The sequence below is a fragment of the Heloderma suspectum genome, chromosome 4 (genome assembly GCF_057233095.1).
Source record: "Heloderma suspectum isolate Gila_16-S chromosome 4, 16-S_ref, whole genome shotgun sequence".
Classification (NCBI taxonomy): Eukaryota; Metazoa; Chordata; class Lepidosauria; order Squamata; family Helodermatidae; genus Heloderma; species Heloderma suspectum.
In genome coordinates, this window is record NC_139461.1 from 256,813,226 (window position 1) to 256,924,580 (window position 111,355).

The 111,355-nt window shown below is 43.5% G+C and overlaps 3 protein-coding genes across 3 annotated transcripts; 1 reads left to right on the plus strand and 2 right to left on the minus strand.

The window, feature by feature from the left end:
- The first annotated feature begins 13,900 nt into the window (after window positions 1-13,900).
- On the plus strand, window positions 13,901-34,851 carry GUCA1B (guanylate cyclase activator 1B). The gene is made up of 4 exons (XM_084848349.1): window positions 13,901-14,104; window positions 25,303-25,452; window positions 33,083-33,197; window positions 34,724-34,851. The coding sequence occupies exons 1-4, from the start codon at window positions 13,901-13,903 to the stop codon at window positions 34,849-34,851; spliced, it is 597 nt and encodes a 198-aa protein (XP_084704475.1).
- Window positions 34,852-52,359: 17,508 nt separating this feature from the next.
- GUCA1A (guanylate cyclase activator 1A) lies at window positions 52,360-72,847 on the minus strand. Its single transcript, XM_084848350.1, has 4 exons — window positions 72,650-72,847; window positions 57,868-58,017; window positions 55,736-55,826; window positions 52,360-53,227 (listed from the first exon to the last, which is right to left on the minus strand). Exons 1-4 carry the CDS (start codon window positions 72,845-72,847, stop codon window positions 53,067-53,069), a joined length of 600 nt encoding a protein of 199 aa, XP_084704476.1. The 3' UTR covers window positions 52,360-53,066.
- Window positions 72,848-88,110: 15,263 nt separating this feature from the next.
- CIMIP3 (ciliary microtubule inner protein 3) lies at window positions 88,111-88,479 on the minus strand. The gene has a single exon (XM_084848351.1). The coding sequence runs from the start codon at window positions 88,477-88,479 to the stop codon at window positions 88,111-88,113; it is 369 nt and encodes a 122-aa protein (XP_084704477.1).
- Window positions 88,480-111,355: the final 22,876 nt, after the last annotated feature.

Here is a 111,355-nt window from a genome sequence, read left to right on the forward strand (position 1 = left end):
TGAACTCAGTAGGATACTCCTGTCTAGACATACATTGGATTGTACTGCTCTTAGAAAAATGGAATGCAATCCACAAACCATTTAAAACACCTTGAATAATCTGGTATAGTCAATGAATGGGACCAGTAAGATCACCTTTTCATTTGGTATGAATTACTTGTGAATGTTGTTTCTGGCTTGCAGAAAGAGGAAAAAAAGACCATTTTAAATTAAAATGGTAACTCCTGGTTAATGTAGGTTTTTCATTCAGTTTGAAGTGTGGGGAATGCAACAACAACAACAACAAAGATGTGTTTTATCACTTCTGATAGTGCCCATAAGCATCAATCTTAAAAGTATTTCAGATTAAACCGATTTCAATTTTGTTTGTAGATGGAAGGTGCTTCCAGACATTACTTTCTAGAATTACACTGGATAGTTATGGACAGTATTCTATTTTGTAGTAGTTTTGTTTTTAAAACCTAGTTTAGATTAACTCAAACTAGGGCTCTGTAAACCTATAATACTTAAGTTCCTCAAAAGATATATATTATTTTGCACCAGTCTTTGGAAACCTTTATGAAGCATGATTCCAAGACTAATTCACAGACTCCAGATCCTCCCAAAGAGCAGGAAAATGCTTCAGATATTCTTCCCTCCCTGTATTCCAGAAGCATACCTTTGCTTGTAACTGCTGCACAGTGTATTCTTCCCTCAGACAAGTTTGCTGACTTCAGCCTTGAGTGTGCTCTTAATATGAGTCCTCCCTTGTATTACCTTCTTCTAAGGTGGGGAGTGATGATTCAACAGTGAATCTTGGTTTCGATAGAGCAAGTTATACACTATAATTCTAGGTAAATGAATCAGAAAATAGGGAAGGGATTCCCCTTTTTTTTATCTCCCCACACAGACAGTACTCTGTTCCCAAGCATCTTCAAAGAGTTGCTAATTTTGGAAAGTCTGACTTATGCCCAGTGTTCAATGCCATCTCAATGTTTTAAAATTAGTTCACCTTTCTAATCTTTTCAACAACAATAATAAAAGCAGGATATTTCTCTTGGGTTCTCATATCTTTTTACAAATGTTCCCGTCCTATTTCTACTGAGATACAAGCATTTCTGAGTTGAAACACAAAGTAAGGATATTTACAGTTTTCAAAAACACACACACACACACCAACACAAAACTAGCTGCAAGGCTTTCCCAGAAGATTTTAAAGTCTGGGTAGGTGTGTTTTTCCTTATTGCTCTTTCCTGTTAGCCTTGGATCAATGCCATTAAGCACAAGGTCCCATCACCATAAAAAAGGGGTGTAGCTTTACTGCAGGAAGTACAGCAATGCTGTACGTAGGATAGCCATCACCTTATTTATTGCACTGTTGTTTTTAAAGCAGGATAGTATTTCAGTGCTGGAAATATAAATACACAATTTAACACAAAACTAGGCAGGCTTGACTTAGGTTCCTCAAAAGGTATATATTCTTTTGCACCAATCTCTGGAAACCTTTATGAAGCATGATTCCAAGACTAATTCACAGACTCCAGGTTAAGCATTCCTAATTCTGTGTTGTTCGTTGAAAGCAGTGGTCACAAGATATTTTTTAAAATTTAAATTTGAAAAAGAAAGAAATAAAAGGTTTACAAAATGGCAGGGGTGGTGGTGGTATTATTATGGAGAGGAAGAGGGTTCTTGAAGGGAGTGGACACACCCCACAGCACACCTGAGAAAAGAGCATTCCCTCAGGCTTCCTGCACTGAGCAGGGTGTTTGACTCAATGGTCTTGTAGGCCCCTTCCAACCCTATGATTCTATGATTTTTTTTCTGTCAAAATACTGTGTGAACTTGAACTGAAGGCCAAAGTGGACACAACATGGGAACTCCAGTTATTGAACAGTCTAAAAGTGTGATTAATTAATTAATCAATTAATAGTTCACGTAGTGGTCTCCCAACTTTTTATTTTAATGAAAAGCTGCTGAAGAGTCTGTCATTTTAGATGGATGGGGGGGGGGGGCAGAGAAGAGCTTCTTAACACTTTCTGACTGCTTTTCTGCTCTAATTTTTTTTTTAAAAAACGTCTGACTTGCTTTCTAGTGACATGTTTAGACATCTAGTTTTGTCTGATTTAGTTCAAATTGCATGGAGTCAAAACTGCATATGTATTTTTTACAGTATCTACTCCAAAGTAAATCTCATTAAGTTCACTGCAACTTACTCCTACATAAGTGGGTGTAGAATTGCAGCCTTTTAGTGTTTTAGGATGCAATCCTGTGCATGTATAGACAAAAAAAAAAAGACCTACAACTCCCAGCATTTCTCAGCCAGTAATCATCATTTGGTAATATTTCTCTGCCTCATGTAATGTGCATTACTACTACCACTCACAAGTTATGTTTTTACCAGTTTAAAGGTCACCACACAGACTCTCTCACTAGTGCAGGAGGAGATTCTCCTTCACTTGCCTGTGCTCCATAATGGATGCCCTATGATTAGGCTCTGATGTAATTCTATAATAGAGTGCACGACTCTGCATCTTTCTGCATTATCTGCCTATTACCCGGGGGGGGGGGGGGGTGAGAGTCACTCAGAACACTGCTGTTATCAAAATGTGCAGGAAGCCCAAAATGCAGTTATAAACCAAGCCTCCTGTGTGGTCATCAATGCATGTAAAAATCTGGTACAAGCACATTTAAAGCTGCATTTTTCTGTCTTTCACACATGCATATCAGCAACAAGATACAGGCTCAAAAGTGTTTTATAATTTACATGGCATATGTGAAGTTGGTCTTACGCCTTCTAAACTGTTATGTTTCATCCTTGAGCTTTGCTAGACACTGCCAGGCTACAGACAGGGAGAGCCTAGTGATCTCCTCCTCCTCCCATTTTCCTTTCTTATGTTCAGCAGTGGTAAACCTATTTAATGTAGATCCCAAGCAAATGATTCTGTCCCTGTTGCAGCCACATCCTGAATTTCCTTCAGGCCTCAGTGCAGCTGACATGTAGAAACATGCTCCATGAGTAGTCTAAAGGAAAATTAGTAACCTGTCTTGTTAAATCCTCTCAGGTTCTCAGTTAGAAAAATCTTTGCTCTCATCACTGATAATAGCATCTATGACTCACCTAGTACAGCATATGATCAGAGATAATCTGTTCCTTTGTACCTTAGTTACAGAAGGTAGTTTTCACAGCTGCATCTATCGAATGTGTGTCCTTACCCTTTTTGGCTAACATCTGGCTCTCCTCCCACACAGTTTAATTATTGTCTTTAGCTTCATAAACATGTGTGCTAGAGGGAAATTACTATTTAATTTCTGGGAAACTAACAACAACATGAATGAATATGAACTTGAGCACGCTCCGGGAGAGAGCGCAGGACAGGAAGGCCTGGCGTGCTATGGTCCATGGGGTCACGAAGAGTCGGACACAACTGAACAACTGAACGACTGAACAACAACAACAACAACAACATATACGATCCAATCAGTAACACATGAAGTATTGTTTATAGAAGGAACTGAATCTAAGGCTGTAATCTTTTCCACCCCAATTAGTGTGGTTATGGGTCAAGGGAGATATGGCATTGGGAGGAGGGCTAGCCAGGTTAGGGGAACATGGCCCAGACAGTTAACGGCTGTGCCGTGTTCCAGTCCTCCCCCCAACCGCAGGCATGGTGGTTGCCCTATCAGCCTGCCCTCGGGTCTCCAGATGCTGTTTTTAAATGCCAGATTGGTTCAAAGTAAGACCTCCCTCATCCATGACTTAATAGTGGATGAGGTGGCCAATATGGCATGTATAACTGAGACCTGGGTGGGTGAGCAGGGAGGAGTTAGTCTCTCTCAGCTCTGCCCACCGGGGTATTGGGTTCAGCATCAGGGAAGACCTGAGGGCCAGGGACAGGAGGTTGCTGTGGTCTACAGGAATTCCATCTCCCTCTGCAGCCTCCCTGGCCATGTGACCACTGGTCTGGTGTGTTTGCACCTTGTGTTGGGCCACCGGGACAGATTGGGGACTCTGTAGGTGTATCACCCACCCCGCTGCTCAACAGACTCCCTATCTGAGCTGACGGAGGTAGTCTCTGGTGCGATCCCCCAGACTGTTGGTTCTGGGGGAGGTCAACATTTGCACTGAGGGCACCTTGTCTGGGGCAGCTCAGGATTTCATGGCCTGCATGATGACCATGGGACTGTCCCAACATGTCATCATGCTGATGCATGTAGCAGGGCATACTCTAGACTTGGTTTTCACAACTGGACATGGAGATAGTGGTCTGAAGGTGGAGCACTTTGCATCAGTCCCCTTGTCATGGTCTGATCATTACCTGCTGTGGTTTAGACTTACAGCAGTTCTTTCCCTTCCACAAGGGTGGGGGACCTAATGGTCCACCCCCAGAAGCTAATGGATCTGGATGGTTTCTAGAGGACTCTGGGGAGGTTTCCACCTGAAATGGCGGGCTCTCCTGTCAAAACCCTGGTTGATCTGTGGAATGCAGAAATGGCCCGGGCGGTTGACAAGCTTGCTCCTGAGCACCCTATCCTGAGTAGGGCTCGAACTGCTCCGTGGTATACCCCAGAGCTGAGAGCGATGAAAACAAAATAGGAGACGGCTTGAGTACAGATGGAGAAGAACTCCTAGTGGATGCAATTGAATGCTGGTATGTGCCTATGGTAAAGTATATTCAGGGGCAGTGAGGGTGGCAGAAAAACATCATCTTGCTGCCTCTGTTGAACCTTCTGTCTGCTGCCCAGCAGAGCTTTTCAGAGTCATCCAGGGGCTATTACATGCTGGCCCTAAGGACACTGTAGATCCCTCTGAGGCCCGCTGTAATGCATTTGCTAGACACTTCCAGGATAAGATCTCTTGCATCCGCCGGGACTTAGACTCCAGTGTTATAGCAGGTGAATCTGGTGAGGTATCCAGAGCACAGCCTTGTCCTGTTCTCCTGGATGAGTTTCAGTTGGTCCAGCTCAAGGACGTTGACAAGGTGTTTGGAAAGGTTCGTGCAACCACTTCCGTACTGGATCCTTGCCCCTCTTGGCTGATAAAAACTGGCAGGGAAGGAACAGCTGGCTGGGCCAGGGAGGTGATTAATGCCTCTTTGCGAGAGGGGGTGGTCCCGGGCCGCCTCAGAGAGGCAGTAGTGAGACCACTCCTAAAGAAACCCTCCCTGGACCCGGAAAATCTTAGTAATTTTAGGCCAGTAGCGACAGTTCCTTTCCTGGGCAAGGGTCTTGAGCAGGTGATTGCCTACCAGCTCCAGACACTTGTGGATGAGACCAATTATCTAGATCCATTTCAGTCAGGGTTCAGGTCAGGTTTTGGCACAGAGACAGCCTTGGTCGCCCTGTATGATGACCTATGTCATATGACCTTGTTGATTCCCCTTGATCTCTCGGTGGCTTTCAGTACCATCCACCATGGTATCCTTCTGGGACGACTATCTGAGCTGGGAGTGGGAGGCACTGAATTGCAGTGTTTCGCTCCTACTTGGATGGTCAGCTCCAGAAGATGGTGCTTGGGGAATATTGCTCAGCCCCCTGGATTCTCCAGTATGGAGCGCCACAGGGGTGAGTTCTGTCCCTCATGCTATTTAACATCTACATGAAACCGTTGAGTACGGTCATCCAGAGTTTGAGGGCATGTTGTCATCAGTATGCTGATGACACGCAGCAGCTCTATTTCTCCTTTTCATCTTCTTCAGGTGAGGCTGTGGATGTGCTAAATTGGTGCCTGGCTGTGACAATGGACTGAATGAGGGCTAATAAACTGAAACTCAATCCAGACAAGACTGAGATGCTGTTGGTGGGTGGTTCTTCTGACCAGATGGAGGGTGCTCAACCTGCTCTGGATGGGGTTGCACTCCCCCTGAAGAAGCAGGTTCGTAGCTTGGGGGTTCTTCTTGAGCCATCTTTGTCACTTGAGGCTCAGATGTTCTCAGTGGCATGGAGTGCCTTCTACCAACTTTGGTTGGTGGCCCAGCTGCGCCCTATCTGGACGGGAATAACCTGGCTTCAGTTGTCTATGCTCTGGTAATCTCCAAGTTAGATTACTACAATGCACTCTACATGGGGCTGCCTTTGAAGACGGTTCAGAAACTGCGGCTCATGCAAAATGTGGCAGCCAGATTGCTAACGGGGACCAGAAGGTCTGAACATATAAGACTGACTCTGGCCCATTTGCACTGGCTGCCTGTATGTTTCCGAGCCCGATTCAGGGTTCTGGTTTTAACCTATAAGGCCTTACACGGCTTGGGACCACAATACCTGACCGAGTGCCTCTCCTAATATAAACTTACCCATATACTACGCTGAGCATCTTAGGCCTTCTTCCAGCTGCATACACCGAGGGAAGCTCAGAAGACAGCGACAGTGGAGAGGGCCTTTTCGGTGGTGGTCCCCAAATTATGAAATGATCTCCCCAATGAGGCCTGCCTGGCGCCAACATTGTTATCTTTTTGGTACCAAGTTAAAGCCTTTCTCTTCTCCCAGGCATTTGGCAGTATATGATAAGAATTTAATCGATCCTGGAATGTCTTATGGTTATGGTTGTTTGTTTTTGAGATTGTTTGAAGCTGTTTTAGATATGTGTTTCTTTTGTGTATATTGCCTTTTCACATGTTTTTTATGTAAATGGTTTTTAATCTCTGTATATTGTATTTTTTATGTTTTTAATCTTTGTAAACCGCCCAGAGAGTTCTGGCTATTGGGCGGTATAGAAATGTTAATAATAATAATAATAATAATAACAACAACAACAACAACAATAACAACAACAGCAACAATAATAATAATAATAATAAATTAGGGACTACAGCTGCAATCTTAAACACACTTTTCTTGGAGTAAGTGCCATTGAACAGATTGGGAAATACATCTGAGTAAACACACATAAAATGGCACTGTACTTAGGGCATGGCAGCATGGGCCTCTTTTTACACACCTGTTCTCAGTGAGGCACATGGCACCTAAAGCACAGCTTATTTTGATCTTTTTCCCATCTGCATATTACAAAGAACTACAAGTCAACAAGTATGGGGCTGCTGCCAAAACCTTGAATTCTCAGCTCCCACTCTACAGCATCCAGCTCAGCTTACCTATTGTCTTCACATCCTTACAACATCTGGTTTTCTTCCCCCTGCTCTACAACATTGGCCGCTGGCAGGGGTGGGAACTGCACATTATAAGACGTCAGGGAATGAGGTAAGTTGAACTGGCCATTATGGAGGGGGAGTGGAGAACACTCAACATACGAAAGCACAGGGAAGTGTCTAAGGTGCAGAAAACGGCAACCAAAATTATCAGGAGGCTGGAGAACTTCCCCTATAAGGAAAGGCTAAAGTATCTGGGGCGTTTTGATTTTTAAAAATGGAAACTAAGGGGAAACCTAATGGAGGTTTATAAAATTAAGCATGGTGTGGAGAAATTTGATAAACAGATATTTTTCTTTCTCACTCCCTCACATAATAAAAATACATTGTTGCGAAGATCCCCCCCCCCCAGGTCATGCCATTACATTGATCGATGATAGATTCAGAACAGACAGAAGAAAGTACTTTTTCACTAAGTACATAATTAATTTGTGGAATTCACTGTCACAATATGTGGTGATGGCAGGTGTTAGCTGGCTTTAAAGAAGACTAAGCAAGTTCATGGTGGACAGATATTAGCTGCAACAACTATATGGAACATTCAGTTTCAGAGGTCTTTGAATAGCAGTTGCTGGGGACCAATAGCAAGACGATCTATTGCCTTTTTTTTGCCCTGTTTCAGGGCTTCTGGAGGCACCTATTTGGCCACTGTAGAAAACAGGATACTGGACTAGGTGGATCCTTGATGTGATCTACCCAGCAGTGCTCTTTTTACATTCTTACATCTAGTCATAGAGCCCTGCCAGGAGAAAAATAGCTTTAAATGTGGTTCCTCCCTTAGGTTATCTTGTTCTGAACTCAGAGCTGCCACCTTCATTGGCATCCTCAGTTTGATGATGATGATGATGATGATGACAACGACGACGATGGTGATGATTTAGGTAGGAAGGATCAGATGTACAAATACAGAATGGGTTACACCTACAGTGACAACAGCACATGTGAAAAGGATCAAGGGGTTTTAGTAGACCACAAATGAAATATGAGCCAACTGTGTGATGCAGTGGCTAAAAAGGCTAATATAATTCTAGGCTGCATCAACAGAAGTATAGTCTCCATATCACAAGACATAATTATACCATTCTATTCTGGTTTAGTCAGACCTTAGCTGGTGCACTGTGTCCAGTTCTGGGCACTGGAGTTTAAGAAGAGTATCAACAAATGGAAACATGTCTAGTGGAGGGTGATAAAGGTGGTGAGGAGCCCAGAGACCAAGTCCTATGAGGAAAGCCTGAATCAGCTGGGTATGTTTGACCTGAAGAAGAGACAATTATGAGGCAATATGATAGCCATCTTCAAAGATTTGAAGAGCAGTCACATAGAATGTTGATGGAGCAGATTTGTTTTCTGTTGTTCCAGGGGGTAATGCCCGAACCAATGGGTTCAAATTATTATTATTTATTTTATTATTTATTGCATTTATATCCCGCCTTTTTTCTTCTTGCAAAGGAACCCAAGGCGGCTTACATTATCCTCCTCCTCTCCATTTTATCCTCACAACAACAACCCTGTGAGGTGGGTTGGGCTGAGAGTCTATGACTGGCCCAAAGTCACCCAGTGAGCTTCCATGGCCGAGTGGGGACTAGAACCCGGATCTCCCAGCTCCTAGTCCAACACTCTTGCCACTACACCACACTGGCTGAGAAAAGGGATTTTGAGTAATCATTAATAAAAACCTGTTTGACAGTGGAACAGATTGTCTCTGATGGTGGTGGGCTTTCCTTCATTACAATTGTTTAAGTAGAGGTTGGAAGGCCACCTGTCAGGGGTGTAGTAGTGTATTTTCTGCATTGGCAGGGGGTTGAACTAGATGATTTTTGAGGTTCCCTCCAATTCTATGATTCTGTGACCATACTGCAGCCAGCAATGCTATCTGCCTCACTAGAGAGATTTGTTTCTTTTTACAACAGTCATGTAGCTGCACCTCTGAAATGTCAATGGAATAAATGCACCAGATTATAATAATCAAAAATTGCTCCACAAAGCTGCAGGAGGAAAATGACTAATATTTTCAGATCAGCAGGGTAAAGGACCCTGAATAGTAACTACAAGAATGTGCACTTTAGTAGCTTCAGTATTTAAATAGGCTACCTCTTCAATTAGCACAGCCTTCCCCAACCTGATGCCCTTCAGAGGTGTTGGACAACACCACCCATTATTTCCTGGCCAGAATGCCTGGGGGATAATGGGAGTTGTCATCCAACACATCTGGAAAGCACATGGTTGGTAAAGGCTGAATTAGCATAAGGAAGCAGAATTATTTCTTCCTCGTGATTATATCTTTTTTCAAAATAAACAACAGAGCTATTCTGTCTTCCTGGGAACAAATCACTAGAATCCAAAGCTGAAAAACAAAGTGATGCAATGATGATCCAGGCATGTAGGATCTTGTTTCTCCTACTTGGTAGTCACATTTTAAACAGAGCAGGTTTACAGGCAGCGGGATAGTAGAAATGGCAGATCTTAGTACACTGCTGCCTCTCCCTATTTTCTGATCCCATCCACTAACAAAGAAACCTTCATACTGCCCTCCGTTGTCAAATCAACCTGACTGATGCCACTATTGCAGTAAAATGATTAGCAGAGCAATCAGAAGTGGGACGGGCTGGGGAAATGAAGTTCATGCCAGCCAGGGTAGGAGAGTGGCAGGGGAGAGCAGGCAGTTTACTTGTTTTTTTAGCCCAAAGGATCTTTATTTATTTTTTGGGGAAATCCTTTCCTTCCCATTTGAAACCAATGGAGGAAATTAGCTATGCCCCCTGCAAGCTGGCATAGCTGAGGGGACTGATCAGGGAGCCTCTTGATGGGTAATGAAGGAACTTTAAGCCCAACAGATCCAAAGCTACCCCTTCCCCCAGAACACTGTGGGTTGGGGTGTACCACCCACAGGAACACTACCTGTGGTAGATCTGCACCTGCTTGTGGTAGATCTGCACCTCACACCCACCCACAACATACTTCCATCCTATCCTAATCCCCTCCAGCTAATTAATCTGGGTGTTAGGATTGCACTGCATAAACTAATGAAAAAAATGTTTATAAGAAAGAGAAAATCCCTTTTAAGAGTTCATATTTACTTCTGAATATCTCTGGATTTTGTCTTCATTTCCTTTTTAAAATACGTATTAGATATTCATCCCCGTAACTAAATAGCATACCAGGGAAGGGAGCATCTGTAATAAAATTGTCTTCTTGGCGGATTTTGTTTTGGTAGGGAGAGGCAGACATCATATTAATTGAAGGAGAGATTTGTGGCTGTTAAGTGAGTCCTAAAAACCATGTAAGCAACTCTGTGTTGGAATTTTGTATACATTGTGCATTTATTTTTTCCCTGGGAGAGACCATTAGAGATGGGCTTGAGTAGAAGAGAGATGAAGCTGGGGAACAGAGGGGCCAGTTAGAAAGGGGGACGGGAGCAAAACTTCATACAGTAGAGGCTATGTGTGTTGTGTGTGTTTATATGGAAAAAGAGGAATACTAGTGGTCCAACATATATCGCCAACTAGTGATCCATTAAAGTTAATGGATCACTAGTTGGCGATATATGTTGGCAATATAAATGGCAGGTGTGGTGCCCCTGATTGGGACAGCAGCAGGGTGGAATGGGTTAAAGTCCCTCTATACACACACACACACACACACACAAACACCCAATATTAAAGTCATGATCTGGACTGAGGCCTCTGAGCTTACTCTAATGTGTAAGAGTAGTGTGCCCTAAGAACTGAAAGGTAGGCTACTAGGGAGGCCTCCGGGTGGAGAACTCCTAATGCTACCCATCAGAACGTATTGTGCAGCAATTCCATGTTTTTTTCTGTCATGGGTTTTCTGCAGTAAGAAAAGGTTGGCAGAAGTAGGAAAATATAGAAGAGTTATAAATGGAAGACAACGATGTCTGGACGCCCCTAAAATTCCATGAATGAGGCAGGGCGAGGGCGCAATAAAAGCATTACCTGGAAGCACCCTAAGCAGCAGCTTTGGATTGGCAGAGGGCAGAGTGCATGGCTGAAAAGAGTAGAAGGAAACATGACATTAAGAAACAGGAAGGATTCTGTGCTGATAGCAAAAGGGGACTGGGCAGGCAAACCAGATTTGGATGTTGGGTGGTGGCATGGGGAGAGGGGAAGGGATGAACCAAATAAGCCAAAGCAATTATGGGGAGAGGAGAAGTTGAATTGATTTAGATATGTATTCATTTTCAAATATCTCTACTACCCTCTCTGGGTTCAACATGATTTCTAAAGACAAAAGCCACATGTGGATCTAATCTAACCAGTCCAATGTTTCTGTAGAGTTTTCTAGTTTTTATAATATATATAGAGGAGAGTTTTTCATTAGCTTGTCTTTATGTAAGGTGGCCTGCTGAATAGGCAACTCCCTTTAATCCTTAGTGCCTTGCTATTGTAACACCACAGAGAGCACTGTTTCCTATTAACGGTGTACCAATCCGCTTAGAACAGAATCCTATTTGCTTATCAGGAGGGGTCAGGCATATTTATAGCGACAGGTCATTTCTTTCCATTTGACATGGGAACACAGATTTGGACCTGGATTTTTTTAAGGGACAGTAACAGAAACAGGAGCCCTGTCTGTTGGACTAAAATTGTCCATTTTCAGTTTTCTTATCTGACACTTCTCTACATAATGCATAATATGATAAAAACCTGTTGTTGTGTATTTGGGGGGGGGGGGTTACTGTGGGTCAGTTATTTTTTTGAACCTTGGCAACTCCTGTAGAGTTGGGAGTAGCAACAGTGGGTGGAGCTTCTGCTAAGTCCTTCGCTTCTGTGTGTGATGCATAAACAATGGTTGTGTTTGAGGCCTGCTGATTCTTGCAGTCATTCCTACTACCTATACAACACCTGTCTTTTATTATCAGGGGTCATATAAAATTTAGTCTTCATAATTTCTGTTTGATACACTTATACTGTATACTGTGATGTCATCGGCAATATTACAATGGTTAACCATTCATATATAGGGCTTTAAAAAAATGTTACTGAGATCTCATTGAATTGTTTTATCGTTACCTGTTATGCTGTCAGGTATCTTCCATCACCATCTGTCATAACTGCTGTTTGTATTTGTTACCAGCTTACAGCACCTGTTTATATATAATTAATTTACAAAGGCATTTATTCTGGCATCTTAGTACTAAATGCAAATAACATTCCATTATGGAAGTTCTAATGTTCCATAACCACTGTATCTATATACACAGTTTTTCAGTCTGGCATCTTCTTGGTCTCTCCACATATTTGTTCTTAAATGATAGTTGGCTACTTTGATTGCTGTGGGAGAAAATTCACATCTGAAATCAGAAAATGTTATCAATTTCATGTTTTATTTCTTTGAAGCCGACTCACAGCTGCCAAAATCCTCAGGAAGCTGGGAGCACACACAATTGAACTGAGGCTGGGTAGAAGTGTCTCACGAATGGACAGATCAAAAAGATCACTTTACTTTGCTGCAGAGTTGCACGTAGATGGGGCAACTATTAGAGCCGTTGTGGCATGTTGGAAAGAGTGTTGGACATGGATTGAAGAGACTTGAGTTTGAATCCCTTTTCAGCCACTAAGCTCATAGAACTAGCCAAACTGCCACCTTGAGCTAGCCACTACATCTCAACCGGACCTACCACACAGGGTTGTTGTCAGAATAAATGAGGAGAAGGGCCAAGTATGGTTCCCTGAGCTCCCTGGAAAAAAGATGAGATAAATACTACTAATAATAATAATACATAGTGAATGTTCTTTATTCTGCAACCATTTTCATTTTTTCATTTTGGGTAATATTGGAAATGTTCAATTTTTCTTTCCTATCAAATTTGGCATAAAATTTAAATTTTACCTCAATGAAGACTTTAATATGTCCTCAACCATATTAATTACTTTAATATGGTTGATTTCATAGGATTTCATGGGAAAGGAAGATAGTGTCCAGGTCCAGATAAATGCAAAGTATGCCAATATTTTTAGCCTCAAGGGTCTGTTAAGGAGCTCAAAGCAATAGGTGAGATGTTCCACTTTTAGAAAAATGCAAGTGAATTTATTTCATTTATTTGAGGGAGTTTGATATATTTGAAAATTCAACTGATTATCAGAAATTCATATGGACCAGAGGGGGTGGTTATTCACAAGAAATTTGCATTAATAGAAATGTTGGGTACCATGTTTAGATAATGGTGATTTAGATTTAGTTTTATCTATGTTTCTAGTTGTCTCACATGATTTGAGAGAAGCAACAAGGCTGTCACAAAAAGTTGGTTTACTTGTATTTGTGCTGGCAAATGGGAACAGTTGCTTTAGGTTCAGATATGGTTCAAACTGTCATAAATAGCTCTCAGTGTGGGAGCTTTCAGATCTATAGATTGGCATCCAAGACCCCACTGACCCCACCTGGGAAGGCATTGCCCCCAGATTTCTAAATGAGGCATTGCCCTGAGACATCTCTGGCATGTACGGGGGAATCTCCTAATGATCTTAAATATTCTTATCTTGTGCTGATTTAATCCAGGGAACCCACTCCAGGTTGCACTAGTGCACAGGGTGAGTGGCTGCTGAAGGACAGAAAGGTAAAAAGAAGAAGGAAGGAAGATGAGGGGAGAACTAGCCTGGCTTAAATGTGCAATATTCACTGAAGAAAGAAAAAGAAAATAAATGCCACAGGGGGGGAAAGTCATCCAAGAAGAAAGAATATACAAAGCTGAAATATAAATATAAATAAAAAAATATATAAAACCAAACACCCATTCTTTCTCTTCCATTTTGCAAAGCGACATGGGACAACACTTCACCAGCGAGGAAGGGGAACAAGCCGAGATTGGTGTGGCTGAACTGCAGGAATGGTATAAGAAGTTTGTGATGGAATGTCCAAGTGGGACTCTCTTCATGCATGAATTCAAACAATTCTTTGGGGTACAGAATAATCAGGAGGCAGCAGACTATGTGGAGAACATGTTCAAGGCTTTTGATAAGAATGGGGTAAGCTTTACTTGCAATATTCATGTCTTTGCTTAAATGTTTATTTAAGTCCAATAAGGTTTACATCTAATGTAAAAAAAAGTCACTTTCCCTTCCTTTCTAAATGTGGAGTTTCCCTTTTGTCTAGACATTCTTTGTTAAGTGTTTTAGCTAAGGAAAGTGACAGATGTGTCAGGATCCCAGGAGATGGATAATGGTTTCCCTTACTTCATGCAATGAAAGAACTAAATAAATCACTGTTTCTGATTTAGTTAAAGATTGCTATTCTCCCCTCCCCCCGCCTCAAGTTGGGTACTCAGAACCTTCGATTTACCTGACAAGGACGATTAGAAACACACATTTTACACTCATGTCCATAGATTTGTGGATTGTAGACCATGTGGTCAGCTTCAAAATAAATAGTTGCTTGAAGCAATTCAAGAAATCATCTCTGCCCCTTCTTACAGTAGGTCTCATGCCACCCAGTCAATTGCTCCTACGGCGCTTCCAGATGGAGGTGTCCTAGGGGGTGTTGCCATGAGCAATTTACTCTGAGCGGGCTGCGTTTGGAGGTCGTTAGGAATATATGATGTTGTGGCCATCCAGCAGCCACCCCGGAGCTTATCAGGGGAAAACCGGTTTTCCTGAGACCGCTTAAAGTCAGATTCTTTTCCTTAAGTCGGGTTCTTGGTGGTATAGCTGTTGTGTGCCGCAACCCGCGCATTTACTTCAGGTCTGCTAGCCCTGCCCAGGGAGTGCTTTTCACCGTGACCTCGGTGAAGGGGTGTTTCCTGTCCCTGTGTTTCCCAGCACAAACCAATTAGTGTCTACTCAGAAGTAACTTCCATTGTGGTCAGTGAGGCTTGTTCCCAAAATGCACATCGAGGTCCCCATGAATCGAAATAATGCATTTAGAGAGCCTTGATGTCGAAGCTTCAAAGCTTCAGCTGATTGCAGCAGGGCAGCTAGAACACTGCGTTCTGGAAGGGATTGTTCATTTAAGGAAGTAAGGGGGGGGGAGAAGGAGATTGATCCCGTCCCCCCTGTGTTTCCCAACACAAACCAATTAGTGTCTACTCAGAAGTAACTCCCATTGTGGTCAATGAGGCTTGTCCCCTGAATGTGGGGGAGCCTCTCTTCTTCTCAAAGGAGAAAGGGGTGGGGGAGAGCCTGGAGGGGAGGAGCCTCTCTTATTGGTTGAGCAGCCCCTGCCAGTCAGATGATGATCCAATCCCCTCACCCTACCCGGAAGTATGTTCTGTGAAGTGACTTTTACTGGTGCGATACACTTGCTCATGGACACCTGCGTGGAGCAAAGCCGGCTCCTTGAAAAATCCGGGTAAGCCATGATTGGCTTCTCTTTCCATCTCCTTCCATTGTTGTGGAGACACCCCCCTAGCACTCACCATTAGAAGGCATTGGGAAGTTTTTCTTTCTTAATGGTTTTTTTGCAGTAAGCGAAAAGACGGAAGAAGTGGTGGGAAAAACACAGGGAGGATTATGGGTAGAAGACAATGTCATCTGGATCCCACCCTGGTAAAATTCCATGAATGAAGCAGTGCAATGGCACCATAAAAGCCTCATTTGGAAGTACCTATAAAATTCAGGGCCAGCTCTAGGAGAAATAGCCCCCTAAGTGAGGAGCCCATTCAGCTCTCCCTCCTCCATTCAGCTTACAATTTCTTCTATTATTGTCTATAGTCCTCTATATTGTAGATCTTGTAGCAGTTGGTAATGTTGTCTCAAAGTAAGCCATGTTCTGCTGATTGTTATCTAGAACAAATGAAATTAAACTGATAATTGGAAAAAATACTGTAAAGCTAACTGATGGAAGTTCATTTTTATAGTAAGTACCCCCCAAACCTGTAGAACTTTGGGGAAAAAAAAGATGAAAGACACTTACTTCTTCCCAGGCATGTTCTACTACAGTGCAAAGAGCTACTGTCAGAAAACCACAAGCAAGACACATCTAAAAGGCTTCTCTGAACTGCAGCTATTAATATTATTATGATAATATATCTGGGTTGAGAAGTAATTGACTGATGAAACAGGCTGTCATTACTGCGCAGTGGGAGTCTTTGTTTTTGGTACACTGTACTAACTGCAAGGTCGCGCACCATGACAATTGTATAAGAGGTCACTTGACTCTGATCAAGTGCTTCTAGATGCAATTTCACTGCCTCATTCATGGAACATTATATGGAGTCCAAACAACGTCTTTGTGAATGTAGCGCTCTGGTGCTTTCCCACCACTTCTTCTGTCTCTTTTCTTACCAGAAAAAAAATTAAGGAAGAAAAGACGGAAAAGTTGCACAATGCCTTTTGATTGTTCATACTAAGCCCTCTGTCTGGAAGTGTCCTTGCTGTAGTGTCATGGTATTTCATATTAGTTTAACTTTATGTCCCCTGTTCCAGCCAGAGGAACATCAAATAACATACAGACAGAAAGGCAGTGTCTTCAACCTGTATCCAAATTATGACTCAATACATTCTGAGACATTTGAGTTGCAGTGTAGGGATGTATTAAATTATTCACAAAACAAGATTGTCACATGCAAAACCACTAAAAGTCCAATGCTGTTAGTTCCAACATGTTAGAAATTGTTGGGATTTGATCTAGGTCAGCAAAATTTATGATAATATTTAATATAGAAACCTACTATAAGGGTATCATGTAAGTGGTCCTTAGTTTGATTGAACTGTTCCCGCCTATGGGAGGGGGTGCAGAAAATATGTGATAAAATACTTGCCACAGGAGAAAAAAACAAAACTGAGTTATTCCTGAAGAGATCGCAATCTAAGGGTAATGGTCTACTTTAGGGGTAGAGATAGAGAACCTCTTTCAGCCCAAGGGCTGAATTCCATTTAGGATAAGCTCTCAGGGGCCGCATTCCAATGTGGGCTGGGCAAAAGGAGTGGAGCCAAAGGCAATAGGGTGCAGGCAAAAATACCAAAAAGACCAACATATTTTAGCTTAAAGCCCTTACTGCCAGTAACTAAACCTTAGGAGATGCATTTCAGCCTTTTAGGGCACAATATTATGCATGTTTAGACAGATAAAAGGCCTACAACTCCCAGCATTCCCAGCCAGCCTTGCTGGCAGCCTTGCCAGCCTTGCTGGCTGGGGAATGCTGGGAGTTGTAGGCCTTTTCTCTGTCTAAACATGCATAGGATTATGCTCTTAGAATGGGAAAAAAGTGAGAAACCACCAAATTGGTGCTTGGGGGAAAGGTGGTGTTGCCTTCTCGGAACCTCTGGAGAGCCAGTTTGAGATCCCTGGAGGGGCAAATTTGACCCCAAGGCCTGAAGTTTTGCACCCCTGGTCTATTTATATGAGCCACTCAATTCAGTTTAACAAACTATGTTACAATCTACATATAGTTGAGAAATAAATCTCCTCAGAAACAATATTCTAGGGTTTGCGTTTTGAATAGGGCATCCTTTTATTCGTGGCATTGTGCAACTGTAACTGCTTAATGCAAGTTTTAACTAATTCTGAGCAGGGGTGGGAGGAAGGAAAGATGTGTATGAAGATAAATAATAGAAATATATCCAATTAAATAATTTGAGGAAGAAGGGAGAGAAGACTAGATTTGGGCCCTGTTAACTCATATTGTTGGTCTCCCATGTGTGGCCTTCTCATCAAAGTGAGGAGAAAATAATGAGTGGGTTGGGCTGTCCATTCAAATAAATGTAGTATGGCCCAGTTCATTTGTTCTTCCAAGAGGGAGATGAGTGTGGCTGTAGGTTTTTGCACAGCCTGATCTTGTGAAACCATACTCTGCTCTTAGAGTCGTAGGATCAAATCTAAATGTTCTACTGTTGGTATCAGCTGGAACTGTTGGCACAGGCCTTAGCATTCAAACTCAGCACCAGCACCATTTGAGCTCTACTGTGCAAGAACATCCAAACAGTCTCTTATACACAGCACTGCTGGGCAGCACGTGGCCCATTGTGTTGCTTTAAGAGCTTGGAAGAAAGAGAGAAAGGTTCCCCCTGGAAACAAGTGGAGTAACACAAAGCTGTCCTGCCTCAAACGGATAAGACTGGAAACATAGAGCTTCTGAGGTACTGAAATGCACTTCAGTAAAGCAGAGGAATTTCCTACTTGCCCCCTCTGAAGTTTAAGGTTATTAATTAGAATGGACTAGCCAGCATACTACGCTTTGTAATGACATTTAAGGGCTCTAGTGGTCTACTTCTACCATCTCTAATAGTAAATAGAAGCTCCAGGGGGTTAGGAAAATCCCAGCCATTGAGATGTAGTCACTAATTTTGAGATCATAGTATGATAGACTATGATGCTTTGTCAGTCTAGCATGCCAGTATGTTCAGCCCTGTTGTTGTTCAGTCGTTCAGTCGTGTCCGACTCTTCGTGACCCCATGGACCATAGCACGCCAGGCCTTCCTGTCCTGTGCTCTCTCCCGGAGCGTGCTCAAGTTGTTCAGCCCTGAGATCAGTCCAAATATATCTTAATGGCAGGAAGAGCAAGCCCAGTTAATAGGAACTATAGCAGACCTATCAAATATGGCTTACAATTAAGGAACTCAACAGCAAGCTTCTTCTTAAGAGGTAAAGTTGACTTCAGTCAGATTCGAGCGCATGCAAATATAAATGAAGATTGTGCTATGCTGAGCAGACAGAATGCAAAATTAATGCTGTCTTGCATGCTAAAAATGAAATCAGACTAAAGACTAGTTATGGAAGGTGTTAGGGCCAACCCAAGATATTTTGATGCTTTTGAGGCAAAGGACAAGATGGCTCTCCCCTCAATTCTGCATATAGAAGCCAACTAGACTAGCAGGCAGTTGAATCTTACTTTAATACAGACAAAGGGATTGCATCCTCCACCACAGCTAAGGGCAGCAGGCTAATTTAGGAGATGCACAGCATGACAGGCTGTGTGGCACACACTGCTGTATCCTCTATGGCAGGGGAATGTCTTGGGATGGGGGGGGGGCTGCCAATATTGCCCCAGGTTAAAAGTGGAAGATGACACTGTCTGGACCTCCACCCCCAATAAAATTCCATGAACGAGACAGGACAATTGCATTAATAAAGCCTTGCCTGGAAACACCCTGTATCTCAAGAAGAAATAATTCTCAGAAGGTGTTGTTTGTAAAAAGCAGCCTTCGTTTAAGTATTAAAGAATAAGCACCTGCAATTTCAAATCACCTTTAAAAAGTAGGACTGTTTTTAAAAAGTATCTCTTTCCTCTGACTTAATTATTTTTATCTTGTTACCTAGTGATCTATATCCTTTTGACTTCAATGAAACGAAATCTGATCAGCAAAGTGGCGTTTGAATCATAGAATCATAGAATAGTAGGGTTGGAAGGGGCCTATAAGACCATCAAGTCCAACCCCCTTCTCAATGCAGGAATCCAAGTCAGAGCATCCCTGACAGATGGCTGTCCAGCCTCATCTTGAACGCCTCCAGTGTGGGAGAGCCCACCACCTCCCTAGGCAATTGGTTCCATTGTCGAATTGCTCTTACGGTCAGGAAGTTTTTCCTGATGTTCAGCCAGAATCTGAGAACCAGTGTGGTGTAGTGGCTAGAGTGTTGGACTGGGAGTCGGGAGATCTGGGTTCTAGTCCCCACTCGGCCATGGAAGCTCACTGGGTGACTTTGGGCCAGTTACAGCCTCTCAGCCCAACCCACCTCATAGGGTTGTTGTTGTGAGGATAAAATGCAGAGGAGGAGGATTATGTACGCTGCCTTGGGTTCCTTAAGAAGGAAGAAAGGCGGGATATAAATGGAATGAATGACTGAATTAATGAATGTTCTATAGTGTTTCTTACTGGCAGAATTTCTGTAATTTTAATGTGTGCAAATATTTTTATGAGATGTTCCTAAACAAATGGTATTATGATCACTTTAATCTCAGAGACATAGGCAAGAACATCTTTGGGCCACTATAATCTGAAAACAAATAATTAAAGTAAAAGGTAAAGGTGTCCCCAACCAGTCGTGTCTGACTCTAGGGTGCGGTGCTCATCCCCATTTCTAAGCCGAAGAGCCAGCGCTGTCCAAAGACGCTTCCGTGGTCATGTGGCCGGCATGACTGAACACCGAGGTGCACGGAACGCTGTTACCTTTCCCGCCAAGGCAGTACCTATTTATCTACTTGCAATTTCTTGCTTTCGAACTGCTAGGTTGGCAGGAGCTGGGACTGAAGATGAGAGCTCACTCCGTCACACAGCACTCGGGTCTTGAACTGCTGACCTGTCGACCTTCCAGTCTGCAGTTCAGCGTCTTAACCACTAAGCCACCGCGGCCCCAAGGAAACAAATAATTAAGAATATGCAAAATCTCTTGGCCTTTTCATGAAGCCTTGGCCCAAAGAATGTTCTGTAATTACCAATGGTATCAGCTCACTTGATCTGTGAAACATGCAAATGTTAAGACTGTTAACAAGCAAGACAGCCTTTCATTGGGAAAGGTTCTTTGAACAATTCTGTCCAGCTTCATGTGGCGCTATGATCACTAGTCCAACTTGAGTTGTCTTACCAGGGTCTTGGTTGAAGACAGTTCAGGCATTTGTTTAAAAAGAATCTGGAGTCAGGTATCTGGCGATTTGGGCAGGGAAAGAGATGTGGAAAATGATGTCAAAAAGCCAGAATTAGGAGCCAAAGTCATGTATCAGAACCAGAGAGGAGAAGCAAGGTAGCTGAAGTCAGGTCAGGAGCGTGCAGGTCAAACTCAAAGGAAACATGTTGGGTGTCAGCAGGGCAGAGTCAAATGTCAAGAAGATATTCCAAGTAAGGAAATGAGAGTCAAAACAGTAAGTAGGGATTATGTGCTTCATAGAGCTCTGGGAAGCCAGCAGAAACCAGACATAGGGGCAGGCACACAGAAGCAACAAGGACAGAGTATGCCAGGAATTCTAAGGCCGTGTACATGGTTTCAAATAGGTGGACACTGAAGGCACCCATCAGGAGTCCTTGCACACTTGCATTCAAGGCACTATTGTCTGCTGTATCTTGATGTTTAAAGCTTTATCCTTAGCAATTATCCGTTAGAACTTAAACCAGCCAGTGCAAAGACCTTTTTTTGTCAAATTCAGATTGACATTTTTTCTGAAAGAATACAGTATCACTGAGAAGCGTTGGGAGCCGTTTATTGTATCGCTTGTAGAGTTTTAAAAAAATTTGTAGACATTTTCTAACCATTTATAGGGTGTGCATTTTTAATCAGGCAAGAATGAACTATCTGAGGTTCAAACACATGAGATAGGGAATCAAGAATATTCAGCCATTAAATTGATAAAGTATCCAACTGATCCAATGGACGAAAGCATGTACACAAAAATTGCTATGACATCCTGATCCATATGTGAAAGCAGATTGCACGATCTTTTATTCCACACACACACAAAAGCTGTTTCTGTAGGTGCGAGTATTAATGAATGCAGCAGAAAGCTGTGTTGTTGCTGTGCTTGCAGATCCCACCTTTCCATTGTTTTAAGGACACTCCTACCCCCATGATTAGCGCTGATAATCTGTTCAGCTAGAGAAAGAAAGAAGGCCTCACAAGCACAGCTATGTTGGAATTCTGAATCTGTGGATCAGGGCAAACAGTTTTTATTTTGATCAACTATGTTCAAACAAAATGCAGGTTTACTATTGTGTCTAGCTTATCGTGTTGTCTTCAGAGTTGGGGTTTTTTTTCTGTTTAAGATAGCAGAAAGAAGTTGAAGCAGACATTCATTACATGAAACACAGGCTATAGCCCTGCACAGACACTCTGAAATGTCTGGATAAGCAGTGCATGGAGTGGGGAGCAGGATCGCACCCTCTGGCCCCACTATGAACCACAGCACTTTGATACAGTCTCCTGCAGAGCCTACAACAAGCTGTATGCACATAGGCTCTCTCTGAGGGAGCTGCACACCTAACATACATTTAGGGATGAAATATTTGCTCCAACTTCCTTCCTCAATCTTAAGACTAAAATAAAAATAAAAATCTGGACATAATGTAAGATAGACACCACAGTAAGACAGATGAGTCTTTGAACATGCATTGCCCTGCTTAATTGACAGAATTTTAGGGGAGAGTTATCTGCACTCCATCTTCCACTTGTAGCCCTCCCATATTTTCCCACCACTTCCATCTTTTTTCTTGCCGCAGAAACTCTGTTAAGGAGAAAAAGACAGAATAGTTGCACAGTGCCTTCTGTTGGCACTAGGACCCCTTTGTCTAGGAGCAGCCTTGGTGTGTGTGCACATTTGCATGCACACACATGTATAAAGAATCCCGCTAGGAGAATTGTACTTTATCCTTAGGGTGCTTCTAGATGGATGGCTCCGAGTGCTAAAAAGACATTATGTGGTTATTTCAATGAATAAAAGTGGGTGATGGCACAATCAGAGCCTCATCTGAGAGCAGTGTTAAGCTCCCCTATTTCATTTTGCTGACAAGCAAAAGAGTGCTTGTGAAAACTGTTGGCAGCTCCTGAACCAGAAGTGGGGATGGCATCTGGTCTCAGGAAAGGCTTATCACAGGCGTCTTGTGATAAGGATTCAAGTTCCACAAACGTCCCTGGGGACAAAGCATTAAGTGAAGAATGGGCTCCCTTTGAAAATATAAAAACCTGACGTAAGGCATGACTGGTTGGCAATGATCATCTAAGAGATTTTAAGATTACGTTTAATAACTGCGTCAGCCAAAGCCTATAGCACATAGGTAAAGCATAACAGCATGACAAAAACAAGCAAAATACAATCATGCTCACCACATTTAGGTTGCATCAAAGAACAGAAATTAGCTATAGTTTCATTTCATTCCATTAGTTTCAGCTCATTTTGACAATTTAGCTCTATACTTCGCTTCGGCTAATGCAAAAGGCCAGGCTTCTGATGTTAGGATCCTTGCCACCATTGGTTAAAAGGTAATGACAGAAAATAAATTGAACAGACCCTCTTTTTCAAATTAAGTTCCAGCACAGTTATATGCTGGCAGTTTTTATTTTGCTGTATTTTGTTTTAGTACTGGGTGCCTATGCCATTGTACTATTCACACATGGTTCATGGTAGATTTCAGTGTTCAATACCATTGATTTATCTATCAGCGGGCGGGTCAGCAGAGATTCAGTGTACTAGGAGAGCTAAATATCAAGAGGGAGTGAGGTGGCCCTGTCATTAGTGCTGCCATCATCTGGATATTAAAAATTACATCAAAGCGAAAAAGCAGAACAGCTGTTCAGGACAGGAGAAAAAGCAATGGATTTCTACAACAAGGTAGATTTATGTTAAAAATTAGGAAGAAGTTGCTAGCCATTAGGTATCTTCCCTAATGTCTGGGAAGTTGAAATGATCTATTCAACTATGTATTCCTTCCAATTTGGATTCTAAAGAAAGTTGTAAAGAAACTGACACTGAAATTGTTATGGGAATACAATCAGAGTGGAGGAGATAATAACATAAAATGCTACATGCACATGTAGGCCATACTAGGCATGACATGCTAAATCTGTGAATATGATCATTTGTCATTTTTAATAGGTAAATAGCAGTTGCATAGGGGCCCAATTCAGATCGAGACCACAGTACTGGGGCAAGGGTAACCATTTCCCCTTGAACTGTTTTCCTGATGAGGCATATGAGTACCGTTATAAGTTTTGTCCTTTGGGACAAATGACAGTTTCAAGAAGGCAATTTTCATACATCTGTCAGTGCCATATTCCCAGTCCAAATTGCCCCCACCCCACTATTAACAGGGTTTTTTTAAAAAAAAACACAGAAGATCCTATTAATAGAACTTCTGCATCACATCTAGTGGCCCTTATCTAAATCAAGATTCTGAAGTTGTCATCCCATGATTGAACAAATCCCATCTACATGAACAAGGAAAGGAATCTATCGGTGTTCCGTATCTATATGTTTCTTTTGTGGAATTGTGAGCTCCACCCACCAAACTGTCAAACAGGGTCACATCCTGGGTTGAGAGGTGAGTCAAGAGTCCCTGAGCCTTGCCAAGAATGGTTGACTCTCTTTCAACTCACTTCAAAGGCTGAAGGGATTTCAGAGTGCATTATCTCAGGGGAAACTCATTGAAGACCCTGCAGAATGAAACACATGAGAGAGACTTGTTGAAGTTGGGAAGATCATAAAATAAAAGCAAACACAAATAATCCAGCAACTAGAACCGGTGCAGTAAAAGATAGTGGCTTTACCTATTCTATGGGCCAGATCAAACGTTAGTAAATTACTCCATGTGGATTATGCCCAACTTTCCTCAGAAGGCAGCTGTATTGAGAAAGTAATGGCTGACCACAGACACAGACACTACTTTGCAGTGGCATGTTGCACAGGTACAGGAATGTTCCTTTCAGTAACAACGCTCACTGCTGCTGGGAAGTAGTAGCTGTTTCTATGGACATTGGATCTGCAGGTAGTAAATTGCTCCAAAAGGAACCAATATTGTTCTTTTTCCTTGTGAAGCAACTTACAAATGTCTGGACTGTCTATTCCTTTCAGTCTTTGAGATGACTTCAGCAATGGTAGCACTTGGAGGTTTTCTACATGAAGCATTTGTTGTGCACTTGTCATTCCCTTCCCATAGTTGTTTACAGGTACTTTAGATGATATTGTGACCCTCCAGTCTCACTTCTGTTTGTAAACAGCACTTTCCGCAAGTTTTTTTTTTTTTTTTACAGCAGGGGAAAACAAGGTATTATTTCTGATGGCTATAGAAAGTGCAATTTCCTCTTGTGTGTTTGTGCTATTCCACTATATCACAGTGCTACCTAGAGGTTATATAGCAGAAAAGCAGGAAAGGAAATGCTTTTTGTGTAGTGCTTAAATCTCAATTCCATGACAAAACCAAAAGTAGATGCAGCGGATTAACAGCCTTGTGTAGAAAATCCCTTGGTATTTAGAAGATCAAACTACTTTGTGCAGGTAGAATTGTTATACCATATACCAGACCTTGACAATGAGAACATTCATTGCTATGTGGCTCTAAAGGGCAGACTTCCCCATCCTAGTGCCTTCCAGATAGGTTGGACTACAATGCCCATCATTTTGACCTGCATGCTGGTTGGGGATGGTGGGATTTATAGTCCAACCCATCTGAAGGGCACAACGCTGGGGAAGTCTGCCCTTTAGAGCCACAAAGCAGTCAGTGTTTTCATTGTCAGGATCTATGTGCCAGTGAAGTAGAGTTGACATGATCTTTGAAAGCTAACCCCTGACCCTTATCTTACATATCCACAGGATAACACAATTGACTTCCTAGAGTATGTGGCTGCTTTGAATCTTGTTTTGCGAGGGAAGCTGGAACACAAGCTGAGATGGACATTCAAAATGTATGATAAGGATGGGAATGGCTGCATAGATAAACCTGAGCTCTTAGAAATAATCGAGGTAAGTATGCATTTGCTATTCATTGCCAGATACTCCATCTGGTTTCATAGCTCCTGTTTGCTAGCTTCTGTAAAGCCAATCCTGTCTTGAAAATGCAATGTTTCAGGAGGTTTGGGAGACCTAGCGGAGGGCAAGTTATGAGACCTCAGGGTAGTGTATCTGCCTACTCTCCCACCTTGATTGAGGGAGATATGGTGTTGAAACCAGTCACTTCCTTCCCATCTTTGAAATATGATTTCTTGACTGTGCCTTTGTTCTGGACATTTCAGCTTCACTTTCCTAAATGATATTATTGCCAATAAAATAAGAAGCATCTTATTGTTTTTGCTTGTCACATTCATATACACAAACTCACACCATGGTTTTCTTAGCTTTACATGCATCATTGGGCAAATAATAGAGGATGGGCTTCAACATCAAGGAAAAGATCCAAGAAAAAGGTCTCTCCTAGATCTTCAAAAACTGATGGGTATGCGACAGACTGGGGGTGATGCAGTAGATTGGTCATCCTGTATTGCTACAGATCCTGATGAATGCATTCAAACAGGGAAAAGGAATGACAACACAGAATTGAGAGACAGAAGTGGATCCTAGATAGACTGATAGAATAGACTGCAGAGGTTGGTAATCGGTTTCTTTCCTTCCAGAGCAGAGAAAGGGAGGTCACAGGAAGCTAGGACCACTTAAGAATTAGACTAAGGGGATTTCTACACCAGCCTAAAACCCTGTATTTAAAACAGGGCTTTCCACTTCGGTTTTAAATGAAGGATCACAACTGATTCCCTTTACATGCACTTCCTTCTCTGTAGATGGCCATTCCCATAGTGTTATGTTTCCGTGAAGAGGCATTACACACGCTCTAGGTTCAGCGATACGTGCTCCTGGGTTCCTGCCCCTTTCCCTCCCCTTGCACACTACTGGTGGATGGGGACTGACACACGGACAGCCCCCTCCCCGATCTCCCCAGGCCCTGCCTCCCTCTTCCATGCTTTTGGCCAGTGCCTCCCACTTAGCCCCTCTGCTGCTCCTCCACTCTGCTGCCCCCCCTCGCCGCCACTGTGCTGCTCTGCAGCTCTGTTCTGAACAGGCAGGCTGAAAATGGCGAGGAGCCAAAATGGCACAGGAATGGGAAGCCTGAACGCCCATCAGACCTTCGTCACCACCTTCGACATCATGACCACGCCCCCAGTAACCACACTTAGCACTTCATTCACGCTAGGGGAGAAATACACAGGGAGGTCATGGCGCTCCATTTGCGCATATCTGGAAGAATACCCCATTTTTTCCGCTTGAGGAAAACATGGGACAGGTGGGAGGAAATAGTGGAATAATGACTGGACAATGACGACATCATGTAATGGACCCGCACAATTCAGTGAGTGAGCAACCATGAATGCGCAATAAACTTGAGGTGTAGAGATCCACTCAACAACAAGCAAGCAAATAAAACCCTCTGAGAAACTCTGGGTTAATGTAAAAGGAATTATTGTATTATCATCATACAGCTTGGGAACGATTCACTGCAGTTGGTGTTGTGAGCACTGGCACAGAAGCATTTGAATTGCATTAATGTGCTGTGTTGATGACTGGTAGCAGTATTCACAAGTAAAAAAAGAAACACATTCACATGCATTTTGTTGCTTATACTTTTACTCTCGTTCAAGTAAACCTAGTCATCCACCTGGAAAAGAAAAGCAATGCTGTGCAATTTGAGGGAATTGTCTTGCACACAACACTCAGAGGAAAGAGCAAAATGTAATAAAAGAGCTGTTGGAAATTTCTCGGAAGGATTACAGTCCCAGCTATTATTAAAAGGTTTAGGAATAAGAATTATGTATAGAGGAATCAGGACTGTGCCATTTTGCGTATCACACTTACCATTCTCTAGTTAGAGCAACAGGTAAGCTTTCATTAGTTATGGTGATGATATTTAAAGCCCTAAACGGCTTGGGACCTTGAGCGCCTCTCCCTAAGTATGACTGCCCAAAGACTGAGATCTGTTGGAGGGGCCCTCCTCTGCATCCCACCAGTGCGAGATATACACTATGGTGGGATGTAGGAGAGGGCCTTCTCTGCTGTGGCACCCTAGTTGTGGAATGCCCTCCCCTTGGAGGGTCTATTGGCACAGACATTGGTCTCATTTCGTCGCCAAGTAAAAACATGGCTTTTTACCAAAGCCTTTGAGGGCTAATTGCATTCCCTAAAGTAGCACATTGTTTTAACTCTTTCATTGTTTTAGATTTTAATTGGTATTAGCTTGTCCATGGTTTGATATGTTTTTAGCTGTTTACATTATTTATTGTTTTATACTGTTTAAACTGATTTTATTTGTACACTGCCCTGAGATTTTAATGATATAGGGCAGGATACAAATGTTTTAAATAAATTTTAAATAAATAAATTAGAGCCCCATCTCTCTCCCTACCCCCAGTATCCAAGACCAATTGCATGGCTAATTACATCTAGTAAAATTAAGCAATAGTTCTTTTAGTGAGCTGAGCCCTCCACTTGGGTGAGTCATGAGCATCAAGAACATAAGGAGCTGATGACCTGTGTTATCCTAGAAGTCTGTCTTAGGCAGATTCTCAGTCCTAAAGGTCAGCAAAGAATTGGTCATGTCTGGGTCATACCCTGGCTAATCCACTATTTAGTAAAATGCCAGCCCAAAGAGGCCCTTGTTCAAAGAATAGCTACTGCTAAGACCAAAAGGAGACAAAGGAGGGGACAAGAGAAGTCTAGTTCTTAAGTCAAAGAAGAAACCTGAGGCCACTGCTTCCAGTTCTCAAAACTGAACAGAAAACCTCAGAAGGTATTAGGAAGTGTCCCACCCATAATGGCAATGATATATAGGATTATATTTTTCCTTCAGTTTGAAGGGAATTGATATCCTAAGCACAGGACTGGAAACAAGTAGTGTTCAAAAGAAAAAGAGAATGTCGCTTGCTTATGATCCTGGCTTGTTTGGGAGCAACGAACAGGATTCGGGGTTCTGACATAACAATAAGCTATCCCTTCCTGGTTAGTTTTATCCACTTGCATGAAGGGAGGAGCACAGCAGGAACAAATGGGCTATGTGTGCTAACATGCTGCTTGTTAACAGTACGCAAGGAATCCTGCTGTATTGTTATGTACAAACATGGCCAATATGTGATTTAGCGGAAATTTGACTGGGTAGCTGTTGCCTCTTGCTGTTGCGCCATTTGACATGTTGCCTCTTGCTGTGCCATTCCCAGGTAGAGAAATACATCATTTCTTTCCCCAGATGACTTCAGGCCAAACTAGACATAATGGTCAGAGATCCATGACTGACTCTCCCATGTTTTTTCATAAGAGCAAATGCAGCCATGTGGGGTAGAAAGGGCCACGGGGCAGATTCATATTAGGTATTGGGGGACTAACGCTTTCCACCTCTGCCATTTTCTTCATGCAAATTGATGCCCTGGATCTGCTGTTTGATCCATGGGGAAAAGCATATGGACATTTAAACTAGTGCTGTGCCAAAAATTTCTCCAATATTTTTTTCAACCATTCTCATTCAGTTTGATAGAAAAGAAATTGCTTTCGAAAAGGAATTCAAAGGAGGAGAAAATTCGGAGAAATTCTCATGGGTTGGGTTTGGGGTTCTTCGGCTTATTTATGAGGTGGCTGAGAAGCGTATATGAGTGTCTCGTCTGTCATTGTACTATAATCTCTGTGGCAGCCTATAGCCTCCTCAGCTTCCCGCACTTCAGTTAAAGCCATCATGAGGAAGACATCATGAGGCAATTCCTGCCATGGGGCTTTTTCAGTTCAGAAAGTGCAGGTGGCCTGGGAGGCTGCAGAGCAATGGAAACATGTGTAATAGAGAGAGGTCAGGAAACACACTCAGCACCCTCAGCCACCTTGCAGTGATTAGGTAAGCTCAAAAACCAAAAGAAATTCAAAATTCTGCCCCAGAAAAGTGGAAGCCTCAACATAGTTGATGCTGTTGCCACCCACAGAAACAGTGCAATAAACCAAAAAACCTTTGGAAAAAAGAAAGAACTGTGCTACAGCCCCTTCCAACAGCTCCTATGGGTGAGAAACTGTTGGAGAATTTTTCCTCCTCTAGGAGAAATTCGGTGAAATTGTCCCCCCAATTTCTCTGCCCAGAATTAGGCTGGAGAATTTTGAGAGGCCATTTGTGCACAGCTCTAATTTAAACCCTCTGGATTGACCATCTGTCCATGCAGCATGTAACCAGGGGTAAAGCGCATCAGGCCAGGGGCCAAATCTGGCCCTCCTGGATTACCAATCCAGCAATCTGGGGTTGCCCAGATGACCACACCCCCTTTCCTATTTCCCTGGCCCACGGATCATTTGGTAGTTTCCCAGCTTGGTGTAGTTTTTTCCCCATTCTAGAAGGGCAAAATGCCTCTCCTGGCTTAATTACTGGCTGTAAGAGCTTTTAGCCAGAAAATGCTGGTAGTTTCGGGATTTCAGCCCCAACCACCACTGGAATGTGGCCCCAAGAGCTTCTCTGAAGTGTAATTCGGCGCTTAGGCAGAAGGAGATTCAACACCCCTGATGCAAGCAGAAGTAACCCCGACTTTTCACATTCAACTCCACCTTGAAGGCCTCAGCTACGTTGATATAAAGACAGAACTGAAGTCACAAGACAAACTGGGGCAGTTTCCACATTGAGCATTTACTGTACCATAGCCACGCTCTGTTCACTCACTTTTTACTGTGAGCAAAATTTCCTCCCCCCTTCAACTTCTTTTTTTTCTGCAGTGCTAAGAAAAAGCAATTTATTGAACACAATGGAACAGCTATGATCTCTCCACAGGTGTAGATGAGCCATTGTGCAGCTATGCAATTGCTGTTTTGGCCAGATTTAGCTTGTATAGATTGCTGTAGCCATTTCCTTCCCAATGGCCTGTCCCTTCCCTCTAGGAATCAGCTCTTTAAACCTCCCCTTTTCAGTGACCATGCTGGCTGAGAACAATTGGAGTTGTAGTCCAATACATCTGAAGGGCACCAGGTTGTGGAAGGCTGAGCTATAAAATGTCATTTGGACTCAGAGCTTTGGAAGCAAAGTTGCTGTTCTGCTTTCAGCTTGAAGTGGAACAGTAGTGACTGGGTAAACCACTAAACCATTCAGGTATGACCTCAATCATATCCTTTATGAATATACAGTGGAGGTGTGGAATAGATTTCAGGGATTAGACCTGATAGACAGAGTGCCTGAGAAACTATGGACGGAGGTCCATAACATTGTTCAAGAGGCAGCAACAAAATCCATCCCCAAGAAAAAGAAATGCAAGAAAGCCAAGTGGATGTCTGATGAGGCTTTACAAGTAGCTGAGGAAAGAAGGGAAGCGAAAAGCAAGGGAGAAAGGGGAAGATATATCCAACTGAATGCAGAGTTCCAGAGAATAGCAAGGAGAGACAAGAAGGCCTTCTTAAATGAACAATGCAAAGAAATCGAGGAAAACAACAGAATGGGAAAGACTAGAGATCTCTTCAAGAAAATTGGAGATCTCAAGGGAACGTTTTGTGCAAAGACAGGCATGATCAAGGACAAAGAAGGCAGGGACCTAACAGAAGCAGATGAGATTAAGAAGAGGTGGAAAGAATACATAGAAGAACTATACAGGAAAGATCTGAATGTCCCTGATAGCCATGATAGTGCAGTCACTGAACTGGAGCCGGACATCCTCGAGAGTGAAGTCAAGTGGGCCTTAGGAAGCATTACTAACAACAAAGCCAGCGGAGATGACAGTATTCCAGCTGAGCTATTTAAAATCCTAAAAGATGATGCTGTTAAAGTGCTGCATTCAATATGCCAACAAATTTGGAACACTCAACAATGGCCGCAAGACTGGAAAAGGTCAGTTTACATTCCAATTCCAAAGAAGGGCAACGCCAAAGAGTGTTCAAACTACCACACAATTGCGCTCATTTCACATGCCAGCAAGGTGATGCTCAAAATCCTACAAGCTAGGCTTCAGCAGTATGCGAACCGAGAACTACCGGAAGTACAAGCTGGGTTTCGAAGAGGCAGAGGAACTAGAGATCAAATCGCCAACATTCGCTGGATCATGGAGAAAGCAAGAGAATTCCAGAAAAACGTCTATTTCTGCTTCATTGACTACGCTAAAGCCTTTGATTGTGTGGATCACAACAAACTGTGGCAAATTCTTAAAGTGATGGGAGTACCAGACCACCTTACCTGTCTCCTGAGAAACCTGTACGAGGGTCAAGAAGCAACAGTAAGAACCAGACATGGAACAACCGATTGGTTCAAAATTGGGAAAGGAGTACTACAAGGCTACATATTATCACCCTGCTTATTTAACCTATATGCAGAGTACATCATGAGAAACACCAGGTTGGATGAATCACAGGTCGGAATTAAGACTGCCGGGAGAATTATCAACAACCTCCGATATGCAGACGATACCACCCTAATGGCAGAAAGCGAAGAGGATCTAAAGAGCCTCTTGTTGAGGGTGAAAGAGGAGAGTGCAAAAGCTGGTTTGAAACTCAACATTAAAAAAACGAACATCATGGCATCTGGCCCCATCACTTCCTGGCATATAGAAGGGGAAGAAATGGAAGCTGTGACAGCTTTTATTTTCTTGGGCTCCAAGATCACCGCAGATGGTGACTGTAGCCATGAAATTAAAAGACGCTTGCTCCTTGGGAGGAAAGCTATGGCAAACCTAGACAGCATAGTAAGAAGCAGAGACATCACCTTGCCGACAAAGGTCCGTCTCATCAAAGCTATGGTTTTCCCAGTAGTAATGTATGGCTGTGAGAGCTGGACTATAAGGAAGGCTGAGCGCCGAAGAATTGATGCTTTCAAACTGTGGTGCTGGAGAAGACTCTTACGAGTCCCCTGGACTACAAGGAGGTCAAATCAGTCCATCCTAAAGGAAATCAACCCTGAGTGCTCATTGGAAGGACAGATCCTGAAGCTGAAGCTCAAATATTTTGGCCACCTAATGCGAAGAGAAAACTCTCTGGAAAAGACCCTGATGCTGGGAAAGACTGAAGGCAAAAGGAGAAGGGGATGGCAGAGGATGAGATGGCTAGATAGCATCACGGATGCAATGAATATGAACTTGAGCACGCTCCGGGAGAGAGCGCAGGACAGGAAGGCCTGGCGTGCTATGGTCCATGGGGTCACGAAGAGTCGGACACGACTGAATGACTGAATAACAACAACAACAAAAGCTGCTTCCAGATGAGTTTTTTTTAAAATTGTGCAATTGCCCTGTCTCAAATACAACATTTTATTGTGGGGCCAGGCAGGGGTCCAGACATCATCATCATCATCTTTCAATTGCAAGCTTCCCATATTGTTCCACCACTTCTACCATCATTTTTCTTAACACACACAAAAAATCCATTTAGGGAGAAAGATGGAATAGCTACACAGTGCGTTTTGATTGATAGTGCTAGGAGCTGTCTGTCTGGAAGCACCCTAAATCGCTCATGTTTGGGAGGACACTGGGATGTTTCTTTCTCTTGACTTTTGTTCCCTTTTTGGTGAATTTTTTTTACCAAAGTATTCATTAGTATTTTATGCATCTCTATCTCAGGAGCTTACAGTTGTTTTCTTGTCTGCCTTTCTCTTAACATCAGCTTTCCCCCACTCTTCTAGTCTATTTACAGACTAAAGCAAGTATGCCAGCCTGAAGAAGAAGGAGGCAAACCCCGTCTCACTCCAGAGGAAGTTGTGGAGAGGATATTTCAGTTAATGGATGAGAACGGAGATGGTAAGCTTGGGGACCTGTACTTCTAAGGCTTATGCATTTTAGTACATATAGCCAGTCAGAGTCAACTCATTTAAAATATAAGGAACATTCTTTAGATACATTTCCATCAGGAAGTGGGGGGGGACTTGCCCATTTTCCAAAACGGTTTCCACCTTCCAGGACAGTCTTTGACTATTTCCTGGAGCCTGTCTCCACAACAATGGAAGGAGGCTTACCTGGATGTTTTCAACGAATCAGCTTTGCTGCACTTTGGTCCACGCAGGGCTCCATGAGCGAGTGCACCACTCCAATATAAGTCGCTTCACAGAACATACTTCCCAGTGGGTTGGGTGGGTTGGAGTAAACATCATCAGACTGGCAGGGGCTGCTCAACCAATAAGAAAGCCTCCCCCCTGTCCAGGCTCTCTTTTTCCTTCCCCTGATACTCCCGTAAAGCCCTGATACTCCCTTAAAGCGAAAGATGGAAGCTTAGCCTCATGGACAACACTGGGAGAGATTCTGAGAGACCTCTTATGCCAGAGTTCACCAATTGTTTTTTTATTTCTCTCCCTCTATCTCACTTTGTGCACGATAGTGGCATAGTGAGAGATACGGGGGAATAGCTATTGCTAGACAAATGCGTGATAGTAACCTAGTGAGATTAAAAGCCCCTTTGTAGGTGTGATTTTTTTTAACCTTTCTTTCTGGGTGGGTGATTTCTTTCATGTCTCTGTGCCTCTATCAGGCATTTGCTCTATCACGCAAGTGCTCTGTTGAGCAACTGGACTAAAAGTAGTCTCAGAAGAATCATTTTTTTGGCCCGAAACTCTGGAGTGGCTGCGAGATGCCATGATGTCATATATCCCTAATGACATCCAAACACAAGCAGCTCCGAGTAAGTCGCTCATGGAGACACCTCCCTAGTCACCGTAGGCCATTTACTTGGAATTTCCCTAATGAATGAGATACTTTCCAGTGCCATTAAGGTGATTTCCAGCTGTCCTAATGGTTCCATTAACCCTCTCCTGTCCAACCCCCCATCTTAAAACAATATATAACCAGGGCTGGTTCAAATTTGAGAGTGTTTTTCATTTCACACAAAGTTTTTGCTGTACGGCTATTTTAATTGAGGATTGCCAAGCCTTCATTCAGCTTGGCCTTTTCAAACTTGCTCAAGAACTTCATGGCTCCCTTGAAAATTTTTGAGAGGTGTGCAGACAACCCCCCCCCCCCAGCAAATAGTGTTCCAGAAAGTGAAGACTAAATGTCCAAGTGGTTTTGGCTCACTTGCTCTTGATATTCATAGTCCTGGTTGATAAGAATCTGAATGGATAAGAATTCTGATATTTGAATGCAGAAGCACCTTTATGCATCTACTAGCATGGGGTGTCCATTCCCTTCTTCCCTTCTCTTCCCAGTGAAAAAGACAAATGGTGGATGGCAGGAGAAACTCTGGTAGCACAACAGTGGCAAAGGGGTGTTGGGTTACACAGGCAATGACACATTTGACACATTGTGACTCCTTCTGTCTTGGATTGATTCTTTAGGGCAGTTGTCTCTGGATGAATTCATTGATGGGGCACGGAAAGACAAGTGGGTGATGAAGATGTTACAGATTGATGTGAACCCAGGAGGATGGATTGCTGAGCAGAGGAGGAAAAGCGCAATGTTCTAACAGTTGTCTATGTGACTGGAAAAGTTTGGGATGGGAAAAGGTTCAGGACTGGGCACTTTCTTCAAGCAGCCAAGCTTCTGTATCTTAAGCATGATGTATATTGAAAGTAGCGTGGAGTAATAATGCCTGAGGACCAGCCATGCTAGAAAATAACCATATGCATACATATCCTGTTTCTTGGCTCAGGCTTATGGCTGCATTCTGAGGAATGGACTTGCAAGAGTCCCAAAGTGAAAGCCGAGTGTCATTTGATGCTCCAAATACACTAGGTGACTGAGTAGTGAGTCATCATGCTTCCTTTGTAGATCATTCTGTGTTGTTCCATGCCTGAGGAAAGAGGTGAACATGCTGCCTGCAACAAAGGAAGTGCTGTTGTGAAGACTTTTGAGAATGTGGCTAGTCTGTACTGATATCAAGTTTGTGTGTTCCAAAGCTTTTGTCCGCTGCATAGACCTCAGTAACCTGCTGCTAACCTGAACAATTCAGACTATGGGTGCTTCCAGACGGAGGGATCCTACTGCTACCAATCAAAAGGCATTGTGCAGCAATTCCATCTTTCCCACCTTGGCTGATTTTTTTTTCTGGTAAGAAAAAAGAGAGAAGTGGGGGGAAATATAGAAGGGCTGCAAATTGAAGATGTCAACAGCTGTACCTCCTATAAAATTCTGTAAATGAGGCAGGGCGATTGCACAATAAAAGCCTCATCTGGAAGCACCCTTAGTGGAACTGAAATGTTCCATCTTCTTTGTAACATTCCAACCAAGCAATCAAACACATATGGAAGTGAAGAGGAAAGGAACTATATACTATACAGTACATAATGAGTCTTTAGGGGCTGGGCAGAAAGAGTACAGGTTAATTTATATTGAACACCAAATCATGAATACCCACCACATCATGCACCTACTGTTTACTGAGTTTTTTTCCCTTCTGTCAATTGTCTTAGGGCAGATTTCTCCACATGGTAGATCTGTTTTGGAACCACTTTGCAGAAATTTCAGTGCAACTGAGGAAACTTTGGCTCTGGATGGTCCTCCAGATTATGGTTTGGAGGATCAGAACTATGCCATAAGCTCATACATTCTTTCCCCTCGCCCCCTCCACCACTGTTCTCCTGTACCAATTCCCAGCCCTTTCCTAGTTTCCTCTAACCATAGTTTGCAGTGGTGTCTGAATCAGGCAAACTATGATTAGAACTAAGTAGGACTGCTTCCAAACAATGGTTTGCAAGCCATGTTTCAGATCACAGTTTGGCAGCAAGTGCTAACCATAGTTTGCCTGCTTTGGACTTCGTGGTAAACTGTGGTTACTGGAAACCAGAAAATGAAGGAGAAAATCTACATGTGAGAATGGAGATGAAAGGGGGAGGAGAGAGTGCAAAAACCCTTGGCACATTCCCAGTCTTCCAAACCACAGTTTAGAATGTCAGAACATGCGTGTCCTGAATGAGAGAATGGTGAGAGGGCAGGATTTTATGTGGGAAATTACCCCGTTTATGAAATCAGCAGTGCAGACATGTTGTATGTACACAGAAGCTGAACCTGTGGCTTACTGTGAATATTAGGCAGCTGATAGAGGTAATCATTAGCATATAGCTCATATTTATTATATTTACTAAAACCCTCCAAATATAGGAGAATTCATTTAGTTGAGTGGCCTGCAATTCATTCAAATTACCCGGATTCAAAAGCCCAGGGCCAGCACGAGGTTCAGCACAGCCCTAGGGATGGCAGAGAGTTCCAGAGAATGCCAGTGCATTCGGCCCCCCGAACTCCGTGGCGGAATGGCCTGCCACCCCCCCACCCCCCCGCAGATCCACCCCGGGACAAGACTTACCTGGGGCGGATCTTCCGGGCGGCGGCGGCTATGGCGGCGGCGGCTGGTCTTCCGTCAGGCTGCCGCTGCCGCCATTTGCAGTCTTGTTAAAAAAAACAAGGAAAAAAGATGTGATAGGCTACGTAAATCTTTACGTAGCCTATCATGGCTGGGTGGGTTAAAAAAAACAACAACCTGTGTATGCGAATGGCGGCGGCTATGGCCGCCACCATTTGCGTTCCTTATTTTTGGCCGTCTTAGTCTACGTAAATATTTACGTAGACTATGACGGCGAAAATAAAGGGGAACGCAAATGGCGTAGCGGGCGCTATTTGCGTCCCTTTTTGATTCACCGTTTTAGCCTACGTAAAGATTTATGTAGGCTAAAATGGTGAATCAAAAAGGGACGCAAATAGTGCCTGCTACGCTATTTGCGTTCCCCTTTATTTTCGCCGTCATAGTCTACGTAAATATTTACGTAGATTCAGACAGCCAAAAAGAAGGAACACAAATTGCGGCGGCCGTAGCCACCGCCATTTGTGTACGCAGTTGTTTTTTCCCAGAGCCCTCCGCGACCGGAAATCTGGCTGCGGACGGCTCTGGGCTGGGCTGGGCCTGGCCGGCTGCTCCGCAGAGCTGCCACGGGGCACAGCCGGCCATCGAGGATTCCGGGGGGGAGGAACATATCGCCCCCCCGTCGAGGATTCTGGGGGGAGGAATGGAACGCCCCCCCCACCATCAACATAATCTGCGAAAGGTAAGTCACTTTCGTACATCCCTACGACAGCCCCTAGCACCTCCTTCCCTCCCTCCCCTGGCAAACCTGCCATTTCCTTTGATAGTGGAGGCTCAGCAGCCACAAAAAAAGCTGATCTAGCCAGCAAGCCCTGCTGCTGGTCCCGACACTTTAATTTCCCCACAATGCCTCTGAGGGCCCAACATAATATTGCCCTGACATGAAGCTGTGTCAGAGCCCCAGAGGCTTTGTGGGGGAATTTCAGCGGCAGGTGCCAGGATCATACTGTGATTCCGTGCTGAGAAAACCACTCGTGTAACTGTAGCCAGCATTTGGGGCCAGTGGGAGGGGTGTCAGTGAGCCCTCCTGAAGGTTCAGACTGTTGACAACTGCCAGATGATGCTTATTATCCCTGATGCTAGGCCACCTAAGAGTTCTTACAAACAGATGAGGTGCTTAAACTATATCTGGGCTGTGCCACTTCAGACTACAAAGAGGGGTAACATGATGGAATGCGCTCCCCCCCCTCCCTCTGTCTCACACACGCACACACACACAGTTAGCATGTTAGGTAGAAAGATAGAGCAGAACCCTTTCCCCTGACTGCTAGTTTTCTATGTGTAGGTATTCTTATTTTGTGTGTTGAGAAGCAGTCCATCATGTGAGCCCTTGCCTGTAGTCTGAGATGGTACTGTCCAGACATCTCCTATGCTTTACATGATAATTAGGTCCAGGCAGATGGGAGTTCCCTTTACATATTATCATGCTGACATCAGGCTACATAGGGAACACAAATGGTGTGCCTGTATCTCCCATACACACCTTTGATGCAGCAGGAAGTGGGAAGAAGAGTTCAAGATACTTTGTACCTGGTATAGAGTAGAATGGTCTTGTGCTGCTGCAAACTGCAATGAGTCTGCCATTGGCACCCCCTGCTTGGATGCAATGCGGTGTAGATATCATGTGTCAATTATGCACCAGCATTCAGCCACAGCATACCTCTGGCCTACACATTTATGCCAGTGTGGAAATCCCAGAATGACTTTATATGGGCCAGTGCTTTGAATCATCATGGGGCTCAGATCTATTATATTCTAGTCAAGCTGTGTACAGGAATGAAAACCCAAAGGCTAAAATAATGCATTTGCAATTATACATACTAACCCAGCAGAAGAAACGTACTTTCATCTTTATCTTGAATATATATTTGCCATTTCTTCTTTGGACATATATATCGAAATTCCCTCTGTGCAAAGTTGCAAAGACTTTTTTCCCCTGTGGCCTTTTATTATAAACTCTTTGCTTCTCTTCAGTCTTCAAGTTTTATGTACCGTGGTTTGCTTTCTTAAATTTAGAGACATGGGGTTGATACATCAGTGGGGTGAATTAAAATAAAATCTTTTCAGTAATACAGTAGAAATAGGAATGATGAACTTACACATTTTGATTAGCTGCCTTTGTTTTCAAAGAAACTATACTTGGTATGTAAGTAGCAAATAATTTCAACAGCAAGAAGAAGAGATTTCTAATTCCATTGTTCTATGCTTGAAAAGATCGTTTCAGTTTTGAAAGGCATTCATGATTCCATCCAGTTCTGTTCCTTTTATCACAGATTGGGGTTATGTGCAAGCTGGAGAAAATCCAGAATAAATAATATGAAACTTGATCTTGGCCTAGAAAGCAGAAATGGAAACAAAGCTGGAAGCTTCAGTATCCGTGACTTGAGCTTAAGACCTACTTTTATAGCTGGGTTATAACAGACTCGCATATATTGTGTGTTGGTCAGGTATAAATGAGACCTGTAGCACGGTTCCTCTCTAGGCTATTACAATGGTATAGCTTCCCACTTTGATGAGGCTAATTAGATGATTTGGTACTGAGTCAGCTGTACACTTATTTGTACTGCATAAACTATGAATCCAGCTGCCCAGAAAAAATATCAAGAGTGCTTCCACTCCTCCTTTCACCAGCCCCAACCACTGAGCTGGAGTGATTTTCATCAGGACCTTTGCATGGTGAGAACGGGTTAAACGCTTCTTCCCTCTCACTATTGCCCACCTTTTTTCACAGCTGCAATTTGGTAATGGAGGGAAAGCGAAATAGGCAGTGCTATTGAGAAAGGATAGGGTTAGAATCAGTGGAGGCTGGTGTCTCTGATGTCAGTGGGGTGATGAATCTGCTCTGGATTTCAGTCAGAACCAGTCATGCAAGATGGTGACCCCGCAACACAAGGCACAATGCCTCAACGTTGGATAGACCGCACAGGACCCAAAGATTTGGCGCTATACTCTTGGCCCCCAAGATCTCCAGACATTACACCTTGTGACTTTTTCTTGTCGGGATATGTCAAAGAACGCATTTTTATGCCACCATTAGCAACTAATCAGAGATCTTCAGCTATTGGGCGGTATGGAAATGAAATAAATAAAATAATTAATTAATGACCTCAAAAACAGAATCACAGCAGCGGTGACTTCAGTGGAAGAAGACACTTTGAGAGGTGTTTGGGACGAATTCAACTGTTGTCTCGATATTGTCCATACAGCAGGTGGAGGGCACATAGAGCATTTATAAAATGGTTAGTAAAACTTGATAACTCATTAAACCGTTTGTAACTTTTGGTGTAATTGTAACATGTTGCCATCGTGAAATATACTGCTTTGAAATTGGGTCCATCAATTTGAAACACCCTGTATTTGATATTGGCCACAATCCAGGGTGTATTTGCATGTGTGATGTCTTTTAAGTTCCACTCAAAGTAGCTGAGAAATGACTTCATAATAGGAATGTAGGTTATTAAAATGTTACATGCAGAAGTTTCAGCTTCTCTCAAAGGAAAATGCATTATACTTTACCATTCCAGTTCTTTTCAGGCTGAATGCTGTTGACATTATAGTGTTTATTTACATGGTAAAAGCACCTCCTTAATTTCAAATGCTAGTCAGCATATGGACAGCATATGGATATTTGCTGACCCCTTGCCACTTGTGAAGTGGTGAAGAGTTTTGTAATGTTTAAATTTAATGAAGATATGCCTTTAGTAAAAGGTGTTCTATCTGTTATATGTTCCACAATGTGAGAATGAAATGAACAGCTTCTTCAGATTTAAAAACGAACAAAAACTCCTGCTATAGAAAGATCTAACTCAAGGAATGCACATTTCAAAATAGTGTCAATGTTTTAAAAATTGAGCCACATAAGATAAGGAATGAGGGATTTCAGCTACAATCATCTCAGGTAGCTGCCTTTCATGTACTCATGGCCAACCTACGCATGACATGAGAGATCTCTGATCCAATTTCTTGGTATCTTTTTCTTAACTTAAAAGCTACCATGGTGAGTAGGGGCTGAATTGGATCAGGGCTGCAGCTGGGTAAAAGAGAGTTTAACCCATTCCTCCTGTAGCCTTTTAAACCCCCCCCCCCCAAGCTGCTGTTGCCACAGAGTGAGGTAAACACACCATGACTAATAGCCAACTTCAGTTGGGGGTGATTTTAAAGGCAGGATGGGTTGAACCCCTTTCTCTCAGTTCCAGTGGGGGTGGGGGGTGGGCTGCAGCTACTTTTAAGTAAAGAAAAAGTTGTCAACAGATCAAATGGCCCTCACCATTCTAAAATCTTGACATCAGTGTCCATCATCCTCACCTCAGAACTTGCCTGAACCCTTATAGTCCAGCGAAAGATAATACTGTTTTTCAGAGCTGGAGGTGGTTATACAAGCCATCTTCCTGAAGATCAGAATTAATATATCTCCTTAGGGTGGAATTGAGAAGATGCTTTCAATTAATTTTCGACATAAAAAAAAAAACAAATTTGCACAACTAGCTTTGCACAAACACAGAGTGGCTCCTAACTTTCTTCAAAAAATAAAACATTTTTCAGAAGCCCACATCTGGGGTAGAAGACTTTTCTAGGTGGAGTGAAATAAAAACAGAATTTTTTAAAAGGCCTCTGTTGAAAGCATTTAAAATTAGTTGTGAAGCAGGAACTTTGATTAAATCTATGGATACGCTTTTCAGAATTTTTTTCTTACGCAGTTTTTGAGATCTGCAGGAAGGAAACGGACCCTCCTCACCTGTTTGAGTTAACCTCTCTGCTGGTTGCTTAACTCAGAAACTTGCTGTATTTCATTTTCCAGATTTGCAGTCTAATTAAGATTGGATTGCCTTAATCCAATTTCACATCAGGCTAATTTAGGAAACTGAGCACTCAGCATCAAAAGCTTAGAAGAAGCGAATTCCAACTGAGGCTGCAAGCTCATCATACTTGGCTCTTCTTTGTAATGGTGCCCAAACTAAGATGTATTTGAAGATAACATGATGAGGAATGCTGTATTATGGAAGGCTGAATCAAGAATAGAGTATGTAGTAATAATGTCTCATAGCAGTATCTAAAAGTTCCAAATAGTATTAGCTACTGTATAAACACATATTGAAATTATGTCTTTCCCACAGAGCTTCCAAACTAGTTGAAGGAGGGATTCCTTACAAGCAATAACTGAAATATCACATTTAGGGAGACACAATGGTATGTTTCAGCATATATTAATTAGTAGCTTTTCTAGCATTTGTTTTTCCGATAAATCTTTATTTTATTTGTTTCCATTTCTACACAGTTTTTCTTTCCAAGTGAAAACTAGGGGTTAACACTAGTATACAACAGCTAACACAGTAAAGCCTCATAAAACCAATTTCAGAAAAAAAGTAAGTCAGTTTCAAATGAACATAACATAAAAAGAACCCTGCTAGATCAGGCCAAAGGCCTATTTAGTCCAGCCACCTTGCTTCCCACAGTGGCCAACAAGATGCCTATGGGAAGGTCACAAGAAGAACATACAGGCAATAGCCCGCTCTCACTGTTGGTCCCAGCAACTGATATTTAGAGGAATATTTCCTCTGATCCTAGAGGCAGAACCTAGCCATCATGACTAGTAGCCATCAGTAGCCTTATTTTCCATTAATTTGTCCAATCCTCTTTTAAAACCATCTGTTGATGGCCATCGCCACATCTGGTGGTAGCAAATTCCAGTGTTTATGAGCATTTCTACATGAGGTTTTTATTGCATGCTTGTAAAGGACCTGCTTTAGAATAGTCAATAAAACAGAAATAGATGTTACAGAAACAAAGGTCCGCATAGTTAAAGCAATGGTATACCCCGTAGTAACCTATGGCTGCGAGAGCTGGACCATAAGGAAAGCTGAGCGAAGGAAGATAGATGCTTTTGAACTGTGGCACTACTGGTACTGGAGGAAAATTCTGAGAGTGCCTTGGGCTGCAAGAAGATCAAACCAGTCCATACTCCAGGAAATAAAGCCAGACTGATCACTTGAGGGAATGATATTAAAGGCAAACTGAAGTACTTTGGCCACATCATGAGAAGACAGGATACCCTGGAGAAGATGCTGATGCTAGGGAAAGTGGAAGGCAAAAGGAAGAGGGGCCGACCAAGGGCAAGATGGATGGATGATATTCTGGAGGTAATGGACTCGACCTTGGGGGAGCTAGGGGTGGCGACAGCTGACAGGAAGCTCTGGCGTGGGCTGGTCCATGAAGTCACGAAGAGTCGAAAGCGACTGACTGAATAAACAACAACAAAGGACCTGCAAACTCATGGTTCTAGTATTTTGAGAGAAAAACCTCTCTCTATCCACTTTTCAACACCATGTTCCAGCTCCATTAGCGTTTGGGTTGCCCCTTTCTAGTTGTACAAGATCTTTTTCAGTGTTGCACACTTCATATTCCATGAGGTGGTGATGGATATGTGTGCTGAGGCAACAGCAAAAGAAAACTTAGGTTTAAACTCTGTACTACTGCTCCTAGGATTGCTACCATGATTAATTACGTAACCATTACTTTGTAGTGCAACAGCATGCTATGTGGTGCACACAACTGACCCAGTGTGGGTCAGAGATCCTAGAATCAATATGAGATAGAAAATAAGGAGGGATGGAGAGTGCAAGGGTAGATATAAGAGTAGTACCTGTATGTTTTCCCTCATAGGGCAAGTTGCAGAGCGGGTATGCACACACATAGGGCAGTATCCAGTGCTGCTGCTGCACTCCTGCTCAAACTGTTACACAAGAAGGATCCACCATTCACGCAACGAAGAGCTAGCAGTTCAAATATCAACCCCAGAAAAAAGCCAAAACACTAGTTTCAAGATTGGGACAGGTCAGTAGAGCTTTCTTCTGCAAGCTTTGCTGATCTGCCTTATTCTGGAAATTAGTGTTTTCACTTCTTTTGAGTTGATTTTAGAATCACTACCTCCCCATTGCACTAATGGTAGTTCCTGCTGGCACTAGGGATGCTGGAGAAATCCGCAGCGGAACCAAACAAGCTTGGATTTTCATGAATCTGACCTGCAGATTCCTCAGTGGACCAGTTTTACTCCTGTCTGGTGGATTCTGCAGACTTGCAGACTGGCTTTCTAACTTGCACAAATTTTGGTGTAGAAAAATGTGCTAAATTTAAAAAACCCAGCCCAAAATTCCCCCATAGGCTAAAATGTGAAAATGCGTGTGTGGGGGGGGGAATTTGCATATTTGCACATCTGCACACTGCGAGTTTGTGCAAATTCAGAAACAAAGGAAAAATCTGATTCCACTGATGGACGGACAATGGAATGAAAGGCATCTGACAATCCACAAATAACAGATGGAATGGATCTTACACAATCCATACATCCCCAGCTGGTGCACAGGTAGGCTTCGATCCTGCCCACAGCTGTATTTAGATTTTTTCTTTGAAACTGCAGGCAATCCATTAATAGTTGTCTTGTCTAGCAGAGCATGGCAAGGGAAAAATCAGGGCAGGCAGTAATGTCAGAATTCCTTTTGTTCAGATTTGGAATACACTTTCCCATGTTACAATAGAGGCCTGAAGGAGATTAGGAAGCAGAGTGAGTGAGAATGCATTTTCTGTCAGAAAAGCTTTAGGGCAAACATTTACTATTTTATTATTAAATACTTGCATTAAATGATCCAAGGCATGCTTTTTTATGTAACTTGTAGGACTAATTTGCTTGAGTAAATTTGCCCTTTAGTATGTGATAGCAGACGTCAGACAAGCAGAAATATGGCCTGATTGGGCCAGTGTAATAGGTAAACAAAGCTACAGTCCTGTCTGGGTGCTTAAATCTTACTTCAGTGGGACTGCAGCCATAACAGCAAACTACTGGATAATTAAGCTCGCAATACATAGGAATATTTTCGTAATTTTCTTGTTAATGAAACTGGAGCTTAGAAGGGGCCTTGAAGCTGGAACTGCACACTAGTCTGCTCTCAGGGCAGCCCTAACATGCAGAGTGAGGTGGCTACTTCAGGTGGCAGATGCTGAGGGGCAGGAAATGGTGGCAGGGTGTTGGGGGACAGCGCTGTGTGTGTCACACAACCTGACCTGCAACCCCTCGGCCAGCCTGCTGCCTTCAAGTGCAGTGAAGGACACTGTTCCGTTGCCAGTGCTGAAGTAAGACTAGACAGTCAACTGTCAGTCTGGTCAATTTCTGTACATGAAAAGGCAGGGGGAGCCATCTTATCCTTGCAAATTGTCTTTGGCCAGCCCTGTCCACTCTGCGAAATGCTAATACCATTAGTGTAAGTACAGCAATGGCCAGATGGTGGCATGCTAGATTTATAGAAGAAAACAGGAAGACTTTTGATTTACTATCAAATGGAGGTGAAACAAATTAGGAGAAACAGTTCTCAAGAAAATTATTCTAACTTGAATTTGCTTGAAAAAAGTCAATTTATCTTCTCTGGAATATCTGAAATCAATTTCACATTTCCAGTTATGTCTGAATATGTGTGAACTAAGGACACAACAACTCATTATATAGACAAATGTAGGAAGGATTTTGGTCATCGTCGTCATGTCATGTCCAGACCAAACTCTGCTCTGCCAAAATGTAGCCACCGCCACACAACTGAGCTGCGGTTCAATCAGGTAGTAGAAGGATTAGCCGGCACAATGCATCGTTACCAGGGTACGCCCGATTGTACAACAATCTTCGAGGAGGCTCCTTCCGTGTACCGTCAAGGATTTTGGTGATCAGATACTAGAAAGACAACATGGTTCTCTCCTTTGCCTTGCAAAAGATTATCCTTCTTTATATTGGGGTGGGAATAAAGCAATGACAAGTTCAGTGAATAATATTATATACTGAAGTGAGCTAAATGTTAGAAGGAATGTGGTAGGAAGGGTGATTACACTAACTTACCTCAGATGCTGGAATGCTGTGGTGTGGATTCAGGAGAAAAATAGCACATTTTATGGGAGAAATCTTGGGACTTAGGATAGCTATTAGTGTTTGAGGTCCACAGCCCTGTGAGGTAACTTGCCAGCCCGCACCTTTGCCAGAAGTAAGTTTCATGGGAATGAAACCCCTTCAGAATAAACATGTATAGCGTTAGACTCACCCTGACAGACAACGATATATATGAAGAGGCCCAGAAAGGCTAGGAATTGGGTTGGAAATTTATTTATTTAATTAATTTATTTATTAATCACCCATCTGGCTGGTCACCCAGCCACTCTGAGCGATGTACAACAACAAAACAGTTAAAACAATAAAATTCTACATTTAAAACATTATAAAAAATACCCTAACCCACCTCAAATGCCTGCCTGAACAACCACGTTTTTAATGCGTGGCGGAAGCTCATTAAAGAGGGGGCATGGCAGAGTTCCCTAGGGAGGGAGTTCCACAGAGTGGGGGCCACCACAGAGAAGGCCCTCTCCCTCGTCCTCACCAGCCCAGCTGTCCTGGCTGATGGGATACAGAGAAGGCCATCCGAGGCTGATCCTTGAAGCCCAATCCTATCCATTTTTACTCATAAGTAACTCCCACTGTTTTCAGTGGGACTTACTCCCAGGTAAATGTGGTTGGAATTCTAGCCTAAAAAGTTTGAGTTGTCACTTGGTACCAAATGTAGAAATATGAGCTTGTTTGTCATACTTCAGCAACTTGTTCTCCCTCCTGTTTCTGCTCTCAACATGGCTTCCCTCTGCCTTACTAAGTCACTGTGCACATATTATTATAATAATAGGTGACAGAGGAAGCGATATTTGTGACAGCAGAGTTCGAGTAACAAGTCATGAGAAGGGAGTGCACCATCCTTCTTTTAGCTAACAGAGACTTGGACAGGTTTATTATACTTGTATTGATATTTAAACTTGTATAGCTTAGCAGTCACAGCTTCTCCCAAGGAATGTTGGGAAATATAATTTTATAAGAGCTTTGATAATTCTGTTAGCTGTTCCTATGGGGCAAGTGGCACTAGTAATAGTGGCAAAGTTTATGGTTTTTAGTGTCATGTATTTTTAGAGAATTTGGTTGCTATTATATTTGCCACGTGGCTAGATTAAAAGCAAACAATCTGACCACCTTGTTGAATTGCTTTTTGACTAATGTGACAAACTCCTTAGTTCAGAACAGGGGAATCTGTAGCCTTCCAATGTTATTGAATTCCAATTCACATCAGCAAAGCCTGGCCAATCATGAGGGATGATAGGAATAGGATAGTTTACTCATGCTCAGACAAGTCATCAACATCTGGAGGGCCACAGGTTTCTCAGCCCTTTCTTAATCCAAAAATACATGGTGATGAACCATTATGAATGAAGTTGTTTGACCTGGTCACCACCATGACATTCAATGTATCATCTACACCATGCATTTACCCAGGGTCAGTTTGAGTTGAAGCTAATTTAGGTAGGTGATTTAATTGGTATAACTGGAGTCTGTACTCAACAGCAATTATACAGAAATAGCAGGAAATGGAGAAGGGAGGTAAATTTATCATTCTTTAGCTGTTGTTGGTTGATTGTGTGAACACAAAGGTGGTTAAATTATACCAAGTAACACTTAATCTGTATGAATTAATTTTAGATAATGTTCCTGAGAAATCAGACCAAAGAATGAAGAGGGGGAAAGACATCCCATTTCATTGCTTCCTGGAGCATTACTGCTTAGTTGGCAAAAATTTGGTTTTTGAAGAATAATGTCCCCCCCCCCACTTAAGCTTTGAATCCTAGCTAAAAACATCTACAACCAGTGAGTGTACAATATAAACAGGACTGCAATCTTTACTCTGTAAAATATTCCTGATTATTTTTTGCTTTCTTAAATAAATGGCAGTCTACCCATGCTCAGGCAAGTTGACTTTGACACATACTACATTCAGTTCTGGGTGAAAAAAAATGCACTCAACTTCACACTTGGCATATGAATAACAAGTTAATTTTTGCTCTACTCATCATAGTATGAATATTTTCATACCTGAATGAAAAGCCAAAATGAGCCCTTCACCTCCATCCATATTCTGGATTGGAGATGGTTTTTAATGAAACACACACACACACACACACACACACACGTTGTCTCTTCTAAAACCTTACTGTTTCGGCATACTAAGGCCAACCCTGCATTGCTTGGATGTATGATAAAGCAAACAGTCACCTCGTGACATGTCTAAAGAATCACAATGTCAGGCAAATGACATATGAATCAGGGATTCCTTTTCTCCCTTTGGGTATTTATTACTGCATTATGTGATGTAGTTAGCTGTTGATAATGGGCAATTCTGAATCTAGTTTACATCTGTGCACATGACCTGAAGAGGCTATATCTTTTCCTTCATTTAAGCTTCAGCTCTACAATTTGTTGAGGCTGTCACAACAGACCTTCCTTTTAACCAAGCATTCAGGAAAGCATAGTAACAGTGATTCAAAAAATAAAATAAAAATCCCAAAGTGAGCTGATTTTGTAATATGCTTACTTTAATATGTCCTTTCTTACATTGTAAGATCCAAAGTATAAAACATAAAATCGTGCATTTTAACAGAAATATATACAGAAAATCAGTGAGGAATTTGTACATGGAAATGTCTAATGTGAAATAGTTAAAAGCCAAGAAAATTATTACTTCCAATATCACCTTTCATACCTGCCAGATGAAGAAAATTCTATATTCCATCATCACTAACTGAGATGGGCAGAGTGCTGCGGTGAAAACTGTCAGTAATGTAGAGATATGTTACCTGAATATTTTGCAGGGTTACCACAAAACTTCACAGCCACTTTGATTATTGAGCTACGAATGGGATGTGGGATAGACAAACACAAACACACAGTTCTGTGCATTTTCAAGAAGTCACATGATCACTTTACTAAAGAGGGCATCTTTCCAATGACAAGTTGTAAGGTGTGTACTCTAGTCCAGGACTATTTTTTATCATTGACTTCTATCAGTGGGTCATAATGGGCCTAAAAATATTTGGGCACCTTGCTGGTGAAAAGATGTACCAACATTTTAGAAGGTAGACTTGTAGTTTTTGCAGAATATTTTCTTTTTCCACTGAAGGAAGGCTTTTGTTTTCTTTTTTGCTAGCATTTATTTAATGTGACTTGTACAATAGAGCAGTTATAAAGCCCTCTGTAAATTAATCATTTGTCAGAAAAAAAAAATGCAGATGACATGGAAACCCACAGAAACTGCCCTAATTCCTTCATTTACAAAAATGAAGCACTCAAACCAAAATTCTCATTTACTCTAGCGTATCTCCAAAGTATAAATGTATACTGGATTTATAGTAGAGCAACTGAGAATCTGATTATATGCACAAAGATATAGATAAGCAGAAAGACATCTCACAAAACTAGCAAACAAAAATTGTATGCAGTGCTCAAAGAAGCTTATATTTCTCTGTTATGTACAGGAATATATGATGAACATTTTTGAGTTGGCCTTTAGGTTCTTTATGCAACAACTAGAGGCTCATGAATATATTGCTTTGACTGGTCTGGTACACATTTAAAGGCACATGTTGAACACTTTGCCAGCTCTGCATGGGCATATTTTTTTAAAAATCATGTTTGCTATAAACAAGTGTATAGGATCATTAATATGAATGTCATTCATTTATAGAGACAATAGGGTTTCTATGCAAGTATCTGAAAAGTCTAAGGAAGACAACACTTTTCATATTCTGTTGCATCATTTATGGTTGCTTGAAGAATCACAATTTCCCTCACAAAATAGTATTACTCTCAAACACTCTACCCTACAGAGATATATTCCTTAGATTCTTCAGCAAGTGGTGAGTCCTAGGTCCCATTCTCACAACCCACTCAGCATATGCGATTGCAATCTTGATTCATTTTGTGCTGATGACTTTTAGCCATATTGTCACATGCCAGGGACCATACACAAAACTCAACACAGGCTGGGTTTTTTCATGCCACCATGAATGTTCAGAAAGCTACTTTGGCAGTGACATGCAAAACCTGGTCAACGCCAGGTTCTGCACAGAGCTTCTATGGCTCAAAGTGTCATATGAGAAAGTAAGAGCATGGTTCTTCACTAATACACATTTTATAATCTTATGCAAACTAAGGAGAGGAACTATTTTATCAAGTGTGTAACATACCTATATCAGTTTGTATACTCATTCTTGCACAGTTTTTTGTGGGTTTTTTTTTTGCTAAACATTATTTCTATGAAATTTATTATATTGACTTCAAAAAGCTTTGTATGGCTTTTCTCCAAGCACCTGAATTTCATAATTGGTGCCAGTTTTCTTCAGACACCTGCTAAATCTCTAAGGGCGCAATCCTATGGCTGCTAGTCAGTGGCTAAACGGCCATAGGATAGGTCAGTTCCTGGGAACCAACCTCCACCCCCTCCCACACTGCCTCGTAGTAGGCAGTGCAAAATGGCCCTGCACTCTGCGCTTAGAAGAGGAGCACGGAGCCACAAAAATGGGGCATTCCTGGGGGCATGTTGGGATGGGGAAGTTGGAAATGCTGGTACGACACATCCTATGTGTTGTTTGGCTGCTGCTTCCTGCACTCCGAGGTCCTGCAGCTAGACAGCCAAAATTGGCTGTCTAGCCATAAATGCAGAGCAGCTGAAGTGCAGAGGGGATGATCCCTGCCACACTTCTCCTGCCCTACATTGGATAGGCAGTTGCCTCCAAGTTTGGAGGTGGCCACCTATCCCGATGGGATTGCACCCTCCAGGGTTAATCATATGCATGTTTAGACAGAAAAAAGTCCTACAACTCCCAGAATGCTCCAGGCAGACAGCTGGCTGGGGAATGCTGGGAGTTGTAGGACTTTTTTTCTGCCTAAATGCGCATAGGATTGAGCCCTAAATTGCCTGTCAGTTTCATTAACAGAAATAGCTAGATATTCAGTTGTGCCTTATGTTTTCCAACAGTTATGAGGGGTGGTTGTTTGTTTTTTGGACCAAAGCTCGAATATAGTTTTTTTTTTAAGTATGCAAAACTCTGCATCAGACTGAATGATGGAGAATTCTATGAACTAAAAGCTTGCATGTTACTAAGATAATCTGACTCAGTAAAATGCAGCACATAAGTTATTTTATGCTCCTTAATCTTTGCAGGCAAATGGCATATGCCTAAATTGTATTTTCCAGGCTTCCACGCCACTGATGGGGCCAAAACTCTGCTGTTTGCTGGATCGTATTCTTTACCTCTAGATAATGTCTAACAGAGAAAGGATCTTGTTCGCAACGCCCTATACCACAGGCTCTAGATCGATTTGAGTCAATGTGACTTTGGCTACTGACTTCAATGGAATCAGGTTTAGACTCTCAGTAGAAGATAAAATCTTGAGTTCCACTGCTACTAAGGAGGGTAAGCGTGTGGGCATTTTGCAAATGTTTTACTTCAAGATTCTACCCTCCCATAGCTAACTTGTATTCTTCATCACAATGAGCAACATTCAGAGGCTGTCAAGGTGGCACAGGAGTTCTTGTGGCACCATTCAGAAAATTCCCTAACCTTGGCCTCCTCCACTAACAGTGATCTTGGAGTGATCTGCCTAGGGATGGCAGAGAATTTCTCCACGAATCTCTGGGAGGCCGAATGCCAACACATTCGGCCCCCCGAAATTGGTGGTGAAATTCTCCGCCAGCCCCCCGCCCCCCCCCGGGATGGGACTTACCTCGTGCGAATGTCCCTCTCGGCGGCGGGTCCCGGCGGTGGTTCAGCGGGGGCAGCGGCCGGTCTTCTGACCAGCTGCCACCGCCGCCATTGCAAAATAAAAAAGTTAAAAAACACCCGTGATAGGCTACGTAACGATTTACGTAGCCTATCACAGCTAGATTTCCAAAGTCAGCCATGATAGGCTACGCAAATCGTCACGTAGCCTATCATGGGTGACTTTGAAAAAAAAAAGCGCGTACGCAAATGGCGGCGCCCATGGGGCGCCGCCATTTGCGTTCCTTAGTTTGGCATGTCTAGTCTACGTAAAGATTTACGTAGACTACGGCGAAAATAAGGGCAATGCAAATAGCGTCCCCTTATTTTCGCCGTAGTCTACGTAAATCTTTACGTAGACTAGATGTGCCAAACTAAGGAACGCAAATGGCGGTGCCCCATGGGCGCCGCCATTTGTGTACGCGTTTTTTTTTTCCAAAGTCACCCGTGATAGGCTACGTGACGATTTACATAGCCTATCACGGCTGACTTTGGAAATCTAGCCGTGATAGGCTACATAAATCGTTACGTAACCTATCACAGGTGTGTGTGTGTGTTTTTTACTTAACTTTTTTTTTTCGCGGCCAGGTAGACGGGGCGCTCCTCCCCAGCCTGAATTTTGGCGGCGAGGGATGGGGCGCCTCCCCCCCGGCCTGAATTTCAGCCGGGCGAGGCAGGGCGCCTCCCCCCCCTCGCCTGAACTTCGGGGGGAGAACCGAAGCGCCTCCCCCCCACCGCGAAGCAAGCTGCGGGACCAGGTAAGTCCCTTTCGTCCATCCCTAGATCTGCCAGCTAAGCATCTCCTTTCTTTTACATTCCTTCGCTTTACATATATTTTCCTCAAGCAGACGTGCCGGCAGTTGCCTCTACTTCCCAGGCAACCTTGTTGTCAGGAGCGCCCTAGCGGCCTCTTGCAGTCCCTTCCAATAGCCAACTCAGGACACAGACGACAAGGATGCTTTCCAAGGTTTTATTCCTTTATTATTTTATGACTCTTTCAGATCCTAATCACTAGCTACTAACCAAGGAACAGCAGTGGGGAAAGACAGCAGAATAGCCTAAGCTCCAGGTAAGGCAGTTGGTCCCCATTTGAAGGGGAACCAAGGGAAGACCCTGACCTTATGGGCTATGGAGAGATCCTCCCTCTTTCCCTTGGGTCCTCGGGACGCTACTGTTGTTTGAGCGCCAAACAAGCGGAGCGCCTCCTTTTGGTACCCTCCATCTGTCGCCGCTCCCTGCGTCTGTGCCGAGCGTCCAGCAAGCCCCCCACCAGTGCTCTCTCGCTGCCAGGGTCACTATCTATCCCAGGAATGCTGGCAGGAGGAATCTCTGCCAGCTGCTGTGCTTGTGAGAGAGGAGCGAGCTCCTCTCCCATGGATTGCTGTTCCTCCTCAGAATCAGAACTGCTCTGGGGCTCTATGGGCTCAGTTTCCACCCTGACACTTGGCCTCTTCATAAAGCATCAGCAACCATAATTCAGTGTGTCTCTGATTACACAGAAAAAGCATAAAAGCTTGCACTGGTTCTTTTTAGGATGATGTTCTAAAACAGAGTCCCCTGGATCCCTGCCCAATTTGTAGCCCTGATTTTTCTTTATATAACATTACATTTATTTAGCTTTTTCTGTTATTTAAAAAAAGCATATTGAAAAAATAATATATGGTCTATTTAGCCGCCTCTGCTGACTCTCCTGCTTCACCAGGATTCTTTCCATCATTCTGAATCATTCGAACAATGTGTTTCAGGTCCAGGCTACGGGTGAGGATGTCAAGTAGAACCACATCCTTCTGTACTCCATCCATGAATTCCTCCAGAGACAGCTCACCTACAGAAACACACAAAAGGATTCTGTTCATGTATACCCTGAAACAATGAATGGTATCTGATTTCATGCATAATGCAGGGCATGGAAATCCAACTAGTTATTTCTACATCATGCCTGCCATTTCTGCCTACATTTGATCATGTTTTTGAAAAAAATGCAGGATTTTGTTCCGTTTCCAAAGAACAGAGAATCTACTAATACCGTACGTCAGGATGCCACAGCGGTTAATCAGCTTAACTTTTAGGGTCTTCAGCACATCTAATATGAATCCACCATCTTCTCATCCATGTGGGAACAAATGATACTGCCAAGCGGAGCTACGAAGAAATCACATCAGACTTTGAAGCTTTGGGAAGGAAACTCAAGAACTTTGGGGCCCAGATAGTTTTCTCATCCATACTTCCAGTAGTTAGAAGAGGGACATAAAGGGAACGAAAAATACTCCAGGTGAATGACTGGCTACAAAGGTGGTGCCAACGAGAGAGATTTGGATTCTGGGATCACGGGCTATACTTCCTGGAAGATGGGCTGTTGGCAAGGAACGGGTGGCACCTCACAAAGGATGGGAAGACTGTGTTTGGCCACAGCATGAAGACCTTCATCAGGAGGGCTTTAAACTGAATCCTACAGGGAACGGAGATGTAAAGTTGGGGGTAACAATGGATGTAGGCTCATGCACTGCAACAGAGAGAACAGCTCTAATAGCGCCCAATAATAGTCTTCAGACACATGTAGGAAGAAAGCACATGGTCTTCGATGTCTATATACTAATGCCCAGAGTATGGGAAACAAACAGAACAAACTTGAACTCTTAATACAAGAGGGAAATTATGACTTGATAGGTATAACTGAGACTTGGTGGGATGACTCTCATGACTGGAATACAGCAATTGAAGGATATAACTTGTTCAAAAAGAACAGGAGGAACAGAAAGGGAGGTGGAGTTGCACTGTATGTGAAAAATACATATCTCTGCACAGAAATACAGGAGGATGAGCTTGGTAGCCCCATCAAGAGCATCTGGATCAAAATAAATGGAGCAAAGAATAAAAGGAACCTGGTAGTCGGAGTCTACTACCGGCCACCCAATCAAGGAGAAGACGAGGATGAAACTTATGAAAAGCAAATAGCCAATGTTTTAAGGAAGCATGAGGTAGTAGTAATGGGGGACTTCAATTACCCTGATATTTGTTGGGTGACAAATTCTGCAAAACATGGCCCTTCCAGGAAATTCCTGACTTGTGTGGTGGATAACTTCCTCCTACAGAAAGTAGAGGAAGGAACTAGAGGATCGTCTATCCTTGACTTGATCCTAACCAACAGAGATGACTTAGTGGATAAAGTAGCAGTTACAGCAACTCTGGAGGAAAGCGACCATGTTGTACTTGAGTTCTTGGTTCTAAGGGAAGCAAAAGCCGAGTGTGGTCAAACGCGTACCCTGGATTTTAGCAAAGCTGATTTTAATAAACTCAGAACAATGATCAGTAAGGTCCCATGGCAAGCGACTCTAATGAGAAAAGGAGTCCAAGATGGGTGGGAGCTTTTAAAAAAGGAAATTCTCAAGGCACAATTACAAACAATTCCAACAAGAAAAAAAAGGGAAGACAACAGAAGAAGCCAATGTGGCTTCACAACAAGCTTAGAGATGAGCTGAAAACAAAAAAGGACACATATAGGAAGTGGAAAGAAGGCCAAGCAACAAAGGAAAAGTACAGGCAGGTAGCACAGAATTGCAGGGATGGCATCAGGAAGGCTAAAGCTGAGAACAAGCTGAGGTTAGCGAGGGATGCTAAAAACAACAAAAAGGCTTTCTTCAGCTACGTGCATAGTAAAAGGCAGAGGAAAGAAATGGTTGTTCAGCTATTAAATAAGGATGGCAAAATGATAACAGATGACAAAGAAAAGGCAGAGGTGCTCAATTCCTACTTTGGCTCAATCTTCTCCCAAAAGAGGGTCTATGACCCCCCTGGCAAAGGCGATGTACAGGCTGAAGGGGCAGGATTGCAGCTTGAGATCAACAGGCACATGGTCAAGAAACACCTAATTACTTTGAATGAATTCAAATCTCCAGGGCCAGATGAACTGCATCCTAGACTAATAAAGGAACTGGCAGAAGAGCTCTCAGAACCACTGTTATCATCTACTCCAGAACTTTCCCAGGGATTGATGTCAGACTGACTGGTCTATAGTTCCCAGGTTCCTCCTTTTTACCCTTTTTGAAGATAGGGACAACATTAGCCCTCCTCCAGTCATCTGGCACTTCACTCGTCCTCCATGATTTCTCAAAGAGAATAGGCAGCATTTCTGAGAGTTCTTCTGCCAGTTCCATTATTACTCTAGGATGCAGTTCATCTGGCCCTGGAGATTTGAACTCATTCAAAGTAATTAGGTGTTCCTTGACCATATGCCTATCGATCTCAAGCTGCCCCTTTATGATGTGGCCAACCCATACTTTGGCTCTACTAATTTAAGGTAATGCCTCAGAGTGAACAGAAATGTTCTTCTTACCATCTCCATTTGTATCAATTTTATCAAACACCATGTTTGTGAATTCCTCAGCTGACATTACTTCTTGACATGGATTAATGGTACGAATTGCCTGCAGAAAATTGAGATGGAGAACACTGGATGAGCACAATTTTCAGATTTATGTATCTGTGACTAGTAGATAGATGACCCCATCCCCTAATGAAGTAGGAATCAACAAACTATCGTGCAACATTGCCCAATGAGAAATACAAACCTGTTTCTGACTTTAAATTTTAAAAAATCACATCAGAATATAATACATATTGGACAAAAAGTATCATCAGAATAACTAATGAGTCTTCATTCTAGATCCTATTTCAGGTTGAATTAAGATTGTGGACTCAACCAAGTCTGAGGTGTTATAACTTCTGTTCAGACTAAGCACTTTTGGTGGGAATCAGGAATAGCAGAAGGGAGCAAATTATTGTGCATATCCTTCTCCTAATTTCAGGTGCAAAGTCCCAGAGATCCACTTCACACTGAAGGGCTACACAGCTCCCACATTTTCCCACTGCGATGGACATCATAGGAGATTCAAGGTGGGGAAGATACATGCTCTCAGTAACAGTGGTGTTAATTTATCTTGCCTGATCATAGGTACACCCACTGGCATGCTATGAACTATCAGGGTATATACAATCTTAGTATAGCACTGTCTGTGTTTGAATACAATGTTAGTATTTATTCATGAGCAGGGAGCTTATATCATGAGGGGTACTCATGACAGTTCGCCCAGTGTATAACCACAGTGAGCTGTTATAAGGAAATTACCAACTAAATTAGAAGGATAATTGTTTCAATTGACTTAAATGATTTGTTCTCTGGGCAGCATTAAAATTCCTGTTTTAAGGTGCTTCACACATCAATTTGTTCTTAAATCTGTCAGTAATGTGAATGCACTCTACTTTTCATTGAAAGTATGTTCAATTTCTCTTCTGTATTCTATCCTACATTACCTATAGTGATACATGGCAGACAGAGGTGTTTCTACATTAAGCAAAAAACCCGCAAAAATCCACATCTTTTCCGGAGCTTCCTGCTTTCGGTTTCTTTTCAGGATGAGGAAGGGCTTCTTTACATGGCAGCCACATGGTTTGAACTGAGGGAGTGCTTTCCTCCCTGCCTGGCATGTGTGCAAAGGAATGAGGGCGGCTGGGGTTCTTGTTTCCGTAGCTTAACTTCTGCTGTACTCTTTTCTTGCAGCCCCCAGGAAACCTCTGATTTACTTCTGAGTAGACATAAAATGTAAGATTGTGCTGTAAGTCTGCAACCCTTGGTACACTTACGTGAGAGTAAACCCCCTTGAACTCAATGGGACTTATTTCTGAGTAGACATAAGATTGCCCTGTAAGTCCGCAACCCTTGGTACACTTACTTGGAAGTAAGCCCCACTAAACTTAATGGGGTGCTCTGAATCAACAGGAGGCGTTGCTTATGAGGTTGGTGGGGTGGGGGATCAGATGTGTCTCCCTTCATTGCAGGGAAGCATTTTACCCTCTTCTCCCTCCAACGGAGAAATGTGCTCAAGCATTTACATGGCAGACCCCTGGGAATCGAGGAAGGTCCTTCCTCAGCAAGACTTGAGACGAGGCAGGAGTTGCAATCAATAGGCGATTCTTGCCCTCACACCTGTCAAATCTGCTCCTGCACGCCCCGCTCCCATCTTAAATGCCTTCATCATCCTGACCACGCATGCGCCCAGCAACTGAAAACAAATGTTCCCAGGAGGCAGACACAGCGGTTTCTTCTTCCGCTATTGGAGAATTTAACAGGGAGGTCGTGGTGCTCCTGTTCTGTGGGCTGGAAAAAATACCTCATTTTTTGCTTTTGGGGAAAACACGAGATAGGCTGGAGGAAACGGCGGGAGACACCCCGTAGTATCATCTAAGACGCCCACAAACTTCCGTGACAGAGCCATCTCAGTAGCAGGATAAAAGCTCCGTGTGATGAACCCCAGAGTGTGAGAGGTTGATATGGTGTCTCCCCCCCCTGCCCCCCACTTTATATGAAAACAATCAATAGCAACTGTCTTATGGGATTTTCCAGGACAATCTACCAAATGCTATTAGCATAGTATTTAGCTGAGGGAGTTACTGTGGAATATAACTTACCTTAATAATGTTTAGTAATTCATCCCTGTCAATACAGCCGTTTCCATCCACATCATAGAGTTTGAAATACCACCTCAGCTTCTGTTCCACCTTCCCCTTCAGAACCAAGCTTAGAGCTGCCACATACTCCATAAAATCGATGTAGCCATCCTATTGAAGTACAAGAAGCAGCATGCCAGATGTATGAGTAAGCCACAGCCATGCTTATTGAATACTTTTGTGTCCGTCTTATATCTTGCAACAACCACACCTACGCCTTCAGTACATGGGTAAATAGTCTTGCAGAAAACATTTTCAGTGGGAAACGTCAAAGCCAACTGCACTTGCCATCATGCATTCTTGAAGACTTTTAACACCTTGCTACTATTCATCCTGTGATCCTTTTTCTATATTGAGTTTCCCATGGGCCTAGTTTCTGTCATAGTAGAGTATCTCAACTTTTTCAAAGCAAGTGTCATCACAATCCTACTGTAAAGCTGGGCAGAGGTATTAGTTATTATGCCTGACATTACATAGGATGAAACAGACACCGAAAACAGGTTTCTGAAGTCCCCAGCACCACCTTTATTCAGTAGTTCTAGGAAAACAGCTGACATGGTACATGATGGCATAAACATTTTTCTATGGTGACTTCATATTAATTTTCTGACTGATGTGTCACAGACAAGTGGTAGGATCTCAGCATACCATCTCCCAGATTTAAAGGAACTGGTAGGCCAAGATAGCACACTTGTCTGTGACATTTCAGAACATACTACATACGTCATATTCACCACACCAAAAAAAATAAGCCTGTGATGGTTTCACTACCTTAGCTATTCATATGAACCTCCTCTCCAGTGCCCTTTCCTTATTTGATCATTTTACATAGGAATAAACCCCGTCCACAAGCTCATTGACTGCATTTGCTGTATTTCCTACACCCCTACGATTCTGAGACTACTGTTGTGAAGTAATGTAAAAACTATTCTAAAAAAATGGACACAAGGCTAATAGTGCAATCCTATAATGTCTACTCAAATGTAAGTCCCACTGAGTTCAATGGGGCTAACTCCGAAGTAGGTGGATATTTGATTGCAGCCTGAGAGTATGATTGCACTTCTATTTTGTATGTTTTAATTTTGTTGTAAATCACCTTAAATCTCTTTAGAGAAATGCATATAATAATAATAATAATATGTCAAGCTACAAGAAATAGCTGCTGTAAGAAATGATAGTAAACCTAGTGAAAAACACTTCCCCAAATAACAAATAGATTTATTGTACCTACAGATCTCTTCAAGTACAAAGATTTTTCTCAACAGAGTAAGAAAACTGGGACTCATAGTATGTCCTGTGATTAGAGCTTAGTTTTTTCTTGTGGTCAGTTCATTGCTAAATTGAGTCTTTTAACGGAATATAGTAACATTTCAAATCACAGGATAAATCAGATGTACACAGATGGACTCTAATGGATAGTGTCTTTGCAATTCCTTTGGCTGCTAATGAGACTGTTGTAAAGATCTCAAAAGGAAAAGAGCAACCATAATCATATTCAAAACAAAGTAACTGTTCTTTTGTTAAACCAAGTTCTTCGTCCAGAAATCTCCTCACAGTTAGTTTCACTTTCAACCTTGGTGATTTGTGCCTTTGTCCTTGCACTTTATTTTGTTTTGACACTATATCCTCAACATGTGTTGCCGTGATACATAAAGAGATTCTGGTCTTGGCCAGGATTTTCAAGGCGCTTTTTAAGAAGTTATATATCAGGATTAAGGTGTATTTGCAGAAATTCCTCCAGGAATTGCAGGAAGGTTTATGTGCACCTGTTCAGACATTCTGGAACAACTCAAACCATGCTTGTTTTTACATTATTGATCTGATAATAACTAAAAATTAAAACATATTTTATGCTTCCATTATGTTTCAAATACACAATAGCACAATACAAATTCCTATGAGGTGTGCTCTGACATCAACTCAGCCTATTGCCTTCAGGATCACAAATGGCTAATCTGCTTTAGTCTACAGACACTTTATTCTAAAACCAGTTTAGGTTTTAGCGATGTTGAACCCAATTACCGGACTGGATTTCCTGTATGTCGATTTATTCATCAGGGTTGGGATTCAAAGAACCATGCAGCTAGTTCCACATGGTCAATTGGGCTTTCAATTTGTGTTGTTCAAATAGTAGTCCTTCATGGCAAATCATTTTGTAACTGAGTACACTTTTAATAAAACGTTTTAAAAACCCACTGGGCCAAGCACAGCCCTTGCATATGCTTCAAGTAGCTCTTTGGACTTCTGTAAAGGGGTTTATTTAGTGTCCCTCTTTGCTGACTACCACATCACTTCCATTCTTGTTTGACATCTTTGAAAAGGCATAACATTTGTTAAGTGGAATTTAAGGCTTCAGTTTTTGCTTGGAGGTAAATACATGAAAATTTTGTGGGATTTACATTCAAATAAATATGTTTTATGTTTCGGTATACATGTTACTTATGCTTTTCAAAACCTATATTTAATCTCATTTGCCCAATTATTCTTATTCTGCCTGATCTTGAGAGTTCTTATTCAGAAACAAGAGTTTTATTTGACATGGTATTTTTGCTTTGGCCAAGTCTGAAGATTAAAAGATCTGGCAACTCTAAATGTGAGTGGCAAAGCTGGCGATTATTCCTATGATGTCATAAGTAGGAGGTTAGATTTATTTTCTCCCTAAACTCTAAGGTGAAACTGCCCCATGCAGTGGAATAATTACATTGCTACATGTAGCAATGGATGCAAAGTTCAAATGTTTAAATCATAAAGCAGAAGGAATGAGCAAGTTTCACTGCACAAAGAAACATCCACACTAAGGAACTGGTTCTTTTCTTTTTTTTAATACTAATTTCAACTGGTGCCATTCATGATGCTCATGCCATAAGCAAGAACAGAAAATAAATCCTGAAGTTGATCAGTTCTCTAACACTGGCCTCCATCAACTGACACCGTAATTTCTCTCAAGATCATGGGATTATACCATCCTATGTCCAGTTGTACAGCTGTAAGTCCCATTGATTTCAGTGGGCTTTAGGACCATGATAAAGATTTTTAAGCAAGGGGCTTATACTATGTCCACTGTGATCAGATGAAATTATGCATGCAGGCTAAGAAGTTCTCATGGATGTTTGTTCAATGGCCCAACACAATTATTTCCTTAATCCCTCATCCTAAGAGTTTGTTAAATGAATGAAAACCGTATTAGCTAAAGCAGAGACAATGATGCAGTCTCATGCTCATTCATGCCTAAATTATAAACAGCTGTGTTCCCAATATCTACAGAGGTTATGTCTCCTTGAAATACGTGCGACTTACTTCTGTGCGTGCTTCGTATCATGATGCAGAGAGACCCATTGTGCAAATTCTTGCTCAATCTGGTACCTGTGTTGGTAATTGTGTTTGAGTGATGGTATCTAATGAATGTTTTGACAAACATTGTGAATTAGGTAATCCTGAATACTCAACTGAAGTGCGTAGTCTTTTAGCTTTGGTATTTTAAATCTGTATTTTAAATCTCTGCATTGCTACTAGGATTTATTCTGCTTGTATGTTATATTGTGGTTTTAATGCTTTTATATTTCATATTATTTTATCCTGTGCTTTATGGTTTTAATTTTTCTGAACTGCCCAGAAAGCTCCGGCTATTGGGCGGTATAGAAATGAAATAAATAAAAAAATAAAAACAACAATAATAAAAAAATAAAATAAACCAATGCTCATTTATGCAGAGAGAGAGAGAGAGATGTTGGACATTCTGTATGTGTTTTTGTCAGTAATGAAAAACCATTACTAGAATAAGCCAAATATAATATCAGTTTCAACAATCAACTGTTGCATAATAAAAATTAATGTCTGTAACTGTTAATTTCAAATTAAATGTTGCTCTGAGTACTGAGCTCAGGAAAAGAGTAATACATCCATACTTTAACCATTTATGTTGTGGCCCAACAAATATTTCTGAAATGATTTTAAAGATTCAAATGAAATAAACAGCAACTTTTGGATGCTATTAAAGTATTATACTAATATGTCTCCTGTAGTTGCCTTTGATAGAAACAATAGTGTAAATCTGCTGGCAAGGGTGTCTTTTTATACAGGCAGATAATTTTTAATAGGAGATTTTAGCAGCCAAGATTCCTGTGAATTAGTAGTGGACAGTTGTGCACACTGTACAGGGGGAAATGCGTAAACCAAATTTTCCAGTTTGAAAAAATGTAATTTATTTATTTTTAATTAAAAGTGATGCTTGATAACTTCTCATAATTACAAAATGGACAATTTGTTGTTGTTGTTGTTCAGTCGTGTCTGACTCTTCGTGACTCCATGGACCATAGCATGCCAGGCCTTCCTGTCCTGCGCTCTCTCCCGGAGTGTGCTCAAGTCCATATTCATTGCATTGGTGATACTATCTAGCCATCTCATCCTCTGCCATCCCCTTCTCCTTTTGCCTTCACTCTTTCCCAGCATCAGGGTCTTTTCCAGTGACTTTTCTCTTCGCATTAGGTGGCCAAAATATTTCAGCTTCAGTATCTGTCCTTCCAATGAGCAGTCAGGGTTGATTTCCTTTAGGATGGACTGATTGGACCTCCTTGCAGTCCAGGGGACTCGTAAGAGTCTTCTCCAGCACCACAGTTCGAAAGCATCAATTCTTCAGCGCTCAGCCTTCCTTATAGTCCGGCTCTCACAGCCATACGTTGCTACTGGGAAAACCATAGCTTTGATTAGACGGACCTTTGTCGGCAAGGTGATGTCTCTGCTTCTTACTATGCTGTCTAGGTTTCCTATAGCTTTCCTCCCAAGGAGCAAGCGTCTTTTAATTTCATGGCTACAGTCACCATCTGCGGTGATCTTGGAGCCCAAGAAAATAAAATTTGTCACTGCTATGCCATGATGTTCGTTTTTTTAATGTTGAGTTTCAAACCAGCTTTTGCACTCTCCTCTTTCACCCTCAACAAGAGGCTCTTGAGATCCTCTTCGCTTTCTGCCATTAGGGTGGTATCATCTGCGTATCTGAGGTTGTTGATAATTCTCTCGGCAGTCTTAATTCCGACCTATGATTCATCCAACCCGGCATTTCTCATGATGTACTCTGCATATAAATTAAATAAGCAGGGTGACAATATACAGCCTTGTCGTACTTCTTTCCCAATTTTGAGAATTGGGACATCGGTTGTTCCATGTCCGGTTCTTATTGTTGCTTCTTGACCCTCGTACAGGTTTCTCAGGAGACAGGTAAGGTGGTCTGGTACTCCCATCTCTTTCAGAATTTGCCACAGTTTGTTGTGATCCACACAATCAAAGGCTTTAGCGTAGTCCATGAAGCAGAAATAGACTTTTTCTGGAACTCTCTTGCTTTTTCCATGATCCAGCGAATGTTGGCAATTTGATCTCTAGTTCCTCTGCCTCTTCGAAACCCAGCTTGTACTTCCGGTAGTTCTCAGTTCAAGACTGCTGAAGCCTAGCTTGTTGGATTTTGAGCATCACCTTGCCGGCATGTGAAATGAACGCAATTGTACAGTAGTTTGAACACTCTTTGGCATTGTCCTTCTTTGGAATTGGAATGTAAACTGACCTTTTCCAGTCTTGTGGCCACTGTTGAGTGTTCCACATTTGTTGGCATATTGAGTGCAGCACTTTAACAGCATCATCTTTTGAGATCTTAAATAGCTCAGCTAGAATACTGTCATCTCCGCTAGCTTTGTTGTTAGTAATGCTTCCTAAGGCCCACTTGACTTCACTCTCTAGGATGTCCAGCTCAAGTTTGCTGACCACACTATCATGGCTATCAGGGACATTAAGATCTTTCCTGTATAGTTCATCTGTGTATTCTTTCCACCTCTTCTTAATCTCATCTGCTTCTGTTAGGTCCCTGCCTTTTTTGTCCTTTATCATGCCCGTCTTTGCACAAAACGTTCCCTTGATATCTCCGATTTTCTTGAAGAGATCTCTAGTCTTTCCCATTCTATTGTTTTCTTCAATTTCTTGGCATTGTTCATTTAAAAGGCCTTCTTGTCTCTTTTATTATTATTATTATCATTATCAAATTTATTAATCGCCCATCTGGCTGGTCACCCAGCCACTCTGGGCGATGTACAGCATATAATAAACAGTTTAAAACAATAAAATTCTACAATATAAACATTTTCTAAAAAACCCTAACCCACCCCAAATGCCTGCCCGAACAACTAAGTTTTTAATGCATGGCAGAAGCTCATTAAAGAGGAGGCATGGCGGAGTTCCCTAGGGAGGGAGTTCCACAGAGTGGGGGCCACCACAGTAAAGGCCCTCTCCCTCATCCCCACCAGTCTAGCTGTCCTGGCTGATGGGACAGAGAGAAGGCCATCCGAGGCTGATCTTGTTAAGCGGCCTGTCTGGTGTTGCTGGAGGCGCTCCTTAAGATAGGCTGGCCGGAACCATATAGGGTTTTAAAGGTCAAAACCAACACCTTGAATTTGGCCCGGAAAACAACTGGTAACCAGTGCAACTCCTTCAGCACTGGAGTGATGTGATCTCACCGACGGCTGCCTTTAATCAGGCGAGCCGCCGTGTTCTGTACCAGCTGCAGCTTCCGAACCGTCTTCAAGGTAGGGATGGGGGAGAATTTCTCCCCGAAACTTCGGGGGGCTGAGCGCCAATGCATTCGGCCCCCCGAAATCGGCGGTGAAATTCTCCGCCACCCCCCCCAAGATGGGACTTACCTTTCACGAATGTCCCTCCCGGCGGCAGTTCGTCAGGTCTTCGTCAGGGGCGGGGGCGGCAGCCGGTCTTTTGACCGGCTGCCGCTGCTGCCATTGCAAGGAAAGTTAAAAAAAAACAAACCACCCCTGTGATAGGCTACGTAACTATTAATGTGGCCTATCACGGCTAGATTTGCAAAGTCAGCCGTGATAGGTTACGTTAATCGTCACGTAGGCTATCACGGGTGACTTTGGGGAAAAAAAAAAAAAGCACGTACGCAAATGGCAGCCCCCACAGGGAGCCGCCATTTGCGTTCCTTATTTGGTCCCTGTAGTCTACGTAAAGATTTACGTAGACTACGGCGAAAATAAGGGCAATGCAAATAGCGTTGCCCTTATTTTCGCCGTAGTCTACGTAAATCTTTACGTAGACTACAGGGACCAGATAAGGAACGGGAATGGCGGCTCCCTATGGGGGCCGCCATTTGCGTACGCGCTTTTTTTTTTTTCCAAAGTCACCCGTGATAGGCTACGTGACGATTAACGTAACCTATCATGGCTGACTTTGCAAATCTAGCCGTGATAGGCTACGTTAATCGTTACGTAGCCTATCACGGGGGTGGTTTTTGTGTTTTTTTTTCGCGGCCGGGTAGATGGGGCGCTTCTACCCGGCCTGACTTTCGCCGTCGAGGGAAGGGGCGCCTCCCGCCCGGCCTGAATTTTGGCCGGGCGAGGCGGGAAGCCTCCCCCCCCTTGCATGAACTTCAAAACCGCGAAAAAAGCTGCGGGACAAGGTACGTCCCTTTCGTACATCCCTACCAAGGGTAACCCCACGTGGAGCGCATTACAGTAGTCTAAACGAGAGAAGACCAGGGCATGTACTACCGATGGGAGCAGATGGTCGGGAAGGAAGGGGCGCAGCCGCCCTATTAGATGGAGTTGATACAGTGCTGTCCGGCTCACAGCTGACACCTGAGCCTCCATGGACAGCTGGGAGTCCAAAATGACCCCCAGGCTGCGGACCTGGTCTTTCAAGGATAGCTGTACCCCATTCAACACCAGGTCGAAATCCCCCAGCCTCCTCTTGTCTCCCACCAAAAGTACCTCGGTCTTGTCAGGGTTCAGCTTCAGCTTGTTCCTCACCATCCAGCCACTCACCGTCTCCAGACATTTGGACAGGGATTCTACAGCCAACCTTGGTGAAGATTTGAATGAGAGGTAGAGCTGCATGTCATCCACATATTGATGACACCGCACCCCAAACCTCCTGATGATAGCCCCCAGTGGCTTCACATAGATGTTAAATAGCATTGGGGAGAGGCCACATGTGAATGGCCACGGGTCCGAAACCTCCTCTCCCAGTGCTACCCCCGGTACCTGCCAGAGAGGAAGGACTGGAACCACTGCAATACGGTGTCTCCAGTGCCCAACCCCTCCAGGCGGTCCAGGAGGATACCGTGGTCAACGGTATCAAAAGCCACTGAGAGGTCGAGGTGAACAAGGAAGGAGCATTCACCCCTGCCCAGAGCCCTCCTCATATCATCCACCAAGGCGACCAAGGCCCTTTCTGTCCCATGCCCAAGCCTGAAGCCCAACTGAAATGGGTCTAGATAATTAGTTTCTTCCAAGTGTGCCTTCAACTGCATCGCCACCACCCGCTCAATCACCTTGCCCAAAAATGGCAGATTTCAGACTGGCCGAAAGTTGTTCAGAACTTGGGCATCCAAGGAGGGCTTCTTTAAGAGCGGTCTTATCACTGCCTCCTTGAGGGCTGATGGCATCACTTCCTCCTCAAGGGAGGCGTTCACCACCGCCCTGATCCCCTCACCCAGTCTCTCTCTGCAGCCCATAATGAGCCAAGATGGGCAAGGATCAAGTAAGCAGGTGGTTTGCCTTACAGATGAAAGCACCTTGTCCACTTCATCAGGAGGAAGAAGCTGGAACCGATCCCACAAAACTGGTTTGCTACAGGCCGCCTCTTGCTCACTAACTGTATCCACGCGTGTGGAGTAACACTCCTAATCTGATCAATTTTATCTGCAAAGTGCCTTGCCAAGGCCTCACAGGAGGTCTTAGAATGTTCCAGTGGTTCAGGAGCCACAGGACCGACCAGGCTCCGGACCACTTGGAACAGCCTCCTGGGACAGCACTCTGCAGATGCGATAGAGGCAGCATAATATTCCTTTTTTGCTGCCTTCACTGCCACATGATAGGCTGAAGACACAGCTCTAGCCCGTGTCTGATCGTCTTTGGAGCGAGATTTCCGCCACCGGCGCTCTAGCCGTCTCACCTCCTGTTTCAGAGCTTGTAACCATGGATTGAACCATGGTGCAGTCTGAGCCCTGTTCAGGGGGAGAGGGCGTTTTGGAGCCACCTGATCTAATGCCCCAGTGATTGCAGCATTCCAGCCACCCACCAGGGTCTCGACCGAGTGGCCGTTGGTGTGCCCCAGAGAATCCCCAAGCGCGTTCAGGAATCCATTCCGATCCATAAGACACCTGGGGCGGACCATTTTAATGAGTCCTCCACCCCTGAGGAGGGGTTGTGGAACCGAGAAGTCTAACCTCACCAGATAGTGATCTGACCATGACAAGGGGGTGGTGGATATACCCCCGACTTCCAGATCACTCCCCACTTCTCCAGACACAAACACAAGGTCTAGTGCATGACCGGCTACATGGGTGGGCTCAGTTAGAATATGGTGGAGATCTCAGGAAGCCATGGTCTCCATGAAGTCCCGAGGTGCTCCTGTGAGGATGGCCTCTGAATGTACGTTGAAGTCCCCCAACACCAATAAGTTAGGGGACTGTACACGCACATCAGAGACCACCTCAAACACCTCGGCCAGGGAGTCAGTCACGCAGCAGGGTGGACGGTACACGAACAGAATCCCCAGACTGCCCTTTGGGCCCAACCTCCAGGACATGCACTCAGCAACCTTGGACTCCCGGAGAGGGGGTCTGGTGAAGACCAAGGACTCTCGGTAGATAACGGCCACTCTCCATCCTCGATCCGCAGCCCTCGGCTGCTGTGCATACGAAAATCCAGCTGGACACATGGCTGCAAGGGTTGGAGCAGCAGCCTCGGCCAGCCAGGTCTCCGCAATACATGCCAGGTCTGTACCCTCATCCAGGATCATGTCATGGATGAGGGAGGTTTTCTGGGTAACAGACCTGGCATTGCAGAGCAGCAAACGAAGGCCAGAAGATGGAGTCACGCCTCCCCCAGCCATCCTTTGGCTCTGGACAGGCCTGGAGCAGGGGACAGATACTACACATCTCCCTCTTGTTCCCCTTACCTGGCATGGCCTGCCCCTAGCGCTGCACCAGCGCCTGCTGCCCAGCCTCGGTATGTTCTGGCCCCCAACACTCCCCCCACTGCCTCCATCCGGTGGACACATGCCCCCTCGCTCCAGCCTATCAGGCAGGCTACCCACCCCTAAAAACACAACATAATCCCCCCAAAATTAAAACCACCACAACAACAAACAATTAAAAATCCCCTTAAAAATAATGCCAGGCAGGAAGGCCTGGCGGCGGCGGCGGCGGCTGCAGCAGCAGCAGCGGCGGCTGCAGCAGCAGCAGCAGCAGCAGCAGCAGCAGCAGCAGCAGCAGCAGCAGCAGCAGCAGCAGCAGCAGCAGCTCTTCCCCGGTGGTGGTGGTGGTGGCTTCTCCTGCAGGCCCTGGCTCTCCCAGGCCACCTCAGCCAGCCAGCTTATGTAGCCCCTCCAGGGAGGGGCAGGTGGAGCAGCACAGCTGGCTTCGTACCTGGGGGCCTGGTCCTGCAGGGACTGGCGGTCTGCCAGGCAGAAGTCCACGGGGAAGGCCCGGTGGTGTTGGTGGTGGCGGCAGCAGCCGCAGCAGGAGCAGGCCCGGCAGCAGCAGGAGTCTCTCCTTGCTATTCTCTGGAACTCTGCATTCAGTTGGGTATACCTTCCCCTTTCTCCCTTGCTTCCCTTCTTTCCTCAGCTACTTGTAAAGCCTCATCAGACACCACACTCTGCACATGCTCAGGGAATGGACAAAATGAAGAATAAACATACCAGGGAATATGAAGAACTATACTCTTCTATTATGTGTGTGTGTGTGTGTAGAATCTCCCTGTGTGTGAATCTGGGGGGGTGGGGTGTTCCCCAGGGAACAGCTGGATTGAGGGAGATTCCACACACACACACACACACACACTGGAAGAATATAGTTCTTCATATTCCCTGGTATGTTTATTCCTCATTTTGTCCATTCCCTGAGCATGTGTAGAGTGTGCTTTTTATTCAAACAAATAGAAGGTTGCTGATCTTTCCCTTCATGCTGCATTTGTATAAGTATGACTGCTTCAGAAAGAACTTTCCATTATACTGTTTCTTTTTCTTCATGAGTTTCATAACAGAAGTATGGTGTAGTGGTTAGAGTCCAGCCCAAAGTCACCCAGTGAGATAACTAACAGGAGGTTTGATCATGAGCTGCATGTGGAAATACAAAGCTGAGCTGGGGGCAAGTGGGGTGCTGACATGTGTAGGAGTAAGTCGCACTGAACTCAGTGAGACTTACTTCTGAGTAGACATGCACAGAGTTGGTTCTCCTCTCCATTTTAGCCTCAGAACGTCAACAACAACACTGGATGTGGAAATATAAAGCTTAGCAGGGAGAATAATACTTCGTGCAGGGCTCCAGACCGGCATGGTCATTTTAAAAGGTTTTTTCTTTCTTTAAAACAGCGTTGCTTTAAACAAAGAGTGCATCGCTCAGGCACACCTAGGACAGCCTTCTTTTGGGAAGCCCCTAGGAGGAGGAAGTGTTTTGGCTGAAAGTAATTACTCCATGTCTCAGGGCAGGGGAAAAAATACGTAAATATCTACGAAAAACAGCCTTTCTTACGGAAGTTATGCAGACTCATGGAGATGGCTGGGCACCAGAATTATGGTTGTCGGTACGGATTTATCTTCGTAATTTTTGGAGCGTAAAAAAAAGAGGAGAATTCCGGGGGCTTGTGAACGACGGTATGGAGCACTGGCCGCAAACTGCGGAAGTCAAGCGGCACGGAAGGTACACAATTCGTACATCCCTACTTTTTGCACACAAAACATGCGAGCATGCCCCATCTGAAGCTCCAAACGTGAGTGCCAGCATGAGCACGTCTGCCAAAAATATCCCAAAAATTGTCGAACATGCTTGCGTTCGTTTCATTCCTGATTCCCAGTACAATTTGCATAAATTTCCTTCGTAGACTGAATAAACCCCGCTTTAGTCTATTGAGGAATTTGGGCCAATTTGGAGAAACTTGTGCAAATCTCCCATTTGATTCTTGCTCGATTTGTACAAGTTTCCCACTTGCGCAGAGCGATCAGCAATTGCAAATGCAAATGGGAATCAGGCACAAGATGAATGGCAAGATGCTGTGCGGAGAATCCTGCTGATCTTGAACACTGCTCGTTCCCCCTTCCCTATTGTTAACGGGAAGATTAAGTACCTACTCAAGTTTTTTCCAAAATCGTGCAACAGAAGAAGTGTCTAATTTTGGCTAGATCACACCAACAATCCACATTTTTCTCATGCAACTAGACTATATGTGAGAAGACTAATTTTTGTGGGATTCCTTCCTTGCATATTGTAGTAAGACATAATTACATTTGCTTCCAATTCAGCTATGAAAAGTTTACCGTATGGGTGGCATTCATTTCATCTGAAGAAAAACCTAGATTAGATTTGTGCATTACATAAATCCCATCTAAGCCTCCTTCAAGGACTTAAGACAAAGGGAAAGAGGAGATCAGTAGAATCCTAACTATGGGGCTAGCCCTTGATATCAGATTATTTAAAACAACAGTGTAGGAGTGATTAAACCTGGATATGCCTCCATCTTTCATACTGTATATATGGGCACAGAATCTTCCTTTCTTTGCATTAACCTCCTTTAAGGAGAACTTTGTTCCTGCCATGAAAGAGAGAGAGAGAGAGAGAGAGCTAAAACATTTGAGGTTCTTTAGGGACTAGAACGGAACAGCAGACTTCCTGTGATGTTCCAAACTGTATTTGTAACTCTCCTGAGTTGCAGCTTTGTGTTTGTGTGGTGGTGGTGGTGGTGGTGATGTCGTATTGAGGTGAATGCTTTCAAGAAATACAAATTCAAAGTATTCAGTTGCACAAAACTAGTTGAGCAGACTGAATCCTGTGCTAGGTATATACAGAGTTCTGTTAGACCAGAGAAGTAACCCCTCTATTCTGTTCTCTCTGATGACAATTTTCAGATAAAGGTGTGCTTCAACCTGCACCACAACTTGAACATACTACCATATCCTCAAATAATTACCTGCTCTCTAATAGCTTAAAGTGACTTCCTGGAAGCAGAAGATTTTAATATAATTCACATTTATTTTAAACACTGGCAATTTTGTCTAATCTCTCATTGTCAAACCCATGGACCCCATCTCCGTTTTTAAACTAACTACAGTGTGTGAGTGTGTGTGTACATACAATATATATAAAATGGCCAGTTGACTTATGAACCCTGTGGAACATAATTTACTGTATCACTAAGTACTCAGGCCTAATGAAGACCACCCATTATCCACGTCTCTGTAGCTAGTGTTCACTTCTCTGGCTCAATGTCTGGTGAATTCATTGTCCTTTTGCCTTTGTCCACTGAAAGAGCCTCATTAGAGACAATGCACTAAAGCCAGGAACTCTTTGGGGACTCCTTGAAAGGGTTTTGCTGCAGTTCAATCAGTGTTGCACAGGCACAGAGATTCATGAGAATAAATGGCTCTAGTGCAAGGCTAACGCAAAGAAAAAGCCAGCACTGGTGCTTTGACGTCAGCAGACTGATTCCGCATTTATACACTTGTTAAATAATAAGCAGGATTTGTTCCTAGAATCTTACGCCTATAAAATAATCCTTGCAGGGCCCCTTGTCCTGAAAGCTCCTTACAAAGCGATCTAAATCTGGTTCACCATCACTTCACATGTTAAGAAGTGATGTTAAATAAGCTAATACAGGTATGAAATCAGAATAATATAGCAATATTGACCACAGGACGGCAGGAACTAGTATTCTAGCGTCTTCTTTTTTTTGTTTTAAAAAATAGCTTATCTGAGATCATTAGAAGTATCTTTACAGTTGTCTCAAGTGTTGTATGATCAGAATATTCTTATAGGGCATCAGGAATAATAGGAACATTGCTTTGGAGATACATTTAACAGAGGTTTTGGTACAAATGTTAAAAAAGGTTCATTTGAGGTTTTCTGATTCAAGAAGTTATTTTTATTTAGCATAGTCTTTTAATATTTGTAAAATAAAGATATGGGTTTTAATAATAAACAATAAAACTGGCTTTAAAAGCTACAGTATTTTTCATCGCTTTCCAAATGAAAGTGATTTGTGGTCACACATTATTAGAAATTATGGAGCATACAAGGAAAAGGAAATGACAAATGAGAAAAACAAGCAACCCCTCATGTTTTGTGGTTAGCTTGCAGTATATATCCAGGCATTCAATTTCTCTTGATTTGCCATGTAGTTAGGCAGTCCTAGGCACAGGGCTTGGGGAACAGCAGGTGTATTTGTTTAAATCTCCATCTAACCCAGCCTTCCCCAGCCTGGTGCCCTCCAGATATGTTGAACTATGATTCCCATCATCCACAGCCAGCATTGCCAGTAAGGATGATGGAGATTGTAGTCTAAGATGTCTGGACGGCACCAGATTGAAGAAGGCTGATCTAACCCAACAGAAAACTTAAATGATTGAACTAACCATTGTAACCAGAGTATTTCTGAAAAGATCCATCTAGCATATCCATAATAGTAGTAATTTAGAGGACTGCAAAAGTTTGTACAAAGTATGCAAAATTCAATTCAAATTCAAAATGCTAACATGTGTTTGAGTGAAAGGCAGCTTATAGCCCATTTTCACAGAAACAAATTACTGTTCTATACATCAAAGTAAAAAATGCAGAGAACAACACATGCAGATCGTTCATATGTCATTTTATACCCATTTGTATTATAAATCTGAATAATGGCCACATACTTACATGTATGTGCATTATGTATATATACAGAATATTGTCTGGTTGCAATTGATTACTCACCTTATTAAAGTCAAATGTCTCAAACATTTGTTCAATGTATTCGTTTGATGATGGGCTCAGGTTTTTCAAGCCAAAAAACTGTTTGAACTCATGCAGGGTAAGTTGCCCTGAGGGACACTCGGTCATAAACTTCTTGTACCATTGGTGGCACTCAGTGGTACTCAGTTCCTCAACAGATTTTCCATCCATGTTCCCCATTTTGAAACAAAAGTGGTGGGCACGGCTGTCAAGAACAGCAGAATTCTTATAAAGAGTTTTCCTTTTAAAAATATAAAAGTAGGTGGTATGAAACGTATAGCGCAAAGAAAGCAGCAAGCCTTCTAAAGTCTGCTAAAAATCATGAATGATGGGAAGATGCAAAAACTTTCCTTCCTGAAAACATTTCGTACTCGCAGGAGTTTTAAAATGGCAAATACCTCTTCAAAGAAGCTCCTGATATTTAAGTACCACTAAATCCTCCTCCAACCAATGAGGGAAGAGCCCTATGATGGGATCCCAAAAAGGGCATGGGAAGTTCAGTGCAAAAATAGAAAAGCAGAAAAATGGGCAGGAGTCTTGCAGATTATGGGCCCCGGCAGGAGATTAAAATGGCAGGATTTACCTGAAGATAGCATAAGCATCTAATCCACTTCACTTTTGATTCTGACAGCCACATGAATGGTGATGGCAACAGGGGAGAGGATGGGGAGATACTTCTATTGTCTTCCACTGTTTCCTGTCATTCCCTTGTGGAATCCTAGGGTAGGAAGGGACCAAAAACCTGTCTACTCAAATCATCAGCTGTGAAGCACGATCCCTACCCCTCATCCTATCTACAATATGTTTCACAGATCAACCTACAGAGTTGGAGATTGTGCCTTAGGCAGAGAGCTAATGCATGGCAGAAGCATCCCAAGAGAGCAACTGTTACAGAGATATCTTTTAAAAAGAAAAGAAAAAAATAAGCCACACAATTAGGTCAAGAGCAAAACCAAAACAAAACCATGGCTAAAGGTTTTTCAATAATGATCAGGAACTTGAGCTTGAAGAGTCAATGAAAGCCATTTTGCTTTTAGCCAGAAAAGGCCCGTTTTTGCTATTTTTTTGTTAACGGTGGACAATACAAATGAGTCAAATGGAAAAAAAATGGAAAAAAAAGAGCAATAACTAGTGTGATCCAAAGATTGTACATCCTTATGATAACTGCCTCTTATACTAGGAGAAAGCATATTATATCATTTATAGTAGTGATGAGACTAAGGAAATTGTTAGCATCTCTCTTTCTGCCTTGTCACTAGTCCAAAATGTGTGTTAGTCCCAAAAGCCTTGCACACCAGTTCTAGCAAGCCCTGCCACATTACTGAACATTGGAGGACAAATATGAGTAATGTACAATTATTGGAAGATATAGAAATTAAAGTGTTCTTGTTCCCTGCAATTTTGCTGTGCTGTTTCTTTTGGATTGCTTTTATTCTCTAACAATAGAAGCAATCCAGAAAAATTGGGCAGGAGCCAGTGCTTTGGGCAGGGTCACTGGGCTAGCATAAGCAACCTCTAGTGCAACATCAATAATGTAGGCTACTGAAAACTGCTTAGAAATATTTTTTAAATATGGTATGTGGTATATAAATCAATTAAATAAACAAACAAACAAATAATACGCTGGCACGATGGGTTTCTCCAGAAAGCCCATTGCAACCATTGCTATTGGCACTGCGGTAGGGGTTGCTTACACTAAGTGGAACGGCAGTGTTGGATACTGCCCTTTGTCTCCCCCTGTCAGATCAACAACTTCAAACCACCACTCAGTCCTCACAGCAGTTTGGATCCTTCCTCACACATCCAACAGGAATAGACACTCAGCAGCACAGGGCCATTTTGGAGGAGGTCTCTGTTTTCTGCAACCCAGTGTGAGAAGATGTGTATCCTTGGGCCAGCCCTCCTCTTTTGTTACATATCTGTTCCAGACTAAACCTGCCCAGCTTTTCTCACCATTTCCTCATAGGTTTTGCTACCCAAACTCTTCATGAACTCTATTGCTTTTTTTCATCCTTTCCAATTTCTCTTCATGTTCTCTAAAATGTAGTTACCCTGAACCTGATTGAATAAAATATTATCAAGGTATCAATTTGAATAGCAAATTGCATTTTTGACAAATTGTACCTTTCCACCACCTGGCCATAAAAGCTTTCTCAAATCATTCACCAGGGGATGGTGCCGATATACAATTAAGAATGAAATGTTGTGGGAATATTTTTCTTCCTTTGCACATTTTTTTTGGGGGGGGAATAAAGAGACAAGACACAAGTATTTGGTATCAAATTCGGGCCACATTTATTTAAAATCTGTAAAGGGGAGATCTGGGACAGGCCACTAAACTATGCCAGCAACTAGGTAGGCAATATAACGGGCATAACGTTCTCTGCCTGATGAGTGGAGTCAATAAGATTGCCACCCCCAAGGTCTACCCCTTTTGGGGAAGGGAGGCCTTCCCGTCACCCCCTCCCAGGCAGCAAAACACTGGGTGGGTGAGGTGAGTTGGCCTCACAGGTAACCCTTATCCCCCTGCCGGGGCCACAAAACCCTGAGCAGGAGGCCTCAGGCATTACCTGTCACCAAAACAGTGCCTCAGAATGCTCACCATCCCTGTTCTCCACAGCAGTGCCCGTCCCTAGCAGCCTACCTGGAACAAAATGTGACCAAATTAACCTAACCATACAATATGAATCCAAATCTGCCTAAGGGACACCCCCGCCCACTTACTGTGTGAAGTATGCCAAAAGACTCACAGCTCACGGCCAATCAGACTATGAGCCAAAAATTCCTACTTGGCCCCCAAAAGGGCGACCAGCAAAACCAACGCTGCACACAGGAAGGGAGACCCACTTCAAAGAGGAGGGAGGGAGGGAGGGGCTCGGAGAGCTAAAATGCTTCTCAGACCCCTCCCCCAAACTGGTGGCACCATAAGGTGACTGCCAATGGCGATTGCCCATGTCTCTCCTCCCCCACACACCTGCAACAGCCCCCCCACCCCCCGCAGCCAGGCAAGCCAGACACAGGGTAGGGTATTTTGTGTTCTTTAGAGCTTTTCTACATGGGGTATTTATTGTGCGCTCATGATTCCTTACTCACGGTTGTTTACATGTTCTTAATACAACATTGAGATCCTCCACTTTTGCCTCTTTTTTTAAAGAGAACTTTCCTGGGTGTTTTTTAGAGTGGGGAAAATGGGCTATTATTTCTGAAAGCAAAAGAAAAGGTATTTTCTTTCTTGTGTAATTGCAATACTTCACTATAGCACAGCGCCACCTAGAAGTTATGTGGGGGGAAAGCAGAAAAGGAAAGCTCTTTGTGTAGAGCCAGATCTCAGTTATCTGACAAAACCAAAAGTAGATACAACAATTAACAGCCTCATGTAGAAAAGCTCGTAGTCTCTCATATTTTTCAGTAATCACATCATTTCATTTATTATCATACATGCCCACTCATATCTTCACATAGTGGGGTGCCTTCCTAACAATATTCTATAGAGAAGAGTCAAACCTTTGAAACATCTAGCCCCACTCACCCAACAATAAGTATTTTAGAAAATTGCAGCAGATCTTGAAAAGAATTCATGCGGTCTAATGGACAGAGAACTGGATCCTGCTTTTGCCAGGAAACCACTGGCTCTCTTCACACCTGAGTTTTTTAGCAGGATCGTTCTTCTTTAATCATTGGTTTTCACGGGAGCTTTAGATGATGCCGCTTCTCTCCTGCTGCTATCTCACAACTTTCCTTCCCTCTTCCCATGTTACCTGAGAATGGGGAAAACCCAGCATTTTCTGTGCTTGTGATAGAAATCAACATTTCCCCCCTGTGTATTTTCCCTTTAGCGCTTTGTCCCGCTTTATGTGGCTGTGTGCTAGGGGGTGTTGCTGGGCAGTGTTGAATAACATTATCATGACAACAAATTGGTGGGAAAGGGGAGCAGATCACTGACCACTTCCGGTGACCATTTCTGCCTCTCTCCCATTCCACTATGGGCTCCGTGATCCCCTTGAACACAGCAATGCTTACTTCTGAGTAAACTCATTGGCTGTAAGGCCTTCCTTTCCTGGGAATAAGTGGCATTGAAATCTGTGTGGCTTGCTTCTGAGTAGGCATGCATAGGAGTGCACGGTAAGTCTACTTAGAGAAGCAGTCTTAAGGTCTCCCATTCCCTTCAGTACATTTACTTTGAATCTCCCCTTCCCATTGACTTCACTGACTGCTTCTTCTCCCTTTTGCTCACCAGATTGATGGGCTTTTTTCTTCCAAGGGTGGATGGAGGAGTTTCCGTTCTCAGTCATGCAGGAGAAAGGCTTGAGAGTTAGGATTTCAGTGGGTATTAAAAGTGCCTTTTCTCCCCCCCCCCCGAATAAATTAATCATGCAGGGCTTGGAATGGCCATTTTTAATAGTTTCCTTTTTGGGTATGGAGTCGTTTTAGGCAAAGAAGTAATGCTGAGGTGATTTTCCATAGTACTCCCTCCCACCTAGCCAGCCACTATCTCTTCTAGCCCACCTTGTAGGGTCGCTGGGAAGCCAGAATAAGGGGAAAGAGCAACAACAGTGCGGGGGGGGGGGGAAGCAAGCCAGGTCTAATGAAGAAGGTATTCCTCCTGAAGTGGTCGCCAGGGGCAGGGGGAGGGGCTGCTGGGGGTGGCTTGGTGCACTGACTGTATACAAGTCCATTTGTGGATTTCTTACTTCTGTAGTTGGGAACCCGGAAATTGGTATACCCTTCAAACTCAGTAGTGCAAGCAATATATTGCACTTAATTCCATCACATACTGACATATTTAGCAGAGAAGGACTGGCAGCATCAGCAACCTTGGAGTAAGCTACCGAGAAGACTCTCTCTCACTTGGAGGAAGGAGGAGACCAGCTCCCATAGTCTGCTATCCAGATCACTAGAAGGGCTTTCGACTTCCCTCCTGCTGTGGAGGAGTGGAGGGACGGGGCAGAGCCATCAATCACGTTAATGAAACCAATGATCAGGGGAGGGGAGCAGCCCCCTTCTGTCCTGATTTTTCCATGCAGCTCCGCCCAGCCATGAAAAGATATAATGCAGAGGGACGCGCTATTAGAGTTGCCTGTATACAGGGCCAGCGTAAATCCCAGAAAGGATCTGGAATCAAAAGGACCGGTTTGTAGTGGGATAAAATGCCAGGTGTGAAGAGAGCCACTGTGTGGCCAGAGAAAAACTACATGATGCTAAGTTGTCCCCGCGCTCCCCCCGCTCCAACTTGGATCTCAGGTTTGCTTTTCAAGTTTGCTGTGCATGCAGTATCTTTGGAAGGAGCAAGTCACATCAAGGAGTCAGGTACAGCAGAGTGCAGGACAGTTCATGACACATTTCTGTCGGTTGTGTTATAAGTAGATTAAGGCCAAGAGGAAATACCTGTTTATAGCAGAGGAATTACCATGTCCGCTAAGAACTAGGGATAGCCCTTACGCAATTATTTTATTTATTTATTTATTTCAATGCCACCCAATAGCCAAAGCTTTCTGGGTGGTTCACAAAAATTAAAACCACAAATTGTAACATAAAACAATATAAAATATGAAAGCTTAAAACCACAATATAACAGTACAACCAGAATAAAACCTAGCAGCAATGCAGAGATTTAAAATACAGATTGAAAACCCCAAAGCTAAAAGACTAGGATGCTAAAATGCTAAAATACTTAGAGAATAAAAAGGTCTTCACCTGGCAGCGGAAGGAGTACAACGAAGGTACCAGGCAAACCTCTCTAGGGAGCTCATTTCACAGCTGGGGTGGCACAGCAGAAAAGGCCCTCTTCCTGGTAGCCTTTTAGGGGACTTCAGGAGATTCCCTCCTATTTGCCAAGGACCTGCTGAATATCAAAATTCAGCCCTTGGTTATCCTAAACTGAACTTGGTTTAGGCTAGAAGTTACTCTCCATCCAATAATTTCCCTCTTACCTTCTGGCTATTCCCCCAGGGCGGCCTTCATCTCTTGGAAATCCCTTGGCAGTTAATCTGTACCTTATAGATGGGGATAATTTAAATGTTGCCCAATCTAATGAGAGTCAGGTAATGTTTTTTGTCTTTCTGTAATGATTTCAGATCACCTAAGCACAGTATCTTAGCTTGGATGGTTATTTTGCACGGATAGCCCAATTTTATATTAGCATAAAAGGGCAAGCATAGCAAATGTTGCTTGATAAAATTTCTAAGCTACTGTGGGATGCTTTGCAATGCACGAAAGTCCTCATGAGATGAACTTGCCTACGTTCATGTGGGTGAAGTATCAAGTGAACTGAAATGCACACTTTACAGGTAGTGCTGCAGTTATAGCAGCCCTTCCTGGAGCTGCTTAAACACCTGCCTGGCATTGCAGCAATCACACGTAACCAAATCTGGTTGCCTTTCTGATCCACATGCCACTTCCTCCTTGTGAAGATTTATTTATTTATTTAAAATATTGGCCACCTTTCAGGGCAGGCTCTGTCCCAAGGTGGCATGAGACAATAAAACACAGAATAAAAACTAGTGCAGTATTAAAAATGGTAAAAACACAATAAAAACTGCATCAGCAACAGTCTAAAAAACAGCAAACACCAGCATAAAATAAAACTTAAAACAGGCAACTGCATCCACAACCTAGTCCAATAAAACATAAACAAGAAGGCCAGAGTAAAGTGGTACATTTTCAGGGCTTTCTTAAAAGCCTACAAGGATGGGGCCTGGCAGACCCCCGATGGCAACTTATTCTAGAGGTGTGGGGCCACAGAAGAAAAGACCCTCTCTCGTGTAGTTGTCCTGTACAACTAGGGATGGACGAAAGGGACTTACCTTGTCCCGCAGCTTGCTTCGCTGTGGGGGGGAGGCGCTTCGGTTCTCCCCCCGAAGTTCAGGCGAGGGGGGGAGGTGCCCCGCCTCGCCCAGATGAAATTCAGGCTGGGGGGGAGGCGCCCCATCCCTCGCCGCCGAAATTCAGGCCGGGGAGGAGCGCCCCGTCTACCCGGCCGCGAAAAAAAAAAGTAAAGTAAAAACACACACACACACACCCGTGATAGGCTACGTAACGATTTACGTAGCCTATCACGGCTAGATTTCCAAAGTCAGCCGTGATAGGCTATGTAAATCGTTACGTAGCCTATCACGGGTGTGTGTTTTGTTTTGTTTTTACTTTCCTTTTTTATTTTGCAATGGTGGTGCCGGCAGCCGGTCAGAAGACCGGCCGCCGCCACCGCCCCCGCCGAAACGCCGCCGAAACGCCGCTGGGACCCACCACCGAGAGGGACATTCACATGAGGTAAGCCCCATCCGGGGGGGGGGGGGCGGGGGGCCGGCGGAGAATTTCACCACCAATTTCGGGGGGCCGAATGCGTTGGCATTCGGCCTCCTGGAGATTTGTGGAGAAATTCTCCGCCATCCCTATGTACAACTAATGCTCTCACAGGTAGGCAAATGAGAGGAACTCTCTTGCTGATCCAGACAGGCTGATATGGGTGAAGGTGGTCCTTCGAGTAATTTGATCCCAAATTGTTTAAGGCATGAAAGGTCAAAACCAGCACTTTAAACTGGGCTCCGAAACACACCAGTAACCAGTGCAGCTGGCACAGACAATATAGGCATTACATGATCAAATTGCCTTGCCCCTGCCAACACTTGGGTTGCCACTTTCTGCACCAGCTGGAGTTTGTGAACTAGGGATGTCAGAGAATTTCACCACGAATCTCGGGGAGGCTGAATGCCAGCGCATTCGGCCCCCCAAAATTGGTGGCGAAACGGTCTGCCTCCCCCCCAGGACGGGACTTACCTTGGGCGGATCTCCCTGGCGGTGGCGGTTCGGCGGTGGCAGCGGCGGCCAGTCTTCTGACCGGCTGCCGCCATTTCCAAGTTTAAAAAAAAAACAAAAAACGTGATAGGCTGTGTAAAGATTTACGTAGCCTATCACGGCTAGATTTTTTTAAAAAATACTGTGATAGGCTATGTAAATGTTTACGTAGCCTACTAGGGATGGGGGAGAATTTCTCCCCGAAACTTCGGGGGGCCGAGTGCCAACGTGTTTGGTCCCCCGAAGTAGTTTCGGGGAGAAATTCTCCGCACCCCCCCTGCCCCCCGCACCCCCCCCGGGACGGTTCTTACCTTTCCCGAAAGTCCCTCCTGGCGGCGGGTCCCGGCGGCGGTTCATCAGGTCGACAGGGGCAGAGGCGGCAGCCGGTCTTTCGACCGGCTGCCGCCACCGCCATTCCAATAAAAGTTAAAAAAAACCCCACGCCCCCGTGATAGGCTACGTGACGATTAACGTAGCCTATCATGGCTAGATTTGCAAAGTCAGCCGTGATAGGGTACGTTAATCGTCACATAGCCTATCACGGGTGACTTAAAAAAAAAAAAAAAAAAAAAGCGCGTACGGCTAATGGCGGCCCCCATAGGGAGCCGCCATTCACGTTCCTTATTTGGTCGCTGTAGTCTACGTAAAGATTACGTAGACTACGGCGAAAATAAGGGCAACGCTATAAGGCCAGAATTCCGGGGGGGAGGGACGGGGCGCCTCCCCCACAGCCAGGATTTTTTGGGGGAGGGATGGGGCGCCTCCACCCCGGCTAGAATTCCGGGGGGGAGGGACGGGGCGCCTCCCCCCGGCCAGAATTTTGGGGGGAGGGACAGAGCGCCTCCCCCCCACCGCGAATCAAATTTCGTAAAAGTTAAGTGACTTTCGTACATCCCTATTCTGAACTGTCTTCAAAGGCAACCCCACGTACAGCACATCACAATAGTCCAGCCTGAATGTCACTAGTGCATAAATGAGGCAAGGTCCATCCTCTCCTGGCAGGACCGCAGTTGGCATACCAGCCTAAACTAGTAAAGCACACTCCTCAACACTGCAGCCACCTGGGCTTCCCCAGTTAGCGCAGAGTCCAGGAGGGCTTCCAGACTATGCAGTTGGTCTTTTAGGGGAGTGCAACCCATCTAAGACCAGTTGTAAGCCCCCGTCCTGAATAGTTGGTTTCTAAGTTGGTTTCTGGTGTTTAAGAAAGGTTTGGAAACTCATCTTTTTGAGTAGGAGGGCAGTGGTTGGTTGTTTCTGAGGTAAAGTAAATTGATGGCTTTATGTTTATTTGAGTTATTAAGACTAGTGTTATAATATTGTATTTTGAGCTAAGTTGTATTAGAATTATTGTAATTATGTGTTTTAAATTGTTAAGTTATTTCTGCTTTGTACTGCAGTTTGTAACAAAGCACATTATTATTATTATTATTATTATTATTATTATTATTAATAATAATAATAATTCTCAACCCACAGTACCTCCATTTTGTCTGGATTAAGTTTCAGCTTGTTGGGCAACTGCGAACTCAAAGGATATTTGCATGAGGAAATTCGGCACCACTATACCTATGATCCACCCTTAAACAGTGTGTTAAAGTAGATACAAAAAGAAATTCTGGAGCAAACTGACATCCAATCAACTCAGAACCCTCCTGATAATAAGATGTTAGAAACTAGAGGAAGCAACACCTCATCCTGTCACTTCAGTAGCAGAGCAGAACCTTAGATATGCCTCTACCCCACTCCAGTTCCATCCTTACAAAGTGAGAACACACCCAAGAGGTCTCAGGCAATCAGGTTGCTCTGTCTTCCTCCATCCCTCAATAGTTAAGGCAGCCTACTGCTGATCTCTTGTTTGTGGGCCTTCAAAAGTCCCGGAGCCAATCCTGCTACAAGTATCTATTTTAATGGTCCCTATAATAAAGATGTTTCTGATGCAGAAATAGCTGATGTGAAATCCAGTGTTATCAATGGTTAGGCTGTTTCCCGCCTCCCAGCTGAGCAGAGCAGAGCAAGCTGCTCCAGCTGGTCCAGGGACTACAGAAGCAGGCAAGCTCCCAGAGAGCGAGCGAACAGAGCGAGCGAACAGGGGGAGCAAACAGGAGTTGGCCAGGGGAGTTGCAGTGGTTGAAGAGACAAAGGAGACAAAGGAGACAGAGGCTAAGAGGTAAGTGGGTTGCAGGAAGCCCAGGGCGCTGCCCTTTATCCTTCTGATTGGCTGTGAGCTCACCAGGTGCTTCTGAGAGCTCCAACTGAATTGGAGGGGTGTGGCCTGAGTACTCCCAGCAGCTGACTGGGCGGGAAGCTTCAGTCTGTTTCCCGCCTCCCAGCTGAGCAGAGCAAGCTGCTCCAGCTGGTCCAGGGACTACAGAAGCAGGCAAGCTCCCAGAGAGCCAGCGACCAGAGCGAGTGGACAGGGGGAGCAAACAGGAGTTGGCCAGGGGAGTTCGGCAGGGGAGGTCAGGGGGGAGGCCCCTAACATTTTTTTTTATTTTTTTACTAACTTTTTTTCATTTATTTGTCTTGTAACACACACTTCCACACCAGTGGGACTCTGCTTTTAACCTCTACTGAGTAGAGGAGCAGGCACAGGCTAGTCTAGAACAATCACAAAGCTAGACACAAAAAGGGAAAAGAGGCTATGGAAGGACAAGACTCTCCAGTGGTGGTGACCTGCAAGGTGTGTGCAATGTTTGTTTTCTTGCCTGAGAACAACATGGCCTACACCTGCAACAAGTGCAAGTTGATCACGCTGCTGGAGGAAAAAGTAAGTGGACTGGAGCGGCGACTGTTGACCCTCCGGGGAATAAGAGAACACGAAGAGTTCTTGGACAGAATGGGGGAACTACAGCAGCAAAGGGCAGACCAGAAGCTTGAAGAGCAACAGCAAGATGAGGCAGTGGGAAATGCTGAGGTGAAGAAAAATGGAATAGAGGATACTCCTTGGAAAACGGTGACAGTTAGGTGAAGAAGAACTAGATACCACTCTGCACCAGTGGAAGCAGTGGAGCTGTGGAACCGATTCCAGGTACTTGCAGATGAGACTGGAGGACAGCCTGCAGAGGAAGAATCACAGGGGAACCTGCATGAGAGTGAGCAAGAGGCTAAAGGTCAGTCAAACAGAGGCGATGAAACCCAGGCCTACAAGAAGAAGAAGAGAAGAGTGGTAGTAGTGGGAGACTCCTTGCTGCGTGGGATCGAGACCCAAGTATGTCGCGAAGACCCATGGACTCGCCAGGTATGTTGTCTCCCGGGAGGACAGATTAGAGACGTGACTGAAAGGTTGCCTGCACTCATAAAGCCCACTGACAGGTATCCCTTTCTTCTCATCCATGTGGGAACAAATGATACCGCCAAGCGGAGCTACGAAGAGATCACGTCAGACTTTGAAGCTTTGGGAAGGAAACTCAAGAACTTTGGGGCCCAGATAGTTTTCTCATCCATCCTTCCATTAGTTAGAAGAGGGATAGAAAGGGAATGAAAAATACTCCGGGTGAATGACTGGCTACGAAGGCGGTGCCGACGAGAGAGATTTGGATTCTGGGACCACGGGCTATACTTCCTGGAAGATGGGCTGTTGGCAAGGAACGGGTGGCACCTCACAAAGGATGGGAAGAATGTGTTTGGCCACAGCATGAAGAACTTCATCAGGAGGGCTTTAAACTGAATCCCACGGGGAAGGGAGATGTAATGTTGGGGGTAACAATGGACTTAGGCGCATGCACTGCAATGGAGAGAACAGCTCTGATAGTGCCCAATAATAGTCTTCAGACACATGTAGGAAGAAAGCCAGACTATGAAGCACATGGTCTTCGATGTCTATATACTAATGCCCAGAGTATGGGAAACAAACAGAACGAACTTGAACTCTTAATACAAGAGGGAAATTATGACCTGATAGGTATAACTGAGACTTGGTGGGATGACTCTCATGACTGGAATACAGCAATTGAAGGATATAACTTGTTCAAAAAGAACAGGAGGAACAGAAAGGGAGGTGGGGTTGCACTGTATGTGAAAAATACATATCTCTGCACAGAAATACAGGAGGAGGAGCTTGGTAGCCCCATCGAGAACATCTGGGTTGGAATAAATGGAGCAAAGAATAAAAGGAACCTGGTGGTCGGAGTCTACTACCAGCCACCCAATCAAGGAGAAGACAAGGATGAAACTTTTGAAAAGCAAATAGCCAATGTTTTAAGGAAGCATGAGGTAGTAGTAATGGGGGACTTCAATTTCCCCGATATTTGTTGGGAGACAAATTCTGCAAAACATGGCCCCTCCAGGACATTCCTGACTTGTGTGGCGGATAACTTCCTCCTACAGAAAGTAGAGGAAGGAACTAGAGGATCGGCTATCCTTGACTTGATCCTAACCAACAGAGATGACTTAGTGGATCAAGTAGCAGTTACAGGAACTCTGGGGGAAAGCGACCATGTTGTACTTGAGTTCTTGGTTCTAAGGGAAGCAAAAGCCGAGTGTAGTCAAACGCGTACCCAGGATTTTAGGAAAGCTGATTTTCATAAACTCAGAACAATGATCAGTAAGGTCCCATGGCAAGCGATGCTAGCGAGAAAAGGAGTCCAAGATGGGTGGGAGCTTTTAAAAAAGGAAATTCTCAAGGCACAATCACAAACAATTCCAACAAGAAGAAAAGGTGGAAGACAACAGAAAAAGCCAATGTGGCTTCACAAAAAGCTTAGGGATGACCTGAAAACAAAAAAGGACACATATAGGAAGTAGAAAGAAGGCCAAGTAACAAAGGAAGAGTACAGGCAGATAGCACAGAATTGCAGGGATGGCGTCAGGAAGGCTAAAGCTGAGAATGAGCTGAGGTTAGCAAGGGATGTTAAAAACAACAAAAAGGCTTTCTTCAGCTACGTGCATAGTAAAAGGCAGAGGAAAGAAATGGTGGTTCAGCTATTAAATAAGGATGGCAAAATGATAACAGATGACAAAGAAAAGGCAGAGGTGCTCAATTCCTACTTTGGCTCAGTCTTCTCCCCAAAGAGGGTCTATGACCCCCTTGGCAAAGGAGAAGTACAGGCTGAAGGGGCAGGATTGCAGCTTGAGATTGACAGGCATATGGTCAAGGAACACCTCATTACTTTGAATGAGTTCAAATCTCCAGGGCCAGATGAACTGCATCCTAGAGTCATAAAGGAACTGGCAGAAGAACTCTCAGAACCGCTGTCTATTCTCTTTGAGAAATCATGGAGGACGGGGGAAGTGCCAGATGACTGGAGGAGGGCTAACGTTGTCCCTATCTTCAAAAAGGGTAAAAAGGAGGAACCTGGGAACTACCAGTCAGTCTGACATCAATCCCTGGGAAAATTCTGGAGCAGATCATAAAGCAATCCATCTGGAAGCACCTTGACAACAATGCCGTGATTACTCAAAGCCAACATGGATTTGTCAAAAACAAGTCCTGCCAGACAAATCTGATCTCATTTTTTGATCAAGTAACCTCCCTTGTAGACCGTGGGAATGCTGTAGACATCATATACCTTGACTTCAGCAAAGCTTTCGACAAAGTGCCCCATGATATCCTGATGAGCAAACTAGCTCGAAGTGGGCTAGATGAAACAACGATCCGGTGGATCCATAGTTGGCTACAGAATCGGACTCAAAGAGTGCTTATCAATGGGACCTTCTCAAGCTGGGGAGAGGTAACGAGTGGGGTACCGCAGGGCTCAGTCCTGGGCCCAGTGCTCTTCAACATTTTTATTAATGACTTGGAGGAGGAGGTGCAGGGAATGCTGATCAAATTTGCAGATGACACAAAATTGGGAGGGATAGCTAATACTTTGGAAGACAGAAACAAAATTCAAAGTGATCTGGATAGACTGGAGCGCTGGGCAGAAAACAACAGAATGGCATTTAATAGGGACAAATGCCAAGTTCTGCACCTAGGAAAAAGAAACCAAATGCACAGTTACAAGATGGGGGATACGTGGCTCAACCACACTACGAGCGAGAAGGATCTTGGAATTGTTGTCGATCACAAGCTGAATATGAGCCAACAATGTGATGTGGCTGTAAAAAAGGCAAATGCTATTTTGGGCTGCATTCATAGAAGCATCGCTTCCAAATCCCGGGAAGTACTAGTTCCCCTCCACTCAGCACTGGTGAGGCCTCATCTGGAGTACTGTGTCCAGTTCTGGGCACCACACTTTAAGAAGGATGCAGACAAACTGGAGAGGGTTCAGAGGAGGGCAACAAAGATAATCAGGGGACTGGAAACAAAGCCCTATGAAGAGAGACTGAAAGAACTGGGGATGTTTAGCCTTGAGAAGAGAAGACTGAGGGGAGATATGATAGCACTCTTCAAGTACTTGAAAGGTTGTCACAGAGAAGAAGGCCAGGATCTCTTCTTGATCATCCCAGAGTGCAGGACACGGAATAATGGGCTCAAGTTACAGGAAGCCAGATTCTGGCTGAACATCAGGAAAAACTTCCTGAGTGTCAGAGCAATACGACAATGGAACCAATTACCTGGGGAGGTGGTGGGCTCTCCCACACTGGAGGCCTTCAAGACGAGGCTGGACAGCCATTTGTCAGGGATGCTCTGACTTGGATTCCTGCATTGAACAGGGGGTTGGACTTGATGGCCTTGTAGGACCCTTCCAACCCTACTATTCTATGATTCTATGAATATGTCACTAGAGTACTTAACAGCTCAATCCTATGCATGTTTAGACAGAAAAAAAGTTCTACAACTCCCAGCATGCCCCAGCCAGCCATAGGATTGTGGCCTGACACATAGTTTATTTCAGCTGCACTTTCCTGCTCTAGTTGCAACATGTCGAATTCCAGGTGCCACAAGAACATAAGAAGAGCCATGCTGGATCAGATGAAGGGTCCATCTTGTCCAGCATCCTGTTCACACAGTGGCCAACCGGTTGCCTGTGGGAAACCCACAAGCAGGACATGAGTGCAATAGCACCCTCTCAGCCATGTTCCCCAGCAACTGGTATACACAGGTGTACTGGTTCTGATACTGGAGGTAGCACATAGTCATCAGGACTAGTAGCCCTTGATAGCCTTCTTCTCCATAAATTTGTCTAACCCATTTTTAAAGCCATCCAAATTGGTGGCCATCACTACATCTTTGTGCAAGTCATCTGAGGCTTATAGACATGAGATGAGATCCACAAGTCCCCACTTGACTTCAAAAACTAGGGAAAGCAAAGTATATATGGCTTCTGCTTTTACTTTCTCCATTTCTCTGGGGAACAAAAAACACTTAAATGAGGCAATACAGAGAAAAAGTATCACCTCACTTGCTTTGTGTTCTGATGCTTTCACCTCTGTTTTGAACATGTACATCTTTTCCCCACCCGCCCCACCTTCTTTGTTATTGCATTCTGCTGACTCAAGTAAAAAGATGAAAAGGCAGCCAGCCCCTTTAATGGCTTTCTCTTCAGCACGGGCCTTGGTTTCGGTGCCAACCAAAGGTTCGCTAAGTGCCCTTTACTGTAGAACTTGGACTGTTCTGTTGCAATTCATTCCAGAAGTTCTGGTTGAAAGGCACATCTGTTCTGAAGCTCCTACAACACCTCCTTCTAGATGGTCTTGGAGAATGATTGAGCACAGAGTACACATTAGAATGCCCTTACACATGAGAGTGTCAGGCTAATTGCATGGCAATGTCAATGTTTTGTGCTTACTGTAGACACACCTGGCTTTTTCCCCACAATGCTTCTCCATTTCGGGATATTCACTCTCTCAACATCCAACACCTTCCTTGTGTGATCTGTGTCTCGGCAATACAGATAGCCACAGGTTGGTTTTTGTAAAGTGTAAAATGGAGTGTACGAATTGGAGTAGTTAGGGTTGTAGAAAGCAAAGCTAAGAGACTCAGACTTGTGTCCTCCAGGATGTATGACCACAGGGACATATTCAGAAACTAAAGCCTGCTCCATCTTGTAGCCCAGGGCTACTGGGAACTGCTTCTTAGGCTTGTGTGCAGCAGCTGATGACTGCGGCAATGCTTTGGCCGCTTTCTCCTCCTGTGACATCTTGCAGGCATTGACGCGCTATTTGGGTTTCATAGATGTTTTCGTCTGCAAAGAGAAAAGCCAAATGGAGAGGCAGACTGAGTCTTTATTTTCTATAGTGAGCTGCACGAGGGGCATCTTGAACCCCAGGCCAAACTAAAATATGACGGCAGAGGACCAGTCTGTAGAACAGTGTCTCCTGCTGAATTCCTAAAAAACAGCAAGTGGGGGGAATTTCAGGCGCATCATTGGTGAAGGGGAGAGGATGCTGAGCTCACACCTAATTGCCCTCCTTCTGATGCTTTAAAAGCCATTTCTCTCCCACTGGAGCTCTATAACAAAAACAAATTCCTGCTAGGAGAAAAATGGTAGAATATAAGCAGTTTCAGCTTTAAAAAATTGGAGTGGGAGAGATTTCCCTTTCCCCTTCCTACCCACCTATGGTGCACTTTAAATCACCCACCTGTACTGTACAGGGAATACGTAGGACTCTAATGGGCCATTATGTCTAGTTGCATCTAGAGATGTACAACTGAAGCCATGGGGGGAGGGGGAGGAATGGAAATTTGGGAGAAATTGAAAAATATGTAACACTTTTTTTAGTGCTCTTTACAAATCCAAAGTCACTTTGTGACTTTGGGAACTTAAAATGTATTATGTATAGATTTGCCCATAAAATTATTAAAATTAAAAATATTTAAAAGTAAATTTGGTAAATTTATAATTTTCATTAAATAAGCCATGGTGGGCTGTTTGATCATGCAAACCAGCCCTATGAGTTAACCTAGGTTAATTCATGCGAACTGGCCGTATGAGTTAACCTACTACACTTTGCTACTACACTTTGCCTTTACCTCTCTCTGGTACCCAATTTCCCTTTTTCTTCTATTTCTTCTACACTCAACCATTTGTCTTTCTTGTCTCTTACTGTATCTGTTTGTTCCAGTAGCCTTCAAATGAAAAACCCTTTCCCCCTGTGTTGGGTGGGCTAGAGTAGGGAAGAATGGTAAGTTATTGAGCTATCTCTATTATTTGATTGCTTACATTTTATTAAAACCAATAAAAATCTTAGGAAGAGCAAGTCAAGCCCGTCAGGCAAAAAATGAAGCGGTGTAGGAGTTCTCCATTCAAACACTTGAGTCTGCCTCAGACTGGAAGAAGAGAATTTATACTGACAGCCACTGATGTGGGATGGTGGGTGGGTGGGGTGGGGTTCGAAAATCAGAATTTCAGATTTCAAATTTGATTTTTGAAGGATATTTTTTTTAAAAAAAACTAAACTAAAACCCTAAGTAATAAGTGTTTACATTTTAGGGCACTAATGCCAAGTATTAACTTTCTAATACAGGTTTATATCCTGGTGGGCTTTTTTCTAAAATCCTAAATTTAAAAGGATTCGTAATTAGATGAAATAAAAATTATAAAGCATTTTGAACATTTTTAAAAGACTGGATGTAATGGGAAGAATCTACAAGCATCTATTGTATTAAAACCAACAAAAATACCCAGAGATTCTATGATCCAGTATTCTCTTTCTTCAATCCGGTGCCCAGTTCTGTTAGTTTTGCATTTGTTAATGCCAATGATTTGAAATCTTTGTGTGAGAACTATTTTTTCATTGTTACTTAACTGACTAATATTAAATAAGATCCCCACCCCTAAATTGATGCTTGTGCTCAGGGTGACTGTAAAATGGAAAACAGTTTCCACCTTGTGTTGATTATCCTATTTACTTGTGCATCTTAAACTCTGACAGCTCCTGTGTTTATTTTAAAACCTTGGTAATGTGTTTTCTACTTTCCATGACGCGCTGAGCTTATTAGGCAGAATTATTTTAGGCCTCCAGATCTGGCTCTGCCTGCTGCCTTGTAAAGCTATTAATCCTGTAACAAGGGAAATCAGGGAGTGTTTGTGTAATGCAATGAATGTCCATGAAGCGTGGGAGTCAGCGCAGTGGAATTACCTGCCTTTTCTTGAAAATGAGGGGCAGAACCTTAGACCTGTTCTTTCAAGCAACAGAAACACAGGATCCCAATCTTGACCCCACCCCCCACCCCCACTTGTTTCTGAAAGAAAAATCCTGCACTCAAAGGCACACCACATGATTAACATCACATGTAGCTTGGCCCTACCTGGTCATATAGATTGGTTCCACACTTGAGTGGCCCTTTAGCACTGCCCTGCCATTGTTTTTCTGTAATCAGCAGAAAGTGGAATTAAAATGGTGGTTCCATATGGCATTTCAAAAAGCACCATTTTCCCCACAAAAACCTGTCCATGTTCATCGCAGTGGACAAGGTCCTACTATATATTTAAGTTATGTAAAGGCAGCTTCCATTCAGCAAAAGTCTCACCTTTCCCTGCCATTGCCCCTTAAGTAGTAGTTGTTTCCTCCCTTCTCCTTTTGTTTTAAAGGGACTAATTAGTTTCATCCCATTCACTCACCATGGCTGTGGTGTTCCTGAATGGTCACTTAATTAATCACGTTATGTTTGATTGATTGATTGATTGATTGCATTTATATCCCGCCTTTTTTCCTCTTGCAAGGAACCCAAGGTGGCTTACATTATCCTCCTCCTCTCTGTTTTATCCTCACAACAACAACCCTGTGAGGTGGGTTGGGCTGAGAGTCTGTGACTGGCCCAAAGTCACCCAGTGAGCTTCCGTGGCCAAGTGGGGACTAGAACCTGGCTCTCCCGGCTCCCAGTCCGTCACTCTCACCACTACACTACACTGGTTCTCCTTGAGATGTTCCTTGGAGGAGGCTTTAATTATTGGTTTCTTCTTTGCAATAAGAACAACTGCTTTATTCACAAATCAAGTCTGAAATATCAGAGCATGGAAAACATGGAATACAAGGATTTGGCAATGCTACCAAGTGCTTCCAGACAAAGGGGTCATAGCGCTATTAATTAGAAGGCATTGTGTAGCTATTTTGTCTTTTTCTCCTTAGCAGGTTTTCTGTGGAAAAAGAAAAGTCAAATGAAGCCATGGAAAAATACAGGAGGATTACAAATGGAAGACAACAACTTCTAAAACACCCATACAATTCCTTGAAAGGCAGAGCAATGGCATGATAAAAAACCTCATCTGAAGCACCCATCATTTGGATTTTCCATGAAAACTGAGTGAACAAAGGATGTACATTCCAGAATAAATAGCCAGAGTAGAAATAACCAAATTCATATCAGAAAAATCCGCTTTCCATTTCCTTGAATCTTTTAGATTCCCTAATAGAAAATGTCAATTCCAGCAGATTAGCATTCCATTGTTTTCCGTGTTCTGCAGGTGTCTGGTATTATTTCAAAGTCCACAAGTTGAGAGGTATGTAATATGCCTCCCTCACATGCACTCAGCTGGAAACATGTTTAAATACCGAAGACAACCCTGACAAAACACACTGTCTTATAAGAAGCACTGCCATACCGTCAGCTAAGAAAGGAGATATAAAAAAAATCTCAAAAATAGAATCCAAATATATTAAGATTCACTTGGTGAAATACATATATACATATATAATCTTTTCAAAGCACTCCATAGGACCAAATTGCAAGACAAATAGTTCTCAGTATTCCCATATTCATTAGAGCAACCAACAGAGCTGCAAAATATCGGGTGTTTCCTAACACAACGTATTTCCTGGATTAAGTAGCAAGCTTTCTGTTCACCCCGTTCAAAGCCTGCGGCAACTAGTAAAGTGCTCATAAGAAATGACATGCACAACAAACCTCCCAGAAATACACACACAAACACCTTGGGGATGAAGTCATGGGAACTAAGAAACAACCCATACAATTAATATAATTAGGGTTACCACCTTTTCATTTTCTTTCCCTTTTCTTTTACTGGCCTGCTCCTGTGCTTTCTGACACACATACATTTAACAGAGGAAGCTTCTTCCTGGCATGGAGACAGGTTATTTTAAGTTTAAATTTAGGAACACAGGAAGCTGCCTTATATGGAGTCAGACCATTGGTCCATCTAGCTGAGTACTGTGTACACTGACTGGTAGCAGCTCTCCAGGGTTTCAGGCAGAATGTTTTCCCAGCCCTACTTGGAGATGCCAGGGTTTGAACTAGAGACCTTTTGCATGCAAAACATGAGCTCCACCATGGAGCTAGGGAGTCAAGTGCTGTTAGAGACCTAACTGCAAGGGCAATAAAAAGGGGGCAATAAAAAAAACACTTCAGCATTGTGTTCGAGGGCTGACTCTAAAGACCATTATGTACCGGTGAGTGCCCACAGGGCAATACATGTGAAGAACGAACAAAAAACCAAAGGAATTTTCTGATCACAAAAAAACCAAAGGAATTTTCTGATCTACTCCTACTTGGAGATTTTTCTCGCAAAGCCCCTGTAGAGTTTACAGTCCATGACAACATCTTCCCTACTGCATAGGAATTCCACAGGAATTTCTGCAGCAAAAACGACAAAGAGTCCTCTGACACCTTAAAGATTGACAGATTTATTGTGGCATAAATGTATGATGGCATATACCTCTACTGTGGAGGAACCTTATAGTACTGGAATCAGTTCCAAGTTCCATCTGCACCAAGATAAGGTTTCTAAGACCTGTAGGTTTTCTACAGCGTTAATACACACTAAAGAACTTCAATATCATGCAACTGAAATCTGGGGGAGCAAAAGAGTTAATGGTAAATATTTTGAGGCAGCTCCCACTACCATTTGCCACTTCTTGGAGTCATTCCTGATCCCAAGATTCTGGTGGACTGTAAAATGATCACGAAACAGAAATTGGGATGGGACTAGATGAAGAGGCAGAGCTATGCGGATAGGGGCATACTTGATTAGTGACTCCCATTTAATTTAATGAGAGAAAGCAAACACGTGAGAGCACAGCAGGGGAGGCTAAACTTGCCTCAGACACAGGGTTTACCATTGTGCAGGTTCGGCTCTTATCCAAAGATATCCCTTTGTGCATCCCTTTACTTTTTCCCACAGATGAGAACTGGCTGCCATTTACCATTATGGGGAACAGTGAAGTGTGCTATGCTTGGGGAAATTGTTGCAATGAAGGTAAAATCTTCCTTCCACCCGTAAGATTCAATGTCCTGGACTCCACTGAGAGGTTCTGGCAGGGTCATGCCATGTGTGAACAGACATATTGTGCCTCTAAAGGATGAAGAGACATATTGTACCCATAGAGATCCCTGCCCTTCCTTCATATGTTCTACTATGAACTAATTCCTAGAAATAATAACAATAATAATAATTCCTATCTAACAATGGGGAACACCAAGGATTGCATCACAACCATTTCCAAGAATATATTAACCAAGAATGACAAGAAAATAGACTGCAGAAAAAGATCTTGGGTGAGCAAGCCCACTGCCCATGAAATGCTTCACATACCAAAAAGCTACGTAGATGATGGTTCAGGTATGTCCAGACTGAATCGCTCTGTTGTAGTTCAACATACTGCCTCTGAAAATGGAGGATCCATTTGCTAGAATGGCTAATAGCCCTTGATATAGCTATCCTCCATGAAATTGTCCAGTCCTTTCTTAAAGCTGTCTAAGGGCTTCTTCACACAGAGCTTTTATTCTGCTATTGAGATTCCTCAGTCAGGGAAGTTTGCGGGTCCTTTTCATGAAATCGTCAACCTTCAGGGCACATCCAGAGGTATTTCCTGGTTATTCCATCTTAGAAAGATCCAGAAAAAATGAACTATCTCTCCAAGCCCGATTGTTATGCTATGTGACGTTTCATTGATCTCTATGGATCCTTGGAATTTAAAAACTTCCCCTCTCAGCAATCACGTGGTCGCCGTCTGGGAGCCCACTGTAAATGTGGAAAGGCTCCACAATGGGATGACTGTGGGTTTTTTCTTTAACATAAAGGCAGCTTAAGTTAGCGGCCATCACAATATCTTGTGATGGTGTGTTCTATCTATGCACTATTTCCAGAACATACTGTCCATAGAGTAACCCTTTCTGACAGAGGGGAAAACATTCTCCATGCTGTCCATGTGACAGCTTGCCACTGAATGCATCGCAAAGGGAACACTTCCTGCAAAAACATGGATAGATGTACCACTGATTAACAAACAGTGCCTGGCAAAGACACTCATGAGTAAGTCACCGGGTTGTGAGCAATGCATGTCAAGGAGAACACTATGAAAAGATTCAAGACGGGTAGCTTCTAGTGCTACCCAATCATTGCTCTTCCACTGTAAGCCAGAAGTGGAATTCTAATTGACTTTCCAAATTATTAGGAGTACGGTGCTTTTTCTATGAGTACATCTCACTACGTTCCACCCAGACCAGTGAGTGTGACATAGCTGCTGTGGGTGAGGCACAGCATGGCTAGTGTGGAAGCAGCTTAAAGAGAAAGTTCATATCCAGGCTAGAAGAAGGAAAACAAGTAGAACCCACCAGGTTTTAGTTCCAGGGCTTCTCCACATGGGGCTTAAATCGTGCTCCTTGCCTACCTCCAATTAAGACTGGTTTTTACTATTTTATCGGCCACTTTATAGAAAATAAAAGTGCCACTTCTACCCCTGAAGTGGGTAATCAGGAATCATGCCCACCTGTCTCGCCTCTGATCTTCATGCCTTCAAGGTTCCACTTGCATAGGAACCCATGCATGAACACCCAAATATGCATAGACTCCTCTGCACCGAGCCCACAGTACACAAAATTGGGATCCATCTTAAGGGAAGAGGGCAAAGGTGCAATTCAAGGGATGAGCTGCAGACTGTCTTTCTGTTAGCTGACCCAGGAGGAGGACTGGGGTCCTGAACACTCTCCCAGCCAGGAGCAAGAACTATAGCCTGCTTGGGAACAATGGCCGACTCATTAATGAGGTCCTACTTGGGACTGGAATGAGAAATGGGCACAGCTTAGAACAGGGGCAGGCAGACCTCAGGCTTGCAGGATCTACTTTGCTCTTTACTGGAACCTGTGACCCACCGTCTGCTAGAATTAGAATTCTGAGCCCAGGAATTTGTTTTGAGTACCAGAACGGAATGGAGCTCATAGTCTCTCCCCACTCCTGATTACCCCAAGGTTTCTTCATTTCAGCAGCAGTATAATTTAAGGCAGGAAGGGAGTCACTTTGCTGCTGCGATAGGTAAACAACTAAGAGTGAGAAATCCTTGCTGAGCTACTTCATGTCACTCAAACCTACCAGTAGATCCACCTTTTGCCCACCCTTGGCTTAGACGCTTCCCAGTGCCGGTTGAGTCCTTTCACACAGTGTGCCACTCCCAAGGGGCTGCTCCTCCTAGTGCCAGCCAAGTCTCTTTCCTGGTGCCGAGAGAGGCACTCTGTGCCACTCTCAGCACAGAGAAAGACAAAATGGGTGGGCTGATGACATCAGTGGATCTGATCACATGAACTGATGTCATTCAGCCAGTGGGGGCCAATTTGACCCCAACCAGATAGGGTTCTGCACGCCTGGCGTGAAGCTACCTATAGGAGGCAGAACTAAGGAGGGATCTGCTGAGCTGTTCCTGGAGTCAAGGAGGTAAAAAAAGTTTGGGTGTCTCAACTCACATTCCCTGCAAAGCTACATCTGCATTATCTTTATCTCTGGAGGACTGTTTGCACAGGGCTCCTGAGTTACGGCTATAGAACACTATTGTCCACAAACCAGGCACCACAGTTATATTTTATGGATGCTTTAACACTGTGATACATTAGCTTGGTTTGGAATATTCTGTATAGGCTGCAGACCTACGCACACTCTTAGGTAAGTTGAACTTAGTGGGACTTATTTCTAAGTACACATGCATCAGATTGGGCTATAAGTAGCCAAGTTGGCACTGTAATATGCTTTACCATGTTTTGTCCTAGAATGATCTTGTCCTACAATGATCTTACTAGGGAGCTGAAGTTAAGGAACAACAACTTATTCAAGGAGGGTGGCTTATTAGCAGATGAATTTACACTAGAACACATATCAAACTCCGCTTTCCCATTGCTCCAGTAATTACTGAATGACTACTATTTATCTTTTATGAAGCTCTTTTAATATTTATAGTGCTTTATGGTGCAATACTTCAAAGCATTTCATATACATTATACCAACAATCCTTACAACAACCTTCTAAGGTAGATCAGCATTATTATCCCCATATTGCAGATATAGAGCTGAAGAGTAAATGATTTGCCTAAGGCCACATAGGTCTTAACTTAAGGCAAGACTTGAACTGAGGAAACAAGCCAGTACCACCATTCCCACCACTTGGAGGCTGCACAATTCAGTGCTAGAGTCAGGGATACACTGTTTATCTGAACGCACGGTTGCTTTCAGGCCAAGGCAATAACAGTGCAATCCTGTGTATGTCTACTCAGTAATAAGTACAACTGGGTTCAATGGGAATTACTCCCAGGTAAGTGTACATTAGGGACCGTGGTGGCTTAGTGGTTAAGACGCTGAACTGCGGACTGGAAGGTCGGCAGGTCAGCAGTTCGAGACCCGAGTGCTGCGTGACGGAGTGAGCTCCCGTCTTCGGTCCGGCTCCTGCCAACCTAGCAGTTCGAAAGCAAGAAATTGCAAGTAGATAAATAGGTACCGCCTCGGCGGGAAAGGTAACAGCGTTCCGTGCACCTCGGTGTTCCGTCATGCCGGCCGCATGACCACAGAAGCGTCTTCGGACAGCGCTGGCTCTTCGGCTTAGAAACGGGGATGAGCACCGCACCCTAGAGTCGGACACGACTAGTTGGGGACACCTTTATGTACCTTTAAGTGTACATAGGGCTGCAGCCTAAGGATGCAATCCTATGATTGTTTAGACGAAAAGAGTCCTACAACTCCCAGCCCTCCCCAGCCAGCATGTCGAGCTTTTTTTCTGTCTAAACATGCATAGGATCGCGGCCTCACTCGCCTACATTCAGAGCGCTTGGATCCTCCACTCGCCCTCTGCCACCCTGTGCCTCGCTCCTTCGCTGCCGGTGAAAGCCCCGCTGTCTTTCGGATAACTTTCTTGCCGCGCAATCGAGGCACATTGATTAGGAAAGCCCCGCTGCCGGCTGCACGTGGCGCTCCGGACGCACTAAAAGGGGGTCACGGTCGGATCTTGACTCCCGCAAGGGCAGGGGCGACTGTGACGGGGAAGAAGGGCCTCCCTTCCTCCGGCTCCGCCCTCCTCCCCTCTTAAGCCTGTTAGCCCAGCCGGCTCCTACCTCCGAGGGAATCCTCCCCACGGGGCTCTCCTTGTGCGTCACCCTGCCGCTCCTCCCCACGAGGGAGCCCGCGCGCCTCCTCCTCTCGTTGTTCCTATGCTCCCGGAAAAGCGCAGCCAGAGGGCCGGGAGTGAACTGCCGCTGCGGCCGGGCGCATGGTGACTTGCGCCGTCTGGCGCAGCTTCCTCACGGCGGCTGGGCAGGGCGCTGCGCTGCGCTGGCCTGCAGGCCCGAGCCATTGTGACCAGGGGAGGGCGTCAGCTGGCGAGGCAGCGCCGGGTCCCTAAGGGGAAGCCCGTGGCTGCTGGGCGATCCTGGCTTCCGATTATGGACCGGGGCTTCAAGCGAGAAGCTGCCTTCCTTCCGCCGCGTTCTCGGACGCCCTGGTTCCCAATTCCACACGTAGGATCCCACAGGCTGAGGTTATGCGGTGAGACATCCCACACATGCTCAGAGGCACTCTTTTTCACACATTCTAGAGCTGGGCCCCGGTTCAAATAAGACCAGTTCGTTCGTGCTCCTAATAGAGTAGCGAAGGCAAGTCCTGCATCGCCTCATCTCCCGCTGCCCCGACGCTGTGGATTTCTTTGGGAGCATTAATAAACGTTGCCGCGCATCACAGAAATGCAGCAATTAATCTGTAGCAGCCAGAAAGTTAACAATGAACTTTAAAATATTAGAACTACACCCTTAACTGTGGGTTTGTTTGCCTCCCCCCCCCCCCCGTACTGTTTACTGTTGTGATGCTCTGTATTGTAGCATGGCTGGATGGAGCCTCATATAAATCATTTTGTTTCTTGGTTGGTTGGCTGTGACAGCCTATCATTCTTAAAAATCTTTAAAACGCGACTACACCCCTCTTGGGCATGCACCATATAATGTATATGCACAGCTGAGTTTCATGTGAATTAGCAGCATGGATAACCTGCGTCATGTCATGACAGATACTTACAGGAAAGGGAGTGTTGTGTTTTTATTATATAACCTCCCTGCTGCATTCTTACCAGTTTTGCAAATGATAAAACTGAGAACACTGTGTTCTTGTCACCACTGAGCACAGCATTGTTGCCTTTGCAGACTACACAGATCTGTGAATGAACACATACATGTGTTCTGTGCCTGCATTGTGTTTTCTTGAACCAATTGTTTCTCACTATAATTTCCAAGATGCTTGTACATAGTTCCAGAGTGTTTTGTTTTTGAACAGGCACCATATCATGTGTCCTTGATTTAATCCCCTCCTTTTTTGGTCCCCTCGCCTCTCATTACTTTTGTAAAGTCATCATCTTACCTTTGTAGCCCTCCCGTGTTTTCCCACCACATCTTCCATCTATTTTCTTACCAGAAAAAGAATCATTGAGGAGGAAAACATGGAATAGGTACACAATGCCTTTTGATTGCCACCCCTAAAGTTGTTGTGAGAATAGGCCCCGAGCAACATTTCTGATGTTTGTATGTATAACATATTTGAAAAGACAGTCCTTGTCTATCATGGGTTGGATCCTGACTAAATTAGACATACTTTAGTCCCATTGATTTCAATGGGATTAAAGCATAACCAACGTGAATCTGGTTCAAAGCTTATATGTTATTTCCCAGTTTCACAGAAAAGGTTTGGATGTCACAATCATGCTGCCAGATACATGCAGGAGAATTCTTTTGCACTTCTACCCCCAACTAAGTGCACACAAATCATATGGAAAAATCAGGCCGTTTTAATTAAAAAAAAAACTTCCCCCCTTTCTGTGAAGTACAGACCTCTTGTGGAACGGAAAAATTAGTCATATACTGCTGCTTGCTCATTGCCAGTCCATTTCTCAATACAAACCGATATACATAAAATATCCTAATCACTTTTACATAGATTATTTACAATTCAATCTAAAATCCAGTCTTTGGTGGAGAGGGTTCAGAGGACGGCAGTGAAGATGATCAGGGGACTGGAAACTAAGTCCTATGAGGAGAGACTGAATGAACTAGGCATGTTTAGCCTTGAGAAGACTGAGGGGAGATATGATAGCGTTCTTCAAGTACTTGAAAGTTTCCACAGAGAGGAAGGCCAGGATCTCTTCTCGATCATCCCAGAATGCAGGACATGGAATAATGGGCTCAAGTTACGGGAATCCAGATTCTGGCTGAACATCAGGAGAAACTTCCTGACTGTTAGAGCAATACGACAATGGAACCAATTACCTAGGGTAGAGGACTCTCCCACGCTGAAGGCATTCAAGATGAGGCTGGACAGCATCTGTCAGGGATGCTTTGACTTGGATTCCTGCATTGAGCAGGGGGTTGGACTCGAAGGCCCCTTCTAACCCTACTATTCTATGATTCTAGCCTATTAAAATTAATTAGCAGTTTCCCGTTGTATCCTTTGAAAATCTATAGCCAATTCATCATCTAGGAAATGAATTTACTGAAACCTGATTTACTACAAAATATTGATTGGGGAATAACTATCTCTTCTTTACCTCAAAAGCTGATGAAAAGTAACCACTTTTAAAAACAAAAACACAGAGGCTTATGTTGTCCAAACCGATTTTGTTTTTAAGAAGTCACTTCAAGACCCCATCCCTTCATTGTAATAAACAGCAAACACGAATTGTAGCCAACCTTATTTGTTTAGCACTGAATTCCAGTGCTCTTCGACACAAGATCAAATTCTAAACTAATTTTGACCGTCTAAGAGGCACAGCCTGTGGCAGGTGATTTCAAAGAGTCATCAAATGAGCAGCTCTTAGGAAAACGTCAGCTAGCAGGATGTCAATATGTAATGCCTCAAAGAACGATGGGTTGTCATCTGTCAGTGGCAATATTTCTTACCCCTTGAATATATGACAAGAAACCTAATTGTCTAATTCAGCGTTTCTCAAACTGTGGACCTCAGCTCACTTTCACCAGAGGGTCTAACCCCACCTCCAGGTGGGTCTCAGTGCCGCAAACTGCGCAGTGCCTCTTTACTTGACCACCCTGTTCCAGGGCTGCAGCTTGCATACTGCATAAGCAGGTGTGGCAGCGAGAGTTGGTTAGAGAGCAAGGCAAACATATATATATATATATAGGCACAAAGAGGAAGGAGATGAGAGAGGAAAGGTGCTATAAGAAGAAATGAATGTAAAAGGAGCAGGAAGATGAGATAAAAGAAATTGGCAGTGGGGGACTGGGTACAAGTCAAATGTGAAAGGAGAAGGGGAGAAGAAATGACAAGAGCTGAGTAAGAATAGTTTGAAAGGCATGGGTGGGGAGAGAAAACAATATAAAATAAAAAGCCTCTGGTTCAGCAAATTCTGCATGAAATGGGAACACTGAGTAATTATACCTCCAGAGCCAATGTCTGTCCTTTACTTGAGGAAAGCTGAACTATGAAGCTCCCTACTGTAAGGAAATTGCTGTGGCAAAGAATTTGGCCCATTTCCAAAGTGGGATTAGATACTGATGTAAAATGATATCAGTTTATTATTATTTTTACATATTGATTGTCAAAAAATCAGTCCTCTTCCATTTGCCACCATATTGTGACTAGCTCCTACACTGCAGCACTACCATTTTGTGACTGGTGGGCCTCAGTCATTATCAGCTCTCCGGTGGGCCCTGGGAGTAGAAAGTTTGAGAATTCCTGGCATAATTCATGTGTAGCCACATTGCCCACTAGTAGCTAAGTTCTGGAAATAAGTTTTTTTCTTCTTCAAATCATAGCAGATAAGACAGGTCAATCTATCAGGTTTTGTGAGGAGCTGGCGTTGCTACTAGTCTTTGAGGGTGAGAATAATAAACCTGCTTCGTAAGGAGCTAATCAGAATGCTAATGGCAGTGGCAAGGTTGGAAGTGGCCAAACGGTGGAAACCCTCAGCGGGTCTGTGTACAAGGCTGGTTGAGAGGGTGTGGCAGGTGAGAGTAGAGTAGAAAAACACATTTGTGCGTACATGGTACTCCCTTATTATCTTTGCCAACAAGATATCCTCACCATACAGTCTGCCTACTGCCCAGCTCAAGTTTTGGAAGGATGCTTTTTGACTGTTCATAGAAGACCAAAATATGTTTTTAAAATGATGATTCTAGAATCATTCCTTGATATTGTTTTGTTTTATTTTCCTCACATATTTTATATTACTTGTTTTAAAATGTAAACATTTTAAAGAAGAAATTTAAATGCCAAGTTCTCCACTGCATTTTTTTTTTCTCTTTGACTCAGTCGTATTGGGGGGGGGGGGAATCTTTTGTTATGATTTTCCTTATCAGCATTCTGCTTGATTATAATTTTTTTAGATTTTATAGTCAGGCCTCATATCATTCTAATCTCAATGGTGCTGGTACCAGCAGCATTTTGAAACAGACATGTTATTATATAAAACAAATGTGTTTATTTCCATTCCATGAGGTGAGCTTGTGTTTGTTAAAATAATATTTCCACTCCTGTTTTTTGTTTTTAGGTCTGGTGCAATATTTGCTTTTTCAACAAGGAAGGATGGAAGGGCAGGATTTGAACAGTGATATCACAAAGTAATCACAACAACTTCTAAAGCGGGCATACAACATAGAAATAAATGCATATAGCTGAATAGATAAGTTGCTATCTTTTGTTGCAAATTCTGTTGAGTTGCACAGAACTCCTCTTTCATGCAGAAAAAAAAAGTAGATTAGGTCTGACTTGCAGAAAGTTTCCATCAGGGGTTAATGCCAGTTTGAAACCATGATGTAACGTGTACTGGACATGTGATCTCTCTGAGCATCTCTACACCAGCCTAAAATCCCACATTTAAAAGGGGGCTTTCTGCTTCCGTTTTAAATGCAGGATCACAATGGACTCCTTTTACAAGGGGGTTCCTTCCCCCCACCCCTTCCCTCCTTATCTGAGTCTCCCATATGTTTCATTGGTCTAGCTTCTCTTCTTGCGGCTTTTTCTTTTTCACAGAGGGAACTCAAGTGGAACACAAGTGGGGTAATTTGATACCTCATTATCTCTGATCTATTTAAAAATAGAATAAAGGTCATTTCATGCTGGAGACACCTGGAGGTTCACAACATCATCTAAAGGGCCCACAAACTTCCGTGAGTGAGCAATCTCAATAGCAGGATAAAAGCTCCATGTGAAGAAGCTCTCTGCTTCATACATTTTGGAGATCTTTGTAGAATGGTATTTGAAAATGAACAAGGTCTACCTCAATTTACCTGGCTTCAAACTTCTGTGGTTTTATTTCTTTATTGCATTTCATTTATTGCATTTCTATACTGCCCGATAGCCAAAGCTGTCTGGGCAGTTTACAAAGATTAAAACCCTAAAATACAATATAATAACATAAACAATTTACATACAAAAATATAAATTTTAAACAACAATAAAAATCATAGGACCTGTTAAAACCTTATCATATGCTGTGAAATGCCTGGGAGTAGAGGAAAGTCTTAACCCAGTGCTGAAAAGATGACACTGTTGGTGCTAGGCGGGCCTCAGTGGAGAAAGTGTTCCACAATCGGAGGACCACCGTGTAGAAGGCTCTTGCTGCTCTCCTCTGAACGGTCTTCAGAGGAGGCACTTGGAAGAAAACCTCAAATGATGAATGCAGTGTATAAGTAGGTTTATACTGGGAGAAGCACTCCATCAAGTATTTATTACATTTATATTACAATGATGTCCTCCTCCAATGAGCACAGGGCAGTGAACATAGTTCCCCGCTCCCATTTTATCGTCACAACAACCGTGTAAAATAGGTTAGGTGTAGGGGCAAACTAGATGTTCACTAAACACATAGCATGCAACTTCATGTCTTAGTTTTTCCTTAAATAATTACAAGCACCCGAGAGGGGTGTAGTACTTACAGGGAAGGCAATGTGCAGGGAAAGGAGGCTTATCTCTTCAGCTCCCCACCCCCACCACGAATCCACGATAGGGATGGAAATGGGAGGAGGGCACATACCTAGGAGCCTCAGGAAAAAAGGCATTTTTTTTAGAGCCTCCTAGCCATTAGGAACCCCAAACCTCTGGAATATGCTGCCATCAGAGTTTCACCAGGACTGTGTCTCCACAACAACTGAAGCTAATGGAGGAGTACTGGATTTTTAAAAAAGGAATCAGCTTTGCTGCACTTTGGTCCATGCAGGGCTCCACAAGCAAGTGCTCCACACCAGTAAAAATTGCTTCACAGATCATACTTCCTGGTGGGGGTGTGTGGAGTGAACATCATCTGACTGGCAGGGGCTGCTCAACCAATAAGAGGCTCTCCCCCCTCCCACCCCCTCCCTTTCTCCTTTCCCCTTTCTCCTGAAACTGCAGATGCACCTGCATTTCAGGACCGAGCCTCATTGAGTTACTTCTGAGTAGACATACATATCCTTGTGCTGGGAAAGAGCGGGACACACACACACACACACACGGATGGGAAACCAGCACCCTTTCTAATGGCGGGATCTCTATAACAAAGGTGTGAAGTAGTTACTTCCTTAAGCAATAAACCAAGCCTCAGAGAATGGCAGGTTTGGTGAAGCACTTTACAGGTCTCAGGGAAAGTGCTTTAAACTCTGTTTTCAAGGGGATCTCTGTAAATTCTGATGTGGGCATTCAGGGGACAAGCCTCACTGAGCACAATGGGAGTTAATTCTGAGTAGACACTAATTGGTTTATGCAGAGACGGGAAACACACAGGAAACACCCCTTGACTGGGGTCACAGTGAAAAGCCTGGGCAGGGCTAGCATACCTGAGGTAAATGGGGTTGGGGCACACAACAGCTATACCACAGAGAACCCAACTTGAGAAAAGAAGTGGACTTTAAGCAGCCTCAGGAAATCCGGTTTTTCCCTGATAAGCTCCATGGTGGCTGGTGATGATGTCATCTATTCCTAATGACCTCAATGCACAGCCAGCTCAGAGTAAATCACTGGTGAAGACACCCCCCCAGGTCCATTATTGCAGGCTTTTAAGAAGGCCCTGAAAACTTACTGCTGGCCTTCCCCTGATTACATTTTATCTGAGTGGGTTGTAGCTGAAGTTGTATGTGGAAAACTTTGTTTTTATGCTGGTGTTTGTTGTTTTTGAGAGCCTCGTGTGGCGCAGAGTGGTAGGTGGCAGTATTGCAACCAAAACTCTCCCCATGACCTGAGTTCAATCCCAGCGGAAGCTGGGTTCCAGGTAGCCGGTTCAGGACGACTCAGCCCTCCATCCTTCCGAGGTCAGTAAAATGAGTACCCAGCTTGCTGGGGGAAAGGTAGTCACGACTGAGAAGGCAATGGCAAATCACCCCGCTATAGTCTGCCATGAAAACACTGGCGAAAGCAGCATCCTTCTAGGAGTCAGCAGTGACTCGGTGCTTGCACAGGCGGAACCTTTCCTTGTTGTTTTTTAGGATGTTTGCTGCTGTTGCTGTTTTTACTATTTTTATTATTGTATCACTTTTTATTATGTGAGTTTTATTCTTGTATGCTGCCTTGGGAGGTCTCCTGCCTTGAAAGGCGGCCAAGAAATATTCTAAATAAATAGATAAAATGGGTGGGGAGGGTATTTCATTTCTGATTGTGGTGGGAGGGTCAAGAAGTAAGTTTCTCCTCCCCTTGCACTGCCTTGTTGGTAAGAATCGGAACACCCGCATCTGTTTTAAGAAAAAATAAGACACATAGCTTAACACATTGACACAAGTGAATGCCTAGTTTTGCCCTGAGAGAGAATGGCTGGCTCAAGATCACTAAGGGTACAATCCTATGCATGTTTAGACAGAAAAAAAAAAAAGTCTTACAATGGCTGCCTGAGGAATGCTGAGAGTTGTAGCACCTTTTTCTGTCTAAACATGCATAGGATTAGTGAGTTTCACTCTATGACTGAGTGTGGATTTGCATCAGGCCTAATCTGCCACTGTTATGCAAATGAAGCATTATGTTCCATTATGAGTTTTTAAAGAGAAAAGTACTCTACTCAACACGTATGGAAATTGCATCCTCTGATATGGAAGCCATGTTCCTAAACCAAAGCACGGAAGGGGAGAGGTTGTGGTTTCTCAGAGAAAAATGCTCTCTATGAGTGCTCAGATGCACTGTCATCACATCACTGCTTTATATTTTCTGAGGCTGAGCCTTAAAACACGTTCAGAGCACAGTCAAGCCCTGGCTCCTATTAAATCTTGTTTGAAGCTGCTGACTATGAAAAGAGACTTATGTGTTTCTGACTTCCTGACTCCAGTTCCATGTGATTTGCCTCGGTTCAAAGGTTCATAATTGCAGGGGATGTTGGCAAGGGAATTCACTAAGTCAGGATCTATGAATGGGGAGCAAAAAGGCATGGAACAGATATGTATTTAAAAGTATCACAATTGTTTTATCTGAATGAGTAGTCCTGGCATTTCACCAGACAAAAAGAAAAAGAGGGGGGAAAGGAAGAGAACCTAACAGGACAATAGAAACTAAATCAGGCTGATTTATCTTTATGGATATCCTAGTTATCCTAAAATGGAAATATAGGGTGTGCTTTTAAGGGCATTTTGTGAAACAGATGATCATGCACCTGCACAGGTGTGCCCAACTTGAATATGGAAAATGTTCCTTGAACAAGCAGGTAGTTTCCTCCCTGATATACCCCTGCACCGAGAGGAGTTGGCAGCGAGAAGTGTAGACTGCACAGCCCATGTCGTGGCGGGGGGCTGATGGGGAACCATTGTAGACAAAAGCCCCTGATGTGTTTTAATTGTATTTAATGTGTTTTATTGTTTTAATCTATTTAAATTGTTTTGTAAGCTGCTGTGGATGGAGGGAGGGAGGGGATTGCCCTAGCTTCTGGCAGTGTAGGCAGGGACAAACAATTACCAAAGTAGGCTGCCAGCACCCCTTATGTCTACCTCAGCCTGAGCCAGGGGACTTTCAGACAAGACACCGCTAGGCTCAGGAAATAAGGGTCCAAGCACCCTCTTTGGCCTGACACTTTAAACAGTAGCAGTTAACCAAGCAGAAGGCTCTGAATTTAGTACCAAGGCTTACTTGGAAGGAAGCACACACAACTTGAGGTAAGTGTTAAGTTTATTTACAAGGGAAAAGGGGATAAAAAGGCACAAAAGAACCCGAATAACATTTGGAAACAGCACTTCAGGCAAAAAATAGCAGAAGTTACTTAAATCTGCCCTTTACATTACCTAAGCATGGATCTTCAAACAGGACAAGGCCTAGTCCATGATCCAGAGAGTCACAAGTCCGAAGGCACATTGAAGCATGAAGACAGTGGACAGATGTATCTCCCTCTTTTTATGCTCAAGCCCCCAACAACTCTAAGGAGATCTCTAGTAACCAGTCACAGGCTGTCTGGAACACTGCTCTCAAACTCCTAAGGGAGGTAGAAGTTCCCATAGGAACTCAGTTGAAAACATTCAGCCCAATTAGCTGAGCCTTACTCTGACCTTGGAGTTAGAGACATCTTCAGATAACACACGGGTGGTTGCATCACTGTGTGCAACTTCAGCCTGGCCAAATGGAGTCTTACAGACTGTCAAAAGCACAAAAAGAAAATGGGTTCTTGACAGCCCCCTTGAGTTATTTTTTGGTAGAATGGCAGGGTATAAATCAAATAAATAAATGTGTCTGCTCTGTGGGCTGTGATGAGATTTGGAAGCATTTCATGAGTGCTTATAGTCCCCTGAATAAGTGCCATGAAAACATCTCCTTATCTGAGATCTCTTTCTTTCTTTCATAATAGAATCCAGAGTCATCCCATGAAACTGAATAGTGGAAGATTCAGGACAGATAAAATGTAGTAATTTTCACCCAGTGCATAAACTATGGAATTTGCTGTCACAAGATATAGTGATGATGGCCAGCAACTTGGAAAGCTTTAAAACGAAATTAGACAAATTTATGGAGGCTTCATTTATGGAGGCTAGCAAGGGCTATTAGTCAAATCTCATCACATATATTACGTCCAGTATTGACGGCAGGGTGAAAACGACTATTCACTATATTATGAGTAGAGTGAAAATTAATTTGTTCATCACATGCCAAACTTGAAGTTGAGTGGTGCCTAGAAAAACACGTTTCCCCAGACGTGAATGTGGTATGTGTCAAAGTCAGTACGTCTCAGCATGAGCAGATCATCATGTCTACTAGCCCACAAACAAGTTATTCATTTAGGAAAGCAAAAAATAATCAGGAAGATTTTACAGAGTACAGACTGCTGTCCTATCAATACTGTATCCCATCTACTTGTGGCAGATGGTATGAGCTAGGATTTAAAGCTTAAGAAAAAAATAGGGATGTACGAAAGTCACTTACCTTTTTGAAGGATTTTGAAGGTGCTCTGTCCCTCCCCCTGAAATTCTCCCTGGCCGGCTCCGCTCCACAGCAACTCTGCGGAGCTGCCGCTGGGGCCGCCCACAGCCGGACGTCCGGCCGCTGGGCAGCCTGCACAGGGACGCAAATGGCGTCCGCTGTAGCCGCCGCCATTTGCGTCCCTGTATTTCGCCGTGATAGGCTACATAAATATTTACATAGCCTATCACAGCAAAAAAAAACAAAAAACCCGGAACGCAAATGGCAGCGGCTAGGGCAGCCACCATTTGCGTTCCCCCCTTTTTTTTTTTGCCGTGATAGGCTACGTAAATATTTACATAGCCTATTATGGCAAAAGACGGGTGCAAATAGCGTAGTGGCCGCCATTTGTGCCCCTGTCTTTTGCCATAATAGGCTATGTAAATATTTACGTAGCGTATCACGGCAAAAAAAAAGGGAACACAAATGGCGGCTGCCGTAGCCGCCGCTATTTGCGTCCCGTTTTTTTTTTTGCCGTAATAGGCTACGTAAATATTTACGTAGCCTATCACGGCCTCTGCAGCGACGCAAATGCATTGGCCGTGATAGGCTACCCTGCGTTAGCCGTGATAGGCTACATAAGTATTTACGTAGCCTATCGCGGCTATAATGAAGAAGCGAATGTTATTCGCAAAGCAGTGCAAATGGCAGCAGGTAAGTGCTCCGTTTCGCGTGCCTTTCGCGGGGTAGGGAGGCGGCGGGCTTCGTTCCGCCATGGATTTCGGGGGGGCCAAATGCACTGGCATTCGGCCTCACCAAGATCTGTGGCGGAATTCTCTGACATCCCTAGAATAAAAGGTTCCTGGTTCTTTCAAAACCAAACATTGTCCAGTTCTCCATCTGAGAACTGGAAGCAATGTTCCAGGAAGCAATGAAATGGAGGATAAGGCTGTCAATGGCTACCACTCATGATGGCTATATGTTACCACCGGAGGCAGCATGCCTCTATATACCAGTTGCTGGGGAATACGAGTGGGAGGCTGCTACTGCACTCGTACTTGTGAACTTCCTGTAGGCATGTGGTTGGCCAGTGTGGGAACAGAATGTTGGACTAGATTTGGCCTTTAGTCTGATCCAGCGTGGCTCTTCTTATATTCTTAACACGCATGCAAGAGCAGCTAGGTATTCATTGTATCATCTAAATTATATGAGCTCAAAGGAAGCCATACTTGTATCTTTACAACTGTTATAACTGTTAACATGTAATAGTGCTCATATGCCTGGAGAGTTTAAGTCTTTGCTGTGAAAGTAATAGAAACTAGCCTGTGATTTGCTGTCGTTTTTCTTTCTGTCATCAACCATGCATGGACACTGGCACAATATGAAATAGCCAATACCAATAGCTATGCTGGCTGGGGAATTCTGGGAGTTGTAGGACCTTTTTCTTTCTAAACATGCTTAGGATTGCGCCCTAATTGATAGAAAATGAAGAGTACAGTTCACCGAGATGAACAACTGAGTTTGTACCCCCCAATTGGTATGCGATACATGTGCTAAGATGTTTCAAAGATCAACACAACACGGTTTTTGGGCAGGACAGAGCTGGGGGCAGGGAGGGAGAGCAAGAAGTTAATTGTCAACTTCTTTCTAGCAGTAAAAAAATTGGTGATAGCCCTGTTGGTCCATTAGGAACCCCCCCCCCTTCACAGTAATACCTTTTTTATGACGAACTAAACTGTCACAAAGAAGTAAGCAAGTGCTAAAAGTCCTGGTGAATGCAAAAGCTGGCTAACCTCTTTGTAAGTCATCCTTGCTCTAAATCTGTTAATGTGTTTTAACAGCCTCTCAAGATACTACTCTTTTAGAAAGCTCCTCTCATTTTTGTTCCTTCCTTTGCTTTATCTATATCGCTTGCTAAACTGATTTGATCAAAGAATGCAAATGCCAGGTGATATATCTTGCATATTTTGCACAGGCATTATGGACTGCAAATATGTATCTACATATTTTCTCTACTTGGTAGGAATATTACTAAGAGAAATATTATTTATTTGGGTGTTTGCACACAGAAGCTCATCCAGTGCAAACCAAACTGTTCTGGTTCTCTCCATGTCTGAATGGAGAATAATGGAGTAATGGAGAATTCTGGTCTGGACATGGTGTCTACAAGATGGCTGTAAGGTGAGTGTGAGAGAACCCTTTATGTAATTCCAGTTGTGCACTGCATTATAGAGGACATTTCCTGCATGCCTGCATCCTCAAGCCTAAAGATACTTTCAGACAGAAGGATTTGCAAGTGCACCTGACATCTGCAACCCAAAGGCAGATTATGCTGATCTGTGAGCTCAGTTGATTGCTGCTAGACCTAATAAGCAAGTAGGATCTGATTGGGACACCACAGCATGGCACAACAACTGTGATGCAAACTCATCCCAAATAGTGCCAGCCTTCCCCTTGCCCCAGGTTAGCTTGTCCTTCCTCTTTCACTTCCTATTTTGGTGCTATAGTTACAGGGGAAGCTGCCAACTGGAAGCCCCCTGATTTGCCAATCAAATTTGGAGGTCCTATCAGGGACAATGTGAATGCTGGCAATACCCCAGCAATAAATTCTTCCCAATAGTTTCCTGAGGAAAGTCTTTCAGATTCTTATGACCTCTTCTAAAAACAACAATTTATTCAAATTAAATGTGTATTTCAGTTTGATCTGTGAATTCATAAAGCACATTTCCAGCCTTCTCCAACAGTTCCAGGCTTCTCCTAGATGTTTTGGACAACTCTCAGCATTCCAGGTCATTGGTCATGCTGGCTGGGGCTGAAAGGAATTGAAGTCCAAAACATCTGGAGGGCACCAGGTTGGGGAAAGCTGCAGCAAGTTTCTGAAGAACGTTTGTCTATACTCAGCTCCAGTAACAGCATCATTCAGAAATGGGCTGGCCATGTCTGATCCCATAGTTATGAACAGACCTGAAACTAGTCAGTGCTTATAAAATAAATATTCGTAATCATACTCATATGAATCTTAATTTCATCATCATCGTCACAATCATCACCATTTATTTGTATCCTGTTTTTCCCTCAGAAAGGAAGCCTAAAGCGGCTATCAAAATAATCATACAGAATACAATAATTTCAAATAAAATATAAAAATACCGTACTATAAAAATTATCTAATAAAAATACTACAATAAAAATATGAACAAAATTTGTTTTAGTATCAAGTCAGCTAATTAACAAATATAACCCATATTTTAATCAAAAATACACATATCCCACTCGAGCAGACAATATAGTAAACTGGATGTCCCATTAAAAGACATAAATCCATCCTGAGAAAAACTAGGCATAATGAATTAATGCAATAATTTTACAGAATAATAATAATTAGCCTGAAACCCCATCATGTCAAACCTGTCCTCTCACCACAGGTTAATACAGAGGAAGAGAGAGGAAAGGCAACTAGCAGTTAAAAATTGACTTTGATAAACACTAACATATGAATTTATGTCTGTCTTTTTAACCCTTGACTCATTTGCTC

What these genes read in the sequence shown, in the direction of transcription:
- GUCA1B (XM_084848349.1), top strand. Translation starts at nt 13,901, where the DNA reads ATGGGACAACACTTCACCAGCGAGGAAGGGGAACAAGCCGAGATTGGT. An exon ending in AGGCTTTTGATAAGAATGGG is followed by an intron (nt 14,105 to 25,302) that starts GTAAGCTTTACT and finishes ACATATCCACAG; the next exon opens with GATAACACAATTGACTTCCT. An exon ending in AATGGATGAGAACGGAGATG is followed by an intron (nt 33,198 to 34,723) that starts GTAAGCTTGGGG and finishes TTGATTCTTTAG; the next exon opens with GGCAGTTGTCTCTGGATGAA.
- GUCA1A (XM_084848350.1), bottom strand. Translation starts at nt 72,847, where the DNA reads ATGGGGAACATGGATGGAAAATCTGTTGAGGAACTGAGTACCACTGAG. An exon ending in AGACATTTGACTTTAATAAG is followed by an intron (nt 58,018 to 72,649) that starts GTGAGTAATCAA and finishes GTACTTCAATAG; the next exon opens with GATGGCTACATCGATTTTAT. An exon ending in AATTACTAAACATTATTAAG is followed by an intron (nt 55,827 to 57,867) that starts GTAAGTTATATT and finishes AATTTTCTGCAG; the next exon opens with GCAATTCGTACCATTAATCC.
- CIMIP3 (XM_084848351.1), bottom strand. Translation starts at nt 88,479, where the DNA reads ATGTCACAGGAGGAGAAAGCGGCCAAAGCATTGCCGCAGTCATCAGCT.